This window comes from Poecilia reticulata, chromosome 13 (genome assembly GCF_904066995.2).
Source record: "Poecilia reticulata chromosome 13, P_reticulata-male-v2, whole genome shotgun sequence".
In the NCBI taxonomy this organism is placed as follows: Eukaryota; Metazoa; Chordata; class Actinopteri; order Cyprinodontiformes; family Poeciliidae; genus Poecilia; species Poecilia reticulata.
This window is the reverse complement of record NC_088842.1, coordinates 16414456-16536351: the sequence shown is the minus strand read 5'-3', so window position 1 is coordinate 16536351 and position 121896 is coordinate 16414456. Positions and strand designations below refer to the sequence as shown.

General features: G+C 38.8%; 3 protein-coding genes across 5 annotated transcripts; all 3 read left to right on the top strand.

Annotated features, from left to right (window-relative positions):
* The first annotated feature begins 224 nt into the window (after positions 1–224).
* grm5b (glutamate receptor, metabotropic 5b) lies at positions 225–76613 on the top strand. Of its 3 annotated transcripts, none has more exons than XM_008425499.3 (18): positions 225–457; positions 11409–11922; positions 13219–13665; positions 13788–13902; positions 24990–25064; positions 25576–25750; positions 53411–53646; positions 55568–55689; positions 57402–57526; positions 57631–57799; positions 58329–58455; positions 61618–61735; positions 61904–62090; positions 62230–62388; positions 62528–62653; positions 64032–64214; positions 64901–65067; positions 66727–76613. In XM_008425499.3, exons 2-18 carry the CDS (start codon positions 11773–11775, stop codon positions 67808–67810), a joined length of 3765 nt encoding a protein of 1254 aa, XP_008423721.1. In that variant the 5' UTR covers positions 225–457; positions 11409–11772; the 3' UTR covers positions 67811–76613. The 3 variants fall into 3 exon arrangements, with proteins under 3 accessions (XP_008423721.1, XP_008423720.1, XP_008423722.1); XM_008425498.3 differs by lacking the exon at positions 225–457 and adding an exon at positions 3798–4086; XM_008425500.3 differs by lacking the exon at positions 225–457 and adding an exon at positions 4093–4750.
* An 8128-nt stretch (positions 76614–84741) lies between these two features.
* Positions 84742–93160, top strand: ctsc (cathepsin C). The gene is made up of 8 exons (XM_008425501.3): positions 84742–85084; positions 85333–85478; positions 87038–87192; positions 87913–88068; positions 88251–88369; positions 90960–91091; positions 91282–91514; positions 91782–93160. Exons 1-8 carry the CDS (start codon positions 84925–84927, stop codon positions 92046–92048), a joined length of 1368 nt encoding a protein of 455 aa, XP_008423723.1. The 5' UTR covers positions 84742–84924; the 3' UTR covers positions 92049–93160.
* A 1980-nt stretch (positions 93161–95140) lies between these two features.
* rab38a (RAB38a, member RAS oncogene family) lies at positions 95141–102535 on the top strand. Its single transcript, XM_008425502.3, has 3 exons — positions 95141–95866; positions 98435–98715; positions 101410–102535. Exons 1-3 carry the CDS (start codon positions 95665–95667, stop codon positions 101563–101565), a joined length of 639 nt encoding a protein of 212 aa, XP_008423724.1. The 5' UTR covers positions 95141–95664; the 3' UTR covers positions 101566–102535.
* The last annotated feature ends 19361 nt before the right edge of the window (positions 102536–121896 follow it).

Genomic DNA, 121896 nt, shown 5'->3' with positions numbered 1-121896 from the left:
CATGCTCTTTTAATGGTTCACTAATCCCAAGTGCATTTGGCAGACAAATTAATCCAAGCCTTGTCATAGCCAAGCTCTAAACCTGCCCCCCGCATGTATCCCGTAGACCCATCTCCATCTCTCTTTGGATCTCTCCCCGGGCTTTACTGTACCAGTATGCATCTCCAGATGGTATCGTGGAGGTAGGTGTGATGTGAGATAGAGAAGGAGAGACAGAAAGCAAACAGAGAGATGGTGGGAGACCTGTGATGGACAAAGCCTCCTCATTGGAGCAGAGAGGAAGCGAGACAGAAAAGATAGAGACAGACAGAGAGAGTTATAGAGAGAGAGAGAGAGAGGAGGGATGTTCATTTGTTGCCATAGTGAAAAAGTAGATTAACCACAGTGAGCATGATGCCGTGATGCACTGGTGAGGGATGCTGTGTTTCTGTGGGAGTATTCACCCCTGCAAGCTGAGGTATGTGACTCTTAACTTCTTTTATTTGGTATGCACAGTTGAAAACAACATTTTACACGCATTTAGGTGACCTAGTCTAAGCAACCCGTCATGCATTTCAGAGAAAGAAGTATTTCCAGATAACTCTCTGTTTCTTGGACAGCTTTCGGAATATTCCTTTGCAAAAGAAAAACAAAAATCTAATAAATAAATAAATAAAAAAAGCCCCAACAATTGCAATTTGTTTGTAATTGTATTTTCAGACAAAACTGTTTCTGAAATATTATTGTCTGCATATTTAGCCACAGTGGAGGTCAAGCCACACTTCTGGCTTTCTTTGGCACAAAAAGCAAGAAAAGATAAAAAATATATATATTATAGTAACAGTCATATATTTTGCATTTGTAGGATCTGATAAGAATATATTTGAAACACTGATTTTCTTAGAGTCTCAAGAAGCTTGTTGTGTCTGGCAGCCTCTGTGTTGTCATTGCATAATGGAGACCATAGTGAGATGCTTCCATTAGATGTGCATTGACTTTTTTATCATTAATGATTTAATCTCTGTGGCTCTGTAGCTGGATGCCAAACAAATCCGTATAGGTTAATGGCTCTTTTACTCTCATGCGACCGCATTGAAACTTCAAATGTTAATCGATCTCCTCCTCTGCGTAGTCATCTCAGCCCATGGAGTCACCTCTGGTGCCTGTCTGATCTGTGAGAAGAAAGGGATACACTCAGTCTATCTTGATCCGAAACATCTGATTAAATGCACATAGACGGGCAATTACAGCATAATAAGCCTTTTTTATAGAAGGCATTAAGAAATTGAGAAATCAAGAAATTATAAGCAAAAGACACAGCTGAGAAAAAGAAACAATGAAGGCTTTGATTTTTGTTCTGCTTGCCGGTATCCTAATATCGACTGATATCTTGTATAACAAAATTTGACACAGCCTATTAAAGAAATCAAATTAGCTGCTCTGATTGACAAAATTAGGCACCTAAATGTGTCATAACTGCAACCAGTTTCTATGGCAAGCCATAGTAGCATATGATCAGCCAGCAGTCTAAACTCCCGATAAATACTGTGATCAAGGTACAAAGATGAGTCCCTGTGTAATTTGCCTCTGGCCCTTGACAAATCACCAACAGAGGAGGCTCGGCCTGAGAGTTTTCGAAAACAAAGAGGAGACGGCAGAACCATAAGTGGCACAGTCCAGAGTGCCAAGGAGTCCTGTGTGTGAAATCAGTGTCTAACATCTCACCTGTATCATTATTTTTTTGAACAATACAAAAATTGCTTATGGGTTTAATTAGTTTTTTTTATATATCTTACTCGGCCAGCGTATCTAAAGTAACAACACTGACATTTCAGTTTCACCGATTTTATTAGTGAAAAACTGTTTGTCAGCTCATAATTTTTTAAAAGTGGCTGCATTGTTTTTAGTAGTCTGCTGATTTTTATAGTAATGTTTTGTTTTACTTGAGGTGCTGCTGGGTACCATTTAGAAAAACGAACCATTTCAATGATTTGTGGTGGAGCGAACGTCAGGAAAGTCAATCTTTTCAGGCTGCCCATGGTGTCAAAGGAAGAGTTTCGGTTTATCCATGTTCTCTTTCATAATAACCTATAAAGTTACTCTAGAAGAGGCTAAAAGATGACAACATTATTTATGCTGTTTATCTGTCTTAATTTAACTTTAACTTGAATAAAGTCGCATAAACATCCCACCCAACATCATCAGTGTTCCAGTACTAAGTTAGAAAACCACTGGGATTTGCTGCTTGCTGTCTTAGTATTAGAAATTCTTGCAAATAATGTTTCACAGCATTTTGTACAATCAATCTCATGATGAACAGCGTTTGTTGCATATACTTCAGAAGACAGATTTGAAATGTAGGTGCATGGTTGGCCTGAACTATGTTCCAGCTTCAAACTTGGAAAAACTGTGACATTAGCTAATTAAACTCTGCACTCAGCTATTGCCCTGTATTGCCTTTCAGCAAGAAAGCACCGGGGTTCGAAATCTGACCCCGGAGTTCGCATGTGTGGGTTCTCTCCATGTACATAACTCCCCCAGTCCAAAAACAAGACTGTTGGACTATTTGGTGTGTGGAGTCAGTGTACCCTGCAGCTTTCATTGGAGAAAGTTACCGGCTCCCTTTCTCCACCGCAAGGATTAGCTAGACTGTGAATGGACAGACTTAAGGTACCTTACAACAAAGATAACATTGGATCCCAATATTGTTGTTGAATATTGAGAGTAGTGAGGAAAACTAAATTTTCCTCACTACTCTCTTTTCTAACATCACAGAATCCCCTCCACTTTGATCTTTACTGCTAAGGAATATATCAGTTGTGGTTATAATGGATGGTGGAAGCTTGTTCATTGTGCTACATTAATTATCAGAGAGCAGAGTTTTATGCCACAGCTGCTGAAATATCATAGCCTACCAAATATTCAATTGAAATGATCCATTGGACATATTGATAATGAGATGACCATTGCAATTCAATGTGTACTTAGGTGTAATTGTAACGCTTGAAGAATATATTCACTTTTAAATACAGTATGAAGTCTGTGACTGATTTAACACAATATAAACAATCTGAAGGGCTAATAAGCAGTTTATTGTTTAGGCTATTGCTGGACAGGCATCATATTAGATTTTGTAGTTTGGTTAGATGAGAAAGCTCCAACCGCATCAGAATATTTAGGTAAGTTCGTGTTTTTTCAAATACACCATGATACAATCTGTACTAAATAAGGTAGTAAGCATTACAAAGAGATCAATACACACTTTAAGATCTGCTTGGCTAAAAAAAACCCCAACACATTTGGGATTATCTTGCTAACCAGACATGCTAAATATATCCAGGTGTAGGCGTATTTAATACAACAGGACTGAGACAAATGGGACAATGTAAGGCGGAAACATAGAGCCACTCCCACCTGAAGACAGTTTGGGGCGACTAAGACATGTTTTGGGGCTGTGAAGCTGTAGAGTAGGATAACCCACACATTCACATGGAAAACAACACATTTATCACCAATTTTTTAGAAACCTTGTTATCCTGTAGACTGAAAAATCGACCCAATGTTTGATTAAAAGTGTCCAGACACTCCAGCTAAATGCCCCAGGTATACACCTGCACACCCAACTAAAACACTGAATACTCACACCTCACTGGGTCTGTATGGGACAGGAAAGTGGTGCAAGCTAAAAGCTGTCTGGTTGTAGCTGAGCTGTAAAAAAGAAAATTGGAAAAGAATGCTTCAGACAAGTAGCTCTGCTGAATGAATATGAGCAGCAGCAGAGGGGGGTCGTGGAGAGCGGGAGGGAGAGGGGCAAAGAGAGGGGGGGGGAGTGCGGAGGATAATATGAGGGGAGATGTGCTGAAAAGAGGAGGAGCAGAGAGGTGTGTTGAAGGAGAGAGGTGTTTGGAGAAGAGGCTCAGGTGTGCGTGACTGGAAAACGGAGGAAGCTTCGGAAGCTGCACAGCGATCTGCTGCTGCTGCTGCTGCTTTCGGGCTGTTTGACATTGGGGTATCGGCAGTCTCTCTCGTCTCTGGCGGCAGCATGCATCTTAATTGTGAAGCGGGACCGTGCGGGTGATTTCAGAGAGACATGACGGACCCTATGAGGTAAAAGATCTGAGTTAAGATTTGAGAGAAATACGCCTGCAATGGAAGATACATGTCATTTATTCACTAAGGATATACTCAGTGTTCTGTTTTCTGACTGGAAAATATTTGTCGCACTTTTCTTGCATTAACTTGCGGTAACATCTGGGTTTGCCATGACTCACTTAGAATGTAACCTAGTTTAAGGAAACATCCCGTTCCTCTGGTGTTAGTGGGGGGGACAGAGTCGCATCAGTGAGACTGGGGGGGTGGGGGGGGGACTGAACCCCGCTTTTCATCCGTGCATGCTGCAGCAGCGTTCATTTCAGACGGTGTCTCTGTCATGTTTTTGAGTCCTTCGGTCATTATAAATCATGTTTAGTTAGACTGGGTGCAAATGTTGGGCTCTTATGGTATTTTGCGGTAGGGCTGTTGCAGCGCTGCGCCAGTTCTTCTCCTTGGAGAGCCAGGCACTTTGACCAGACGCGGCTCGTCAGTGATTAATTAAGGGCTTGCAAAATGTCAGATCAGTCTGGTAATTAAACTCAGAATACATGCATGCAAAAAAAAAAAAAAAGAAAAAAAGAAGAAAAAAAAGATATTACAGTAGGTATCTGCATAGCGGCTATCACAGGAAAGTCTAAACGGATTGCAGGAGAGGCGACTAAAGGTCAATGCTTTTTCGGTGAGTTTTGCATTCTGTTCTTGCACACCTTTTGTGATGTTTGCATCAGGTAGGGGTGCAACCTTGCTATTGACACATGTGGTCATATTACTGAGATTGCGTAACAACCATTTAAGCCTGCCAAACTGAACAGCAGCCTTACAGGTGCATGCTCTCAGCCATGAATGCCTGACATTCTCTATTTAGAAGAAAGTGCACACCTGAAAACAAACAAACAAAACAAAAAAACCCTAATTTCTGTTGGCAGTATTTTTAATCTGAGCTTTGGAAATTGCTCCTAAAATGTTACAGAGGTAATCCCAGAAATGAAGTGATGATCTTTATTGATAACCCCTTGAATTAAAAAAAAGAAGAAAACTGCTAAACTATTGCTTTCCCTGGATCTCTGGAGAAGATAGCCCCCTCACTCAGGAATAAGCACACACTGCCAAACGCCCACTCAGCAAAAGAGCAAAAGCCTTCCTTGAATGGGGGAACAACAGGAAAAAGCAGAGTGACCTATTTACGTTTTAGAGACTAATTCCAGAAACAACATGATTCAATGTCGGTGTTGCCTATTTTTTGTATTTTTTTTAAGGGGTCCTGTGAAATGTATGCAGCCACATAGCAGTGTGTACACATTTGCCCTTAGAGAATGATTCTGTGCAGCAGGAGAGTGAAGCGCTCACTCCAACAGGGTGATAGCAGAATGGACCTCTTTTAAATCCATGTGGGTGGACATGCATCCATTTGTGAATGGTATATTGGGTGCTTGCTTGCGCTTTTTCCATCCTGTGTTTGTTTCCCAGTTTGGGTAGGTGAATAATTGCATGCAGCTTATTGATGTACATTCGCCGTTTGATGATCCCCCTTACCTCTGATCTGCTGATAGGAAAGAGCACAGTGGGGTTTGCCTTGAAATTCTGCATATGATGAAAAGAGCTACTCTGGTTTAGTTAAATTCTCCAGACACTGCCCACTGCTGCACTTGTTTTAATTACAAACACAACTGCCTTAACCACGCAGAACAGAGAGGGGGGGACTTCATTTTTTCATATCCTGTGGAAGGTAATGTCTTCTCCTTGCAACCTAGTAAAATAAAGGTTTTCTCAACACAGACAGCAGCACTAATAAGATGCACTGTATTAAAGTAAGGCTACAAAGTAGAGGAAGCTTTTTTTTTGCATCCTTCTTTATGTTGGTGTAGAAGTTATTTCATTGAGGTTTATTGTACACTTGTGAGTATTTTAGATAGAACTAAAGGTATAACTGCTTAATGGTGTGCAAGAAACACAGGGAATGAGTTGCCCATTAAGCCTTAACAACAAGACAGCAACATGGAAGAGAATGATACGGGAACCCAGTAAGCGACTCAGAGAGTTGCAAATAAAGACGGGGATTCTTGTTGGGAGAGATTGCTATAATCCACTTCATTTCACAGCAACCCTTTAACACTGGCATGGAGGTGATGCATTTGATTTTACCATGAAATTTCAGAGGGAAGCCCAGTGGACAAGGGGGGCGCAGTTCATTCAAATTCAGGGAATATGTCCTTGCCATTGTGTTTCAGTCATCCTAAACTCTGTAAAAATTCAGAATTTTCTGTAGATGCTGTGAACAAAATTCTGAAGTTATAGCTGGAGAAGATTTTCAGGTCGTAATCCTGACCAGTGCTGCTGTTGTCAAGTGCTTGGAAAGAGGGAACCAAAAGCAGAGTTGGAGTCAAACGCCAGATAATAGAGGTTTAATGGAAAGCAAGAGGAAACTTGAAGCCGTAGTCGAACAGATGATGGAGATGAAGCTTCGTAGCAGACGAAGGTTTGGGAGCTGGCCGAGCTGGAGCCGAGGACAGAGAATCCAACAATTAGAATCACCTCAACAAGCCTGAAGTTATTCAGAGGCCAGGATCAGTACCATCACTGAATCTGAAGATCTGCCGATGAGTGGATGTAGAAAAGGATGTTTATGGAAGGAGGTGATTGGAAACAGTTTCGCCAAAGTCCCGCCCATTAAATGTTTCTGCAGCCTAGGAGAAGACCACCTAGCCCACAGGTGTCAAACTCCAGTCCTGAAGGGCCACTGCCCTGCAACTTTTAGATGTGCCTCCACTGCACCACACCTGAATAGAATAATTATGTCATTAGCAGGGCTCCACACAAGAAGGAGGTAATGAATCCATTTCATTCCAGTGTTTTGCACATCTAAAAACTGCAGGACAGCAGCCTTTGAAGACTGGAGTTTGACAGCCCTGGCCTAGCCAGACACTGTTTGTGAGTCCTTTGTATTTAAAACCAAATTTTTTCTAATTAGATGGAGTTTGGAGAAAATTGTAATATATATGAGTAAACATGACGGACTACAGTTTTATTTATGTAAGATAACAAATTTTGGTTTCTATGAGGGAGGCCTTTTTGCTGCATAAAACAGCATTGAAATTGAATAATACTTAAAGGAAAATTAAATGTTGTAAAATCTCATATTATTCAAGGTTCTCCAAATAGTTGTTGCAGATGGTGATGGCAGTGGGTAGGAAGTGTCTCCTAGAGCAGTCTGTATAACAGTGAATTTGAAGTAGCCTCTGACTGAAGACTCTTTGTTTTTCTGTAACAGTTTCATGAAGAGAATGCTCAGGGTTCACCACAATTTTCATGATTTTTCTGAAGAATCCTTCTTTACTCTATCCTCTCCAGAGGTGCCACAGTAATCCCCAGAACAGAACTAGCCTTCTTCATGATGTGGTTTAGCCTATTGAAGTCCCTGCTTCTGATGATGTTACCCCCCCTCCCCCCCCCCCCCCCACAGATGATGGCAGAAGAGACAACACTCTCAACAACAGACTCATAGAGATACGCAACATCTTACTGGAAACTTGGAAGGATCTAAGCTTCCTCAAGACTGCTTCAAACTGAAAAAAATATGAATTCTTGTATGCACGAACGTGAAAATATTTTTGGCTTTTCTGATATAAAAATGTGATGATAGTGGATCATCACTCGTGCATTCAGCTGAAAACTACGGCTCTGACACTCTGACATCCCACACATAATCAACAATCAACGGAATTCTAGATCTGTCATGGCTCAGGGACGGATCGAGCCGCTGCTGAGACACGAGTGACACGCAGCAGGCCTGCATGGTCTAATCTGTTGATATTAGAGCCAAAAATGAAAATCTGAATGTTGTGAACAAGCAGCATGCTGCCACTATGAAACCGGACCGAGACCTGAGGCGGCGTTTTAAACCTCGGCACTGGGCTTGCTCATGTGTTTCACCAGCAGACAAGGGTGAATGGGAAGCGGAGGGCGTGAGAAGCAGAAACTGACATGCAATTGCATCATAATTAACTGGGAGTACGTGCACAGCAAAGCTTAGTTTGGCTTTTTTCATTCATTATTGGAGCAGCAGTGAGCCTTCCCGCCAGCTCGACACGCCTATTTTGATTCAAACAGACTCTACATCTGGTGATGTCTATTAGTTACAGCTCGTACTTTTTTATTTCTTTTGTCTCACCCTGACTTTTATCTACAGTTTTCGCCTAACGTCGTCTCTGTTTTCTCATTCCGACTCATACTGCCTTGGTCCGTAACTCGGCGTTACGATTGTATTGAAGTAAAGCATTGGTGACGTAGTGATGTCAAACCGAATGCTGGAAACATGCAGGCAGATGGCTAATTAAAGGTTTGCTGAATGGATGTCACTTCTGTTCCCACACAATTTAACGGACTGTTTTTACCCACTCAGATTTTTAGGGCGAGTTAAAAAATTTCTGTTGCATGCATGTTGCAACTCATTTATCATGCATATAGTAAAATTGACGTAACTGCTAACTGTTATAGCAGTGACCTGATAAGCCGCTCTGGCTGCGCTAACATCGATTTACTCACCTCAGCACATTATTTCTTCTGATTAATTAGGTATTGTCTGTCTATCAAAACTAACAGAGCATGATATCTCTGTTTTCAGCTTTTATTTTAACCCACTTTTATTTTTAAGGGGATTATTTTGTGAAATTGGCTTTTTTTTTTTAGCTTCATGTTATAATGATTCCCTTTTCAAAAACATACCTGGAGTTCTGCTTTGATTATTTCATGCATATTTGAGAAATCCTTTAATCTCCTGTGGAAGCCATTTGGCGGCTTGCTCTTACCAAGCGCCGCCTTTTCCACAAAACTCCACCTCAGAGCAGCAGTCTCCAGCACATCCCCATCAGACTAGCGGCAGCAATTAGCAGGAGCTTCTTAAAGAGACGGAAGCAAAGTCAAGTTTGTTTTAAGTCATGTTTGATATGCACAGCACTTTTTAAACCACCGATTGTGCTATAAAATGGCAGTGTATGCCTGGAAGTTACACAATAATGCTTCTTTAAAGAATACAAATTGGAGGCTGTGTGACCTCTAATTTATAGTCGAAGTGCACAAGTATGAGCCTTGGCAAAGTTTTGGCCTAAGGATTTATATTAGCTCAACATTTATTTGGAGCAAGCAGGAACAATCTAAACTCATGAGTTTTTCATTATAGAGAAATATTTCGGTGCTTAATTTTTGTGTCTAGTCACAAAGGGGCAAAGCCTAAAGAAATTCATGAGACAAATTAGAGGTGCAGAGTGTGCATGCGTCAGACCTCGTTAATGTCATTAGAATGTTGCAGAAATCTTTTCAGAAAAGCAGCAGTTCTTCACAGCTGCTTCAGGCGTGAAATGCTGTGGTGTTTGAGATATTGATATCATGTTGACACAGTGGTGACTCTGCTCATTCACAGTGATGTAGAACTATTCCCCAGGAAGCGCAATACACGAGCTGGGCCTGCGTTTGTGAGGCATCAATACCTTAGGCATGTAGAGAGCTGGTCTACAGCCAATGCTCTAGTCATCACATTAAGCTGCAAAAATAAATGGCTGCCAGAGTGCCTCTGTAGCTATGTGACCATGTGCAAAACCTGAAGCTTTTACTGTCGCAGATTTTCTCTGAGACAAGCCCCCTTGCTTTGTGTTATTGCTATTTGCTTCTAACTCCTTTTCCCATGCAAATATATCTTCACGTTGTCAAAAAAGAAAAAATGTTACTCAGACACACTGATGCTAAATATTATTTTCAGATTAGATATATTTCACGAGTGTATGATTTATAGCTGACCTATCCAGGGTGTACCACAGAAACATGCCCTGGTATGACATTGCTGTGGATGTTATCTTATCGTGTGTAATATTTACATAATAATTTCTCCTTGTCTTTGGCTCAAGGAAACTTTATGCTAAGTGATAAAAATCTCTTCGGACTTTAATCAGCAACCAACCAACATTTGGCATACTAAAGTTTCCTGAGTAAATGCTATGACTTTCCCACTTGTTTAATATGCCAAACACAGACATTACCCAAGTGTCTCAGCTGTTCAGCAAACATCTTGCCTTCTCCTGTGCCCTAACAGCAGGAATTATGAGAAAAATGCCCATTTACAACTTTGCTTGTCAAGTGAAAAGAGTAAACATGTCAAAAATGCATTAGAACCAAAAGTTTCTGACTTATTTCCACAGATGCTGCAACTCCAGAATCAGATATTTAATGTCTTTTCACTGACGCTGTTTAGAAATTCTTGCAGCAAATCTGATATACCGACAGGACCTGGATTCAGCACAACTTAAATATCTGATTTAAGCATTCTAGCTGCAGCTCACAAGTCACTTACTGTACAGCAGTCCTGGACTGAGCTATTCAGGACAGGGTTCAAACCAGGGTTCAAACCAGCAACCCACCGGTTACAGCAGAGGTTCCCAAACTGTGGGGCGCGCCCCCTATGGGGGCGCCGTGCCATTGCAGGGGGGGCGCGGGAAGCCGTCTGGATGAAAAAAAAAAAAACCTGAACGCTGTATGCGCTGGGTTTTTACCTTAGAATGGCCAACTCTGTTATTCCTATGTCAATTTGATACAGTAGGGGCTTCCACACTTCCCATATCTGTCTCCTCTGTCACTTTTATCAGCAGTTAAAACTGTTTAATCCGTTGTTAACATGTGGTAACCTGTTTTTCCGAGCTGCCTTTAAACGCAACATGAGCGCTACGACTCTCGTGCTGGGTTTACACCTGTGCGCCGTGAAGGAGACCTGCTGCTGCTGTGCAGAGCTATGCAGGTCTCTTAGAATCATGGCAGCAAACCAGGAAAACGCGAATAAATTTTCACAGTTTTCCCCCCAAACTAACAGACTGTTGAGTAAAGCTGTTGGATGCAGGTAATGTTAGCTAAAAGATGACTAGCTAATATCAATACATCACCTTAAGCTTAACAAGTAGCCTGTAGGCTATTGATGTTTTCTATGTTCAGCTACGTACATTCATTTTGCCCCCCAAAAAAGTCGATCCCCCCCCACTCCCCGCTGGCACAAGTCGTTCAACTAGACAACTACTTGTAATTCATAGGGGGTGGGCCCAGAAAATGTTTGGAAACCACTGGGGGGGCCCAGGAGAAAAAGTTTGGGGACCACTGGGTTACAGGATAAACTCCTACCGTCACTGCCACAAAAGCAGTGACCCAATGCAAAACCAAACGAGATTCTGTTTGATTATCTCAAGTTCTATTAAGTGATTCAGTGTTTTTCTGAAAATAATCGGTTGATTATGTATTTAACAAGACTTTGTGGTTGCTACACTGAATTGCTTTGAGACTAATTGAGTTCTTTCTTCCCACAGCTTTCTGGGAACATGTCTTTCATTGACCTGTTCCAGTGGAAACCGTCTCAGCCTGGTAACTGGGGGATTGTGGAGTTGTTTCAACCATCAGTAAAATATTTGTCAGACTCTCTCCTGCATCTTCCAGGTTGCATTGAAGCAACTGTCTCAGTTGTCCCACTAATGCTACCCCCTTGACATACAAAAAACACCCTGAAAACCAAGTTGGAAATGGATAATACTGAGATGAGTTTTATTTCAAGCCTTCCACCGTGCCATCGGCCCTTGACATGGTCACCCAAGCTGTTCGACGAACACTAGTACCTTGTGACACTCGTGCACGTACAATCTGAGAGCTGCCTGTGCTTCATTACCTCAGTGGACCATGATGATGCTGTGGCTTCTGCTGCTTTTGTCAGTTTGGCCGTGGTGTGAAGGAGCTGACTCCAGTGAACGCCGAGTCGTGGCACACCTGCCCGGAGACATCATCATTGGAGCTTTGTTCTCGGTCCATCACCAGCCCCCTGCTGATAAGGTGAATTGTTGTTTTTCGTGTATATCTGCAACGTGGTTTCAGTGCTATAAAGTTGCAGGCCTGCAGTTTTGTCCTTGCCTGAATTTCACTGAAATTCCCAAAGCAATGCAAATTTGATTTTAAAGACATGGTTCAACATTTTTGAAAGATTTGAGAAGGAAACGAGCAGATGATGTCTGATATGGACTAAATAACTCTCTCTGCATCTTCAATTAGTATAAATCTTGATCAGTTGGTCCCAGAGATTAAAGCTAACAGTTGATTCTAGAAGAACTAAACCTAAAGGGAACTTATACTTTGTTAAAACAACATAAATCTTAACAACTTTATTTATGCAAATGCTGTACCATTGTGATACGAAATGTATGCATTAGGTAGTGTGCAACCAATCATCTTCCTATATATATTTAATGTGAATAACTGTCTAAAAGTAAGTCAAAGTAAAGACCAATGATAAATATTTCACTTAAACAATTACAGTGCATTCACTTTTTATTGAAGGGAAATGGTTTAAATGTTTCACCTTTATCCTGTCAGGTGCAACAACTACCAACTCCATTTTCTGTGTCAATAATTATAAGTTTAATGGTAAATTATAACCCAGTGCAAAAGTTATGATTGTTTAACAGTTTAGAAAATTATGTTTGAATAAACCGCAATTGTGTTTTTGTGGTTAGCGTAGTTTTAAAACTAATACGGGGCCTCTACTTTGGTCCCATATTAGCCATTAGCATAAACCTTCAGAAACGACTAATCTAGATTTACACTAAATGAAAACATAAGCAGGTTACGCACTAGAGAGAAGATAACTGCTCACAATATTTTAATAAAACCTTATTTAAAAAATTCTAAACTGTCCCCTTAATGAAGAGATAAACATTAAATTATTTTCAGTCCATTTACCAGTTATTTTTGTGGCCAAATATTTTGATATTACTTTAGAGAGAATCCTAACATTGCTTTCCGACTTACCAAAGAAATGAAAATGGAAACCTTTTTGTCTTCTGTAGCACTATGAGCATTTCATTTCCATTAGTTGCTTCAGTAAACAATACTCACCCATTGAAATTTTGGTTTTCTTCATCCCATTATGAATAATTGGACAAAAAGAAGAAAACAAACAAAAAAAAATCCCCATAAACAACAACCCATTAAGCATTGCAGCCAAGTTCGAGTTCAGTTTAAAATTGGTGAAGCACTAATTGTTGTCTTTTCTTAATCTGGTCATTTTTTATGATTAAAAAATAAAGCATAGCGCTATGACTATAAACTTGTTTTTGTATTCTGTCTGCTCAGGTTCATGAGCGCAAGTGTGGTGCGGTTCGTGAGCAGTATGGCATCCAGAGGGTGGAAGCCATGATGCATACGTTAGACCGGATCAACGCCGACCAAAACATCCTTCCCAACATCACTCTGGGCTGCGAGATCCGGGACTCGTGTTGGCACTCGGCTGTGGCTCTGGAGCAGAGCATCGAGTTCATACGGGATTCTCTTGTGTCCTCTGACGAGGCTGAGGAGTGGGGCGGTGTGACCTCGTGGGGAGGAGGAGGAGGTGGCGGAGGAGGAGGAGCGACATTGAAGTGTGCAGACCCATCTGCTACTCCGATGCGGGGAAAGAAACCCATTGTGGGTTTAATTGGACCGGGGTCGAGCTCTGTGGCCATCCAGGTGCAGAACCTGCTGCAGCTTTTCAACATACCGCAGATCGCCTACTCTGCCACCAGTATGGACCTCAGTGACAAGGTGAGCCAGCCTGTCTCAGAGGGAATTGGTTAATAAATTGAAATGTGGATTAGTTAATAAAATTTCACCTCAGTTAATTGCTCATTTATTCACTTTTCCACTCATTCTTTGCTTTATTTCAGAGCCTTTATAAATATTTTATGCGAGTCGTCCCTTCAGATGCTCAGCAAGCACGAGCCATGGTGGACATTGTCAAAAGATACAACTGGAGCTATGTGTCTGCTATCCACACTGAAGGTAAAATGAAACCCTTTAAGGAATCTTAAAGTTTGATGATGCTACCAAAATACCAAGGTGTTTACATAAGATGTTACATTTTCTTTATTTAAAACAGGAAAGCAACAATTAATCCTATGGCTTCGAAAGCCTTCTAACACATTTATTATTGAAGTTATTTTTATCATTATATTTGTTTATTATTATTATTACTGTATTTTTAGAACACAAAGAAGAAAAACATATATTAAACTTCAGCTGTGTTTAGTGATTTCTAAACTCGTGGTTTTGAAACTGGGCCTTTCCCCCCCCCCCACTTTGATACTACAATCTGACCCATGGCTACTATTCACCTTTCTTTGTATACGCACAATGTCCAAGGAGCAATGGGAACTATATAACATCATATTAGAAGGTTCTTATTTAACCAAAGAGAAAAGTAAGGTAAAACAGACTTAAAAAAATAAAGTAGGGTTATTTTACCAGTTGAAAGAAAAGAGTAAAGTAAATAGTTTGCAGCGCTGCCGCTGCAGCAGAGTTGTTTAAGGCTGACGTTTTCACCTTACGAAGGTGAGGATGGTAGAAATTGAATTGCATTGGCTGGGCTGAAGCCTGCCAGAAAGCTGATTAAGCAGTTGTGTCCAAAACTAGGGAAGTAGATTAGTAGGTGATGCCTGCAGGACAGTCTGAACAAAAAGGTCAGGGGAAGCAGAGCAGCAGCTATGCCAGAGTAGATAGAGTGCTTGGTGGTTTTGATTGAGAAAGAATCGCTATGAATAAATACCCAAAAGTCTACAGAAAGGCTTTGGAGAAACAGGTAGAGACCTATGGGAAGGTTTTATGCTATGACTATTTTTTTTTTAAAGGAAAAGGAAATAATCCTTCAGTTTTCCTTCTTCATTGATTGACATGCTGGGACATCGAGTTACTCAGTCACCCAGTTTACTGCTGGGAAATGGTGGAGATAGTGCGGCTACTGACTGAGGTGGAGGACAAAGCAATCCAATCTCTGCAGATGTCCACAAACAGGGTTTGCTGTTCCTGAAAAGCGATAAGCACAGACATTCACAGAGAGATACACCTTTTCATTTAAAAGACTTTGTCATCAGGCTTTCCAGACGTCTATTTTGCTGGAGTTGCCTTGTGTGTGTGTGCATGTGTGTGTGTGTGTAAGGGTGGTATGTCTCTATGAAAGCACAGTATGTCCAATCAACATATGGTGTGACAGCTTTATGAAAGGATTCAGATAATGGGGGGATGGAAGTGGAGCATATCATTATTAATATAAATGAGGAAAAATAGCTGATGCTGAACTTTATTAAATTTATTTAACAAGCATGATTGGCTTTGCATGTAAAACTGCAACTCACACATCTAAAATACTTTGATTTATGTATGATTTACAAAGACGCTTAACTTTCAAAGGTTGTCCATGTCATTTTTAGCCCTAGATCATTTTTTCTGTATGAAGACAAAACTGTTTTGGTTTAATTGTCGTCCAATAGAAGTTTGTAAAAGGAAAAAATAGAAATAAAAGATGTCACAAAATTTGTGGGGGATTTACAATCCAGAGAAATTGCCTGTTCATGAGGAGATGAGAAGAGATAAAAGTGAAACACTCCACTCAGCAAACTAATTAAGCAGTAGGATGTTTGGAATCAGCTAATTAAATATCTAATCCTTCACTGCCATTTCAAATTTACTGTGAAAAAGTATTTACTCTCTCAATTTATTTATTTTTTTTGCTTTTTGTCTTACCTAAATGTTCAGATCCTGAGACTAATTTTAACATCAGACCAAGATAACCAGAATAAGTACAAAATCTAGTTTGCAAATAATGATTTCATTCAGCAAAGAAAAAACATCTTTCTGAACCAAACCTGTGCAACAACTGTCATATATATTGGTGGGAATTGCTTTTTTCTCTTAATATATGTCACAATCATTTCAAAACATATTCCTGTATTTACCTTGGTTAGCTTTGTCTAAATTTCAAATTTGCTTTTTGATCTGAATCATTTTAAGTGAAACAAAAATAAATAAATAAATAAAAGTAAAAACTGAACAAATCTGTAAGGATGTGAATATTTTCTCCCTGCTATAGGTCTCTATTTTGTTCTTGACATGTTATGCAAGACGTCTTAATGGGAGGATGTCTTTGAAACAGACATACATTGTGTCCATTTAAATAGACACAATAGACGTCTATCTATTGTGCAACAAACACTCTCTTTGCTGCACTAAGACCTTCTTTAGTGTGGGGATGAAAGACTAAAGGATGTCTCACTATTGTGTCTTCTGTGTTCAGTTTTGTTGTTATACATAAATGTGACTGCCACAGAGGTAGAGTAACTTATTTATTTACTAATGGCTGCTATGTTTGCAAATTTGTATGTTTTCCGATGTGTGGGAGAAACGCCAAATGCAGGCAGACGAATCTGTGTCTGAGTGACTGGTTTGATCAGCGAGGATTTTAGTGAGTTCAGGCTCATCCTGAAGGAATCGCACCATTTCCATGTTTCAGACTGATTAGGTGGTGATTTGAGTCTCTATTGGGACAGAGGCCCACAGGACTCAGAAATAAAACAACTTTACTGAGCCACTTGTTTCCAAGGCTTCACTCAGAAGAGTCATACACCAGTTACTCAAAGAAAGAAGCAATGTTATTTCATTTCAGGACTTATGGGAAGCAGGGTTGACCTTGTTATGCACGTCTGCTGTCATATTAACTTTGTCCACTGAGAAAATAGTTTTTCATATTGAAGTTAGTAGAGACAAGCTGATGCATGTGCAGGGATTATTAGTGCTATAAAAAATGGGGAGCACTATAACATTTTAAGCCCTTTTGGGCAAAACATACATCCACACTCTCTTAAATTAAAATGACCCAATTTCAAAGCCACCAGTTTGCACCCAACAATAGTAAAAAAAAAAAAAAAAAAAAAAAGAAAAACCTGGTCATGACCGACAGCCTTTATATGACAACTTCTGACATGGGGCTGAATTAGTCACGTGTGTTTTCATCTGAATGTGACTGTCACTTCATAAATATTGAGCTAAACAAAATACTATAAATAGTCATTCAAGTTTTGCCTCAGTTTCTCATACGGATTTAGGTCAAAACTTTGACTGGGCCATTTTAAAACATTAATAGGCTTTAATCTGAGCCATTCCTTTGCAAGATTGTTTTCTGTGCCCATCCATTGTGTTTTGCATGTATACCAAAAATATTTAATTTTGGCCTCTTCCACATGTTTGTTATGTTTCCTCCCACTGCCAGTTGATATCTAAGTAAGTAAGTAAGTTTCTTATTGCCATTCATCAACAATAAAAGCAAACAGGGGTAGTATGTGAGATCTTCAAAGTTTGAGAGGTTGTCTCATAACCCATCCCAACTCATCAATATTTATGCACGTCTGTATATATTCTCTTAAACAGTCTTACCTGAAAACCAACTTGCATTTAAAAAGATGTTGTGGTATATTTATCCCCCGGCATAAGGAGTCAGGAATAACATTTGTCTCGTGTTTGACGTTACCATTTTTCCTTCACCATGACTAATCTCCATACGAACGCGTTTCTGGGAGCTCGCCTTTTAATTTTAGCAACAAGACGAGACGCGTGTGGTGTTGCTGTGTGGGAATTTCAGGAGTGCTTGCTGCGCTGTGTACAAATGTGTATGTTTTCCAGAAAAGTGTTGGGATTTAGTACTCGCACAGACAAGCTGGTATAACCTTGGTGTGACATTCAATGTCAGGCGTTGCCTTTGTTTAAAAAAAAAAAAAACTACACAAGCATTCCCAGGCACCCAAAAGAGAGGAGGAAGATGAAGACGACTGAAAGGATTAGGAAGGAAAGAGAGGAATGAAGGTAAATGAGTGGAAAGCTTAGGATAGGAGAGCAATCAGCATTCAGAAGATACTACCAAATGAGAGAAAGATTGGTATATGTGTGTGCGCGCGTGTGTGTGTGTGCATGCGTACGTGTGAGAGACTCATTAATTTCTATTACCGTTTCACATCTGGGAGCCAAAGACAGGGGACACTGATGTACCCGAAGCTGAATAATACATGTAATATCAGCACAATGATTACACTGAAGTAATGAAACACTACTGGGCAAGAATGGAATATTTGAGAGAATAACTTTGTGATCCTGAATATTTTGTGTGGTACATGCGTACAAAAGTGTGAGTGCATTCTGTTTGTTTCACTTTTCCATTTAAAGTCCGCAAAACAAAACAGTGTTCATGGCTGTTCCAGCAATATCTCCGGAGACTCAAAACTTATTTTGTTTTACTTTCACACCTTTACTAAGAAAGTTGGGTTGAGTATGAATTTATTGATGCATCATTCATTCATTTTGTCGCCATTCAAGATGCTTTATAAAATTTCCTGCGGCTTGTAGAAGTTGTTTTCTAATTTTCTGTTTTCTTTTTTTGATGCTTTCCCTCATATTTCAGAAAAAAATACCAATAAGACACTTTAAGCATTTGATATGAACCAGGTAGAAGGTGCTAAAGCATAGTACTTAGATGAACTGCAAAGCACAAGTAAGGTGTAAAACAGCAATAAAAACACAGCAAAGGGCTTTTATGTTCTACTGGGTTAAAGGTATGAAATGACTTAAAACACATGGCTGCATAAATAGATTTCCACTGAGCTCTGTGGGGCATCATTAGTCAGATGAGTGGAATCGGAAAATCATATTTCTTTGCTTTATTTCTGTATCTGTATTTAAGGACTGAAGTCATTTCTCCATATGTGGCCACCTGAAGTAGCGCCTCCTACTGATCAAGATTCTAACTTACTTGTGACTTTATGTGCAATGAAAGAGATGCAGAGTTTTGCCATTTAAAATTTCAGTGTATTTGCAATGTAGTTATTAACAACAGATTGTCAGAAGCATTTGAACAAATAAATAGTCAAGTGAAGCAAATTCCCTAATTAGATACATGCAATTTGCCAAAAGTGTCAATTTGTTTTTGCCACCAGAGAATTCAGAAATTAGCAACGAGGAAACTTGCTCTGATAGTCAAGTTTTTACAAATCTGATTTGGAAAATTGTGAAATGCTTAAAGTGTGATGATCTTTAGTAAAAATGTGTCTACTGCAGTATTCACACAAACATTCAAAAACAAATATCTGTCATAGACATTACAAAATATACAGTAATGCTTTTGTTTCAAACAGATTAGTAAATTTGTCTTGCAGATATTTTGATACACAGCAGTTTTCAGATACTAACTGTGGAAAATATTTAACGTTTTGCAAAGGGGCTTTACCTGTTTAGCAGAGGTGCTGCTTGCAGAATTACCTTTATAGGAGTGGAGGGTGTTCCTTTGGTTTCCAATACATAAATATATTTTATTGGGAGTATGCGATGACCTTAACCTGTCTCAAATAGTTGTTAGCTTAATGATAAAGCACCAATGATTACTTGCAGTATGAGTCACAATCATCCCCTCCCACAACGAGGTCAGCATGTTGTCTTTTTTTTCCTTGCCTTTGCCGAGACTCGACTTTCTCCGCTCGGCTCTGTAGAGTTCTGCTCAATTGAGCTCATTGACCTGAAATTTCATGTGTCACCCACCCTCACTCTAACCGCGATTGATCAATCTCTCAATTAATCAAGATGCCAGGCTCCTCTCCACCTCTGCTTCTGTTCAAGCGTGCTCTTTTAGTCTTTTTTCACTTTTTCCTCATTTCTGTCTCTTGTTTCTTGTTGATGAGTCTTTTGGTTCGGATCCTGCTGATCCCGTCTCCGCCTCTGTTCTCCTGGTTTTATCTCTCTTTCTGCTTCCATTGTCCGTGAATCATTTGTGCTTTCCTGTCCCTTTACCTTGCAGCACATTGTGGTCTGTAAGTGAAGGTAAAATTGGAATGGGAGGACAGTGCAGAGAAGGACATAATGCATGGAGAAGAAGAAAGGCTTCTGCCAAATAATTTGTCATGCTGGTAGTAAAACATCGTGAGATGTGAGGATTGAAAGAGGCTCGTAAAAAGATTCAGGCAGGTTCTGAAATACCTTATTACCTTTGTGTTTCATTGATCACTGGTGACTGGAATAGAATTTATGTTAAGAAAATCCTGCTCTGTTAACATATTTAAAGGGTTTGAAACTATTTTGGACTAATTTATGACAAGTGATCAAGCTGGGGAATCCATTTAGAACCATAAAACTTCCAATCCCATCCCCAACTGGGAAACAGGGCATAACACTCAGTGTAAATAAGCGGTTAATAACAGAAGGTTTCCATAATATCCATAACCTCTACTGTAACCTTTGCACATTTTTACAATATTTTGCCAACACCATGCATATCTCTGTAAGGTCGCTGTACTCTTTTAGTACTTAAATTCACCATGTGAAACCCATTTAATACATTACACACAGAGATTAATTTTGATTGAAACTTACAACAAAAATTATGTCTCCTGATTAGTTCAATTCTACGTATGACCAGTAAAAGAAGGATTTTAAAAACAAAATTGTGGGCAAATGAGTAGAAAAAAGATGTACATTGTCTGCTGTCAGTACCTGACTGTTCCTCTTTTTGTATGAATTACTGCATCGATTTGGCGCGACATGCAGGCCATCAGTCTGTGGCTCTGCAGAGACGTAATGGATTTGATAACAGGTTGTTTGCACTGATGTTCTTCATCTTTCTTTGGTCAGTACTCCAAAGAAAGACTAATGAAGTTTCCACATTACTCAATGTGCAAACTACATATGTGACTCTAAACAACTTGGATTCTGCACCTCTTCAATCTTCTTCCAGACTCTTGGAGCTTGATTTTCCAAATTAAATGCAGACCTAATTTTTATTTGAAACCAGCATTTGAGCCACTTATCAACACTCACTTAGTCCAGTTCAGAAATGCCCCGTGTATCCCAGCCCTCTACAAATACCCCTTCCTTTCCTTAAGCTCAACTTTCCATTAATATGTTTAAATACAGCACTTTGTGAAAATCCCTTGTTTAGAAATGATCTTTTTGTAGTGTCAAGTTAACAGTCTAGCCTGTGACAGTGTAGGCCATTCGATGGCTATAACAAAACTATTGTCTATTAAAAGTCTGTCTTGTTATTGGTTTAATTTAGTATTCAAATTTCCTGAAAAACTCTGTTCTGTGCTGTTGTCTAAATGAATTTATACAATTCATTTTTTAATTCAGATAATAAAATTAATTATCTATTTTGTTGATTACCGATTTTTTTTTAAATGCACACGTATATAAATAATTTTATATACATCTGAGGAAACTAATGCTTTTCCAAACACCTCGACTGATGTGATGAACCATCTGAGGAAGTCTGGGAGAAGGTGGGGGAAGGAGAAACATCAAGAAGAATGCGAGACGGCTGGGGCCCTTAATGCAGTAAAAAAAAAAAGAGAGAGAGAAAAGAATCACTACATGTTTTTCTCAGAGTCAAGCTTTGACAGGAAGGAGAGGGGAAGCAGAAAATGAGGATGGATTTCAGGGTGGGCTACAGGCAGCGGAGGAACTGAAAGCCTAAAAGACTCCTGTCTCTGTGTATGAGTTATATTGCTTTTATTTTTGCCTCTGTGATAAAACAAAGTGCCACTTGTTTGAAAGGGATAAATATGCATCCTCAATGAGATTAATAAGAATAAATTCAGTTTAGTTAATCCATTATGCAATAGTAAAATGTTTTAAAGTAGAACCTTTACTGAAATTTGAAAGTTAAGCCAATTTCTATTCAACTCTTTTATTTCCATATCTCTCATATTATTAACAGTAGTGACGCCTGATATAGTCCGTTTCTAGAACATGCTTTGCATTAACAGATAGTACTGTACATTCTTTGTTTGTAATAATAAGAAATAATAATAATAATAATAATAATAATAATAATAATAATAATAATAATAATATGCTACTGCTGCCTTTATATTGTCCAAAGTCAGTCTGCTCTATCCCATTTGACATTAACAAGATAGTTTTTCTTCAGTGGGTGATAGTGGAAAAACCATCAGTTTCTAAGATACTTCAGTCCTCTAAATCCACATTCTTCACCGTTTTGTTGCTCAGTTTCATCCTCTGCATGTCATGTTGTACATAACTGAATGCATTGGGTTGCTGCATTGTGACCGACTGATTTAATGTGTAAACCGCCATACGATTGAACAAGTGTGTTTAATTAAGTGGAAAGTGAGTGTGTGTCTGACTTGATACACAAAGCTACCATCTTCAGTAAGCCTGCATCTTGCTCCTGATGTTTTCGTGTGGAACAGTTGGCTTGCATGTTAATTTTTGTGAGTCACTGATATTTTGGCTTGTAAAATATCGGAGGCTTTGCAAATTTATTGAGTCTGAAGAAAACAGAAAAAAGTTGTTCTTCTACGTAAAGGTAGGGCTTTTTGCCTTTAAAACCTAATGACCAGTGCCTCAGCTGAGCTTCGCCCCACACAGAGCTGCCTGGGGTATCTGAGCACAGTCCATGAGCGAGTCCCACGGCATGACAGACACAGAGTTGCAGCAGCCAAAACAGTTTGTCTTTCGGTGTTGAAAATGACTTAAATTGTTAGTGAAAACCCACATTTGCTAACGCAACAGAGTAAAATCCATGGACTAAAATGCAGCTTTGCAAGCCATTCACACAAAATACGATGTGGCTTTTAAAAAGTGCCAGTTACTGCATCACAAACAGTAAGCAGACAAACAATAAATGTTGGGAAAAAGAGCTTACCATGTGAAACGGTTATGATAATGCCCTTACTGGGACCTGGATGCAACACTTGGGATCCAATTTGGGCATACACATGATAAAAAATGTGGGTTTTGTAGAAAAAATCCCACAAATGGAAGAAATTTTCGATGCAGTAGTCATGGGACTGCCTGGCCCACGCTGTCTTCTTTGTGGTTCTGACCTGTTTCAGATTGATGAATGGATATGCGTGTGTGTCGAGTGTATTTGTGGGAGGTGTGCTAGCAGCATTTAATAGTACCCAGGCATATGTATCTGGAGGACAGAAACAGAAGAATGGAGAGAGTCTGAAAAGAGAAGGCCTTCCACATAAATTCTGACTCCAGAATGAAGTAGGTTACAAGCTCTATAGATTGGGATAATTGTGCCACAGCGAATGTGTGAGCGAGAATGTGTGTGTACGTCTCAAAGTACACATGGGAAGGATGGTCTCTGCCATCTGTCTCCCACTCCTCTCACTGAGACACTAATTACAGGACTTTACACTTCACTCCACCAGCCTCATCATTGGTCTAACTACACACACTGTGAGCTGTACGGTGGTTTGGGATCAGGAGCCTTTGTCTGTTTCATTTCCCACGGTTCCCTTGTCTTTTCTCTCCGTTCTTTTTTTTTCCACATAATGATCCAGGTCTTCCTTTTTTTATCTATATCATTTCATATTTCTCCTTTTTTTTTTTTAAATATCAATTTATGTTGAAAACAGATCAGTAATGCCCAGTTAGAAAGTCATTGGTGTTTTGGACATGTTAGAGGTTTAAAAACAGAGATAGACTGGAGAGCTTTGATAGTTCCTTCAATCAAGTGGGGGAGAGTTAGAGTTAGAAACCAGAGAGGGAAATCCTATCACATTCGTTGCCAGTGTGCACAACCATTCATTAGCATAAATTTCAGGTCACCCACTTTCCCTGGCAAAGAAATGGGGAGCCACGATGGGGATATGTTTTCACTGGCATGAAGTCAAACTGCTAAGGGTGGTCCAGAAGAAATCAAGCTGCTGCTGTCAGTACACACGGCGTGTGCAAAAGTATTCCTACCTCTTAAATGCTCTCACATTTTTCAAATTTCAAGATGTTTATAAATTTTTATTTTATGTAGTTGAACAACACAAAGTATTTTTCTTATATTTGTGAAAATTCAATAAGACAAATGTGGCTTGCATACCCCCCGATGACCTCCTTTTAAGGTGCTGGATTCAGAAGTCACTTAATTAGTAACACAGAGTCCAGGTGTGTGTGGCTTAATCTCAGTATAAATACAAAAAGTGAAGGCCTCAGAGGTTTGTTAGAGAACAAAGAGCACCATGAAGACCAAGGAAAATATGGAAATATGGAAATGTTTGTAGCCAGCCTTAGGTTACAAAAAACATCTGAAAACATTTAAATGTCTCACTGAAAGCTGTTCAATAAAATGAAAAGAGTGTTGCGCACCTTAGCCTGGCCCTTGCTTTCCAACACAATTCTGCTTGATTCTCCTGTCTCGTCAGCGCTCTTCTGGGGTTTCTCCCAGTAAGACGGATTTCTCAGGATATATTTCATCTGGGCCATTCAGCTAATTTAAGGAGTTGTGAACGATGATGTGGATTTTGTGTGATGTTTTTGAATTGCAGTCTGCCTATGGTTGTAGTTACCAATGGCAGCAGAGGAAGTGAATGAAGCTGTTCTGTCTGTGTTGGTCACGCTTCCAAATACTGAGGAATTAAAAGTCAGAGCAAGAGGAATGTTTGGGACATTTTATTGCTGGCAAAGACGTTGTTCGGCTCGGAACTCCGAGGGGCGAAGCACTTCACCTCTGTATGAAGCAAAGTGTAGAACAAGGAGCTGGTTTTTACCACGCTTCTATCAAAACAACAGCCATAAACATCCAGAAAGAGAAACACTGATATCATTTAGATCAAAGCATATTACAAGGACCCAGTCAAAAGTCAAATTTAAATCTAAGAAGGAATATTTGGTAAGATTTGGCAATGGAGGTTCAAAATTGCTTTTCATCCAATCTGACTGCGCTTGAGCTGTTCTGCAAAAAGATTTTGATAAAAAGATTTACCTCTGGACCCGCAAAGCTTTAAATTGCAACTAAAGTTGATTCTACAACCAATGTTTACTCAAGATAACTCAATGCACATTCACACCACATTTGTTACACTTTTATTTTAAAAGAATTTGAAAAAGCAGACATCTTTTTTTCTTTTTCTTCCAAATTAGGACCTGTTGTTTTGGCTCATTATACAGAATAAAAAAAGTGTCATTGTATCATGAAAATGTTGAAAAGTTTGATGAACTATGAATACTCTTGCAAGACACTGTATATATCTGAATAGTTGGATTTTTATCCCGACACTAAAACCATTTTGGCTGTCGTTTTCTTATTTGTCCAGGGAACTATGGTGAGAGTGGCATGGAGGCGTTCAAAGACATGGCGGCCAAGGAGGGCATCTGTATAGCCCACTCAGGTAAAGATGGCAGAGGTCAAAATAACCACAGATTACGTAACTAGACAGAATCTATCATTAAATATATTGACTTAATATTTGAATTGGGATTAATTTAATCATTTTAATGTTATCTTAATTTAGTGTTTGTTCAGGCACAAAGATAATGAAGGAGAATACATCTACAAGAGATTGAATTCCCACTAAGTGCTGTTTATGCATGTGAAGAGCACTTCTGTCAGTTATTGTTTTTGTTTATTTGCTACCTCTTATGGCTAATATTGTCAACACTAATAAGCTAGCACATTACTTCCTAACACCCACAGTAGACATCCAGTAAAAAAGGAAGGTTTTTTTGTTATATAGTAAAAAAAAAAAAGCCTTTTTCACTAAATATTTCCACTTTTTATTTGTGAAGGAAAGACATTTTGCCACAACAAATTCCCAGGATCTTCTTTTTAGGTGAGGGGATAAAAAACAAGCACATCATGAGGGTCAGAGACTTATTGCTCTCTCACGATTTTTGCTCTAGGTAAAATCTGGAGCAACGCTGGAGAGCAGAGCTTTGATCGTCTGCTGTTGAGACTGAAGGCCCACCTGCCCAAGGCCAGAGTAGTGGCGTGTTTTTGTGAAGGCATGACCGTTCGCAACATTCTCATGGCGATGAAACGCAAGAAAGTGGTGGGAGAGTTTCTTCTCGTCGGCAGGTCAGTTTGACTTTAAAGCGACTTTCTGTTGTGTTGATTGATGTTTGATTCCTTGTAGGTCCCCTAGGAAAAAAGACTCTCCTCCTCATCCCACACTGAGTCCACTGAAAATGAAACGTATAAAACCCAGGCAAAAAAAAACAAAACGAAAAAAAATAACATGTCACTGAAGCAATACAGAGATAAGAAAACTGGCCAAAAATAATTTGGGGAGGAATTGAAAAAGCATTGCAATTTGCTTCATGTTTTGCATTCACTATATCCCTTACTTCTGCATCAGATTTACAATGAAAGTTGCGTCAAACTAATGAATACATGTCTATCAGGCAATCTCACTTGCAAAGAATGGGCATTTGGAGATTCTGAATCCCAGCCCAGTACTTTAATAAAAACAATGTCATTCGTCTTCTTAAAAACTCAGTAGGTGTAAATCACAGTAAAGTAACACGATTAGTTTAATCTGTTTTATATCCAGCTCGACTCGCTCCCTGAAGATGTTTTAGATTGTGCAGTATCAGTTTTTCTCCACAGCAACGAGATATGTCAACAAATACAGATTCAGTTTTCAATAAACTCACAGTTTACGACTGTTGACATCCTTTCTTTGAATCAGATGGCAGTGCAGGACTAAAATTGCATTTTTTTTTCCGTCTGTGTTTTGAGAAGCAATTTGCTCAATGATCTTCTTTTGCTTTTGGTATGAGAATTTGACAGATGTGTAAACGATTGTTTGTGGAACATAGACACGTAGTTTCATCAGTGTGCCCTCATATGCCAAAGATACATTTTTGTTGATTTTGCAAATTCATTGGACATAATGCATTTGTGTCACTCAGAAATGTTCACCGGTTCATTTCCCAGTAAAAGAATAATTGAAAAAGGACATTCATTACACGTTAATCTGTGCATTTGTATTTCTGAAAGCGCCGCTATAGCAGCCTCAGCTTTAGTTGTCATGCCAACTGTTAATTAACATAGAATGAATAATTATTTCAACACCTTTTGTTACCCAATTTGTAGTCAGCAAAACAGGTCTATGATAGAAATGGAACGGTATTCTGTGATTTGCATTAAAACACCAAAAACCTAATTCTTTTCAATTCTACTTCTCCCCCAGAGATCAGAGCTGTGTGTTTCAATCATCGTAGCCCGCATCATTTGTGTTGTCATCGCCAGCATGATGCTCATTATCATCTCACTCATCCCACACTCATCACTCTCCTCATCTCCAGCATCGTCATCATCGTCTTTCTCTGGCAACTGAGGTAAAAACATTGACCGCAATGAATCTGTTGTCTGTCTAGGAGGTGACACCAAACTGGGAAAGAGAGAGACTCTAATATAGAGATATGCATTCTGTTCTCATTAAGTTAAAGAAGAGCTTTATGTGCAACTTTGATAAACAAAAGCTTTTAAGTTGTATTTTAAAAAAAATTGCAATTAGAAAAATGATCAAATGATCTTCCAAGGCACTCATAAAGGGTTGCTTCCTAAGACTTCACTTGCAAAATGATTTACTACATAGAATATGGATTCTGTGCAGAATAGCAACCAATTTAATGTTTATTATTATTTTTTTTAAAGATCTTTTGCTACAAAATCAGTAATTTAAGGCTACAACAATCTCAAATAAAACATCGCGACATCTTGGACGGACTGAACTTTGCTCAACATAAACCTAAAACTTACCCAAAACTTTCTGTTTACACTTACAAAGGGATAATGTGGTGTCAGAATCAGATTAATCTGTTGAGCAAAATTTTAACCACACAGATTCCCTCTCAAAGATTTGACACACTTGTTAAACTTTAGAACTTCAGACCCACAGAAGCTTTTCAAAATGTGGCATTTCTTCTCCTGAAAGTCGACATTAATGTTTCCTTGAAGTAGAGAGTTTTCACTTCATGTCTGTTACTTCTCTGTCTGGCCAGTCCGATTTGATCCAGTCTAGTTAATTGAATATTAGGCTCCATTAGCATCTATATCATAAATGGACTGCACTTACAAATTAGACCCAGTCATGGGTGGGTACCCCACTCATCAGGGGTCTGCAGAGTGAAGTTCTGATTAAGCCATTTGAGCAGACGTTCATTTTGCATTGGATAATTACGTTACCAAAAGAGCATACAGATGATAATGATGCAGATTATTCCATTTCCTTGGACAGATGGTTTGAAAATACCAGATGACGTGTTTTTTTTGTAAGGGTTTAAAACGTCTTAAACTTGTCTGACCCGTCAGTTATGTGGCCTGTCTCTTTTTCTACTATTATGACCAAAAGATATTTAATTCTACATGTCTGAATTTTCTATTACGTTCTAAGTTTTCCTGAAATTTTGGCTTTAATATCGAAACTAATAATGCAGTAATGGAGGAGGAAGTGTGTTGTTTAGTATTTGTGATTTTATATTTAAAAAAATAATCTCTTCAATTCAGCATTAAAATCGATACAGATTGAGTGTTCATGTTTTGCTTATGGCTTTAAATGCCAAAGTAAAGTTTAACTTCTATATTTTTGCTCGATTCAGTGAAAGTGCCAGTGCCACAGTGTTAAATTATAACAACATTATGGATTTATTTCTCCCATACAGTTGGCTAAGTAAATAATACATACTGAATTAAAGTACCCAGCTAAATTACATGCTGTGCGTCTGCAGACTTACATGCAGACGCACAGTCACACCTATTTGCTCCAGTCTATTGATTGTTTCCAGTCCTATAATTCCTTGTGGTGCCACAGGGCTGCATCCTCATTAATGACTGGCTGGGTTGAGATATACGACTGTTGGCATACATGACTCACAGCCTGGTCTTTACACACATTAACATGCATGGCGTTTGAGATCACAAACCAGCATTCGATCACGTCCAGTTAAGAAACGATCTGCTATTTTCCTTTATGTAAAATGTTCTCCACTCACTGAACAATGAGGTCTTACTAATGGCAGAAACAGATCGCTTTCTGCGTCTCTTCCACCCATATCTTTTAACTGTTTAGCAGTTTGTTATAATATCTGTGACTTATGTGGTGACATAACGGGAACATTCTTTTCTTTTATGGTTTGGACTGTTATTACAGGGCGATTTATGTGTTGCTTCCAAGCCCAGCCTGCACCCCCTGACCTGTTGGTGTGTGTCATCTCCATTTCTGCAATTTATGATCTGTTGTTTTTTATTTCACATGTTCTCCACTCACTTATTGTTCAGTGAGTGGAGAACATTTTACATCTATACTCATATATAATCTATACTGTATATAATATTGGCGTTAACAAAAAAGGGGAAAAAATCTCCGCATTGGTTTGTCAAAAATGATTAGAGAATGACTTGCAGTTTTTGCTGTGTAGGTGAATTGCCATGGCAGCCAGAATGTAACCAAGGCCAAATTGTTTTGCATTTAGGAGCTCTGCTGAAAGAACGGCTGCTTTGGTGAATGAATCGAACACAACAGTAGTTTGAATCAGAAGTCAAGCAGACTCTCTCTGGAGATCATCCCACATAAGTCTGCACCCCTTCTGTCTGCTGTTGCCATGGAAATATCCTCAACCATATTTGGATGAATCCAGCTTAGCAGCAGGGCGATACTACATGCTGCGCATGCGCATGTGTTTATGTGAATGAGTTTGTGCATGCGTGGGTGATTTGTGCGTATAAGTCTGCATGATTGGATCCATAAACATGTTTTGTTTGAAACTGTTTGCTCGTACTAAACAGATAAACGACTGAAAACGCACTTATTAATAATATGATTATGATAAATGTTTTGACCTTCATGAGCAGCTTTTCTTCCTGTGTTTTCTTTTTTTCCTCCACTTTCTCAGGGCTTTATCATTGCATCACCATTTCTCTGCGTCCCTCATTGAATCCACCTGCCTGGATTCTGTCAGACTGGAACCGTGTCTAGTGCAGTATGATTGTTTAGTCAAGGTCACAGTGCTCCACCTTCCAAAATGACTCAGTTTTGGCATTCTTGAGGTTTTCAGATAGGGAAAAATTAGGAGGAGAGATTTGAGTGTCTCAAATCAGAAAGTTCGTGAAGCAGATTTTAGCGTTACACACATGTTTGTTGTCCAAAAGCAATTAGACCTTTAGAGCAGGCAAACCAGTGGATAAGGAACAGCTCAGAAAGAAGAGGATGATCGCCACTGAGGCATTATTGTTTTCCTAAAAGTTACCCGTCTAAACGTAAAAAATTGGACTGTGAAATGTGATCATCAGAGTTCTACAATGCACCTACTGTGTGTACCTAGAGAGTCTGTTTCTGGTTGTGAGTGGATTTAAGTCTTTGTTATGTTTACTGCCGCTATGGTAATTTGCCCGTGTCATTTAATAGGGGAAATGATGGAAATTAATCCAGCTCCATTTTTCATATGTTTGTGAAAAAGCATCGCTAATGAAACACGGATGAATTTGCTGTAATGAATGATGGATGCTTCAGAGGGGAGGGTGAAGATAAAGAGAATGTTTTTCTGTTACAGGAGTGATTCTGCAGTCTCTTCTACACACACTTCAGGTCGGGTTTGTTTCAGTTACGTTTATGTTTTAAAATTTAGAATTTGACATGTCTGACAGCTTCTGCACTATTCTGGCTTTGACTCTCCTCATTGCTATCTATATTGTGGAAAACTACCATGTTTACAGCTGGACGTTTTTTGTTTCACTACTCTGTCCTCCCTTATAAATGTTGGTATTTATCATGCAGATTAGCAAAATTAAGCATAATTGAGTATAATTTTGACTGCATGATGGTTGCAAAGTGCTTCCAATTCAATCCTTTGCATTTGTGGAATATGCATTAACCCGCATTAGAGGGATTAATACAGCATATTGACAACATTAGGACCAGATGTGGTCAGAGGCAATATGCAATATGCAAAGGGACAACTCTACATTCTCCCATAATAATCACAGATTTCTGGTGAACCTTGTTGTTCCGAGGGTCAGCTTGGAACACAAAGGAGACTTGACCTTTTTTTTCTTTGTATTTTATGAGTTGCACAGTACTCTTTTTTTAAAATATGCATTAAAGTTAATTCTGACATGACTTGAAATACAAGTCAACTGTTGACAATTTAAGCATTTTGTACTTACTTTCTTGCCAATGCCAACTTATTTTAAAGCACATCTTAAAGCTGCTGTATGTGACTTTTGTAAAAAAAAAAAAAAGTTTTTTACATATCGGTTAAAATGATTATTGTGTTATGACAGTATAAGACAGACAATCTGTGAAAAAAAATCAAGCTCCTCTGCCTTCTCTCAGTATGCCCACAAACTGCAGAAATACACCACTCAGTCAGAAACAACCAATCAGGACCATGAGGAGGGCTTTAGTGCTGTCAATCACTCTCGTGCTCACCCTCTTCCCCTTGCTTTCTGCTATGTTACAGCTGGTTCATCACAACTTAACCTGCCATGAGTCCTCAGACTATTTAGCATATAGGCACCGATGACTGCAGAAAAATGGTTTTCCTGGAATGGGAAGTCATTTCTCCATCATTACCACATTGACTGACAGCACTAAGACACTCCTCATGGCTCTCGATGGTTGATTTTGACCAAGAGTGGTGCATTTTTGCAGACCACAGTAGTAGCATTGGACGGTGGCTCAGGAGACAGAAGTTTGTCCTAATCAGTGGGTTGCCAATTTTCTATTTGTACTGGTAAATTGTTCCACAAAATGGTTCCAGGCGCACCTGCCTTAGTAATCCAAACAATGACATTTTACTCCTGGTCATATTGAATTTTAGCTTTTAGGAAACTGGATTTCTAAAATATAATAGATCCCATAGCGCTCAGTTGGATCACTTTGCTAGACAAAGGGCCATCATCTTTCATAGGCTGATACATTGCTCTGGCATTGACTGTATTGAAATTTGTTTTATTGTTTTACATGATGCCCTTTTTTCTGTGAGTTTGATAAAAGAAATATTTTATGAAAGTATCTGGGATCTCTTTGATCCCCTGTGTCAAATGTGTCAAAAGCATATCAAAGAACTCTCACAGGAAGTGTGTGTCTTCACATTTTAAACCTCAATAACAGTCTAGGTTGACTTAAAAAAGCTGTTGAACTGAAACTCCCCTATATATCAAAGATTTTTCTTTTTGTTCAGCTCACCAGTATTTCCCTGCTATTTTCTGTCAGTACCTGTCTTTGTCTTTTTTTCTCTGTTTCCTTTCTCTTTTTGCACACTCTTGACTTTTTGACACTTTGCTTTTCTCTCTGTGTTTTTGCTTTATTCCGCTCTCTGGCTCCTTCATACAGGGACAAGAGTTTGTGCATAAGGTGCAATGCTTCTTCTATTTAAAAAAAACATGGGCTAAACACATGCAGTTTGCTAGTCTTTTTAAATTTCAACATTAAACAGTTTGGTGCGGGAGTCCGGTGTGGTCGCGTGGCTTGATGGTGTCTGCTCTGTTGCATTCAAGTTTTGGGGAAAAGGTGGTGTCATGCAGAGCTGTTGCCTTGCTGTTGCGGTGCGCTCTGTTCATCGGCATTTCGGGTAGATCTCCCCCTGTGGGTGGTAGAGTTGTGACATGCGTGTTCAGGTCCCGATGCAACGTTGGGGCTGTTTTGTCATGAGGCAGCTCTGGATAGCTGGTTCGTTTGAGCACATGGACTTTTTTTGGCCCCATCACTGGATGGTGTTGGGGTTCAGCGTCTGGCTGGGGGTCATTCGGATGGCGACCACCCCTCATCTGGTCTGATGGGCTGCTCCACTGCTGCGGAGGTTTGCACTGTCTGCTTTTCTACAAGCTGGAATGAAGGGAAGCACCTCTTGGGACCAACGATGGTTTGCTCCTCTGGGGAAATGCTACCGGGTCCCGATAGCATTGTGTTTCTCAACCTTTTTTGGGCCAGTGCCCCCCTAGCCTTTATCCAGGTCCCCCACTGCCCCCCACCAGAGAATTTGCAGGGTACTTTGCACTGACCATTATTTTATCATTAATATTACTATCACTATTGTAGATGTTTAGATTTTTATGCTTGTTTCTGTATTTATCATCAAAAATAATACATATAATATAAAAATAATACAGGCGTCTACGAAAAATGCAATGAACATTCAAGTTAAAATCGGTAGGCCTAACAGCAGCCAATCAGAGTGGAAAAAATATTATTTTGTGCCATTTTCTAGTTGTTAAATATTTCACAAAATGACCAGATAAAAGATGTACAACATGCCAGTTTGAACTTTGAACTATTTACAAACGACTGAGCTCTGCAACATTAAAACATGGATAGAACTGTAACTACATTAATCATAGCTCTTCTTCTCTTCAGTGTTTTTCAGTTTCTGGTGGTGCAGCTCTGTGCTGCCTTCAGGAGAATGGGACATCAGAGTATCATCCATAAAACTTCACCCACATGGCATTTATTGTGCAAACCAGAGCTTTCAGTGAAAAACAAAAGTTACAGATCCTTTTAATGCCATACAAATATGAGACAGAAACATGGATTATATCTTTATTTAGACCTGTCTATTGATTTATAGATTAATAGTTTTACTGGACAGAAATAACAAAGAACAAATCTGGTTCTTATTCAAATCCTAATGAGTCAAATTGAAAGTGTCCTGGAGTCATCAGCCTCATGACATTAACACTGACATGACTCTCCTGTTTCAGAGTTTGTATTGGGTTAGTAGGTATGAATGTCTGTGTGTGAGCATGAGATATGTTTGGAACTCGTGATTGTGAGTGTTTGCCTGTTTCTCTGTCGATTTGGGCCTTGAGCTGCACCCTTATCTACATCATCTTGGGTCCAACAAATGTGGGTCCCATTTCCCCATCACACTCCCTGTTGATGGCAGGTACCTCTGCTCACCAGTGCAGGGTGTCTGCTTGTTTGGTTGTGTGCTGACTTATTCCTGGTGACTGTTTGGCTGGTCTCTGTGAAGGGTGGTGTGCCTTTGGCGCTCAGATCATGTTTTGCCTACAAAAACTAAAAACTTTCTATCTCATCCAGACTAAGATTTGTTTGTCCCTTACTATCCTTTTCTTCGTGCATTATGGTAAGGACAATCCAGCCTTGTTTTACATAGTTTCAGATGCCTTAAGCTTTTACTTGTTTTGACTGCAGATTTAGACAAAGTTAGGTGAGTAGCTCTTTCTTGCAGACAGCCCTGTGTTTTGAGATCAAGGGAAAATGGGCTGAGGCATCAACACAGGAAAGGGCACTCATACAGAAGACAAGTAGTACTAAGTAATACTAAAAAATATTGCAGGGTGTCTTGAGGTGTGTCATGGGATGTACAATATTTGTACAGTCATATACAAATATTGGTTTAATCTATGTTTACGAAAGACTGTGAGTTGTTGTAAGGGTTTTTAAACCTGAGATTAGATTGAAATGATCGTAGGAATCAATGGAGCTCAGATCATTTTATTGTTCACTGATAAATTTAGAATATCTTCAAGGTGTATTTTCATTTTAGCACGACTATATGGGATTTAATTTATCTTATCTATGAAATTATGACTCTATAGGACACTAAAGAGACTAAAGAAGTAAAATATTGTAATGTACATGAGCTGATCACAGCAGATTGTGTTGTAAGTGTGTTTTTGAATCCTCTGAAATGAGATTAGCCTATGACATCTAAGGCCTGAGTTGGGTTTAATGCTGTGCTGAACCTTTACTGGTTTCATATAACAATTTGAGTTTGTGTGACTTTTAGCTGCACAAAAATTAGGCAATATGCTGTTATAATCATAACTCCATATTCGTTGCATAAAGAAGTTGGAAAGAAACTGCCATCAATTAAAACTTGATAATTACTTACCAGCTTATTTTTCTTTCAGTTTCAAAGGAATACACAATACTGCAGGAATGCAGCACTGCAGCTTTGTTTTTTGTCTTATTGTCTTATTTATGTTACCCAAACGAGCTCCCTAGGCTCTTCTACTTTTGTACACTTTACCTTGATTGTGTCTTTGCACAGATCTCACGCTTGCAACACGAAAAAAAATCACAGAAAAATTCAGGAAAAATGAAATGCAGAACAATGAGTCTCTTGACAGGGAATTAGTTGGTTTTTTAGTATGTAGGGCAGAGCCAGAGGCAAGTGGACCTGCTAACGAACCTCCACACAACACTTAACCCAAATAACGTAGAGCTGTCAATGGTCTCTAAAATGCAGAGAAAAGACATGCACATTTCTACTAAAAACACTGTTGCGTTCAAACTGACCAACATTTGCATCACCTGGATGAGTGCAGGCATTTTGTACGTACAGGCAGGCTTTGATATGGGGAGACGCACAAATACACACACAATTTATCCTCTTATTGCTCTCCCAGGGAATGGTCTTATCCTCTTACAGCACTCCAATGGGAAAAGTGCTTGGAATTAGAGAGTATAGACAGGGGACGAGATACAGACAGTGATAGCAGGGATGAGGAGCAAAGAGACGGCAGTGCAGAGTAAATAAATAAATAAATAAATATATATATATATATATATATATATATATATATATATTCCACTTTGAGACGTTGCATTCATTTGATTGCTTTGATCAGTTGATTGTTTGCACAGTTTTTCTGTTTTAAAATTCTTCTTTGGCACGCTGTTGCTCATTTTCCAGAGGGATTAATCTGACGGTTACATCAGTGGTTCTGCGTGCTCAAACACATTAATACATTCACACACATCCTTGCGCACATCATAATCCTTTTAATGGTTGTTGTCACAGTAAACCACACCATAATAAATTTTCCTGTTTCATCTTTGATACTTGAATGTTCTTGTGCACGAAAACCTTTTACGAAGGAAATAACCTTTGCATTTTGTGCTCATTGCCCCTGCTTCACTCCCCATTCCATGTCAACACTTGACTTTTTTGTCTTTCTACTTTATTTCACAACCTTTACAGATGCTTTGTCTCCTCCGCACAATGCACTTCATCCATCACACATTTGAAAGGCTATTTGCAAGCTGCTCGGCTATCTCCTGAAGTGCCTGGACAGGAAATAAATGGCTCCTTAATTTAGCTCTGCCTTGGAGTTAATTAAAAGAAATGTGAACTTTTATTCATTTGAGGAACGACCGCAGGACTCCAATGGAGGAAAACACATGAACATTGAGAAAGTGGAACAGCAGAGTTTTACGTCACATATCATACAGTACCAGTCTATTTATTCAGTGATTCAGTAAATGTAGCTATGAGGAAAATCTTCACCACATATTTTCATTAGAACTGTTTGTATTTATCTAAGACATCCACATGTTGGGTTATGAATCAGTTGGTGCATTTAGGTTTACTGTAGAGAAATGCAAAGTATTAATAACGTCTTGAATCATGTTTAGTCATGTTACAACCACTAATTTGAACTTTATTGGTATGTCATGTGATGAACTTAAAGAAGCTTGTCATTGTGTTGCAGAATGAAACAATACAAGGTTTGTTCGGTTTCATAAGGCACATTTTTGTTGTTGTCGAAACTGATAGTTGTCTGCTTCACGTGGCAGGTCGTATGTAGTTTTCAAGGTTCAGCTCACGTGTTTGCTGTACATGCTCTGTGGTAAACTGTAAACAGGACTCATGGCTTTCTCCAAACAATGGCTTCCATCTTAACACTCTTCTAAAAACGCCAGAATTGGAAGCTCAGAGGTAATAGTTGTCCTGCCAACAGATTATCCCAAATGAGCTGCGATGTGTAATTCTTTCTTTCCCTCTCCTGTATGTTTAGGAGGGAACCAATGGCCCTTTGATTTTTTGCAGTTATTCAAAACTTTACATTTAATAAAATTTTTATTTGAACAAACGCAATAAAAAAGTAGTATATACAAATACTGACAGTGAGAAAACATCATTTCAAGTTGTTCAAAGGGAGTAGGATGAAGTAAAAGAAATATATATTCCTATCCCCTCATACAATTTAAAGTTATGCACAGTACACAAAATTTTACTATACACTACTTATTCCTTTGAATTATATCCTTTTGATTGAAATGTACATAATTTTCAACTGAATATTTTTTAAATATATTGGATGTTAAGTTTATTTTAAATTGACGTTATTTTAAATTGTACTGACTAGAGGTGTGCCGATCATCGGCCACCGATCATAATCGGCCGATTTCCGTGAAAAAGTGTGTATGAAAACTTTTGCTGTCCTAACATGAGACAGATAATCTCTGAAAAAATTATCTCCTCCCTGTTCTGCATAATTACTCTGCTCAGTCAGAAACAGCCAATCAGAACTAGCAGTAATCAGCTAGCCGCCATGCTATCAGGAAGTTTTCATTCAGTAACTAAGGATTGTTTATTGAACCTGTATTTGCCTTTGAATGTAAAGTTTTATACTTTAATTTTTTTGGCAATGATGAGAGGTTTTATTTAGACTTTTTTGCATTATTTAGCCTCTTCAGAGCCTTCATATGTTATCAGTCTGTTAAAGATAGTATTACCGATAGCAGGACAATTTGCACAATGCCCGTTTTGTTTTTTTCTTGGAAAAACTTATTAAAACCAAGTTTTTGTCTAAATTAAGGTGAATTCATGGTTACTTTTTCCACCTAATGTTACCGGTAGTGCTTATGATTAAAAACATAATTATGTGATCGGTTTCGGTGATCGGTCGTGATCGACCCTCATGGGTGATTGGAATTGGCAGGAAAAAACCTGATCGGCACATCTCTAGTATTGACTTTCCTTCCTTATTACCAAGGTTATTCTATAAGTCGACTCCATACCTTGCAATGCGCATTTTGTTTCATTATTGTGACAGCACCTTGTTGTTTTATATTAAATTATCCTCTTAAATGATATGCTCATTTTTTCCCTCAACAGTTTCTGAACATTTTTGGGCAAGGCGTTTTAGTAATTTTAGCATTTAAGATTTTTAAAAACAATACAGTTCTTTCCAGGGTTACTTTTAGTGATTTAACACTTGCTGTTTGACTTGGAAAGAAGGACCTGTGAAGTTCACTTCTTAATGGTGTAGCTCACTTTGCTTGGGTAGATATTACATAAGAACTGCCAGTCTGGAATCTACAAGCATTTGGTGAAATCCTGAAAGTGTCAAATCGCATTAGTGGCTTTGAAGCCGCAGACAGACTGCAGTCTGCAGGTGTCGGCCAGGTGCAGCATCTACCGAAAGAGGTGTAAGACTAAAATTCACTTTGCAGTTGTTAACTGTTTAATCGAATAATCTAACTTTGCATTGCTACTTAAGTGTGGAGGAGATTTCTTCTCACCTGGGTGTCAAGTGACATTTATTTTCTTCAAAATCCGTCAAATGTACGCCAGAACCTATTATCCATTTGTCTCCCATGCTCTCCCTGTTTTCCAGGGAATTTGAAGACATGGGTGTGATGTGTGCTGCATCGCAGCCCCCGCATAGCTTGTTACCATAGCAACGGCTGAGACGGAGGGCGATAAAAAATGATGGAAAGACAGAGGCAGAGTGTATAAAAGGGAGGAAGTTTGCAAAAAAGGGATCGAGAGTTTTGCTTGTGTGCTATAAATGTTCTTCCATCTGTGTCCTTGTGCAATAATGGGAGATCCTTCAGCTAACAGCTCTCAGGCAGAATTATGCTGCTTAAGCAGAACAGCGCAACTCAATGAAGCCCTTTCAACTTTTCTGCTGCGATCCATTAAAATGCATTCAAAATCTGCTACATTATTTTCACTTATTTTACCGTTTTCAAAGTACTCAAACTATAGATTTTTAAATTAATGAAATAAATGAATCCTAATAATACCAGCGATGCAGGGAAATCTGCCTTTTCACAGGTGCCAGACAGAAAGTTTGTCCTAGACTGAGTGGTGGAAGAGGTGATGTTAAAGCAAAAACTCTCTCAGTGGTGGAAAGACATTTTTTCCTAGTAGTTACTAGAGTAATTCATGCTTTTATTAAATAATTGTAACGCTTTAATTTGGGAATTTAATTAATTTAAACAGCTGGATAACAACTGTTTCCATGAAAGTATCAAGTTTTGGCTTCAGCCAAAATGTTGACATGTTTCACTTAGCTGTTCAATTGACTTCAACATTTATTATGTAAAATGTAGATACTGCTAAGCAGGGGTGAAAGTAAGGGGGTACGGCAGGGTACTGCGTACCCCTAAAAGATTTAGCGGGGGTACGCAGAACCCTCAAGAGGGGAGCAGCTGTCTGCTGTAAAAAAATCAGTAGATTCACCGTGCAGCCGTGAGAGCACCCACTAATCAGCCGTGACGGATTAGTTTTTCAAGAACAATCTAAAACACGACTTAATCAGTTGATAAATAGCTTTTTTTCTCATTTCATATTGTTTCTGAACTGTTCGTGCTTCGATCTCGACATTAGATGACAAACTGAACGCCGCCAGTACGTTGAGACCAGCACTTCCTCCTCTGACTCCTTATCAAAACGTTCGTAATTTTATTAAAGAACAACAACAACAAAATCAACATAACGTGCTCAAATTAATGACCCAACAACAATAATAATCTCAGTAATTATTGTTTCAACAAGGTGTTGCGCAATTCTGTGCGTTTCGGTTCCATTATCAAAATAACGAGCAGAGCAGGAGTTTAAAATTAACTAATCAACCACCGCTGTGTTCAGGGAGGCTTATTAATAATCGCAAAAATAAATATCAAGCCTGCAAACCTAATATTGTGACGGACTGGTTGTTATGTTTTTAACATAATCTCGGGTCGGCTTGTGGACCCGAGACTCCTGCTATGGCAGGAGGTTGCCATAGCAACGGGTGTGCTTAAATGACAGAGACGGAGAGTAAAAAGGTGCGAGTGGTTTAGAGTTGATCACCTGTTCAGGTTGTTTTACCTTTTTTTACTTTTGAATTGGCTCATCACAGCCGCTGTAGTTTCTGAACGTTCAATAAACGACAAACTTGGACTAATTACCTCATTCTTTGAGTATACGTCGATCACAACAAACATCAATATGTTTGTAATATGTTTCATTAAGTATTTAACAAACAAATGGCTTCTACCGCGATAATTATGCGAAATTAAATTAATTGTCTGATATAAAAAAATTGTTTGGTGCTTTGAGCTCAGAGTCTGAGAGGTTTTCCTTTATCAAACAAATTTGTTTTGCCTCTTATTTAGTGGAAATATTGATGTCGATGAGACTTTCTCCAAAATGATAACCTTTTTCAACCTTTATAGCTCCACTGTTGAAAATGAGAAGCTAACATTCACAAATGACATTGAAATAAAATCCAGTCCAACATCTGGTTTGAGGTGATTCCTCTGGAGCCTGTCAGAGGAAAAATATCCCATCTTTAGAAAATGAGCTTTAACATAACAGAGCTCTGTGGTTCCTCCTGTCAGTATGAGAGTCAGGATGAGGAGCTGCAGGATCTTCAGAACAAACAGGTCATGATGCTGGGCTACTGATTATCCCTCTCTCTGGACACAGGATCAATATAACCAGTTTAAAATCTAAAACAAATGGTTATATGCCAGACATGGGAAAACTGGGATGCACTCCATGCCATGATGTTCAGAATTTAGGTCTCATAGCATCTCAAGGTGTCAACATTGCAGCCAGTGGGCTGAAGGAAATACACCTTTATTTTGTAGCAATTCAAGAGCTACCCAGCTTTTATCGCTTTGCAAAAAAATTCATCAGCACAGAAACTCCAAAGCACACAAAGATATATATATATATATATATATATATATATATATTTTTTTTTGTCATACTACCCCCAAGAATTTAAAACTACTTTCACCCCTGCTGCTAAGTCATCTAAACATTTTCTTGAACTTGATTTATAATCATAAAACGTTTTGATTTTGATTCACTGGATGACTTCAGCGCATATACTTTGTAATCAACATTGACAATGATCTGTTTGACTGGATGCTCGTCATTTCATATCTTTACCGATCCATGCTTTTGAAATTAATTTCATATCTAACTATTTGTGGATTCAGAGAAACGTCTGAGTCACAGCCGTGCTGGTCTCAAAACATCTTTAACAATCAAAGCTTTGTGATAATATTAGCTTGGGCTAAAATTAATCAAGGCTAATTGTGGTGATGACTTTAATAATCTCTATACTAGAAGTAAATGAAGTCCTTTAGTTGCGTTAATAGTAAAAAAAACATGTTTTGCAAATCATAAGTGGGGGATTCATTAAAGCTCATAATGAAACAGTTAATTTACTGCAGACCTGTCTGTTCCTCCCTTTCCTCTTCTTCTGATAAGCGCACGCTCCCAGATGCACACACGATTCTGTGGGCGATAAGCTGGATGCTCATTATCGGGCATTAGCTGCACTGCTCACTAATCCCTGCTGTCAAACAGACTGACTAGCAGTATGTGTGTGCGTCCTTGTGTGAAGGCCCAACCAGTATAATTATTGCAAAGCAGGAAATAGCTCTGACTCCTGTTTCTAAGCCACTGGCATATCATTACGTTACATAAAATTGTTTACTGACGGATGTGCATTTCCATATGTCAGGAAGCGTGTTCCAGGATGTGATGTTTTACATGTACCTTAGTCTAGACATTTCCATCAAATATGTTGCCACTGGCATGAGGTCCAGCAGAAAATCGCTTGGCTTAGAAGGAGTTAGTTCAGAGCTTTTAACAAAATATTTTCTGGGTTTTCAGGGTAAATGATGATTTAAAAATGTTTTACAATGCTCTGAAAATGTATCACACAGTTCTTCTGGTTTTGCTTCTTTTTTTCCACACAGATTTTAAAGCAAATTGTAGTTTCAGTGTTTTTTTTTTACTTTCAAGGTCTAGATTTTCGCTAGACTAATCAAAAAACTTCGTTTAGTTTCTTTTGAGAAGTTTATGAAGTAATCTTGCTGGTGTGGTTTGGGTGACTGTTCTGTTGAATAAGTAGGAAATGCTCAGACCCTCGCACATCCACCACCATGTTTGACGTGTCAGCTTTACGCCAAATTTAATAAGACACTCTCTTTCAAAAGTTTCCACTTTTGTCACAATACGTGTTGGATGCTTTATTTCTGGTCAGACTGTCTTGGCATGTCATGTATTATTTGAAATGCCACCTAAATCTCACCCAAATAGTGCAAATTTACCATCATTGTTGTCTGGCCCCACGCTTTAAAAGGGTTCGGCACAGAAATCTTCAAATAGAAATCTCAGAGCGTGATGGGAAGCAGAGAGGAAAAAGAAAATGATAGCACAGGAGTTCAAAAGGCTCAGATTGAGAAAAGGATCAGGGAAGAAAAAGACCAGAAGGCCACCGTGGTGATAAAGACGAGGCCGAAATAAAAAAGACTCAGGGAGGAAGAGTAATGGTACGCTGGAGGTGTATTACCCCAGCAGGTGATATTACAATGTCTGCTGTGTCGAATATGAGAGACCACACTTTTATGTGTGAAGCAATAAAAAGTAATGAGGCTGGACCTGAAGGAAAAGATGGATTATAAAGTCTGTTTTTCCCTCCAACTCTTTCGTCCCAACATCAGATTTTCAACATTCGTCCCACTGTGAGTTTGCGTGTGTGTGCTTTGCTATGGCTCAACTCAAATCTTCTCCTCAAACATATTGGTCTTTGTTCCTCTACATTGCAAACATACTCCAAACTGTGTAGAAAGCTGCAGTCTCCCTTTTTGATCTTCTTTTCTCTCAGCCCGTAATTTGATCTCTTCCCTGGAGACGTCATCTGTGTCACTTCATTCCTTCTCCGCCTAGAAATATCCCAGAGAATATGTTGTCTTTAACCTCTTCGCCTCCCCTAGTCTTTCCTTCATAAGTCTAATTGTCTCTTCTGTGACCCGATTGCTCTTTCAGCTGTTTCCTTCATCCTCCACTCTCCTCAGTTTGCCTTTCGGTGTTGACCTGTATTTTGTTGCTACTCTTCAATATTGCCGTCTTCTCTTCATCTACAGCAGACAAAAAGCTTTGCCTGGTTATCCCTGGCTTAAAATTGATGAGCAGGTAAAAAATGCTTTGTGACTCATAACTGGATGACATGAAAAGGTCTTAGGATATAGATGACTTGTGAAGCTTTCTAAGTGTTTTTTTTTTTTTTTACTTAGTCACACTTTCATATAGCCCAGTTTTTGTGAACTGGTGTCTTTAGTTTGTGTGTAAAACTCTCTCACCTGACTGCATCCAGACAAAGACCCCAGCTGGAAGGGAAATAATGTCTGTTATCTGCACTCATTCATCTGCTTCTCTTCTTACAGCTATTTATTTTATTGCACCTTCTGCTTCCTTCTACTTAGTTATTTTTCTTCTGCGTGTCTTTTTGGTAGATGAGTAATTCTACTGCACTTCTAATAATAAAAAAAAAACGATGGACGCCTGTTTGCTCATTTCTATACTTTCTGAATCAAATGTATATTTAAATAAAGTTTAGTTTATAAATTTTATAAAGCATAGCCATTTTTATAGTAAAACAATTATTAATATTTTGTCACATTGCCACCAAACTGCAATCTTGAATAAGATTTTATGAAATGTAATAACTGTGCAATGGAAGGAAAAAAAATGCAATTAAAAATCCATAAGAAAGACCACATACTTGTCTTTAGTCATTTATCTCTGAATCCACCAAATAAAGTGCAGCAGAATTTGGTCAACCCTCTAATAGTTATTAGTTTAAGGTCGTGTAATTTCTCTAAAACTGATTTCAGTGTTATTGCTTTAGGAATTAAAATCTAATTTATGACATAATTGAAGAGAGAAATATAGAGAATAATTCTCTTAGTCCTTTCTAGAAGGACGAAGAGGACACTTTTTTTTTCTTTAGACAAGTGGCAAAGATGGAAATATCGGCTCAAGGTAAAAGTACAGTAGACACTGTTTTGACAAAAGATTTTGTGAAAATATTTTGTAATCTGTCAACTTGAATAAGGTCTAGCAGACACATCTCTGAACCCTTAGTGTAGAGTAGAGCACTCATATTCATCAAAAAACTCTTCATTTTATATCTTTATTTTACAGACAAGGACAAGCAACACTACTGGGAATTTTATCATCCTAATTCTTATTACTGAGGTCACTTTTTTCTCTACTAGAGCTTGTTCTGTAAATCACTTCTTCCTTTCTTTTGTCTTCTATGTATACAGCATAGACTCAAAATGGACAGAATTTTGTCTGCCCCTCTGTGTCTGAGCTCCCCTTTAGAACTACAGTCATGGCAGAAGGTTAGAACTACAGTGATGGAGGAACTCTCAGTTACTAAAGAAGAGAGCATAGCTGGCATTTAGAAATATAGAAACAGGACTGCCACGAAGTATAAATCAGAGAAAACTTAACACAGAAAACTTCACATAAAATTTAACACAGCTAAGATGGCAGAAGAGCAAAGGAAGAAAGAACCATGTGACTCATGATACTGATTCTCTTAAACAGACAACCACTTTGGACTGCCAAAATAAGAGCAACACATACCCTACAAAATAAAAGCCTCCACATTTTCACAGGAGGTAATTGCTATTTTGAGCATTATGTGATTTCTGCCTCCCCCTCTTGGGGCAGAGCTTTAGAACTACAGTGATGGCGGATTGTCAGAACTACAGACATGGTGGAAAACTCAGTTCCAACAGAGGATGGCTGAGCTTCCAGTTAGAGCTACCAAGACGTCACCTTGGCAGAACACTTACTACAGACAAGTGTTTCGTAATATGTTTACCATCAATGACTAAATAATAAATCTGCCAAATTCACCAACTGCACAATTTTTAAGTAGTGTAAGATGAGTAGTATTTCAAAAGAGTTCTTGTGTTCTTTGAACAATAACAATATTTGTTGTTAATCTGTTGCTAAGAGATGAGCACGTTTTCTGGTAACCAAGTGTCACAAAGTAAACAAATGATTTTTACTTTTGCAAAATTTACCAACTGTAAATTTCTTGTCTAAGCAGATATGCAGTATTTCAAAAGAACTTATGTTTTACAAACAATATTATTACTTGTTATTAATTTGATGTTAAGAGATTAACGTTTTTTTTCTTGTAACGAACTGCCACGAAGTATAAATCAGATTTTTACTTTTGTGTTGAGTGTCTGTTTTATAATATATTTACCACCAATGACATAAAAAAAGAAACATTTTCACTTTTCTGAAAGATTCACTGCAAGTAGTATAAGATAAGTAGTATTTCAAAAGAGCAGAAGAAATCTTAAATTTTTTGTACAATAATAATATTTGCTGTTAATCTGTTGCTAAGAAATTAGCACTTTTTCTGGTAACGAAATTATGCCACAAAGTAAAAATCTTATTTTTTACTTTTGCAAAGGTAAAACTCAGAAGGCAGTGCATTAACAATTGAGTTTGTCACAATATGTCGCAATATTTTTGGAGCCTTTTCTGGGCCTCTGGCAGAAAACATGCATTGTCCCGAGGATAGCACCAGGCTGCTAAGGTCTGATTCTGTAACAGCAGATATTGTTCCTTGTTTAATCTAAATGGACTTGGAATTGTGTTCAGTCTCAATGTAATAATGTTCACTATAAACACAGACAAACCTATTTGCATTTCCGCTGTGAGGAAAAAGCTGCAGCAAGACATCATTCCTACAACAAAGTGAAAACATCCACCGTTTGTTTCTTCTAATGGAAAAAACTGTTAAGCACAAACAAATTTACTTTAATGTATGATAATAAGCAAAGAGGTAATCACATCTTATTATAAAATAGCTAAATTTTCAAGAAATTGTTGTCATAGAAACAAATGTCCTGCTGATGAAACGCCAGCAGGAAGCACTCAGCATCGACTTGCCACCACTTTCATGATCTTTATTTAAATCTACACACACCTTTCTTCTTCAAGATTTCTTTGAATAAAAGCAAAATTTGCACAAAAGTAGCTACATAATTTAGTTGTTAGTGGTTTGAAAGAAAAAAGAAGGCAATCAGCATGACTGAGATGGGTGGAGGAAATGTGGAAATAGAAAAAAAAATAAATCAGAGAGTGGATCCAGATGTGGGAAGAAAAGACAAACAGGAAACTGAGCTGGGCTGAGAGCAGCCAGAAACAGAGCCAGAGCGTAATGAGGTGTGACATTGATAGATAGGTAAAAATGAACCTGCCGCCAAGGTAAGCAGGCTCAGGCTGTTCTACTCTCTGTGTCTGTGCGTTATTGAATGATAGACGTGTAAAGTGGTCCGATCACTCACTGAATTACACCCTTGAATACACACATACACATGAGTCTTGTATCTCATGACACATACATACGCACGCGCAAATTCTTACTCCACAGTGTCCGTGTGTGATGCAGTTCCGACATTTGGCTAAATGAATTTTGCTGTTGTCACAGTGACCCCTGACCTCTGCTTGGCTGGGGTCCATGATAGATGAGCTGTCATCGCTCAGTAGTAGCCAGTTCATCTCCACGGTTACTGTTTGCAGCTAGACCTCAGATCAGCTTTGCTTCAACATCTCTTCATCAATCTGCATATCACAAAGCTTTTTATCCTTTCTTACATAGCTGATGTTTTCTGTCCAACCATCCGATAATGAAGCTGTTACTGTCAGAAGTCACAGTGTTTGCTAATATGAATGTGATTTTTTTTTTTTTTGCTAATGTGAAAGTTGCACTTAAAAGCAAATTTTTTTAAAGGACTATATTATGTGTTTATAATTATTCTTATACAATTCATGCTAATTACAGGATAATACCAGCAGACCACATGGTGGAGGCTGCAGCAGAGGTTCACCTTCAGACAGGAAATGACCAAACACGCAGCTAGATTTTTTTTTTGAACTCAACAACAGTTCTTGCATTTTAAGGGCATGTGTGTGTGTATGCTGCAAGTTTCAGTTCCATTGAAGTCAGCTACTTACAAAACTAAGAAACCACAAAAAGTCTATTCAAGTGACAAAGTCATGGTCTCAGGCATAAATAAGAAAAACAATAAAGACAAAAAAAAAACTGAGACACAAGGAGACAATGCTCATGTTTTGAAAAACAAACTTAATTTTCCAGCAGGTTATAATGCAGAAAATTGTCTAAAGGCAGAAGTATATCGGCGAATCCATTATTTGATAGAAAACTTTTGTGATGAGTCAATTCGAATCAGCCACATCTGAAGACACATTTTTAGGGCAACTGCTGCTATTCGTTATGAAAAAAATCATTTTAGTTCTCTTTGCATGTCAGATGAACAACAACAGCTTATATTGTTATTTCAATCTGGAGAGACTCAAACGGAGAAAGAAAGCGATTAAAAGAGTTTAATGACAAAATGAACATAAAAATAAACAAAGTCCTTTGGCGTTCAGGCCTCGGCCGGGGACGTCGAGCTGGACTTTGATAAGCTCGATGAACATTCCTGATGCAGCATAGAAATGTAGACCCCCCGGGGCCTCTACTGGTGGCGGCGGTCGGAGGAGGATGAGGCCTGAGAGCCAGGAGCAGAAGGTGGTGATGGGGCGGAGGTGGGTTGATCGCAGCTGGTGAGCAGAGGAGGCCATGGGAGGAGGTCCTTTTGAACTGGAGCCCGAGCGATGATTGGCTGGAGCGAGGCTTGGACCGACACTTATAGGTCCAGTTTGCAGAGAGGGAGGCGCTGATTGATGAGGCAGGTGCGACTAGAGTCTTCCAGACTGAACTTTTGTCAAGACTCCATTATTGATGTCTCTTTTTTTCTTCCAATAATTAACTACTACTAAAGATAGACTGGACTGGCTTTTTCTAAGATGATTTAACAAAACACAACTCCGTTATAAAAACCTTTTGTTGGAGCGAGGAAAGCAGAGAAATGTGAATTCTGGTGTTTTTGTCACATTTCATCCCCCTGAATTATTATTAAATATAAATAATGCGATTGAGTACACAAGCCACATGAAAGTGGTGGCAACCCGTTTGTTTTATTAGTTATTAAAGCCCCAAACTACAGTTTGATCGATCTTTCTTGTAACTCCCTCCTCCCTGCCCATCATCACTTCTCTTTAGTTCATGCACTGATGAACTGAAAAGGATTAGACACAATGGTGAAGCATTTATTATGGAGGAAATAAAATTTAGTGATCACGTTGTTTCATTTATGATTAGCTTAGCATGTAAAGTTCATTTGATGGACGACTCACACTTGTGTTACTTTGTGCACATGGTGTTTAAGCTTTTTGCGTGTCCTTTATGTCCAGCTAATCAATGGTTTAAGGTTCTTTTACTATAATGTTTGTATTAATGTGTAGACTATTGTGTGTGTGGGTGCGTGTGTGTGTAGTGTTTTTGGTTAGCAGATGCTGATGTGCATGTATGTGTGTACAAACACATGCACATCAGGTTACCATGGCAGCAACGGAGCGAGTGTGTTGGGATCGAGTGGCATGTTATTATTGAACACGGGCATTAATTACTAAAGTGACCTATTGGCAGCACAGCTTTAGATCCAAGTCAAATATTTTTACAGATGATGACCTCTTTTTACTCAACTGGTGACTTTGGCTACGGTAATTAGACAACAATACAAACATGTGTTTTAGGGAAATGATTATTCTCTTCTTTTATTTCTATTGAATGGCTTAACTTTCCATTTTCTCAACATGAGCAAAACCTCTTCTTCACCACAGGACTTGAATATTCGACCGAAAATTTCTCTTTCTAGTTTATGCTGTTTTACTCCGTTGTGCTTTAAGTAAAAATCAGGAAAAAAATACCTAGAGATTTGATAACTACTGCAGCAGAGACAGAATAAATAATTTAACTAGGAATGGGTCAGTTGCTGGAAAAAAGACAAACCATTATTATAAATGTTATGGTTTCAAAAGACAGAGAAAAAAAAACAGTTTCCACAGATTAAATTGTTATTATTGAGTTGAGAAAGTTCTGTGGAGTTTTTGGCTGTAAGGAGCACAGGTTAACACATCATATCCTCTCTCTAAACTTAAAGCTACGTGTACTTTAAGTCACTGACTGTAGGTTTGTTACAAGAGCAGACCAGCTAATAATAAAAGCTTGAGCTTGTTCTACCTGTGTAACTTTAAGAAGGTTAAAGGTTAAAAAATTAAAAACTACTAAAGAATTAATGAGGGCTTAATCTGGACTTTTGATTAAAGTCTTTGTTTCTCAGTCAAAATGACAATAAATGTATGATATAGTAATATTGTTAGAACTAATAATGTTATATCATTGTAGCAGCTGTTGGAATAATTGTTGCTTTTCTGTTTTAAATTAAAGCAATTAATTGAAAACAATTGCTTTAATTGTGCAATTTGTGACATCTATTTTGAGTTATGGTTACTAGATTGAAAACCTCAAACTGTTTCATGCCTGTAAGTCATTTGGTAGATTTAAGGTACAGAGAAATCTGCATAAGTATAACCTATATTACATGTGGATCTTTCTCAGTAAGGATGCATTTGTCCACAGAGTTTGCATGTTGTCTCTGTTTTCTTGTTACTCCCCCCCCCCCACTCTCCCCACCCCTCCTTGTCAAAAATATAAAGATTAGATTAATTTGCCTCTTTCTTTACCTCTTTAAGATTGTGGTTGTTCACCCTTTAAGTGTCTTACAATGTCTTGTGATGAACTGGTGGCCTGTTGAAGGTGTTAGCTGATAAAATAATACTTTAAAATATGAATTTGTCTGGCTGTTTGATATTGAAGACATGCCCAGTTCTTTTCAGGTTGTTACGACTGTGAGCAGAATAAATCATTTTAAAGTATAAGGATCAAATGTGTTTTATTGGATTTAAAGCAATCAAAATTGCTCTGATCTACTTATTTTTTTAGCATCTACATTTAGTGAGGCAAATTCTTTTATACAAATTAACATTGTGTAATACTGACATACAAAGTAAGAAACCCAAGGCTTTGGTTGAGCCTTTTTCTGGAATCCAGACAGTCAGAAACTTCAGTCTTGTGATAGATTTTATAACCAAGAAACAGCCAGCTAAAAATTAATAACCATTTGCAAATGAGTTCTAGTTTCTATTTATACCCTGAATGAACAGAAAGGAAAAGGCAGGTGCCTCGGGCCCAGCTTTTTAGAACTGATTTACGCTTTAGGTATTTTGGTGGCCTACAACACTGGAATATTGTACGGTTACTCAAATAGCATTTGTGACATTGGTGCAGGGCATCAGATGTTAATTGAATAGTGAATAGAAAAGTAAGCGTGGAAGTGTGTATGCGTGTGTGTGCGTGTGTGTGAGTGTGTGACAGGGGGTGGAGAGAGAGTGTATGTGCATACACTTACGATCCAGTGTGCCTCTAATGAGACACAAAGTACAGACAGCAGGTTGAGCGTGGGCTGGAAAACCATGACAACGGCCTTGGGCTTCCAGACATGTGGAAAGAGACTGGAAGAGAGAAATAGACAGAATGTCATTTATAACACTTATTTTGATCCAGAATAGAAAGCGATTGATCCGTCTACTGCCTGATGAAATAATAAGTAAACAACTGCGGCCATTTTTTTCGTTCGCACACTCAGCTTATCTTCATATACAGTACTTCTGTAAGCGCATCCTGAAGGCCTACGTTAAAACCCTCCTGTTTTTGCAACATCACCCACACAGCTGCACATCTGAAGTGTTAATCTTTAATCTGTACGAACCCATTTGTCTGTGTGTTTGGCTTAAAATTTAGCATGTGTATTTCACAGAACATTCTACTGGCTGTGCAGCAAAAAGTGTAATAATCAATTTCACTGGTAAAATTCAGGTTGTTTGATATTTTTGTCCTTGAGGAAAGTAATTTAATTGTTGTGAACTCAACACCTTTCAACTTATAATTCCCATTAAAGAGTGATATCTACATTCTTTCCACAATAAAGTTTTTTTACCCTTCTTTTTGGTGAAACCCTTTTTGCTGTTTTGATGGTAACTGAGTACATCAGCTTCCTGTCCTGTGGTTTTCTGTAGAATTTTGTGATTGTAATGTCATAAGGCTGGTCCTCATGCACATATACACATTTCAATGTAACGTAAATCTGATATAGGCATTTTTGAACTGACAGATATCTTCAGCAGCAACAGGTTGAATTAGCTTCCCTGCTCTATGTGTTTATTTGTATGTACAGTATCTTGTTTTTTTTTCTTCCTGAAATGATAAAACTTACCAAACCCTTCAAAAAGGGATGATTGATGACTAAATGTTTATCTTGGGGTTGTTGATATGCCCCATAAAAACAGGTTTCAGTTTTATGTGTTTTCTTCCCAGGACTTGCACCCATTTGCTATCCGTTTAACACATCTTCCCATCCCATTTTGTCCCAGGATGCTTTTATTACCATGTCCAGGGATGAAATGAAATCAGTTTACAAATCTTTTGCTCACCTAACTACTTTAGTGTGGGGAATAGCCTCAGGTGTTTAGCATTTAGTCACAAGTGTTGAAATTGACACCAGGACACAGGGGCCAGCTTAGGTAGTACAATCATTGTCAATAAAGTGGATGGGCTGAGTTTTTTTTGGCAGAAAAGCATGTGCAGACCCTTGGGAGGCACTTTATCCCTACACCTGATTCCAACTCATACTGAAAAAAATAAAAAATACTCAGCTGGTTTATTCAGGGTAGTTCTGATTGGCTTCTATTATCCCAGTATTTTAGTTGTGCCATGCTCTCACTGTACACTGTACAGGACTAGTAAAGTTCAAATGCTGACAAAGAAATGCTGATGGGAGAAACTCTGAGATGTATGAAACATGACACTAACTTCAGTTTTCTTCCTCTAGTACCTCTCGATTGTCATTGAAATGTGCATATTGCATTACTAGTAAGATTCACTATGATTTAAAGCCAGGGCCATTTTGTCTTAACGTTAAAAAAACCCACCGTCACTCCGCATAGAGGAACAGTAAAAATGGTAACATAATTGTTGCTTTTCCGTTGAAAGCCCAGCATTATGTATTTCCATGCACATAGTGCCATTTTATAGCAAAATTGAGAAAATATGTTTCCTTCAGTTGTTTTACATATGCTGTACACATCAAACATGACTTAAAAGAAATTTGACTTTGTAATTTGAAGCCTTGAAATTGGCCTCTGTCACTTTAAGAAGAGGCTGTTCTTTCTGACACTCGCCCTTCAGCACATCATCACAACAATGCTCCTCTGTTATGCCATTTACAACTGTTCATAGGAGCATTGGATTGAGGATTATTTCGATAAGAAGTCACGCAGTTCCACCAGGTGTTTGCTCATTTCTGCTGCCGCTAGTCTGGAGGAGCTGAATGGGGTCGGAGCAGGGGAGGGATGCTCTGTGATGCAGAAGCTAAGCTGGGGACTGCAGCTTCTAGGAGGAGTTTTATGGAAATATCTTTGTGAGAGCAAGTGCTTAGGCACCTCTGAATGGCTTGCATGGGAGATACAAGGATTTCTCAAACATGCATGGAAAGAGCAACACTTTTGATGGGGGAATAATCAAAAAAGTCTATCTAACACAACATGCCCCCATTAATTGGTTTAAAAGAACACATTTTCATTGAAAGTTTAAAAAAGATAAATGAATGTGACAAGGTTGTGGTCTCTTATTAATTGCTTTGAAAATTTTGCACCATAGAAATATGAGGCTAAACATTTACTCATGTTAGATAGATTCATGGTAATTGAAAAATTATATACGATTTCTGACCACAGCTCAGTGACAGAGGGTGACAGTAACTGTGACAAAAAGAAAGTAAAAATCGACAGAGGTGAACTTTGTGGTAGGCAGAACAGGGGAAGCAGTTCACTTCCACACTGGATCTCCAGTCTGACTGAGGGAGTAGGGACCGCTGTAGGAGGAAATTAGTTCTGTACTCTGGAGGCTCTGAGAGAGAGAGAGAAAAGAAACGCTGGTAGAAAATAAACAAAAAATGATGCTGAAAGAAACAAATTTTCACTGTAAGAACTGAGGATCATTGTTTTGGTTGTGACAGGCTGGCAATGAATTGTGGAAGGAGAAGACGTTTGTCATTCAATTCACTTCCCTCCCTTTATTTCTGCCTTTCACATGCAGACATGTTCACGTTGCCATCTGTTCGTTGTAAAGGAGTGGCAAACCGTGGCGTCTCGCTAAAGATGTAAACTATATCGTCTAAATGTGTTGTGGGGGTGAACTGTGAGGTGCTTACATGCATATATAGCTGGTGTTTTATCAGCAGCATCAGACGAACCCACTTTGACCTAGATCATCCCAAGAGTCTGGCGGTGCATGTGTGTGGGTGTGTATGTGCCTCGTGGTTTTAACCCGTTTGTAAGTGATCCGTTGAATTTTGGACATGGCCCATCATGATGTAATCTCTTCCTCCTACATGTCTTCTGATTCTCTAGTGACGGCTCTATTTTTGTTTCTTTTCACTCTATGTCTGGTTATGTTTATTGGTCTTTGTGATGCTGTTTTATTTCCTCTATGATGTGCACAGAACTGTTGGATTTTGTTGAGATGAAAAATGAATCACACATAGGTGGGCTCTCTTTACCTAGGTGACCTCTGGAGACAATTGGTTTCTGCAAAGGATTAGGGTTAATAGAGTAAAGGCGGATGAATACAAATGCACGCCGCACGCTCAGAATTTTTATTTGTAAACTATTTGGAAATAATCAATCCTTTTTGTTCCTGTTCCCATGTATGTGTTACATTGTATTGGTCTGTATCATAAATACATTAAAATATTTAGATGTAACATTAAAAAATGTGAAGTTCAAATGATCTGAATAACTTTGTAAGGCATTGTATGTTTATATCCTCAGCAGCATACTGCATACCCTCGTTTGAATGCTTAGACTTGCTAATCATTGCCGCTTTTCTCTCCTTTCCTTTTCTTCGCAGCGACGGATGGGCAGACAGGTACGACGTGACAGAAGGCTATGCCGAGGAAGCAGCCGGGGGTATTACCATCAAGCTGCAGTCGGCGGACGTGAAATGGTTTGATGATTACTACCTTAAGCTCCGTCCTGAAAACAACCACAGGAATCCTTGGTTTCCGGAGTTCTGGCAGCATCGGTTTCACTGCAGACTTAAAGGTCATCCACAGGAGAGCAACAAGTACAACCGCACCTGTGAGAGTAAGTGGAGACACAAATAAAATATCAAAACAGAAGGCACTTGAATGTTTCAGGCCATCAAAGAAATTCTGATTTCAGAATATTGCTTGGCGTATAGGCTGAGCTAATGCTTTAAGCCACTGAGGTGATACACCAAGGTAGTTTTGACACGCTGATTGCTAACTTGTCAGATGAATTAAAGTCAGAGCCACCCTTGATCATTGTGAAGGTCATCTATTTACTCTTTACATCTCCTCAGTGTTCACCTATACGCCAGGTGGTTCATATATTAATTTATCATCTGCTCCTACACTGGGTAAACACATCCATCCATCCATTTTCTTTCACCCTTGTCCCTTGGTGGGGTCGGGAGGGTTGCTGGTGTCTATCTCCAGCTAACGTTCCGGGCGAGAGGCAGGGTACACCCTGGACAGGTCGCCAGTCTGTCGCAGGGCAACACAGAGACACACAGGACAAACAACCATGCACACACACACTCATACCTAGGGGCAATTTAGACAGACCAATTAATCTAACAGTCATGTTTTTGGACTGTGGGAGGAAGCCGGAGTACCCAGAGAAAACCCACGCATGCGCAGGGAGAACATGCAAACTCCATGCAGAAAGACCCCAGGCTGGGAATTGAACCCAGAACCTTCTTGCTGCAAGGCAACAGCTCTACCAACTACGCCTGGGTAAACACAAAAGATTGTAATTTTTTTTCACATCTTTTGCTTTGTGAATCAGTAATTGGTCCCTAAATTGAAAACACTGATACTATCCTTGGCATCATCAGCTGCCATCAAGTGCTTGTGATAACTGGCTATGAGCCTTTTATATTTCTGTGGAGATTTTTGACCCACTCTTCTCTGCAGAATAGTTTTAATTTCACTGGTATTGGAGGGTTTTTTGGAGCAGCTTGTTTAAGGCCAGGCCGCCACCATCTGAGTGCAGTGGAGTGTAAAGTCACCCACCGAAGGTCAGACCTTCTCCTTTAATTTTTTTTGTATAGAGCAGAATTCATTCAATAATGCTAGACCACGTAAATATCCTTAAATGTAATAATCACCGTTGATGCCAGATATGAAATAATTTGAGGAAATGTCAAGATACGTTTTTGGCAAATGTGTGAGCATCCAGTAGTTTTCATCTGGTGGAGCAAGTCCACCCCTGTTCCACAGGTTCTCCAATGGTTCGTAGTGATTCACTGTGGAGTCTCAAAGCCTTCAATATGGCTTTGTAACTATTTCTAGTCCATTCCTAATAGATGTCAGTGACTTTGCTTCTCTTCAGTTTTTTATCGAATGTTAAGACCTTTTATCCTGCTTTATGTTGTCAGAAATGTTCGGTTTAAGTGATTTATTGATTCTTCAGGTTGGGTCGTACTCAGGCGTAGGTGTCTCAAGAGAAATTAAACTTTGTTACCAAATACTGTTAATACGAGTCAATTTCACCCAAGGGGAACAATTTCTTTCATGCAGATTGGGCTGGATAACTTTTATCCATAAAATATGAATGGGTGAAAACTCAGGTTATCTTTAGGGGCAACTTTTTGACAAACATCTACAAACACACCACATAGATGCACATGACCTTTAGGTTCATCTTGAGAATGAACCCCCCATTGATTGTCATATTTTGATTTAATGCCATCCCCTTCTCTCTCTGTTTCATTCACTTCATTCATAGGCTAAACAGTACTCCAGAGCTGCATCAAAGGGAGTCATTTCTTATTTATCCTAATGAAATGGGACGGGAATTACAAAAGAACAGGACACAGGCAGACGCAGAAATGCAATGTGGAGGTGGGGAGTGACTGATGAGGAAGAGGAGAAAGGGCCCTTTGATGTTAGAAAAAAATTATTTAGGACTGACACTCGTCCAGTGCGATGGTCAGTCCTCCTCCGCTTTAACTATCTATTTATCTGTGCACCTTTTACAGGAAGGGATTCCTTGCAGACTCATTATGCACAGGACACCAAGATGGGATTTGTCATTAATGCTATTTACTCAATGGCATTCGGGCTGCATAACATGCAACGTTCTCTATGCCCAGGCTATCAGGTAGGTCCAGTCGAAAAAGAAATACACGAGGGACCAGGGCAAGCAGTACAGAAAAAGCTGAGTGGGTAGATAATTGTGTTTCACTGTCTAAGCTCTTTCTCAAATTCCAATTTGGCTACGTTTAGTTCATGCAGAGAGTCCAGCAGTGTCTCCTTTGCCTCTCTAGCTTGCATTGTTGTGCAAAGTGGACTCATCAGTCATGACCTGAACAGACCGTGCAAAAATCTCTCTGGAGACTGCTCCTATGTTCCAGCAGACTTTATTCCCATATGGCCCTTTTTTTTTTTTTGTCATTTTGCATGTATGACAAAAAGTCAGAAAGCATCCCCCAATACAATGAGGAAGAGCTTTCCAGATTTTAAACCATGTCTGTGAAGAGTGAAGTGAAACCAGAGTAAGCTCCAGGAAGTGGGTGCTCTTCCTGCCAATTGGAGTTTGGCTTTCATTCACTATACTATTATCATCAGTCTTTTTACATACACAGGCTAAAAATCCTCAATTGCATCTAATTAAACTGGATCTTTTCTGTAATCATTCTAAAAATGGTCTTTTATTTGTCCACCACCAGAGTTTGAACCATTTTCCTACTTAGGAGAAGCTTGGAATTGATGATTGAGGAAGGTTGTTTCTGTTTTCTTTTCCTTGTGATTTAGGTTAGTTGAACTCCACTTTGAGTTTCCTGTTCTTCATTTAGTAAATTGCTGTTGACATAGGTTACTTCTTCTGCTCACCTCACTACAATAATGATTATTAAAGATATAAAAGTGCTACTCTCCCCAACAGGTCCCTTATGGTTGCGGGAGCTGTTGTCACACTCTCTTATATCGCTATTAATTGCATTTCCTAAAAATATAAATTCCTGTAGCATCTATAACCTGCATTTCTCATGCTCAAGATTTAATGGCAGTGTTGTTATGAAATTAAACATGTTACAGTATTAGATGTATAGAATAATAATGGTGGAATGCTGTTTACATGAACTTAATACATCATTTAAATATAAAGCAGAAAGGCAATAGGGTATAAGGAAGCATGTTTACCAGCCTCATAATGTCTTTTTTATAAATAATTCTTTTGCTGGAAAGATGTGCAGGCGGATTTTTAACAAGTGACCACTCACTGGCTGTCGATTTAATTTAAACAAACCTCCAGTAAGTCACAGAAAGTCTGTCACAGATAAAATGTTTATTTCCCTCAACACAAACAGCAACGGGTCTCCTTAGTTAAACTGTTCAACTACAAACAGCATTGTCGATATTTCTTAACTTTAAATAAGTTATAATATGCTTCAATTTTATGAACAGATAAGTGAAGATGCATCATCAAACCAACTACATTTTCAACGAGACATCTATCTGGATGTTGTCCTTTGAATGTTTATGAAAAAACCCACAATTTCATTGAGATCATTGATCCTGGAGACCAATGACCTCTGGTGAGATCAATGATCTCTTCTCTGGTTTTTTTAAACTAATCAGTTAATAATGCTCTATGACTAGTTTAACGTAGCATGTTTCCTCTTTTTGTAGGCATTATTAAGAAGGCTGGTATGTTCATTTGTCCCTGTTTTTGCCAGTCAGTCTATTAGAATACGTTTATGTTTATATGGAAATCGTCCCATAAAGTTGAATAATTACATACTACCATGGTTATGTTGTGCAATCATTTGAATTCATTTGCATACTTCAGACTAATGGATAACATTTCTACAGGGCCTTTGTGATGCTATGCGGCCAATAGACGGTGCTACTCTGCTGGACTTCCTGATGAAAACCAACTTCACTGGCGTGTCTGGAGAGGGAATTTTATTTGATGAAAATGGAGACTCACCTGGCAGGTAGGCAAAGTTGCTGGGTGATTTATATCCAGCATAATTTCTATAACCTACCTCTTTGATCTCTCAGTGGGTCATTCACTACACATTTTTATTGCTATAAATAGGTATGAAATAATGAATTTCAAGAAGATGGGGAGGGACTACTATGACTACATCAATGTTGGTAGTTGGGACAACAGTGGACTGAAGATAGCTGATGATGAAATCTGGTCCAGCAAAGAATCCATCATTAAATCGGTCTGCAGTGAACCGTGTGACAAAGGGCAAATTAAGGTAAGATGGCGTTAAATGCTTTTTTGAAAGATTTAAATGGGACAAAAAATTATAGTAAAAGAAGTGTTCATTTTGCAGGGTTTGCAGTGGTTGCTATACCCTGGCAATATTAAAAGGCAGACAGAAGAAATTTTCAATGTGCATCACAAAATTTTACATCTTGGGTCATAAAAGGGATTTTAAAACTGTCTAATGGAATCATGTGCAGATATCTATATCTATGATCAACTAAGCAAATGGTTTATAATTCAAGCCTATAGCTTAAGTCACTTTTGCCCTTAGCCTATTCTTGCATCCCCTACCTATTCATATGTGTGATCCTTATTCCCAGATTCCCTCATTCAAAGGAATATGATATTTTCTGCTTGGCTTGACACAGGCTCAATTTTACATAAGTATACTGAGTCCACTGCATACTAGCTGCCATGTCGGCAAATACAAACAACTTTCCTGCCAACTCAATCCCTGTATTTAAACGGGGACTTGTTCAGTAGTAAAAAAAAAAAAATGCTTATGGTCTCTGTTTCAGGTGATCCGCAAGGGTGAAGTGAGCTGCTGCTGGACGTGCACCCTGTGCAAAGAGAACGAGTTTGTGTTTGATGAATACACCTGTCAAGCCTGTAATCTTGGCTCCTGGCCTAATGATGGCCTCACAGGTCAGCATCTGTATGTCTGTGGTTCTGCACTTGCTCAGTTCTTGAAGATACTATTCATCCATCCATTCATCCATCCATTGGCTATCCATCTATCGCTTATTCTTGCAGAGTCACAGGGGGGTTGAAACCTGTGTCCACGGGTCATTAGGCAAGAGGCGGGGATCTTGAAGACACTAAAATGTTGTAACAAAGAAGTCCTTGTTCAATGTGGGTGATTGCATGTGGGGGTGCAGAAAAGATTAAGCAATTTAAATTAGACTTGCGCTGAGACGAGAGTCCTCTCATCCAGTGTGTTGTTACGGTAAATTAAAAAGTCCTGCACCAACCACACATTAGAGACGACCCTTCTTTTTTGACTCACCTCTGCCTCTCTCATCTGCTTTACTTGTCACTGACAATGTCATGAGTGTTTTAATTATTGTGTATTAAGAGAGGCTTTCAATTTTTAACTCAAAAACACTACAGTCCCAGCGAATTTCACTCCACCTTTATTGCGTTGGAAGAACTGAGATATTGTCTTGTTGTGCTCTCAGCTGCTCATTATAATGTTCCTCGCTGAGCTTGATGATTAAAACATGAATCAGGCCCTGCTGAAAATTCAAATGAAGTGTCACTGTCACAAAACGAAGCATCACAAAACTCAAATCCTGAACCAATGCTGAGCTGAAAATTGATAGTAGGAAAGAGAAATATGGCACTTGCCAATTTATTTTATGTCACATTTCCTCCACTCTTGTGGGGTGACGCTGAAAACGGAGGTAGGAGTTCGTCCTGTGGGTAAGTCTTTTCTTATTGTCCTCCCTTGACCTTTAATATTCAGCATGGTAGCTGAAGCCTGTAGCTACTCAGATAGGTTGAAAGTAGCCTTATAACCCTATCCAGATTGCTGGGAGGGGTTATGGAGCTATATGCTCCACATCACCAAAAGGTCAAAATGCCTGCTTTTACAGATAATTGCTCTTACATCCAGGAAGCAACAAGGATGGACTTTTTCAAATAAATGGCTTGACAGTGGTGGAAATGTTATTTTTCCCATGACTGTAAACAGGGGCACTTCAATCAAACCAACACACCGTTTTCTAGTTTCAACTCCACACATTTTGATCCTTCAAACTCAGACCAATCGAAAATAAATCTAAAAGACTCAGAAATCAAAAGGCAGAGCAAAGAGACAAGGTAGAGCAAGGATGAACCGGCAGAGAGAGAGAGACAGGAGAGAGAGAGGTCAGATACATCTGAAACCACGGAGAGGTGGAGAATAGGTTTTGATACAACAGTTGAGGGAGAGAAATAACAATTTAGAAAGATGAAATGAGGGTAAAGTGAAGTGAATGGAGGCTGTGACATATGCAGGAAAAGGAGCAGAAAAAGGAGGATTTGCTGTGGGACTTGAGCCTCTCCAATCATGGCTAAGCCTTTTAGACTTGATTGAGTTTATATCAAAACTTTTGATTCAATGAACCCCAAACCAGTACAGCTTATGGTCAAATATACCAGTTCACAATTTCCTGCAACTCTGGCAATCGACATAGCCAAAGGGGGTGTGAAGGCATGTCGTAGGACTTTCAGCCTTGCATTCAGAGCTATATAATTTTTGTCACATATAATGTTTTCTTCTTCCAAAGTATTTTTGAGACAGAACTTACATTTGTTTTTATGTGTGTGTTTGGGCTGTATTATCGTTTGTTAAAATAAAATAGAAACTTATGCTTATTTACAACTTTGCAGAAGACTGTCACTTGATTTATTTATTTTTTTTATCACTCCCTTGCTTGCAAAATTTCTAATACTCATTACCTGGGTCCAAATTTCATTACTGATTTTATGAACGTCGTTGACCATGTTGAAAAAATTGAAGCTACAACAAAAAAATAATAATAATTCAGCCTCTGTAGAAACTCTGTTGTATTTCTAGAAAAAAAAAGCAAGACTAGCTTGAAAGTCAAAGAAAAGAAAGTTGGTTTTCTACTCGTGGCCCAAGAAGTACCCAGATAAAGTCCACCAGCATAAAGACGCAATATAATTAGAGCTGTCTCTTTAATTAATGCACCTTTATCTCATCACGAATGGAGAAGACAGCTATAGAGAGGAAAAGAATTAGGTAACAAGGTGGGATGGGAGAGGGAGTGGAGAGATAAGGGAGATATTAGGGGATATTTAAAGGCCAGAATAATTTATGGAGGAATAAGGAAATAAATGGAGGAAGAAAAATTTGTGATAAGTGTTCAGGAGTAAGGAGAAGATTAAGGTTCTATTAAGATATATTTGTATGTCACAAAGAGCAGCACCACTCAATTATGTTGTTTACCATTCTTTTTAAGCTAATTCAAACTCATAGGAACGTCATATTTATGAAACAGTTACAGTTGTAGAAATATTTGTTATTGAGTTTTTTCTATCGGTTGGTCAGCTGGTCGAACAGTCTTGACTGATTTTTTAAATTTTTTTTTAAACACCAAGAACTCTGCTGAATTTCAATCAGTCACAGATTTGTTTAAACACAGATGAGCAAGAGAAAGAAAGTTAGTGGACGTGCTTTGCAAACATAAACCACCAGCACATCTAGAGACAAATATATTTGCTCATTTATCTTTGCAAAGTAGCTCAAGCTTATTCAGATTGACAGGAGAGCATATGTGAGCACAGATGTTTAATTTTTGCCAGAGGTTATTAATTAGATTTAGGTCTAGAGTTTGGCTGGGTCATTCTCTAGCACATGCAAATGCTTGGATCTAAATCACTTCATTTTAGCTCTGGCTGTATATCACTGGTGTTTGTCCTCCTGGAAGACGAACCTCTTCCCTAGTCTCAAGACTTTGACAACATCTAGCAATTTTTTTTCCGGCATTGCAAAATCACCATCAGTTTAATTATGTTCAGAGTAATGCAAAGTGGTGGTTTTCCTTCATTATATTTGTTTGCATATAGGTCAAGCAATAATTTGCACTTGATTTTATTTCAGAGTATTAGATTAGATGGGGCTAACACAAATTACATAGGATTTTAAAACTTTAGCGATGTACAAATACCGTTGGAAAAGACGAGGAATATTAAGCCAAATGTTAAAACAGAAACACCTTTGAAATTATCTCATATTCATACAACAATTTAAAGTTTGCTTCTAATATTCCATCTTCACATGCTTGCACCGTTTCTCTCCAGGCTGTGACCCGATCCCTGTGGAGTACCTGCGATGGGGGGATCCAGAACCCATAGCTGCTGTGGTATTTGCTTGCCTTGGACTAATGGCTACCTTCTTTGTCACTGCAGTTTTTATCTAGTAAGAATTTTTCTTAATGAAGAAATATTTCAAACCTGAAGTTGAAAATATGCCAGAATTAGTTTTTCCACTTTGTTATTGTCCATCTTTGTATATTTTAATTGTTGTGGGGTTTTGTTTTAATGTCTCCATTATCATATCTAATGTTTGTTTGGCTGTGTCTGCAAGTTTTCGGGACACCCCTGTTGTGAAATCCTCCAGCCGGGAGCTGTGCTACATTATACTAGCAGGGATTTGCCTCGGATATCTGTGCACCTTCAGCCTCATTGCAAAGCCCCACGTGATCCACTGCTACCTCCAGCGACTAGGAATCGGACTGTCACCTGCCATGAGTTACTCTGCACTTGTTACCAAGGTGAGAAATAGGACGGAGCCACTACTCCTCCCACTGAAACTGAGGCAGTTGTGTAGAAATACCGCAAGCAGACAGTTTAAAAATTGCTCCAGTACAGTAAGTGATGTATATATTAATGATGTTTGGGATCCGACTGCAGACGAACCGCATCGCTCGGATCCTGGCGGGGAGCAAAAAGAAGATCTGTACAAAGAAACCTCGCTTCATGTCAGCCTGCGCCCAGCTCATCATTGCCTTCCTCCTCATACTGCTGCAGTTGGGCATCATTGTGGCTCTTTTCCTCATGGAGCCGCCGAATGTAGGTTGCAGATGTGTGAACTAAGAGCACGGTAACATGACTAAAGAAACAGACCTAGGGATCTTAAGATTTAATGTACGTGTGTATGATACAACCTGGATTTAGCTTAGTCCCATCTCTGTCCTCTCACTATCTGCAGGTGATCAACGACTACCCTAGCATCCGCCAGGTCAACCTTATTTGCAACACCACTAACCTCGGAGTGGTAGCCCCCCTGGGATACAATGGCCTGCTGATCCTCAGCTGCACCTTTTATGCCTTTAAGGTTTGTCTTTGATGTTTCCTGTCTGTTTCTGTAATGAACAAAAATATCATTGGTATCTATCCTGTTGTGACTATTCATTTGAAGGTATTCAGATGCATTATTATGTTTGTTTCAACACTACAGATCAGACAGAGGCGAATAATAAGTTGCACATCGGCAGACTATTTTTTGACTCAAAATATTGAGAATAAAAAATATTTTGGATTATAGATTGAATGCATTGACAGGTTACAACATCCACCAGTCTAAACTAGTGTTGTTAGTGGATACTGTCATATGATGTCACGCTCTTGCAGAAAATAGGACGCTGCTTATTGAAAGTCTGTGTTATTTGCACTAAACCGTGTTGTGGAGAAACCATATAAACAATATATAAACCACAGATGGACACATTTTTAATTATAATTGCATTCTTTCCAGATACATTCTCTCTTTAAGACCAGTATGCAGTAGAACATGCAGCGTTGATCTGGAATAAATTAACTCCCATTTTCAGTAGTGAGCTAACAAAATGTTTTGAATTTTTAGTGTCACCTGGGAAAAAATTCCCTTTTAATGGATAATTTTGTTTACTTTGATCTTTATTCATATTTCTGTAATGTAGAAAAAATATGGAATGTGTTATCTGGTAGGATAACACATTCCATATTAATCTAATTGACATATTTTTCTGCATAAGTCTGTGAATTTGAATTGGCTTTTTAGTAAGACTTACATCCACATATATTAAGTTTATCCCCTTCACTGTCACGAGGACACCAGTGTCCTCACGGACCCATTGACTTGCATGTAAGTGACAGTCCAGAGCAGCATGCACATGGTGGGTGGCTGTCAAGGAGACTCTCCACTGTTTGCCAAATCGTCAGTAAAAGACTTTAATCAAAGATTCCCTTCCCAGTCGCCTGTGTTTTGATGTTTCGTCAGACACAAAAAGTGAACAGAAATGGTGAAGCACCCTGAAAGTTTTGGTGTGTAAAACTTTATCAACAGCAGTGAATGCACTTATTTTTACTGTGCTGTTTATGTGGGCAGAGTTAGATTTTTTTTCTGTAAGAAAATAGACACGAACAGAACAACTGAATACATTATCCTGACAAGTGTTTTAGGTTTACTGCCACTTGATTAACCTCTCTCTCCTATAAAGAGTTTTCTAGATGTTCATTAAGTCTTAAAGCCCATTGCCTTTAGTACCAGGACATTGGGCAAACAGCTTGCATCAATATTCATTCCAGTTCTATGGCTTGTTGACAAAAGCTAAAAGTGGCTATTACACTTCTGCATTAAAGAAGGCAAAAAAAAACCAAACAAACAAACTGGAAATAAAAAAACAGTTTCAACATATTTACTGATTCTTGATTTTTTTTTCTCCTTTTCCAAGACCCGCAATGTCCCAGCTAATTTCAATGAGGCCAAGTACATTGCTTTTACCATGTACACCACCTGCATCATCTGGTTGGCGTTTGTTCCCATCTACTTTGGCTCCAACTATAAAATCATCACCATGTGCTTCAGTGTCAGCCTCAGTGCCACTGTGGCTCTGTGCTGCATGTTTGTACCCAAGGTAAGGTGAAAATGAAAATAATGTTTTACCGTATGTTTTAATGGATTTTTGGTTTAATTGTGTCACCCACGGTTACTGTTGCCACTGGTAGACATGTAAATAAAAACTTTGCAGTTGCATAATAGAGAGGGAGCTCTGTTGTAGATTTCCTGTTTAATCTCTCCAAGTTGTTCAGTCGTGGATTCCTCTGTGAACGGTTTTTGTGTTAACTTGGCCACCATCATTTTCACGTCACAAGACCCAATTATGACCCATTTCAGTTTTCTGGTAGATATTAGATATTTATTAAAAACCTTCCTGGTGTATCAATAAATGTATTGAAATACCAGAGTATAAATGTTGGCAGAGTAAAATCCCATACTCTGCCAACAACATCACAGGTCTAACCTCAAGTTGCTTAAAATCTGGTTGTTGATGTGTAAATGTGTCTGTAGTTTTGAATGGTCACTGTGACAGGAAAGACTCAACAGGTTTGCATTACATTAGCGAAGTTATTACCAACCCTAACAAAATGAAAAGAAAATCTGTTTATTTAATCTAACCTTCTAATTTGTTTTTGCGTCAGGAAAGTAAGACTAGAGACTCCTCAGTATTAATGTGAAAATGACAAAGGAACAGCTTTAATCTGAGAAATGGCATCAAACTGTAATAGAGAGTTATGAATGCATTGCTCTGTTCCATTTTAGGTGTACATCATTCTGGCCAAGCCAGAGCGAAACGTGCGCAGTGCCTTTACCACCAGCACCGTGGTCCGGATGCATGTGGGAGATGGGAAGTCATCCTCAGCTGCCAGCCGCTCTTCCAGTCTGGTTAACCTGTTTAAGCGTAGAGGCTCTACTGGGGAGACCCTCAGGTATATCTGTGTGTGAGAGTCCGCTTTCCACCCATACCCAGAGCCTTTCTGTCCAGGTTAATGCCGCGGTACTCGTGAGTTACAGTCCAAGGCGCCATCTTTATAATAGACCCACTTAAGAAAGCGTTCCTGCTGTGCGAGAGATTGATTACCTGCATTCTCCTGAATCTGCTTGCCTTTTCTTCTGACCCCATTGTGAACTTTGGAAAATTGCCTCATGGAGGCACGACAAAGAAGGAGCGACGGCATACTGAGAGGGAGAGGACAGAAGAGGGAATATAAACAGTGAAAAAGATGGATGGTGAAGAAAATGAAGAGCTGTGGTGATGGGAAGAAAGAGAGGACATTATTCCTCTTACTTCGCGCTCTTCAGGCCATCCACAGTGACAGGGAACCGATCAAAGGACTCAAAGAGGAGTGACGCATAACCCCCCGTCTTAGAGAAAAGACTGGAACACGTTTTCATTTGTCAGCAGGTTGCTCCAGCTCACCCTGCTTGGCAAGCAAGATCTCAATCACACCCCTGTAAAAAAATGTCTATGCTCCTCTCTTCTCTCTCTTCCCCTGCACGTCTCTTTTGGTCCTATCGTCCTCTGTGGGTGGTGGTAATTGGCAGGGCTGTCTGTCTCCTCAGAAAAGGGCTGGAAACTGTTGTGTTTGAGATGCTGCCGTTGTCAGAGCAGGCAGAACAGACACGAATGGAAAATAATTTAGCAGACTTGGAGGAATAAGAAATGCTTGATCAATGTTTATACCAAATGTTTGAACGGCTGAAAAAAAAAAGTTGGTTTACCTTCACCAGACGTTAAAGTCAAACTTTGAGCTAAACACTGCAGATGCCACAGCAAATCGATTAATGTCTAGATCAGTATGCAGCATGTACCTCTATAAGCCCCGTCCTGCATGTTCATTCAAAGGGGATTTGAGTTCTTCCATCTCTACCCCAGTCATGATGGCACGGGGTTTAATCAGGAGTTCCTTTTTAGATTAATCACACTAATTAACCTGACAAAAAGACAGAGGGGCATCGAAGGACAGATCTCTTGAACTCAGGTGAAAAACCTGACTGGAAAAAAACCCTGAAGGGTCTGGCAAATAAATGTTAAAAGCAAATTTAGAAAGGCAGGAAATTAAAATTGATATAACTATGTGTATTATGTCCATGTGTAATATATAGATACATTTTTTTATACAAAGTTGCAAAGAAAATTATTATTTCTAAATTCCATACAAGTTGCAGGCTATCTTATCATTCCAATTACTCAAACCATCAATAAAAGTCCAAAATTAGCATGAAATCCATGACAATGACGAGTGTATGTGTACCCTCTGACCAACATGTCAGAGGGTATACTTGCAAATCTCTGCAACCGAGGCGAAGCAAAGGCGATTAAAAAGCAAAACAAGACATGAGATCTTGTGAAGAAAAAAATTAAGGCAGAGAAAAGTAGTAAAATTTATCAGCATATAAAGTGAAACTGATTCATGTGGTTGGCACAAAGCTCCCACAGAATGTTTTATTTATTATCTGTAATTACTTTGCACAATTATTAAATAGGCTTGGAAAGCTAATGAACAGAATATTGAATTTTCCCATCTAGATCCCGGCGCTAAACACTTTTCCCTCTTCCTTTTCTCGGCTTTTGTAATTCTCCGCAGCTCCAATGGTAAATCGGTGTCTTGGGCGCAGACAGAGCGCAGCAGTTCTCGAGGCAACCACCTGTGGCAGCGGCTGTCCTTCCACATCAAGAAGAAAGAGAACAACCAGACAGCGGTCATTAAGCCCTTCTCCAAAACCTCTGAGGAGCGGTACTCCGGGGGATCCAACTTGCCTCCGCATGTACCTCTGCCCTCCCTCTCTTCCATGTCCTCCCTGCCCACTCATCCTGACTGCGTCACAGACAAGACTCTCTACGAGCTCTCAGAAGCCGAAGAGCACTACTCGATCACCTATCGGCCGCAGCCGCAGACGCCGTCGCCGATCAGCACCGTCAGCCAGAGGATAGGAGCCAGTTTGGGGGAGGAGTCCCAGGTGGCCTGCATTTCTAAGTACTCCAGCAGCATCTGCAGCGGCGGCAGCAGCAGCAGCTGCGGGCCTCCAAGCAGCGGCTCTGTTGCCACTGGGAGCGATGGGCGTCTGGTTGCCATGGACAACCGTCCACCGCCACGCCAGAATTCGCTGATGGATCAGATCAGCTGCGTGGTGAACCGCTTCACCGCCAACATTACGGAGCTCAACAGCATGATGCTCTCCGCCTCGCCGACACACGCGCACAAACACACTCCCCCCGCCGCTCACCCCCCCGATCCCTACCTGCTGCCCCGGGAGATCCCGATGCCCCCGACCCTCACCACCTACGCTGACGTCCAGCCCCTTCCCCACATTGAGCCCAGTCTGGGCAACCGGGGCGGCTGTCCAGTTCACTCCATCCCTCGTTCGCCCTACCCCCTTCAGCCTCCACCTCATCCCCACACATCCCCGTCGCTCTCCCCCATAAGAGGAAGCCTAGTCGCCTGCATCCCCGACTCCCCACTCAGGAGGGTTGAGCTGGAAGAGGAGCTCATCGCTCTCACTCCTCCTTCGCCCTTCCGTGACTCTTTGGGATCCAGCAGTGGCTCCCAGATCTCAGAGACTGGTTTGTTTGTCCCTCCTGTCCCCAACCACCCGCCCCCTTCTCCTCCCTCACCTAGGTACACCAGACTGACTCTCAGAAACTACAGTCAGAGTTCCTCCTCACTGTGAGGGAGAGGTGATGATCCGGAAAACGTAGATCAAACAGGACGGACAGACTGGAATCCATTCACCACCGTTTGGAGTCAAAACCCGAGGAGACGTCGTTGTGGAGAGCTGGTTGGTGAAGACACCAAGCTGTGTTTGTGTTTACATGTTTACAGTGAGATGCGTGTACTAGAGGCCGGCAGGGTGTCGTATCTTCTCTCCGTCTTTATTGGGTGAGAATTGAAAACGGACCGCTCTGACTCGGAGGTGTTTCAGTAACAGCAGAAATTCTTCCTGGAGGTTCTCTGTCATTTGGATTGGGCTAGTGGCCTTACGGTAACTCGGCTGACAACTAATTACAGATTCTGTGTGTGCGCTTCAGTGGGCCTGAGTGTGTTTTTACTGTTTCTCAGAGAAGGAGAGGTGTTGGGAGTATGGCAGTAGAGAGTGCCTGTAAGAACTACAAAGGGACAAGCTACAAAGGGCACATACCGAAATATATTTGCTAACACAAATGACAAAAGTGTGAGCACACGATTATAAATAAAGTGTGTGAGGAATAGCGGTGGATTTATAGGACACATACATTTTATCTTCAGTGATAAAATCCAATTAGTGTCTAATTAAAGTGCATTGTGTGAACAGTGTTAACATTCTAAAACGGTGTTAATCTAAAACATTTTGTTACAAAAGTTTAGTTAATTTTGTTCAGCTTTCATCACATCAGTGTGTTTTCATATTTTCTACTCTTCTAGTAAGTCTGAATGTATATTTTCTACATTATTCCTGAGGCAGTTGGGACCAAATCTTTTTGTAGCTCTACGCCTGTAACTTGAGACGGGGAGAACGAAGTGGGGGTGTGGCGAGACCAGGCCTCGTTCTTACTGTGAACATTTTCAGTATTTAGCTCTCACTCAGGTGGATCATTGGGAAGGATCCGTCCTCGAAGCTTTTCCGCTAATACGTGTCATTCAGAAATACACTCTGAAAGGCTTTGCTGGATTCCAGTCACGACATTTTCCAGATACAATATGTCAGCAGGTGGCAGTAACCTGTTTCATCTAAAACAGTGCTTTAAATGAAATTAGAATAAAAGTCATTAACATTCGTAGTGGAGCACAAATTGACATATTTAAGCTGGTGGTTTCAGTCTTGTAAAAAGTAATTTGTTGAACAATCTTTGTAATTTTAAAAGACAAATTAAAGTTATGCATTTTTTCCCATTTTTCCATTGAAATTATGTCTTTTATCACAAGTTCAATAAAAAGCAGTAAGGGCAAATGTTCACAATCAAGAGTAAAACCACTGACATGAATATCGTCTGAAACCATGATATATATTTCCTTATTTGGGGGGAGAAACTGCTATCTTGCTGAGAGTGAGGCAGAGTCAAGGCTAGGGTGGTGCATGCTGTAGTTGCAATTTGGAAATTTTCTGGGATTTGCTCATTGGTTTGGCTCTAAATGTTACTAAAGCTACGTTCACAAATGGACATTTGACAACACAATGTCAGATTTTTCTTCTTTGGGAAAAGGCTTTTTGTTTTTTTCCAACTGGGAACTCAAAACAACAAAGAAAAACTTTTGATTACAAGTAGTTAGCACATTGTGAGTTTTCAAAGCCAAGTTCAGTCTGTGATTGGTACTTATTTTTTTTGTCCATCAGAGTTTCATCAGTGTTAAAAGAAACTTATTGTTCAGTAGCTTTTTATTAATTATTAGCATAATAATATGTGATATTACTGTGAAATCACTTGAATAAATCAGAACTAAAAAAATAATTAGACAACAAAAAACATTCACATTATTACTTTAAACCACAGTTTTTTTTCATCATACCAGCCCATTCCTAACCATATACCAATAAGAAATTTAGATGTTTTGTTTTCAGTCTTGTGACGACCCCTCCAGTCATCACACAGTATTCTGTGTGTATCAGCTGCTCTTCTCTCTCTCTCTCTCTCTCTGGCTTTGTCGGGTAACCTCTTCAGATGTTAAGTGGAACATAAATTAATAGGTTGTAGTTGTAATCCCTTTGACTTGCGGCTTAAATTGTGTTTCAGTTGGTTGTGCCTAAAGAATGTGTGGGTTACTTTGTGAGTTAATTGAATTTGCCGACAAAGATAACATTGAAAATAATAGTCCCAGTTTGCTTATGAAGTTTTTCAAAATAAAAGTTCTCTTCTTTTAGCATTTTCCAGCAGACAGTGAGTACCCCTCGAATGTCTACATGAGGACATTTTCAGGATGCTTATATTGAGGGAACAAAAATCATTGTTGTGTAATTATTGTCAGCTCACTCTCAGCGAAAAAGCAAATCTCTTCTCTTACATTCAGATTTTATGTCAGTTGCTTTCAGCTCAGGCCTGGTCCTGTGTCATACATCCTGGAGAGTTAACTGTCTCATAATCGGACACGTTTTTTTGTAGATGTCTGAGCAAACTGGCTTTGTAGAGAACTGGGGCTGCCTTTAAAGCGAATGTATTTACATGTGCCAACGCTTGCTTCCTGGGTTGCAGCAGGAGAGACGTGCAGATGAATGCATTCCACACAACCCCTCTTGAGAGACGAGGCCTTTGCTTGTGTCAGCGACAACAACAAAAAAAAATTTATAAAAAAACAATACCAAACATCCAATGAACCCTCCCGACCCCACTACGGGACAAGGGTGTAAGAAAATGGATGGAAGGAAACATCCAATGGTTCAGATGCACAATACATGCATTTTTACCTTTAGTTCGGTTAACTGCAGTATGTCTCAGAATGACTCGATTTAAAAGAAATTTCAAAGCAATTATCAAAACAAAAAATAAGTGCTTCAAAGTGTTTCCTGTGACATATTGTCCACCACCGTCTCCATGTATTTTCTGCACCGTGTGCATTCGTCTGCTGTGAGGGAGAAGCTGTCTGATGTTTGCTTAACATTTGCGCTCCACTGTAGCCGGCAAGAACAAACTCAGACAAAAAGCGATCTTGTAAATAACAAGGGCATGCAAAGACAGACCTGTTTTTGTTTAAATGAATTGAGTCAAGATGAAAGACAATTTGTTTACATATCAACAAATGTTAGAAAAAAAAGAGAGAAAAAAAATCAGATGTTTTTAAGCTGTTATAACATACAGTACAAATATGTGTTACGACTAGAGAAACTGTGTTCCTACGCTGAATGTGTGAGTGACAAATTCTATTCAAACGTCTTGTAATTGAACAATATTATGATACTTGCTATTAATATGATTATTGTGCCAAAGGGGTAAGAGGTGTCTAGTTTACTAGATTGTGGGTTAAAATATGTGGTTTCTTAAAAAATAGAAGAAAAAAAATTATGTAAATTGTTTCTATTGTTTTGGATACATTTTAAATAAATATTTCATATTTTTCAGTGTAGAAGCAATATTATCTATATGTATACAAGGTCCACATCTGAGGTTTTATAAATCATCCAGAATTGCCACTCTTATTACAAGCCCTCTTTAAGGATGTAAGGATGGTGGATTGAAAGCTTGAAACTTTGTTTTGCTTTGTATTTAATTTGTATTTGTTGAAATTCATTGTTATTTTCTTGCTCTTGTTTTATACCTTAATCACATTTTTACTGTTCATTCCTGGCTGTAATCATATTTAATTGATTTGAATAGTATGTAAAATTATGTCATGCTGTTAATAAGGACAAATTAATTAAACTAATTGGTCCGAGGGGAGGGGCAGGCTGATAAACACAAGGTTATATGATTTTGATTAGAGAACACATAAAACAAGGAACGACATGTGACAAAAACCATCATGTAGGGTTGGTTTTGAAAAGTATTTGTCTTTCCATTCATTTTCTCATGTTCTGTTTTCTAAGATTTTTTTTTTAGATTAAAGGAGTGCGCACATATTCAAAGTGGCAGGTTGTATGTGGAACTGCTGCAAAGTTGATTGGCACTTTTAAATGGTTCTGTCTGGGTGTGAAACATAGAAATCTAAAAATATTTGTCAGTAAAAAACATTTTTTTAATTAAGTTTTGTATAGTGCAATTTAATTGCTGACTATTTCTTATCGGTGACATATTTTGTATAAAGGTGACAGAGGTTAGCTTAGCCCTTATTCATGAGTTGAGTTTGATGTTAGTCTAATTACAAATTCACAAAATCAATTCCTTTTTTTTTTCTTGAAGAGGACTTTAACCTTGTAATAATTTTTTTTTTCAGTTTACATTTTACATTATTTTTAAAGCATGCAGGCAATGCAAGCATATTGCTATCCTTGTAACTTTAAAGTGAAGGATCTTACTCAGATGTGAAAAATTGTTCTTAAGATATATGAAAATACAAATCTGCAGATATGAATTGTGTAGGAATCTTGCAGCTGCATTGATGTTGAACTGATCTGGAGAAAATGGTTTGTTTGCTGCTGTCACTGATGGTGCACAGATTAGGTTCAGAGACAAACAAAAAGCTTACTGCAGCACTTCACTGTGTGTAGGAGCCTCCTGGGTGAAGCGCTGCAGCCTCTGCAGAAAGCTACGATTTATCTCACTCTCTGACAACTTGATTTAATTTATTGTCTCTTTAATACAGAAAGCTTAAAATGGTAATTATCGAACAAATTGCAAGGCTAAATAGAACACAGTGGTGTTAGAAGCCTACAAAGGTTGTATTTAATAGTGTGCCTATGATAAAATCATAAGCACAGAATTAATGTAGCATTTCAACTAAATTAATTTGTTCGGGAAAGAAAATCATTCATTTCTTTATCAAAATCAGATTTGGCCACGAGTCTAAACTGTTTTTTAATTTTTGTTTTTCCTCTCAAAAGGCTTTTGGCTAACTCACTTTCATAAATACACTCTAATAAATTGAACATGTAATCCCTGTGCTTTAACATTTCTTTAATCTGGACATGCTCGTCTGTTTAGTTGGTGGAAAAAAATACAGATTCTGATATTTTAAATCCCTTGACTGAACATTTAAAACCATTTCAGTGGTTATCAAAACACCCTTCCTGTCTCGCTCTAAAAAAGTCAGCTGATCCTGATGCCATGCCCTTTGCCTCCCCCCAGCATTATTTCAACAAGCTTTGGGCTTTTAGGTTTATTTGATGATATGGTGATGACAGAGGCGTTTGTTTGTCACGAAGAGAGAATCTTGTTGAATTGCAGTTGCCTAAAACATGAAACCTTTTGCAAGGTCTGACACTGGTGCACCTAAAGATCATGATTCCTCTACATAGGATAAGCATATGATTAACCAACTTTCACAAAGATCAGTGATGGGATTCGTAGTTTTAAAGTGTTTTTGGTTGGCAATCTGCAAACTGTCAGTTGTTCATCATGCGTATCAAGTCTGCTTTCTTTTCTTGTTATTAATCATTTTAAAAGATGACCTTTGAAATGCCAACAAAACATTATGGAAATAGTTGCACTGGAAGAATTGAGCTTTATGTTTTTCAATGTAGGAATCCAAAGTTTATGTCTAGGTTAAAGTTAGATGATTGCATTTTAAATACAGTCAGGATTCTTTTGAATAAAAATATTTTCTAAAGTAAATGCTTAAAAAAGAAAAAGGACATTTGTTTGTTTGTTTGTTTCAGCTGTTGCCAGTGGCGGCTCTCACTTCAACAGGGCCCACAGTGAATGCTTTCCTTTAGGGCACCAGCAACAATCTCAAGTGTCCCTAACGCCAAAAAGCACTGAAAGCATTGAATGAAAGTTTAATAAATTTCAAACTGTGCTTCAGAGATTCGGTGTGAAGTGTAAAATAGTCCAGTTCAGGTTTGACCCCCGACACACCTGTATTTGAGGACTCCTGCTTTAGAACAATAATGCCCTGTTTGCTTATTGTTTTTATGTGATTCAGAATAAACAGATTTGCATTTATTGTGCAGACACCACTTAGACATCTGGTTTGTCAGAACACACCCGGAGAGACGTGTGTTTTGGATGTTCCATTAAACAGTGTCATGTAATTATGATAATGAACATTCTTCTGAGGGTAATTTGGTCATTATATTGTTATTGTTTGTGTTAGACTGTTATTGTTGATTAATGCAGTACAACCCAACCATATTCTCATTTTCTCAAATTTACACGGGTTTTGTTTAAGTTCTCTACACACAAAACATAAATGTAAAAAAAAACAAGTCACATTTCTAAAGCAATATACACTACAAAATGCACAAACATTTGGAAAATAATTCACAGGTCTACAGGTGCATATATTATTCACACACACGGTATTAACACTTCATTATGTTCCACATATTAATCCAAAATAACTTTTCAATAATATTCCAATTTTATAAAACCTGCAAATCAACAGATCAGATTTTAACATCACCATCAAAAATATACCAGTTTTAAGGCACTTTTTTGCTCTAAAAAAAAAAAAGCACTTTTTTGTGCTCTAGAATACATAATGAGATACACGTAAACGTCCAGAATGTTGCTTTGTTTGTAGACTTTGGATGAAATTGCTGCACTTACTAAGAATAAAGAAACCCAAAGCCTTGAGAGTGGCAAGAGGCATCTTAAAAACCATCAAAAGTATTTTTGTAAATGTGTCTGAAGCTGCTGATTTATTTATGTGCTGATTTTGTTACAGCAAAGCAAACGTTTATTATGATGTATAATGGATCCCCTAGAAAATGATAATGTGCATAAAGAAAAGAACAAGCAGTTTAGCCTGTGTGGTATATTAGGAATAAGAAAGGAAGCTGTGTTTATTAATTTATCTTCAACATATGTAAGAAAATGAGAAGTTATTTAATGAGCTTGTGTTATTTTGTAAGATTATATAACAGATGGTTGCAGAATTATGTCAAAACGGTGTGTGTATGGCTTATGAAATGTACTTTATTTTGTTTATTTTTTTCTTCCATTTAAATGCAAAAGTAAACCTTAACATTAAAGAAACACCAGTTTTCTCTGTTGTACATTCCTCACACACAGATGCTCTGCTGTAGATTAATGCCATGGAAAAGATATGAATGAAAAAATCCTCATTAATATCCCTGATCAGAGTCTTTTAAATAGCAGAGTGCTAGCTAAATAAATAAAATAACGTTGCCTACAGAAGGAATGTTTATCCTCTCACCGCTCCTGGGAGATAATCAAAACTGTCCACTTTAATTACCGACTTCAGCTACAGCGAGATTGTACACACTTATGAGCAAATGTGCTTGTTTACTTCTTCTTTTTTTTTTTTTTTTCAGCGCAGATGACCTGAGCAGAAAAACAAATTCCAGTCACAACAGCAGCTCATCAACATATAAATTACCACTGAATGCTGCGTTTCCAATCTGTTTGCAGCTTAGATTTATCTTCAGAACCCTAATTGGACCGACGCTCACCAGAGTGGCAGTATTCAGGCTTTAATTTGATCAAAGGAAAGTGATGATGAGTTATCATAAACTTATTGAGAGAGAATTGGAATGAGTTCAATTCTCTCTACTAAGTGGGCTGGATTTATTAGTCTGTGTTGCTAAAGATTTTATTTAGAAGTACTTATTCACTCCAGACAGAAAATGGTTGCTGCAGAATTTATTTATTTATTTTAATTTTTTAGACGATAAATGTCTTTCATTTAAGGCTTTCCTCTGACTCTGCTGGTGTTCCATTAATGCAGTTTTATCATCAGTGCCTCTCTTGAGTGAAGGCTTCAAAGTGCTATGTTTTTATGAGGTGGATGAACAGTAAGCAGAGAATTAATTAAACTCCAATTACATCTAAAGAGGAGGGTGAGAAGTTAGAAAAATCTTGTGTAAATTCTATTACATTTCCAAAAATCCTTAAAATGTTACAAGTTGGCTCATATTAGTCATTTTTCTCTGGACATGAGAGATTATTTAATCGTTTATCTTATCTTTCATTTTATTTTATGCTCGATTTAAGAGCTGTACAATATAATTTGGTTTTATACATGCTTATTTGTTTAAAAAAATCACTTGGCTTTGAAAATTTTCAATTCTTCTAATTTCCAATGATTCAATTGCACACAGATATTCTCTGCTTACTAATTAAGCAACTTTTTAAGGCAGTTACTTGGGCTGGATTTTATTCAGCGATATCAGTTTAAGACTCTGAATACAAATGTCTGTCACACTTTTCTGTTTTTTAATTTTTTTAATTATTTTGAAAATGATGTACTTTCCCTTCGACAACACCATTATGCTGTCCTTTCTGCTGTTCTATCTCATAAGATTCTAAGAACATACATTGAAGTTTATGTTTAAGACATAACAAAATGTGAAAAAAAAAATCTATGGGTGTGAACAATTACGCAAGGCACTAAATGTTGCTTCTTCTCTGCTGTCATCTAATCTGCTCTTTTCTCACTAGTAACTCTGTGCTAAAAATATAGAGTTGGAGGCTATGAAGTTCAGAAGCCTGTGCAAAATTAAACGTGGTGAGCCAGAAGAAGCATTAAAATGCTGTAGTGGAAGGACAAGTAAATTCAGTCTTTTGTGGGGCACAGTGTGCCGCCTTTGTAGTGTGGCACTAACAAAAGTCACCGCAGTTTGACTCCCCGCAGTCCGACACCCCCCTGCCGGGCGGTAAAAGACAGCCAACTTGAAATGAAAGAAAGCTCGGAGAAACCACTTTATTTTTTAACAAACAGCTCTGAAAAGTATGGTTATTGTTTTCTTTTACCTCTTCTTGGTTGTGCAACCACCATGGAGCGGTGCCGGGGAAAAGAACTGGGATATGGCTTTTTGTGGTGGGGAGACGAAAATTAACATCCGGCCTTTAAAATTTATTTTTGTTGCCACTGATAATCATTGTGTAAGTAAACAACAAAGTACATTTGAATTAATATTATTGTTATTAAAAAAAATCTATGTTTGACTCACTGTTTTGTCAGATTTTTATTGATTGTTTATTGTGCTGAATGAAAGCATACAGTACATTCATCTTCAACACAGATAAAATATGATTTCAAGATGCACTTTCAAATGTGATGTGGCTTATTAAGCCATCCATGCTAAACTAATAAGCTTAATTTTATGTATTTTTGGTTACATCTTAACATTTGGAAGTTCCGCTAAAGCAGATTGAAACATTTTACTTTGAAAATCTGGTTTTTCGTAGGTCAAATGAACTTGAACTTTTCACAAACTTTTTATATTTATACCACACAGAATTGATAGAAAACATTATTTAACTTCAGCTCTTCTGAACACGTTTTTAATATCTCCACAGCCTCACATTCAGATGACATAGATCATCTCTAAGGTTCCGCTCATCCGTTTTACTTATCAATGGTTGAAAAAAAAAAAACAGAATAAAAAACTTTCAGATTTATTGCTGACTGTACTCCGAGAGAGTTGTCTGTCAGTTTCTGGCCAATTTGCTGGACACAGGCAGTGAAGGCTGGTTGACGGCACCTCAACACCCTCTGTGATATTTACTTCGCCCTCCATTTCCCTCCATGTCATATAGAAATCATTACGACATGGAAAAAGGCCTTTATTTTCAGGTATACAGGTCAAGACAGCAAAATTATCCTGCTACAGTTTATTCACTCTCCCCATCATCTCCTGATCTACCCACTTCACCCTCTTTTATGTCCTTCCGTCACTCAGTTCCACACTTATCTTTTTCCATCTCTTTGGGCCTCTTGCAAAGAAATTGGTCTGAAACCACAGAGTTGTTGCAAATGAGCAAATGATTCATGTAGATGGAAAGCCTGATATGCAACTAAGCAAACAAGAATACAAATTGAGGCTATTTTTTACTTTTAAAGTTATCTGGACATGATGTGCTTCACTTGCAATATGGTAACAGGGCACAAGCAGGAGCTGTGTCAAAAACATGTTATTTGAGGGACTATCCATTTTTCAATATGAGCCTTATGAATCCCTGGCAAGATCTCTCTATATGTCATGATCTCTAACATTTGTTATAAGCCAACTTCTACTTTTGTTCATTTTTTTCAAAAGTGCAATTTTAGAGAAGTTCAAATTTCTTCAGTAATGTTAACAGTATATAAAATATTGTAAGCTTCTGATTGAAATTAAAATTGTACATGTGCAAACAAATGACATTTTGTGTGTAGTTATATTAGAAGCATATAATACAAAATATTACTTATGTAATTTATTCATTTTTTTACTTGTGTCTGAGCTGTGGTTACATTTCATGAAAGCTGCAAATGTAAATAAATCGTAATTTTTTTTCTTAATAATTTCCTTTATCTGCTCAGCACAACCAGTTAATCTTGACACCTTCTTTTCCATATGGAGTCCGTATCTAAGCTCTGGAATTACTGCAAAAGCAATTGAGAAAGTCAGAAAAACAGCCCAAAATTTCCACAGTTTATTTACAGTAGTCACTTTCTAAAACAAGCTTTCAAAAATCTTGTATTTGATATATAAGCCATTCAAGCTGCCTGCCTTCATAATTGGCTCAATTATTAATATTAAAATACCTTATGTACAGTGTGCACAAAATGAAGCGGGGGTGTCCTGGTGGGCTGCAAGAGGGTTAGCAAGTTTTCAAATGGATCCCAGTTAGCTTCAGGTTAACCTACTTTGACATTAAAAACTTGAAATTAAAGATTTTTTTTTTTTAGTCTTAAAAAAACTTCACAGAATCCGTTTATTAATTTTGGTTGCCTAAAATCATTCATCAAACAGCCTGTAGAAAACTGGAAGAAATACTTTTATTTTAAATTTAATAAACAGATCCACTCTCTTTTGGCAAAATCTATTCAGTTATTGTTATTAATTTATTAATTACTTATTTGTAAATTAGAAAACCAGTGGAAATGTAAAACATTGTGAAGAAAAATCTATTGTATATGCCAATAACAGAAATGTAAACCTTGCATATAGTGCAAGGTAAACCGCATGTCTGGTTTTTATGACCGACTTGAAAATAAAATCAAGAGAAATTTAGCCTGGCATTTGATACAATCTGACCTGGTCCTTGACCCAGCCTGGCAACGAATCAACACAAAGGGAGATATTCGTGGCTTAAAAAAAAGGTTGAAGAAATTGGATTTTCTCCTTCTGTAAAAATTTATGGAGAATTGGAAATAGTAGAGTATGTCTAAATAAACCTTTCTCCTTATGTTATGCTGTGTAGCAGGTTTGAGATGTTTCTGCATCCTGTTTCAAACGGACAAATTACCTGCAGATTGCATTCTCATTCAGCAGAGATCTGCTCAAGAGCCATCATTTATTTTTAGGATTTATACCAAATAATGTAGAAGTAAAAATGATGTGTGCTCTGAGAATCAGGCTGAGGAACCAGTGATGTAAACAAAATAAGTCAAGTCGCATCTTGCATTGGGAAACTTGGATTGCATTTGTACAAAAAGGGTGAAAATTTTTTCTCTCATGCTATTGAATACTGGCTCAGCAAGTTATTATCACTGGGCACTATGGGAGGATTCCCAACTTAAGCAACATCGTGACACTGGAAAGTGTATTTTCTATCAGTTTTCAGGTCAACATTTTTTCATTTTCTATTTTGTGACTTCCCTGTTGAGCTGATATATCAATTTAATGGAAGTCTGTTACTTGCAAGGGCACAGGGTGTGTAGGTGGAGGCAAGCTCCAGTGGAAGTCATTTTTGCCCATCTATAACACTCCTTCCTCAGACTGTCAGACACTTAATTACCAGTCTGACTCTTTTTGTTGACCCTGCTGGTAGTTTCAGAACCTTTTAATTAACACTTCATCTCCCTTTGTTCCTTATTTTACTGTAAAAGTGCAAAAAATGCATTTCACAAAATCAGTACTCCCATTGTAAGTTTTATGACTGACCTAATTGTGCATAGGTCCAGTTCATGTTTTTCTGCTCCCGCTATGAAGATGTATGAATCACAGTAATGTCGTGATGCCATCCTTCCTTTAACATTTGCCATTGTAGCAACAAATTCTCTGTAATTCACACATTAGCGTTTTTTTAGATTATTAGATCTGGTAACACAATATCAGTCATTGTCCACAGTGATACTGTAAAATTTTTTAACTTTAATTTGCCCATAAAACAACTCTTCTACTTCCTTGTATCCTTCTTTCTGGTTGGAAAAACCCTGTGATGCAGTGAGTAATCCTCACACAGTGTCTGACAGCCTCCATTTACTGCTGCCGGTTGTATGTGAATAGAATGAGATTGGTTTGGTGCAATCGGGTGGGGCCTATATATAAAATCTGAGTGGGCAAAGGGGTGTCATGACAGCATGTGGTTAACAGTGAGTGTCAGGCTGTGTTTCTGTTTTTCTATTCCTGTGAGGATTCTTAACTGACTGCACACCAACTGATGGAGACCTCCCATCACCATGGCGATGACCCTGCGATCAAATAAAATCACGTATTTTCCTCTTTTTAATAGGTGAGGACTTGGTTTAGTACTAAAATAAGGCTAAGGTTAAGATATAAATTTTTTTTGTACGAAGACATTTATGCAATATTTCCAAAAGTATGAGGGAATCATGATGTTGTTCACGGGGGAAGAACACACATATGATCAAGGTGAAAACCTTTTATTGCACTTTGTTCAGGTGTGGATGTACTGCACGATGATGTTCCACCAGATGAATTCACTTAAGTGCAAACGATGTAAGATTAAAGTGGTTAACTTGAGTTTCTCACTTTGTCATGAGAGGATCCACGTAAAACACAAACTTGCTCTTGATTTTCTTCCTTCTGATCAGCCATAATAGACAACAAACAAAAGAGGGAGGCAATGTTGCTGCTGAGAGATAACATCAGACACGCTTCGGACAATTAAAAACCCTTAAGTGCTAAAATGATCATAAAACTCCCATTAAGGCATGCTAAAACAACACTAAAATGAGCAGAATGAATAGGCTGATGCCTTTCAGACATCATGCTGAAGTATATTCAGTCAAATCTCATCAAGTATGTAGCAGCGCTGATGATGACTCAACCACTTTGAACTGTTGACTGCTTCATAAATTACTTATTCTTGCATAAATGCAATAATAAATTAAATTAAATGCAGACAGGGCCAGGCCCCATTTAATAAAATGAACTGAGAAGTCATCATGGTGATTTCTTACCAACTATCATCATCACTAAAACTAAATTGAATGCATTTACTAGGCATTTAATGTTATCAACCAAAACAAATTAATACATGATTGTGAAGTGGAAAGGAAATAATGCAGCAGAAACATGTTTTTGCAACTAGTGTTTGTGGAATCCTGGGTAATTAGATGTGTGGTTGAGACGTGGCCTTTCCCCCGAACCTATATTAACATCTCAACTTTATTTAGATGAAAGCATGTTCTTGTGTTTGGTCCAGTCAAAGTTCAGACAAAAATTCAACTGAGAAACTGTGACAGGACTTGAAAACAGATGTCTGTAAATACCCTCCACCCAATCTCAATAATTCTAAATTAGTTTTTCTAAAAAAAAAAAATTTTATGTCATAAATTTGTGGTTGCAATGTATCAAAATATCAGATATGAATGCTTTTGCAAATCAGTACAAATGCATAAATAACACTATTATTTAGCTAAAAATACAATTTGTTTATGAAGCATATTTTAAAACAGCATGCATGCTCACCCAGTGTTGTACAAAAATAAGATAATGGGGCAAATGGTGTTGAAAAAAAATTGTTTTTAAAAGACTGAAAAGCAGGAAGTGAATATGCCTGTCTAATATTAAAAGACCATGCATTCCAAAGTTTGGGAACCATTACAAAAAAAAAACTTGATCTCCTTTAACTTTTTGCCTAGTTTTTGAAACAATTAAAACCAGCAGGTCGTCTGATTCAAGGACCTGTGATGGAAGACGAGGTTGAAGTTAACCAGAGAGGAATGAAGGAGCAAGACCATTTCAGCATGTATAAGTCAACATTAGGACTTTGAAAATAAGTATGTGATTCACACTGAGATAATAAAGGAAGGACGTGATTGGTAAGACGGGCTCATATCTTAATGAACCAGCTAAAACACGTGGGGCAGCAATTTTAATAAGCTGATGATGTAAAACAGTATGCTTGACTGACACCATCATTAAATGCATTGTAATAGTTGAGACAAGTTGAGATAAAAGCATAAATGATTCTCTTCGAGTCATACCTTGGCAAAACTTGCTTAAGTTTTGCTATTTTAGGAATAAAGTTTTTGTAAAACAAAGTTGATCTGTTTATGACATTTCAAATCTGAGTCCATTGTTTGTTACATGCTGTTTGATGAATGACTTGAGGGAACAAAAATTAATAAGCCGGGTCTTTGATAAAATAATCTCTGTTTTTCTTTCACTGAAGTCCAAAAGATGTAAAGCCAGCCAAGCTTTGACACCTTCAAAGCAGTTTAATAGGGGTTGGAAACATGGATTATTAGGTGTTAGAAGTAGGTAAATCAGGGAGTCGCAGTGGAAGGAAATGCCATGCTTGCTAGGAATAGACTCCAAAGGAACCAGGTACAAATAAAAAAGAAGAGGGTCAAGAATTGAACTCTGAGGAACTCTTCAAGAAAGAAGAATCGAACGGGACAAAAAAATGTTTGAAATTTACACTAAGCATTCGATCACTTAAATAAGAAAGAAGCCAATACAGTGCAGCAATTTTAATCCCAACCCAGTGTTTCAAACGAGAAAAAGCTATCTGGTCCTCATTAAAATGCTGCAATAAGAACTCAAAGTGCAAGAATCACAGAACTCTAAGAGTTGATTATTAAAAAGATGCCATTAAAAACCCTGAACGGTGCTGTTTTAGTGCAATGTTAACCTTGCACTGAAAACCAGGACAGAAAACGTCCACAATGTCCATAAAAGCATTCAGTTGAGGATGGGCAGAAATAATTTATTTAATATTCAAAAAATGATTCTTTGTGTTTGTGTAAGCTGTATATGAAGCAACTCTTCCATACATGAGGGAATAACTAACAAAGAAGAACACTTCAGTGAAAGCAAATTGAGGAATTAAAAAAAAAGGCTTGAATGAAGAAGAAAACATGTAAAAGTGGCAGAGAGGAATCAGAGCAGGCAGAGAACAAATCTCTGGCTGCCAATATAGCTGAACCCAGAGTTGATAGAGTTTTAATTTCCTGCCTGTGAAAGCGAGAACTATATCAAGATTGAAACACGACTTTCAATGAGTCACTCACTGAGGCTTAGTGGGTTCAGCCTGTTAACATTCGAAACATCACCACCCCACCCCCAGCTCCCCACTCTTCTCTTAGCTTTATTGCACGCATGTTGTGTGCTCGCCTGCAGGCATGAAATCCCATAAATGCAATAACCTACACATGGTCCCAAAAGCAATGCAATCACATGCATTCACACCTCCACGCAAACGCGGCGTAATGGCACTAATGAGACTGCGTGACTAATTCCTCTTCACTCCCTTCTTCAGATGAGTGCTTATTATGGTCTGTCAAGGAGATGAGTCAGTCCATGTCATGGTTACCATGGTGATAAAAGCCTCTAGCACTTCCCTTAAGTGCCCGCCAGCTAAAATAAGCTCTTTAACCCCTTTAATAACAGAGCCATCAGCAGGCATTGACACCCACACACAAACATGACAACAGGCAGGCTGACTCTCTGACCTCTTTCAGCGGACAAGTGAGGAGAAAATTCTCCCACAGAGATTGTTAGAATACACTGTTTTGGATGTGACGGACAAAGACAGCAAACGTGGTCTGAACAGCATCTCAAAATCTCAGCTGACATCTGACTTTCTCTTGCTGTGAGATCTAATGTTCATTGTCATGTTGCCTTGTATTCTCATTGCATAAGGCATTATGGTCTCTTTTAGCATAACAGCAGCACATACAGGACAGACTTGAACTCAAACTCATTTTTGAAAACATACTTTTTACAGGATTAAAAATGTCTGTATAGAAAATTAAAACCTTTAGTTGTCGTTCTGCATAACTGTGAATTTAACACATTACAATACGGTTAAATACAATGTCATTTATTGGTGATCCATTTAATGCAATGCTTATATGTGGACATGTTGGGGTGATGTTATACACCCCAAAAATCAGTTGTAACAGTCAACTACTTTGTTGGAGATAATAATAACCACTTTGATATCGTGTGACACTTCAAGGCCTGTTTTTGATAAATAATGCTAAGATGATTAGCTGTTATCTAATATTGATATAATATGCTCAATATTTCATTTTATTGCTTATTACGGTATATATATATATATATATATATATATACAAAAACACAAGGCAATAGTGCTCGCAATTATGCAACCCTGTGTGCAGCTCAATTAATTTCAGTTCAATTAGATTTAATTCAATCAACATATACTCTGAACAACATTCCTTTGGGTCTAAGACAATCAATATTAATCTATCTAGCCAGTGTCCATATTTTCTTCTTTGCATAGTGAAATTAAATTGAAATAAAAAATAATAGACAATAAAAAATATTGTGAAAAGTCTTTTAGAGAAGAGGCCTTTCATTAAAATGTAGACCTTGAACAATCTAAATATATAAAACGGAAATGATGACGTGCATAATGAAAATGCTGTTGCTGAATCTCTGTTATTCTTGGCGATACAGGACAACAGTGTGTTCAGCGCTAGTTCAGTGTTTGTAAATGGTTGATTAATTTGTGTCTGTAATTGAGGTCACACATTGATTACCTTTGATTATACTTCCCAATACCTTTTCTGTGTATTTCCTCAATCAGCGTCAGTGGTCATATGACTACAAAACCACTCTGGACAAAGCGAAACTAAAAAGGGAAGAAGAAACCAAGAACACACGGCAGCAAGAGAATTACTGTCATGCACGTCCATTTTTGTAGAAAATGTGATTTATTGGGTTTTTAATGCTTCTTGTTTGCCTTAAGTGTATGATGTCTTGCACTCGCAAGATTATTATTGAGTTTACACATAGTTTACTCAGGGTATTTATTAATTAATTATCTGTAAAATATTAAACAGAAGTTAGCATTTTGGGTTTCACATAGCATCTGGAATGCACAGGAAACCGTTGCCGCGCATGCGTATTGTGACGCAAGCTGTGGTGAACCATCTTGACGGAACAAGTTAAATTGAGCGTAAACTTTGAGTTTGCGCCACTTGCTGCGGGTTAAAAGGGTGGAATAGCAGGTCAGGTGCCTGACAGTCAGGGTGAACGCTGTTGTCTTTACACCTGTGTTTGTTTCCCAGTGTTTGCCTGTGCAGGTAAGCTGGCAGTGAGTGAATATGAGGTTCAGCGCTGTTCTCGTGTGTGTGTTCCTGCTTTGGGTTGAGGGGTCATTGGGGGACACACCAGCTAACTGCACCTATGAAGACCTGCTGGGGACATGGGTGTTCCAGGTGTCCAAAGGGGGACACGACAAGACCGTCAACTGCTCTGCTGAAGGTAAGAAGCTAAGAAGAAAATAACAGTTGATTCATTTTGATATCATGTGACACGTTGAGGCCTTTTTCAGATAAAGAAGGCTTATAATGATATATTGCACTCAGTGCTACATTTCATTGCTTGTACTTGTTATGCCTCAGTAATAACTTAGAAAATGAAATATCAAAGCGACATTAGGCGTTCTGCTAGTTGAGAGGTTAACTAGACTGTTATGAAGTCATGTGATTTCATGTTAATTTTCTCTTCAGCCACAGGTGAGAGCACAGTGACTGTGACGCTGGAGAAACTGTCTGTAGCCTCAAATGAGCTGGGAACCACAGGCTTCTTCACCCTCATCTACAACCAGGGCTTTGAGGTGGTGCTCGGTGACTACAAATGGTTTGCCTTTTTCAAGGTATCAGTAAAACCAATTAATTGTATTATTTTTTAGCTCTAATAATACTCCAAAACACATCTAATGTCGCATGTGTTGTTCTGCTGATTCACTCATAGTCAAATCCGTCATTTAGATACCGGTAAATGGAAATGTGGTGGGTTTGCTGGTGAATTATTATTATTATTATTTAACTCTCTGTGCTTTCACCCTTTCTCATTTCTTGCTTCCATGTACTCTGATCGTATCTGTAAAGATTGGTGGACGGTGTAAAAAGCAGCAGAGTTAAAGTTAAGTCCCTGGTCATGTGCTATTTTCCTGTCACTCACATGACAACGAGCTGAGGGACGTTTCCCAGCCATTTTATTTTCCAGCCTCTGTTCTGATTTGTCCATGTCTGATTTAACTTCCTCATTATGTTAAGATGTATGACTTGCAAGTTTTTTTGTATCTTAATGTCTTCTGAAACCTATGACTCAAACACCTGATCTGGTTTTTTATTGAAATCACCATCAGTGCCAGTAACTAGTGTACATACATGCATTCTTGTCAGACGTAATTGTGGGTTTTCAATTAATTCTGACTCATTCTTTTTGGGTTAAATGCATATGCAACAAACAACTTCAATGACTATTTAAATTCGTATATTAAATGCACAAACATTTACTGTGCAATTTATCTTGTCCAGATAGGTTCACAATTTTTATACACAAACATCTACATACAATACTTTCACAAATATTTGTCACTATCATCATGGTGGATTTGGAGACACAACAGAGCTCTTTAAAATTTAGTGAGTCCAGTCATTTAACCTGACATTTAGCATATAGTCCAGAAAGTTTCAGAAGATTAGAGGTCGGAAGCTACCCTAAAGGTTTAATGTTAGCCTGCTTTATGAGTTCTTAACCCAGTTCGATGTGTTTTCTTCTTATTTAGTGTTCTTATAAATTTTATAATACAGCACCACCGCTGGCAACAAACTGTAGCCTCAGCATGACGCTGCTTCTGCCGTTCCAGAGATTTTTAATGTTCTTTGCTTTCTTATTTGTGGCCAAGTAGCTTAATCTTTGGCTTCTCTGACCATGATACCGCTTTGAACGTCATATCTAATTTCCTTTCATCTGAGGTAAATGTTTTTGTCAGATGAGAAAAGCATTGAGATGGTTGGCTGTCCTATAAGCAGCCCAAACACATAAACTTGTTTTGAAATTGATAAATCAAGCTATTAAAGCTGCAAGAATTGACCCTAGAAAATGAAAATTTATAAATCATGTTTAAAAGTAGGTTTTGTAGCAGAAAACCATCCAGTTTAAGTAAAGTCAGTCAATTCTGATAAGAAGAGTGGCCAAATATTCAGACACAATTGTGCTTTTACCTTGCTGATGTTGACAAAAATACTTTTCTGTCAACTTTTTTGTGCATGATTTAGTCCAATTTAGCACCGAGTCTGCATATAAAAACGCCATTTAAAGAATTTACCGTAAATAATTTACCTTTTATTTTTGCAGAGCAGTACATTGTGTGTTTGTGTATATATGACTAGAAGCCATAATTTGTTTGTCTGCTGACTCTTGCAGTACACCCAGGAAGGCTCCAAGGTGACCAGCTACTGTGACCAAACCCTGCCAGGATGGGTCCACGATGTGCTGGGACGCAACTGGGCCTGTTTTGTGGGGAAGAGGGTGAAGCCTGTGCCGCCCAGAATAGATTCTAAGCCAGTCTTCAGCAGCGGGTACCTAAATTACGACCAATTTTGACTATTTTGGCAAAATACAAATGATGGGAATTTGAATTGGTAATCTGCAAGGGATCCTGAGGAATACAAGAAGAGCTAATGCGCAATTCTTACATCTCTGCTTCATTATTGGATTTTCTCTTTCTCAATACTTCCCCTCATGTGTGTGAGGAAACCTTATCTAACTATCTGACTTTTGCTATTAAAGCCTGAGCATACAGTTTCTGGTCACATGAAACCGCTTTCTGCGATAACATGACTCAAGGCAAGAGTTTGGTTTGCAGAAAGTTTAGTAAAATGTCTCCACTGTTTTGTACCTCTAACTGAAAATTTTCTTTCTATCTTTTCCTCTCAATTGCACACAGAATCACGTTTGACAGTCTTTATTTCTGGTAATTTAGATGATTGTCAGCTTATAGCTAGTAAAATAAAAAGCAATACTTAAGCTTAGAGTATTACAGGATATCAATGAAAACATTTTTACTGCACAAATGTGGGCTTAATGAAAATAATGTTGAATATCTGCTTGGATGTTATTTTAATATGAGAGACGAGCCTAATTGGATCCCATATGTTATGTTTTATTTTAATTGTAGATTTTATGTTTGCACTGTACACAAACCTAAAATGTCCAGCATGTCCTTAAAGTGATTGCTTTTTCTTAGTTTGTTTCCTTGGATAAAATCTGCATCCGCTCTTTCATTACTCTTTTCCCAGACTGCTCCCGAAGCCGTATAAACACAACTGGGACTTCATTGATTTAATCAACACCGTTCAGAGCTCCTGGAAGGCTGTGGCGTATCCTGAGCATGAGATGTACACTTTGCGAGAGCTGCATTACAGAGCAGGCGGCCCTGCCTCTCGTATCCCTGTGTGAGCGCTTTGTTCCATTCCTCATTTCATCCTTTTTGCGTGATGGGCAATGTATAAATGTGATTTCCTGCTAAGAAACATCAATTTATAAGGATCTTTATTGATTGAATTGCCGTTTGCTTGGCACAGATGTGTGGCGCAGGTTTCCCCCCTTTAAACCTGCCTCTTGATGTGTTCTTCAGACGCGTTCGCCCTGCTCCTGTGGAAGCTGGTTTAGCCAAGATGGCGGCAGCCCTCCCCGAACACTGGGACTGGAGAAACGTTGATGGCGTCAGCTTTGTTACCCCTGTGAGAAATCAAGGTGACCTTTCATTACAATCGTACAATAATTTAGAAAAGGTGTTCTTTTGATCAATACATTTCCTCTTTAAAATTTGATTTAAAAAAAATGTAATGATGTTTTTAAATCTCTTAACTTTTTGAAGCTAGTTTAAGTGAGAAACTCAAGTCTTATTGTTTTACTTCAAAGGAACTGAAAATTTCAAGCACTAATATTAGAATGGCCTGAAGGATCAGATGCAGGTTTACATCTGACAGCTGCCAGTAACAGTTTCCACTCAGAAGCATTTCACCACTCACTTTGCCTCCTTTCCTCTCTGCCCTTCTGGGTCTGCTTGCTGCTCCCTTCCTGTTTTCTGCACGCCGTTGTGTGTGTGAGTGGAGAGATTACAGAAGCGGAGTGCTTCGAGTGTCTGAGAGAGCCTCTATAGGGTGGGGTTTAAGCATCTAGAGAAATCCAAAGTGCTTCAATGGAATAGCCCTTCAAGGTACTGTGGAGGGCTACGGAGCTTGTTTTATTTTTATTGCATGAGTCGAGTCCAGTTTTTCACAAAACGTTTGACGTGAAACCTTTATTTCCTGCTTTGCTGTGTCTTTTAAATGAGCAGATACTTCTGCTAAGTGTTTCCAGCTGGAGAAGAGAAATTACATGTTGCAGCGGGGTTGCTAAAGACTCTTCTGCAATGTTTTCCTGAGGACTTTACACTGCCCAGTGATAACTCATTTAGTGCGAACAGTTGCTCATGCTGATCAAAGTATTGACTTCGTTCTCTTTCCTTCTGTTCCCCCCTATGTTTAAGTAAGATAGGGGGATTTCAGATATGAGGCATTTACATCAACACGAAAACATTCAACATTAACAGTTGGAGAAGAAGCGTTTTACCTTGTAAATGTATCTATAATGAGATGGATGAGAAATGTCCCTGCATAATCGAGCTTGAAATCTATTATTGCCTCCCTGCTGCTCTGCTTTTGCAGAGCATTCTTCTTCCTCTTTTTCTTGTTAGCTATTGTGAGCTCTGCTTGAAAAATCTCAGGCCTGAAAATTTCTCCCCTTGCCCAACTCCTGACAGCTCTTCACCTCGGGGTTAACTTGCTTTGTAAATTATTTATCTCTACAATGATCTGGATTTAAAGGGCAACTGTTTAGAACTTTCCAGGAGTTTCATCATTTGCAGAATCTTTGTTCTGCAAAGCATCATAAAAAAACAGCCACACAGATGTCTAAGTGTGTGATCTATAGGCTGTGACTGTGTGCATCACTGCAAGATGGCTCTCTTTGAAAATCTCCTCTGCCTGAGGAAATAAAAGTCTGAATGTGACACTTGTCAAAGAGGTAAAAGAACACAGAGGAATCTGTGACCAACTCTGAATCAATCACATCAGTTTGAGCAGCAACCAGGAGGAATATGAAACAGTCTTATGATGAGCACGTCCTGCTGATGACAGATTAGATGCGTTTCCTGTAATGTGACGGCTCTGGACTAAAAGACACTATTGACATTATTGAAAGAACCAAACATATTTGTGATTTTTATCTAATCAAAATTTTATCATGTCCTATGAACCCTCTGTAGTGCTCTGTCTTATGGGTAAAATAGATTTTTGTTTGTTTGTTTTGTTCTTGCTTCGAATCTTCTCATAAACTGCAGAAGTTTGTGAACCTTTGGATCAAAACAAAAGTCTGTTTTACCTTATTGCTACTAAAAAGCTTAAGACTTTAGTCCCAAATATACTCTCTACTGTCTCACCCTGAATCCATCCATCCATTTTCTTTACACCCTTGTCCCTTAGTGGCGTCAGGAGAGGTGCTGGTGCCCATCTCCGACTAACGTTCCAGGCGAGAGGCAGGTTACACCCTGGACAGGTCGCCAGTCTGTCGCAGGGCAACACGGAGACAGACAACCATGCACACACACACCTAGGGACAATTTAGACAGACCAATTAACCTAGCAGTCATGTTTTTGGACTGTGGGAGGAAGCCGGAGTACCTGGAGAGAACCCACGCATGCACAGGAAGAACATGCAAACTCCAGGCAGAAAGATCCCGGGCCGGAAATCAAACCCAGAGCCTTCTTGCTGCAAGGCAACAGTTCTACCAACTGCGCCACTGTACAGCCCCTCACCCTGAATCATTACTGCAATTAAATAGTCCTGCACATCTGTGCGGCCTCTGCTCCTTTACCTAATTTGTTCCTGTAGAGCATTTTATTAGCAACCTAATGCCTGACACATGTATGCAAACTTTGTTTAATCTGTTCTCCAACAGAATGACTGCCTCATTCTATTGGTATGCATTCATCGTCAAGGTCGGATAAGTGTGCTGTGGCAAGAGTATCGAAAAACATTTAGTGCTGAATTTAGTCCAAAAAATACTTTATTATTATTGTAGCTGCCCCAAAGAAACCATTCTGTCATGGAAATATCCAGCTTAGTCACTTTGCACTGACCTTCCTAGGCACATTGTGGCAGTTGGGGGCAGGATATTATATATGTTATATGTTAACTTTTGCATGTAGTGGGGACAAAGCATCTTTTAAAAAGCTGTTTTTTCACTGTGCCATGTTATTTCTCATAGCAGTGTTTTCTCTCCATCTTTGTTGTGTTTTAGGATCCTGCGGCAGCTGCTACTCCTTCGCCACCATGGGAATGCTGGAAGCTCGAGTTCGGATCCTGACCAACAACAGCGACAGCCCTGTCCTCAGTCCTCAACAAGTGGTCTCCTGCTCTGAATACGCTCAAGGTAAACTGATGCTCTAAAAGATATTATTTCTAGCACAAATGAAAGCATTTTCTGCTAAAGCCGACGTAGATTATTTTCTGTTTGTAGAATAATATCTGCAGCCTGTTGTGAGATGAACAACACATTTAAAAAAATATTTTATTTGCTTAAAGATTTCTACTTTTTTTTTTTTTTTTTCCACCTTTGTAAGGTTGCGATGGGGGCTTCCCTTACCTGATTGGGAAGTATGTACAGGATTTCGGCATTGTGGACGAGTCTTGCTTCCCGTACGTTGCAAAGAACACTCCATGTGGCGTGCCTGCAAACTGCGGCCGAATGTACACCGCAGAGTATGGATACGTAGGCGGATTCTACGGTGGCTGCAGTGAGACGGCCATGATGTTGGAACTGGTCAAGAATGGACCAATGGCTGTTGCTTTCGAGGTACAACAGCTGCTTAATGTCTCTCTGATGTTCATATGCAAATCTTATCTGCTACAAAATGTATTAGATGTGTCTCTCTATAAGTTGGAGATCATCTTATAAATAAACTTTTGAAAGGTTATACGGTATATGCCAAACGTTTTATTTTAAACTATGCATTACTGTGGATTGTGATATTAATCTAAATAAACAGATGACATTAACCTCATACAACAAAACAAAATGGCAGAAAAAGATGAACTATTATTAATTAGTGTTTGTCTACAGGTGTACCCTGACTTCATGAACTACGAAGGAGGCATCTACCACCACACAGGCCTTGCAGACTCCATCAACCCCTTCGAGCTGACCAACCATGCAGTGCTGCTGGTGGGCTACGGCCGCTGCCAGAAGACCGGACAGAAGTACTGGATTGTCAAGAACAGCTGGGGTGCCAATTGGGGCGAGGACGGCTACTTCCGAATTCGCCGGGGAAGTGACGAGTGCGCTATCGAGAGCATCGCAGTCGCAGCCAAACCCATCCCCAAATTGTAGATGCTTTTAAGTCAAAATCAGAACAAATTAGTGCCTTGATCACAATTCTGCATCCTTTAAATTGAATGTATTTCGTTTCAATCTTGGTTGAAAATATGGAACTGCAAATTGATCACATGGAACGCTGTGGTCTGGCTTCCTCTCGTTGTACTAAACTGGTTGACCCAGTACATGCATAAAGGCGTGAAAAGTTACTGATTGAAGTTTTAACGGAAACATTTCCTTGGTACTTCCTTTTAGTGTCTTTAGAATTTTAAATGTACTAAAACTGAAAAGGGTAGGATTGTTCACCAGTTTTCAAAATCTGACATGCTTATAGAAGTCTAAAATTATGAGATTGATACCTATGAATAAATCAAGCTGATGTTGAAACACAGGAGTGTTTCAACATCAGGAGTGTTTCTTCTACATTTTAATGACCTGGATACAACTGATTTGCTTCTTGACGTTGAATGTTTTTTTGTTTTGTTTTGTTTTGTTTTTTTTCCAGTGTTCCTTCTTTTCTCCAATTATGTTTACTGATTTTTATGCTGTTGGTAATCAGCCACCTCCTAAATCCATGCTGTTACTGCCAACACAAACCAGAATGGATTGATCGTGTTGTAACGGGTTGTAAATTCCACATTGAAGATTTAAAAGGGAAATGATTTATCCGTGTGTTTTTTGTCAATTGTCCGGTGCAGGACATTTTTCTCTGATTCAGGGAAGCACTGCAGAGAATTGATGTGTCTTTGGTCTCTGCTTCCAATTTGACATCATTGCTGCCATGTTTCACAGTGGATTGCTCCCTGTGGAGCATTCAAAGATAATTTCTGTCAATAAAGGGATGCATCACTTTGCAAAAAACAAAATGTGTTGTTTTTTTTTTTTTTTGTATCGATATGTTTTTTGTTGTTGTTTGGTTAAAGTAAAATGCTTGACTTTGTTTAGAAATCCTTTTAAGTGATTTGCCTCTAGGGCTTTATGTTGATCAGTTTAAGCACAAATTTGGTAAAAGGCAACAACAAGTAAATAATATTCTGTGATCAGTGCATTGGGGATCCATTATTTTCTCCTTTTAACACCTTTTCTTTTAGTCGTGCGTCCAAGTAAAAATAAAGCTTTGAAGTTCTGATGCGTTTCTTTTTAAAAAAGGATAAGACAAAGAGGAAAACCTTATTGTGTATGCATTTTTCACATGCTTTAGCAATCAGTGCAGGCACTTTCAAGAAGCACATTTTCACTGAGATTGTGTGGGAGAGTGCATTTAACAAGACGTCTGAGTTTTACCTGCTTCAGCTCATTCAAACTGGATTGAGTTCACTAACATTCAGGGATTTTAAGAGATTTCTCATGTTCTTCATTGTATATAAGCCTGGGCTTGACTGATCAGTATAAACTTGACGTGTTAAATTTTTTTTTCTGTGGGATTTGATTATATCTCTTTTTCTGATGGGCTTGTTTTTGATGCTGTTTCATTGAAAAAACCCTGAAGGGAACTTAAGGTGAAATTACAGTTCCATGTTGATGTACTGTAATTAATTAATTATATTGTACGCTTTTGGGTTTTGAGTTGTAAAAGGTGATAAGGAAATGCAGTTTACATACTAAATCCTTGTTTTTTTATTTTTTATTTTGCACAATGCAGCCATGAAGTTTTGCATAATCTATGTTACAAACCAACAGAGTGGTGCATAATTGGAAACTGGAATAAGAATGATCATAGTTTTTTTTTTTTTTTTACAATTTTGTACAAATTGAAATTTTTGCATCAATGTTCAGATCAAAGCATTTATATGTTAGAAGGCCCCAAATGCTACAAATTTACATCACACCTTTCAGATTTATTTATTTTTGTATGAAAAAAAATTCAAATCTTTTATCCCTTTCTTCACATATTGTACTCTACCTGTGTTCATATTGGGGTGGACGGGGACAATTCTAGACTTTTCCAAGATTGGGGGGATCCGGACCCCCGATCCGTCCCCTGGATATCCGCCCATGGTGCATTTTCTGGAATAGATTGTACTTCTAAATAAAACCATCACCAAGAGCTAAAATTGGAAACAATTAAATTTATAACAAGAAATCTTAAAACCAAGGAAAATATTAAACCAGAATCCTAAAGGTCATGACATCTCAGCTGTTTCCTTTTAAATTAAATCACGCTTGCTATTTTAACTTGTGCAAACGCTCTTGGTACTTTTCTCCACCCTTGTTGGTGTAGAGCAGGGGTCCCCAAACTTTTTCCTGTGAGGGCCACATAACTTCCCTTCTCTGGTGGGGGGCCGGAGTCAGTTTGTAACAGAAAAAGTGTGACGATTGCAGGAGTGCCTAAATGTAAAAAAAATCATTGTTTTCCAGAAAGCACAATCAAACAACCCTCTCTGGGTTCTTCACAGAAAAAATCCAGGAAATAAACACTATTTACGAAATAAATATGTATTTTCCGGACTATAAGCCGCACTGGCTTATAGTCAACTTTGTGGTTGCAACTACAAGTTGCAACCACAACGTTTTTTTAAAAAACCAGTAAACATACACATATAAGCCGCAGATATCTCTGCCGCTCCAGGTTTTCCACGACGATGCAGCAGCAGCAGAGGGGGCGGACACCCAAAATTTGAGTCATAACAGGTCAATTGAACATCACATTTATTACGGTTGAAAAAGAAAAAGTTGCCAAGTTTAGATTTAACAGAACTGATTACGGTAGTTTCCGAACGGTAACTGTAACAGTAAAAATGCTCATCCTTCATGTCTGCTACTAGCATGTGCTAAATGAAAATAGGCGCCTTCTTCATCATCATCATCATCATCATCATCATCATCATCATCATCATCATCATCATCATCATCATCATCATCATCATCATCATCATCATCATCTTCTTCTTCTTCTTCTTCTTCTTTAGATTTCAACAGCAGCTTGCATCCATTATTGTTGCACTACTGCCATCTATTGGATCCTAATATCTATGCCTCAAATTCTCATAATGATCCCAGTATTATTTTTAAAAAAGGAAAAATCTTCTTTTTCCCTTCAATGCTATTTAATTCCGTTTTAATAGGTGCTTTCTTCTTTGATTTCCAATTTTGACTTCCAATGATTCACTTCCTGCTAAAGAGCCCCCTGGTGGTTGAAGAATAATCCACATATAAGCCGCACTGGGCTATAAGCCGCATGGTTCAAAGCTTAGGAAAAAAGTAGCATAGTATAGTCCGGAAAATACGGAATATGAAAAAAAAAAGATGTAAATATTCTCAGGGGGCCGGTCTATGGAGGCGGGCCGGATACGGCCCGCTGGCCGTAGTTTGGGGACCACTGGCGTAGAGATAATCGTTTATACACGTTCCTCTAGGAGGATTTGCGTAAATCCCGGTTTTGCGCGTTTCTACTGTAGTAGAAACGGTCACTCCCAGACAGCAGCAACGGCCCTTCCTCAGTCACAAGGTCCAGACGGCTGTGTTCCACTTCTCTCCGAGGGGCCAAGGGCGTTAACCACATTACCTCCTCTCCTCATTCTCCACGTTTCTCTCTGTATTCTACCCTGAGTGTTTTATTTATTTATTTCCATATTCCGAGTCCTCTCCATTACGTTGGATTCATGCTGAGCTCTCGCCCTCCTCGGTCGCCATGCAAAATAACCACCATAAGGAGCACCTCTACAAGATCCTCGTTATAGGAGACCTCGGGGTCGGGAAAACCAGCATCATCAAGCGGTATGTGCATCATAACTTCAGCCCCAACTACCGAGCCACCATCGGAGTGGACTTCGCCCTCAAAGTCCTTACCTGGGACCAGGAGACGGTGCGACTGCAGCTGTGGGACATTGCAGGTACGGTGCCAACTTTTACGCACAAAGTATACGGAATGGGAGAAACACACAGTGGAGACCTACAGAAGTCAAAAGTATTCTTCGTTTGTCTTAACTTGGCTTTTAATAAACTGACTATTAAATTGCGCGGAATTTGTGGTTGAGGAGAAGCTGCATACTTAGGAACAAGTCATCTTTTTATCTCTGGAAAAGAAAAGTTGTTAAACAAAATTACGACTAATTACGTTTAATGCATGACTTTAATTTTGTCTGTACCTCCACCAGCAACTCAGTGAATTTTCTTTATGGGCACAAAATGAAAAAATAAAAAATAAAACCTTTGAAAATAAAAAAAATGTTTCAGCAGTTAGTTTTAAACTTTAAGATTTGACTTTTGGATTGTCTTTTTCTTTTGTAAAGGCCTGGCATAAAACCAAATGACTCTTAAATCAGCATATCTCTGATAAGAAATATTTCATGTCATAAAAAATATAATAATAATTTTAAGTGATTTTAATGAAGGAGGCTCTTCATTTCAGGTTCATCACATGCCATGTCTTCAGGACAGTGACAGTTGTTAATATGGATGATGTGGCTCACCACCCAGGACGGCATTCTGATGGAATTAGATACAAGCAGCCAGGAAAATTATTTTAAAAAGAGAATGATCAGTCAGCTGCGTTTAAGATGAGTTTTCCATTTTTTTATTCAGTTTTTATACATGTTTAGTAAGAAAATGTGATTAAAAAAAACATAAAAAGCTAATTTTTAAAAACATTTTGGGCATCAGAACAACCTTAAAATAGATGTGAAAACTGAAATGTAGAAACTGATAGACTGTTCTTACAGCAATGCTATTCATACATCCTGAAAGAGTTTATAATATCATCACAGTTTTGTTGCCCACAGAAATGAGTAATAATTCAGCCTTTTTTTATTTTTTTGCGATTAAACTCCAGTGGGCATGATGACAAACCTGAAGGCTACCACGGTTTCAATGTCACATGAGTGTCGGCTGAGGTTTAGAAGAATCCTCTGACCTTCTGCTCTCTCCCCTCCTGTGTGCTCTCTCCAGTAAGCGCAAGCAGTCATGTGGCTCAGACTCGTGAGGGAGATTTGAGGCCCAAGATTTCGTGTACAGAAAGCTTTTATTATGAACCTGAAACCTGAAAAAGGAAATGGCAAAGTAGTGTGAAGGTTTCCAGAGGTGGGAAAACCTCATTGGTTGTGCATTGTTTCCCCATTCAGTTTGGACCATAAAGCTTTTGGTAATATTCACTGTTCATAAATTTGTTCTTAAAATCATAAACTGAACATTTAGTTGTCACATGAGAAGACTTTCCCTTTTGTGGGAAAAGGTTTTGGTGGTTGATGATAGACTTAAGTTTCTCCAGTCAGTGGCATCATGAATCACTTGCTGTTTCTGTGTATTTTCCCAGGATAAACAACTTTGACTGTTCTATTTTGGTCGGCCATCTTTCAAAATATTGGGGCTCACTGGATGGCAGAGGTGGTTTCTCTGGCATGTAAAATAAAATCAGATAAGTTTTTGTCTTTCAAAGTGATGCAAATGCATTAAGAATTAGGAGCTTTAGCTTAGCTCTAAAACACAAAGTACACGTTTTGTTTATCCCACCTAAAATATGTATTAAAAAAAAGTTTATTAATATTTTTAAAAAAAACCTCTAAAATGTTTGCCGTTTTCTTCTTTATAACCCTTTGGAAATAAACCTCCAGATTCTATGTTCAGATGATTAATTTATTTTTGCGTTGTCCACAAGGCATGTTTTGATTTATACTTTAATTAATACTTATATTGAGCAGGTAGTTTTTAAACCTCTTCAGTGAAGTACAACATTTTTAAACTTTAATGTCATTGTTACACTTTGATTTGTATTTTTTCTCATTTTGCATCTCACCCTATCCTTTTATAAATATCCCAATAATAATCATTATCAAAACAATTGTATAATATATCTCCCGCAGTCCATTTTTTGTGGTTCCTAAAAAAGATCATAAGACAATACATTCTCTCTATATTTGGACAGACACTTGGACTCTTAAAAGAGTAATAATATATTACATTCCTCACTCATTTAAAAAGTGGTTATCACCAGAAAGTGTGACACCAAGGTTTCCTGTAACTTAAGGTGCAACTTTCTGCTTTGCATCAGCACTACTAAACTTAGCAGTATAGGGAAGTGCTTTGAAGACAACCTGCCTGTCCGATTTGTCCTTGAGCTAAGCTGACATGCTGCCAGCTGTTCTCTAGCTAATACTGTGCTTTTATCCACCTGTACATGTCAGAAACACCACAGCAGGACTCATCAAAAGAACTACCAATCTTTTCTTCTTCACCCATTTGAAGCAAGACACCATACTGAGTTAGGAAAGAGCTATGCATGAATTATTGCTTGAAGTTAACCAACTACTGTATGAAAACACTTAGAAGTTTAGTTTATTCTGCAGCTAACTTTAGTCGCGTGTGTACCAGCCACAGGTACACATTATCTCCCTCTACGGTGTTTTAAAACTCTGATCTCATCACTTTTCCCTCTTTTTTGTGCATCTGTGTGTGTATTTTTTCAGGTCAGGAAAGGTTTGGCAACATGACCCGTGTGTATTACCGTGAAGCTATGGGCGCCTTCATCGTCTTTGATGTGACTCGGCCGGCCTCCTTCGAGGCCGTCACCAAATGGAAGGAGGACTTGGATTCCAAGCTCACACTAGCCAATGGGAAAAATGTAGCCACTGTGCTTCTGGCTAACAAATGTGACCAGGGTCAGGAAGTACTGACCAATAATGGAATAAAGATGGACCAGTTCTGTCAGGAAAATGGCTTCGTTGGATGGTTTGAGACCTCTGCTAAGGTGAGAGAAACAGAGACGTGTGTACGAGCAGAAACATTAAAGGCGGTCTGAGTGGTTACAGCCCCGGTTTCAAGGCCTGTTTTATGAAAATGTCCTTAAGAGGCAGTTGACATCCTTGAGTCTGTCTGACCCAGCAACCAATTATCTTGTGAGGACATCACTAAAACGACACATTCAAAATGGGATGAGCTGAACTTCACAGGCTTAGTCTTCTATTTGTATTTGAATAAATCCTCAGTAATGGTGCAATGCTCCTTTTCCACAGAGACTCCCGGCACACACTACGTCTGTGTTTTTTCCAGGTCAGCAGCACTTGCATCAGGTGCTTTGTCTTCCAGAAAGGGTTGTCCACGAATGCAGTTGGAATACATTAGCTCTGTTCTCTAGTGGCTACACCAACTGTAAAGCAGTAGTCTCACATTTTGTGAGTCAGTCATGCAGAAATTAAGTTTGATTAATGCCATACGAGTACTTTCTACTTTCTGACTGTCCAAAATTGTCTCATGCAAAGACATTTTTAATGCTAAATTATAAGTGACCAAACCTGATGTGGAACCTTCGAAATATATGTAATATTCTAAAAATGAAAGGCCAATAATCTGATATATAACTGGGAAAAAGGAAAAATTTACATTAGCATGGAGAATAAAGTTCAAGCAAACATTGACAGAAAGTCAGTATAAATATTACCAGTCTATGACCAGTCTGTATGTCTGCACGTCAATGGATGTTAAGTCTGAGTGAGATCAGAGATGGACCATCTCTGAGCAGACCACAGAGATGTTGAACATGGATTGCAGACATGCAATCAGCTGCCCACTGCTCATAACGACCCAAGCAGTGATGTGTTCAGGGCCAAAATCATGTTCACAGTTCAACGGTCAAATTTGTCCAAGAGAATTCTTACTAATATTGCCATCTCTGGTTGGAATTTTGCCAAATTCAGACTTTAGTATTTTCATTACAAAAGTATTAATTAATTTCAAAATGGTTTTAAAGAAGCTTGGACTCTAATGTTTAAATATTACATCACTATGACAGTACATTTAAATTTGATGACGTGTTCAAGATTACTGTGTGCAAGCCACATTTGCTGTTTGCTACAAAAAGGAGGGTCATGGTGGCATTGGAGGAGCAGCAGAGATCCACAGCTCAGGTGAAATAGTCTGTGGTCTGCAAAATGTGCTAGTTGTGAACGTTATAGAAACGTGGCAACAATAGAGTGACTGTGTTAGAAAAGTCATGTGGGGGCATAGCAAATATCTGTTAAAGTGCTCTTGTCAGATAAGAGCAAAATGTTGTGGGGAATGTATGTTTGGACTGAACTGGAGCTATTTTGCAATTGCACAGGCACTTTTAGATGTTAGACTTGTAAACCCTTTAAAATTATGAATAGTTTTCCATCACGATTAACAGTTGTTCAGAATTTGTGCAGATTAATCACATAAAACCCCATTAAATATATTGAGATGTTTTGGATGTAACATAAAAATTGGCAAAAAAAGGTGAATTGATTTCTGTCAAATTGTACAACCAGTACAAATAAAAAAAAAACATTAAAACTTCTTATCAAGCAAATTAGTCTTTAGCCTAAATTGGGATAACACTACAGTAAGGAGTAAACGCAGGGAGTAGGTGTTCAGTCAAGAGTTTTTTAGTTTCCTTGTTTATTTTGGAAGCATTTGCAGTTGAAAGAAATAGGCACAATATGATTCAAATTAAAGGAAAGTAGTTGCTGACTGTTAGGTGATATACACATTAACACTCTGTTCACATCTCACTACGACAGTCTGGAATGTCACAACTGGATGGGAGAGATCAGAAATACTGTAGACTCCCCGTCGTTTTCCGCCCTCTTCCCCCCAGACACACAGAGTCAAACACCTGCGCTGGTATCCAAGAAGCCTCAGCTCTCCTCATATCAGGGCAAGTTCTGCTCCGAGTCAACACTATCTTTGTTTACCTCAAACAATTACTTTTTTCGACGAACTGCACAAAGCACAGCAGATAAAAAGAAAACGTGCGTAAACTTTATGTGAATAAAGTGTGGTGTGTTAGCAGGAAGCGAGATGCCTCACATCTTGTGTCAAATTGGCTCTCTACCTTCACAAGACTTGTAACAGGCCAAAATGCTGCAAAACTCAGAGTCAGTCAGTCTAGCATTATGTAACATTGTGTAGTATATCTCACTGTATAATGCAGCAGTGTGTCTTACAGCATAGGATATCATAGGATAATATAGCATAGCACAGAGCAAATGAGTGCATTCCAATGTGACAAAAGACGGACAAAAATTTTTTCAGGGTACTGTAACCTTAAAGACCCCAATGGAAACGCACAATTTGGGAAACGTAAAATACCCCTTTCCTTCACATAGCTGTTAAATCTTATTATTATTATTTTTGCTTTACTTGTTTATTTTTACAGTCACGTGTAAATGGATGAGTTTGCAAACAGATCACTTGCAACTTATGTGAATGAAAAGGTCAGACACAGATTGTTTCTATATTATTGCTGCTAACTGGCTCTCGCATTTAGTCCTGGTCCATTTCATTAGCTCACTTTCTGTAAAGGTTTTCTGTGAATTGTTCATAGCCTCACGATAACAATTTGTCGTCTCTCTGTAGCCATCACTTTGCAAACCATATTGTTGTTTTCCCTCACGTCACTGTCACTTTTCCGTGTTGTTTTCAGGAGAATATCAACATCGATGAGGCAGCAAACTGCTTGGTGAAACACATCATCGCAAACGAAAATGACATGCTGCAATCAGAAGTTCCCGACACAATCACCCCTCAGTTAGAGAAGGATAAAGGCGGGACTTGCTCCTCTTGCTTTCGATCTCAGTAATAACAACGTTCAGCTGTGGGACGTCCCTGTTCTGAGAGTAGTTTCACAAAAAGCTATATGCATGTGGACTGTCTTTGCAGGTGGAGGATACCGGTGCCAACTCTTTTCTTGTCTGGATTCTTGGGGCAGTGTGGCGGGGGGACAGAGAGCCAGTTGGCTCATGAACTGGATCGACTGAAAAAGACGGATAGCTGCAGCTGTGTCCGCTTGTCAGAGGCAGGGTCACCCCCTGAGTGTCTTCAAGCGCTGGCACGAACTCTTTGGTTATCATGGTGACACATTTAACAAGCAGATGCCCAGTGAGGTTTCAGCAAATCACAGGATATTTGTTCTAAAGATCTGTGGAGCCAATCATTTCATACAGACCGTGGCGACTCTCTTCTGTTCTCCCTCCCTCCCTCCACCCACGTTTTCTCTTCATCTCTTTTTCTTATCCATTAAAATGTGGGACAATAATACAATTTTCACCATCTAGCAAAAGCGAAAATACTTCAAAGTACACAAAAGGCAGCGTCCTTTTACAGTAATCTTTTCATTTGGTTTATATCTTTTTTTATGTTCCAGGAGAAATGGTGGCATGAGAAGTGCCTTGTATAGCTTGTTAAGATGAATGTAACTAAAATGCCTTTTCTAACACATATATTTAATGTTTTCAACATTTAGTCTTCACTTTGTTATTTATAAGTGCACTGATGTTGCACTTTTTTTTAGTTTTTCTCACTGAGATATACTTTCAAGCATTATTATAAGGAAATATGTAAAGTTATGTGTAATAAAGAGATCTGTGGTACATCAAAAACTATTATCTGTATTTAATTTGATGGTTTTACATAAGATGCTTTTCCCACTGTGAAATGGTTGTAACTTTCTGATGCAAATACTTATGTATATAGCTAAGACAGATGGTAGAACTGAAGATGTATTAAGTTATCAAACTGTTCACACGAAATAAAAGCCTTGCTGGTTTTAACTTTTTAATTTCTAATTTCTCTCCCAACATAAATAGAAATCATGCAAATATCATTTGCTTCATCACAAAACAATGTTGCTATAATAATGTTGCATTTTATTTTAGCTTAACTGTTGTGAACACCTCTGTTTGTAAAGTAAACGAAGTCTTTTAAAAATTGCTATAAGCAGAAATACAAAAGGAATTTGTTCTGTTTGCCCTCAACAAAGTTTTTTGTTGAGCACCATATGAAAGAGAACAAGGTATGAAGATAGTAGGCGAGAAACTAGCGTTGGAATCTATTATATCTTAACAGTGTATGAATTTCGCCATCAGAGGGCGCTCAGCACCATTGCAACATCGGTTGACGCTCTGGCAGGCTGAAAAAGTCCGCCATTGCTGAGAAAACAACTTACAGCAGATATTAGGAGCAGCTACTGTAATCGCTGTGCTTTTTGTTCACAAGTAAGCTGAGTCATAAATAATATTGATTGTAATGCTAGTAGCCTCTGATAAGTACCGTCTGGCAGCAAAAAAGGTGCTTCAATAGAACCGAACTGCCGATCCGAATGTGAAGCCGGAGTTAGCAGCAGGCTAAGGTAATGATTTCAACTGTTCGCGCTCGTGTGGGCTCGGATAGTCGGCTGTAATAGGGCCGCAAAATATTTTCTTCATATGTATTTGAGTTCAGTTAATGAAAGTTATGTTGGAGTAGATTTACAGTGAAGTCAGTAGTGAGTATATCTGTTTACTGTTGTGCCGCTCCTTGATTATTGTGTTTAGCGGTTGACGCTCTGGCCGCTGAAGAAGTCCACCATGCTGATAAAACAGCTTACAGCAGACATTAGGAGCAGCTACTATAACCAGGGGTGAAAGTAGTTTTAAATTCTTGGGGGTACTTTGACAAAAGTATAAAGCACACTTTGGAGTTTCTATGCTGATGAAATTTTTGCGACGCGATAAAAGCTGTGTAGCTCTTGAATTGCTACAAAGTGGAGCTGTATTTCCATCAGCCCACTCACTGGCTGCAATGTCGACACGTTGAGATGCCGTGAGACCTAAATTCTGAACATAGCCTTCCACATCAGGTTGATGGGGTAACAGGTCCGGTCCAGAAGGGAACCACAGACATCTCTCCCAGGCCAAACTAGACACATAGACCATCTTCATCAGTTCATTTAAAATCCTGAATCGTATTCAAAAACAATCTATTTATTATTAATAATAATGTCACCAAAAGCTGCTACTGCTGCTCATCTGATGGAGACATAAGAGAGAAGCTACTATTCTTTTAAAAACAGATATAAACATTTGTTTACCAGTTGGTTAAATAGTTAGAATACAAGAAAAGTGAAAAACCAACAGACGTATAACCAGTTTACAGGAAAGCATAGAAATTGACTAATTTATCTCCTTTCCGGCTATCAGCAATGTGGGCTGCTGATGCTGTACTGCTGTTGGTGTCGAGCTCTCAGTTACACAGAAAAAGCTGGAAGACATTGCGTTCTGTTCTATTGTTTACGTTTCCACACCGTACGGAATTAATGTGTTCGAGTGGGTCGTTTACAACCCATCAGATATGGAGCGGCAGCAGCATCATTTCTTTGGGATCATTTCTATGCTAACATGTAAAATTATTAAACCAAAATTATTTCTTTGCTCTTCTCCAAGCAGGCAAAATTTCTTGTCACAATTTACAACAGCAGCAGCAGAGAATGTCTGTAAGTTACATTTAATTTTACTTTTAAGATATTTTTAAGTCAAGTATGATTCAAAAATTGAAACCTGATATAGTAATGAAAAATCCAACTTAAATTAATGGTTTTAATATACCATTGTCAATCTAAACTTAATATTTAACCATTAAGATCCCTGTTTTAATCCCTAGCCTCCAAAAATATACCCTTCTTAAGTCCGTCATGGTGCCTCAAATGATTAAGTGACGCAGTTGCAAAGTTTTAATAGTTTGAGTCATGCAGAACTGATTTGATCGTTTCCATATCAACGATCAGAAGCAAGACATTCCCCCAGAACTACAGTGAGCTCATTGTAGCTATGACCTCATCTATGACAAAGATCAAAGAACATCTGAGGTTATGAATGCTTGGCTCTCAAAACAAGAGGTTATACCCAAGCATCTCTTTGTTAGTGATCACTGTGTTCAACAAGTACTTTTACCATGGAACAAATTGCATTCAAAACCATTTTTTTCCCAATTACTTTTGGAGCAGGTTATTTAATAACAACAGGAGTAAGAAAGATTTTCAACGAGCTGCTTCCAGGAGTTACGTTCGATATCACTAGTTACAAGGATGAGAACGAATATGATGAGTTTGATGCGTATCTGTTCAAACCTTCCTCTACTGTGACAAAAACATCAAACCAAAACGCACAGCAAGCTTCCCCGGCTGGGGCAGTTTATAGTGGCTCAACAGGACATAAAAAACAGACGGATTATTCAGATCACTCTGACAGGGACACAGCGGATGAGGACAACGATTTCCCCAGTTCTCCCAAAGTACACAGACTGAGAAGGGTTGGAGCAATAAGGAGGAAATCAAGGCGTCCAAAAACTCAACCTGAGGTCTGAGGAAAGCAGCATTACAAGGCCGGACCCATCAAGAAAAATCGTCCTAGGGAGCGATTTGGCCAATCTTCCAAAAGAGCTAACTTTCCCGGCTTGGGACGTTTGCTCTGCAAAGAAGAGACCTGACTATCAAACCTTAACTTGTCTGCTGCAGAAAAGGCGTTCCCAGGTCAGCCGAGAGACACACTCCCTCCAACGTATCCTGGGTCTTCCCTTGGCTCTCCTCCCGGTTGGACGTGCCCGGAACACCTCACCAGGTAGGCCAGGAGATATTCTGACCAGATGCAAGAGCCACCTCAACTGGCTCCTCTTGACGTGAAGGAGCAGCGGCTCTACTCTGAGTCCCTCCCAGATGACCGAACTTCTCATCCTATCTCTAAGGGAGAGCCCAGACACCCCACGGAGAAAACCCTTTTCGGCTCTTGGGACGTGGAATGTCCCAAGAGCCGAATAATTAATAATAATTAGTTATTAATTAATTCAATTATATAATAAAATTATATAATTGAATTAATTTAATTCAATTATATAATTGAATTAATTAATAATCAAATTATTATTTAATAATAAATATTATTGTAATAATATTTATTATGATAATATTTCCTTAGGGCTCTTGATGTTGCAGGGTTGTGTTGGCTCACACGACTCTGCAATATCGCATGGACATCAGGGGCAGTTCCCCTGGATTGGCAGACTGGGGTGGTGGTCCCCCTGTTTAAAAAGGGGGACCTGTGCTCCAATTACAGGGGGGTCAGACTCTTAAGCCTCCCTGGTAAGGTCTATTCAGGGGTCCTGGAGAGGAGGGTCCATCGGATAGTCGAACCTCGGATTCAGGAAGAGCAGTGTGGTTTTCGTCCTGGTCGTGGAACACTGGACCAGCTCTACACCCTCAGCAGGGTCCTGGAGGGTGCATGGTAATTCACCCAACCAGTCTACAAAACATGTGTTTTGTGGACTTGGAGAAGGCGTTCAACCGTGTCCCTCGGGAGGCCCTGTGGGGGGTACTCCGGGAGTATGGGATACTGGGCCCTTTGATACGGGTTGTCTGGTCCCTGTATGACCGGTGTCAGAGTCTGGTCCGCATTGCCGGCAGTAAGTCGGGCTCGTTTCCAGTGAGAGTTGGACTCCGCCAAGGCTGCCCTTTGTCACAGATTCTGTTCATTACTTTTTTGGACAGAATTTCTAGGCGCAGCCGAGGTGTTGAGGGGATCCGTTTTGGTGGCCTTAGGATCGCATCCTGCTTTTTGCGGATGATGTGGTCCTGTTGGCTTCATGGAACGTGATCTGCGCTCTCACTGGAGCGGTTCGCAGCGAGTGTGAAGCGGCCGGATGAGGCTCAGTGCTCCAATCGAGGCATGGTCTTGAGCCGGAAAAGGGTAGAGTGCCTTTCGGGTCAGGGGGTGCTGCCTCAAGTGGAGGGTTTAGTTCTGGGGATTTGTTCACGAATGAGGGAAGAGTAGCGGGAGATGACAGGCGGATTGGGGCAGGTCTCCGTGGCGGGCGTTGTACGGTCCGTCGTGGTGAAGAGAGCTGAGCAAAAGCGAAGCTTCGATTTACGGTCGATTACGTTCCGCCCTATCTATGGTCATGAGCTTTGGTATGACGAAAGAACGAGATCACGGGTAAGCGGCCGAAATGGGTTCCTCGCAGGGGTGGGTCTCCCTTAGAGATAGGGTGAGAAGCTCGGTCATCGGGAGGGACTCAGTAGAGCCGTGCTCCTCCACGTCGAGAGGACCAGTTGAGGTGCTCGGGCATTGGTCAGGATGCCTCCTGGACCCTCCTGGTGAGGTGTTCGGGCACGTCCACGGGAGGAGGCCTCGGGGAAGATTCAAGACACGCTGGAGGGACTATGTCTCTTGGCTGGCCTGGGAACGCCTGGGGATTCCTCCGGAGGAGCTGGAAGAAGTGGCTGGGGAGAGGGAAGTCTGGGCCTCCCTTCTGAAGCTGCTGCCCTCGCGACCCGACCCCGGATAAGCGGAAGAAAATGGATGGATGGATGATAATATTTATAGTATTTATGATAAATAATAATATTCATGATAATATAAATAATAATATATAATATTTATGAGAATATAAATATCTATATTCTCATAATTATTATTTATATTCTGTTATATAAATAATACACATTATTTATATATTGTTATATATAAATAATATATTTATATATAATAAACACACTGATTGTGTTTTTAACAAAATCTGTGTTTATCATTAAAAAAAGCACTGTACTATTATGATTAAAAAAGAATAGCAATATTATATAAAGTTATTATGACTTAATAACATAACAATATTAAATTATAATAACAAAGTTATTATTGTTATTATTACTATTGTTTTTTAATAATAATAATAATAGTACTAATAATATCCCCACAAAAAAATCAGAATATCCAGTCCATTACAATCTTATGTTTTTATGGCTTGACTTTTATTTTTGTGATTATTAATAAGTGATCAATGTGGTATATTATCTACTGCAGCTGTTAGCTAATTAAACACCTGCTGTACTAATGATCTGTCAGAGTTGGTGTTTAAGTCTTAAGCCTTTTATTTTCTAACTGAACTCAAACAGAATTCCACACCACATCTACATCTTAAGGTTGTCAAAGTCAAGCTATCATAATTGAACTACTTCCCTCTCCCTCCATATTTTTTTTCTTAATTACCTTTTTCCTGACCTGTTAATCTAGTGATAGTGTAGCAAAGCACTGCATCCCTTTGTCTTTTATCAGGCATACATTTAACATTTTGTGTGTTTTATTTAACTGCCACTGCCTCCCCTTTCAACACTTCTCTCCAAATTTATCGACTGTGTAGTAAGTCTCGTCCCAGCCTCGGTCTCTGTATTTTTACAGCAGCTGGTTTATTGAGATGGTCATATATATATATATATATATATATATATATATATATATATATATATATATATATATATATATATATATATATATATATATATATAGGGAACACTTAAACAACACAATATAACTCCAAGTAAATCAAACTTGTGTGAAATCAAACTGTCCACTTAGGAAGCAACACTGATTGACAACGGGGACCCTCGTCGGGTCAATCAGTGTTGCTAACTAAGTGGACAGTTTGATTTCACAGAAGTTTGATTTACTTGGAGTTATATTGTGTTGTTTAAGTGTTCCCTTTATTTTTTTGAGCAGTATATATATACACATGTGTATATTTTTTATATTCAACAATTTAATTTCACACAATTATCACGGTAAAAGCCATTTGTTTGTTAAATACTCAATGAAACATATTGTTGTAAATGACGTATAGTCACAGAACGAGGTAATTAGTCCAAGTTTGTCATTTATTTAATGTTCAGAAACTACAGGCTGTAATGAGCCACAGCAAAGGTAAAGCAACCTGAACAGATGATCAACTCTATACCACTCGCACCTTTTTACTCTCCATCTCTCTCTGTCATTTAAGCACACCCGTTGCCATGGCAACCTCCTGCGCTCCACAAACCAACCAGAGATTATGTCAAAAACATAACATTCAGTCCGTTATGATATTAGGTTTGTAGGTTTGATATTTATTTTTGCAATCATTAATAAACCTCTCATGAACACAGCAGCGGTTGATTAGTTAATTTTAAACTCCTTCTGGTAATGGAACTGAAAGGCACAGAATTGCGCAACACCTTGTTGAAACAATAATTACTGAGATTATTATTTTTGTTGGGTCATTAACTTGAGCGCTTTTTTTGATTTTTTTGTTGTTCTTTAATAAAGTTAATAACGTTTTAAGCGAGTCAGAGGAGGACGTGCGGATCTCAGCGTCCTGGCAGCGTTCAGTTTGTCACCTAAAGCCGAGATCGACTCAAAACCTTCCGCGATCCACGTATTTCACCGCTGCTCTAGCAAAGCACGAACAGTTCAGAAACAACATGAAATAGAAAAAAAAATTATTTATTAACTCATTAAGTCGTGTTTTAGATTGTTCTTGACAAACTAATCAGTCACGGTTAATTAGTGGGCGCAGTCGCGGCTGCACAGTGAACCCATTGATTTTTTACAGCAGACAGTGGCTCCTCTCTCTTACAGGTACTGCGGACCCCCTCTAAATCTTTTAGGGGTATGCAGTACCCTGCCGTACCCCCTTACTCTCACCCCTGACTATAACCGATGTGCTTTCTGGTCACAGTTTATGCTAAATAAATATGCTACACCAGAAGTGACCCGGCCCATCATTTTCTGTCTTTATGCACGCCACTTTTAAAAGCCTAGCCCTCACTTCTTCCCTCCCAAAACTCAGCTGATTACCACATAACATTATGGTTATTCAGCTTTTGGTCTGGGTGTGCCACCTAAGATTATTTTTAGCTCCCTTTCAGGTGCCCCTGAATTCAAACCATTCTTACGTGTTTGTAATGTTCTGAAGAAATGCTGAAAAACATCTAGACAAAACTAATGACTCCTTGTTCTTTATTGACCTGCCCTTTGCTTAGGACATGACTGCATTCAGGAAAGCACACTTACTTAAATCTGTCTCTTCTTTCATTTTATCCCTGCCAAACACTTTAAGTAGACTTTATTAACACTGATAACTAATTAGAAAAGCGCTTTCAGGTTTCAAGATTGAAACGGCCACAAACACTAATTACCGGATCTCTCTCTGCATTTTGTGCTTGATTTAACTTTGTGGTTTGCTTCCCTTCTTGTTAGGTAAAAGATTCTGTTCCAAGGCAGAGAGTCAATTAGACATGGCTGTACAGTTTGCTATGCCGGTTGATTATTAGTCATTAGTAATGACTGGATGAGACTTTTTGGGATTGATGTCCCCATTTTTGATTAATCACAGTGTGAATGTAATTGGACAGCAAGGTTAGGCAAAGGCTAGAGTTGTGTGGGGATTTTCCTCTGCTGTCATCTGAGTCAAAACCCTTTTTTGAACACCCACACAGACAAAAAGAAAAAAACATATACTGATCATCAGAGCAGTTTACAGATTCATATCTCACTCTCTTTTGGTCTCTAAGGCAACCCACTACCAACCTAGAGGCAGTTACTCTTTGTACATAATCTGTCCTTTTTCCTTCATATTTTTTTAAATTTTTTTGGCACATTAAAGGGAAAAACGAGTGATGGAGCAACACCAACAAGGGACTATAATCACAAGACTTCTTAGTAAATCAGAAGAAGGGAATATACTGTACATGATTTCAGCATGACATTTTTACCCTGTTTCTTTACCTCTTCCAGCACTAAGTAATGACATATAAACATTCTTTTACATTCACCCAGTTTTTATTTCCACTGCTAATAAAGTGGGGTATATAGGTTCAGATTTTTTTTAATTATTATTATTGTTCATAAAAGGTAAAAATAAGAAAAAGCATGAATACTTTCCTCAACGGTTTTACCCCTGAGACAAAAACCAACTATAGGTAAATACATACATCTGAATAATAAAATATTATGACCATCTCAATAAACCAGCTGCTGTAAAAATACAGAGACCGAGGCTGGGACGAGACTTACTACACAGTCGATAAATTTGGAGAGAAGTGTTGAAAGGGGAGGCAGTGGCAGGTTTTCTCTGCCTCTGAAATGAATACACAGTAAAAGGGAATCGATAGGAAGAGCCTGGAGACACTTAGGAGGATGAATGAAAATAGTGTCTGCGTCTTGAGCTTTGATCGATAAATGTGTGTGTATAAATGCTGCTGTGTGCCCACTTGTTTTTCTTTGTATCTCTTGGAAAATACAGAAAGCGTAAGGGCGAACACATTCAGTGCCAAGATTTGCCATTAGAGGAATATTAAGAATAAGTTTAACGTAGCCCTCAGGCTGAGACTGTGGTTAAGCATTTACGTTGCATTTAGCCTTCGGGGGACTACAGAATGCATAATCTCGATACAGAATCACCAAATATGCAGAGTACGTTCCAGGTCAATGAAAAGCATCTTAAAAAGATCAAGTTCTGAGCTTTGAATAGGCCCAAAACCTTTCCATATCTTAATTCTCAATTAATTCTTTCTGGTTTTACTGGTCTTTTTGGGTCACTGTTATGTCACATAATGCAGCTCTGATTCAGCTTAAATTTTTTGCCTTTGAGCCACCTCTTCTGCAAGATATAATTCATTATGGAGCCCAAGACAGTGAACAGAGCAGGTCCTGTTGCATCTCCAAACTGTGATATGTTCAAACCGTGATATGTCTACCTCCATGCTTCACAATTGGTGCTTTTAATAGAATGCTGTATTTAATTTAAGTCAAACATGTCCCCCTTCCATCAGAGTCCAAATAATTAAACTTTGGGCTTATCTGATGATATTCTTATTAAAAGAGTTTCTGCCTACTTGTAAAATGTCCTCCACTGACTATTTTCTGTACAAAGGAATGACTGATTTCTATAAGTATAAGAGTCAGAATTTATTATATTTGTCATATCATTACAGAAAAAAAATCGGTCTTTGTGGAATTTTCAATTAATGTGAGAGATAACATTTATTTTCCAATAATATGAATCAATAAAGTATGTTTGAATTTGAATTTAATTTGAGTTAGCAGTCGTAGTTGTGAGTTACATTACTTCAAAATTCTAGAATTTGTCAAAATTAACATTGAACATCCATATCTAAACATGTTAAAGGGTCAGTATTATGTAAAATCAACTTTTTTTAGCTTTACATGATGTCGAAATGTTATTCCCTCATCAAAAACATACCTGAAATGTTGCTTTGATTCTTACATGCATGTTTGAGAAATCATTTAATCTCCCCTGGTAGTCATTCTGGCTGCAGAAACGTGTGGTGTAACAGAGTGCTGCCTTTTCAACAAAGCTCCTTATTGAAGCTACAGTTTCCAAACCAATTTTCTGCATCACAAAGCACTGCTGGCTCCTTCAGACTAGCCAGCAGCATTTAGTAAACACCTGGTGGAACTGTGCATCTGCTGAGCTCATTATACAAACTACTTCTCAGTGAGACGCTGGCAAAAATGTTGCTGAACCTGAATGGCTGATTGAGGAGTGCTGTTCTGATGACTTGCTGAAAACGGAGTGTCGAAAAGAGCACAAGCTTCTTAAAGAGACGGAGGTCCAATTTCAAGGCAATACATTGTGAGGTCAAATTTCTTTTAAGTCATGTTTGATTTATACAGCATTTTTGTAACAACTGAAGGTAACATAGTTACTTGATTATGCTGTACTTGAAATGGAATGGAATATACATAATACTGCCCCTTTAAAAACAGACTTTCTAACAGTGTCTCCGTGTTTTTAAGATGATTATAGTATAGTATAGTGTAGTACTTTTGTGCTCACTGGTTTTGTCCTGTCCCTGTCTTTTTCTAACTTGTTCTCTTAACTACAATAAAAACAGGGATTTTCCTTCAAAACTATTAGGAGAAGAGAAATTGATCCTAAATGTAGGGGTCAAAGTCTCAGTTGTGCCATTTTCTACTTTTCTCTAACCACTGTACCTGCAAGTACGGCCAAAATAACTTGCATCCTGCTCCCTCTGCATTTACTGCTTGGAGGCTGTGTACCACTGCTCAGTCTGTTTTAAAACTGATTGCAGAGCTCTCATTCCTGCATACTTTATTATCTGTAACCCTCATTAAGCCTAATGAGACCACAGCTCTAGTTTTCATCTACAAAGTATGCTGGTCAGACTTGCCTGTTTTTCAGGAACTGACGTAGCACCTTCAAACACTTCCTAGGAATTGCAGTTCTCAGTTAGTCTTCTCTTTAAAATTGTTTATGAAACAGTCTTCAGAGTACATGAAGGCCTAGTGCCTTTGTCTCAGGGAGCGTTTTAAAGCTCTTTTGAAGACTTCTGAAACTGAACAGTCTTACTGTTGTTCTTAAACTCGACCTTTTGCCTGTATTTTGTTCAATGTTACTTATGTTTTCCTTGTTTTTTAAACTTAATGTCATACTTATAAGTTGGCACCAGCCCTGCAACTCGCTATAGGATTGGGTATAGAAGATAAGTGGATATTCTACCTGTTAATTTGAGAAACATAAATTATTGATGTATCTTCATTCTACATGTCCTGTCTTGCTGAGGTAAACATTATAATAGGTCTGGTTGCCTTTGTAATTTCAGGGCATATTTGTTCTACAACAAAAGAGTAGAGGGAAGTTTCCCCTGTTGCTTAACTGACTACTCATTTTAAGAAATGATAAACTACACTTTGTTGGGGAAACAAAGTGAGCAGATTGTCACAGTCAAAGAGAAAAAACGAGACGCATGCACATAAAAAATAAAAATGAAAAAAAAAATGACCCTGAAGCTTTTTCATATTGAAAAGTATAAGCTAAATTTTGAGTTGGTTCGTGATTAAGGATAAACTCATCAACAGTTATTCTCCCTCATACATACACACACACACGCGCACATGCCCACGCGCACACACACACACCTGACACTGATTACACTTTAAGATTTGTTTTTCGATGAGCTCCCTCTGAATGGCATCTGGGCTCGTCTTTGAGGACAGGATCAGCATGTCAGACATTGGAGAGAGTCCCAGAGCAGAGCTGTGGAGTCCTCCACATTAAAACGGAGTCTGTTCAAGTGGATTAGGCATCTGCTATCTTCTTGATGACACCCAGATGATCAGGTTTGGATTTGTCCCTTGACACTTGCTGGAGAGTATTTACTTCTCACATGGCTTAGAATATTTGTGTCTGGCTGAAAAAGCAAAGGGCTGGTTATGATGATGGAGCCTGCCAGGCAGAAAGCCAGAGGTCATTAAACCTTTCTTCAGGACAAACTTACTGATTTAATGACATAAACAGCAAACAATTCAGATCTCAATATTTATCATGGAAAAAAATCTACATGCCAGGTCTTCATCCTGTTAAGCTGACCTTTAATCTTGATTCATAGAGAATTTTGACTTCAAAAAATCTTAGCTGTCACTCTAACCAGATGAGATTGAAAAAAGCTGGATTTCTTTTAAGGGTCAGGGCTGACTGTATGTTATCTTCTCAACAGAGTTATTTGAAGACTTTTTTTTTAGTTGATCTGAAAAAAAAGTGCCATTATTTAAAATAATGTTTCCAAACTCTGAATTTTTACCAGGTACATAAACCAGTTAAACAAGTGTAAATCCTCGGAGTGTCATGTTCATATTCTTCCAAGAGGGTCTACATTTTCTGATAATTTTCCGATAACTTTTCAATTTACAAACACTGTCTCTGTGGCAAGACGTCAAGACTAAGGTTCAAATATCAACATTGCAAAGTTAGAGGGGACAAGAACCTTGGGTTTATGCTGATTCCCAAGGCTTCCTCACAACCCTTCCCTTGCTCTACTTTCACCTAAGGCTCTTCTAAGATCAAAGTCAGGTAGAACCGATGCTTATGTTGTCCCACAGATTTGTGTGCTCATGTTACTACTGAGGATTACTGACATCTTAGGGCTATCTCTGGCTTTCTCGCAGTGCTTGCTGGGAAAACATTGACCTTGCAACCTGCAAACACTAAAGCTAGAAAGGAAATGATTCAAGGACATTGGTAAGTGAATTTGGAAGATATGCATAATGGATCTTGTCCTGTCATCCAAATACCTGCTGTGCATTATTCTCTGGAGGACAAAAAACACCTAGTACGAATCCATCCTCAAACCGAGGGCAGTGCGGAGTCAAATACATTTTAAGATAGGCTCATATCTTGCTAATGCAGTTTTTTGTTTCCCCCCTCCTCCCCCCGATTACACAACTCACATTGAAATTCACACCTCTGCTGTCTGCCACTGTCTTCTGCTGTTGCTTGGTCTTTTTTGATGAAGTGATTTTATTCTGTATGTTTGATGCTGCACTGCCATCTGTAGAAACCACCGGGATGTTTTCCTGTCACATCATCACACAATTGCACCTTATGCGTACATCCAATCCTCTTTCCATTCCAGAAAGCCGAGGGAGGACTTGTCGGAGTAATTCAGTAAAAATCTAATTGCTCTGTCTTTATATCAAGTGTCTCTCTGCTTGGGAAGTTAATTGCCTCTGCAGTGTGTTTGTCCCTGGGACAGATCTTATCGTAGAAGCAACAGCATGTGTCATTGTGAGTTTGTGGGAGTGTGTTTGCTGGCACACTTTGCCTTGGCAGAGAAAAGGCAACATGGGATATTGGTCAGCGGTGTGCTCAGCCTCCTGCAGATGTATAGAAAACCTAGTCCACACAGGATCTCTGCAGTGATGTGACCTTGTTCTGTGTGTCTGTGTATTTCAGCGTGTGTGCATCAATACTGTATCCTCCCAGGTATTTGCAGCTGCATTGAGTTGGGTCATCTTTTCTGTTATTCACTTGAGATGCAGAGTGTGAATTTGTACTTTTGGAATCGGTGCCCGCGGACTAGGCTGAGCAGCTGTGGCTGTGCCTAGCAGCACTATCTTGCAATACGCATCTGGCGCTGCATACCAAGAAGCCCCTTCTTGCTTCTCACTGCACCTCCCGTCACATTAAAAAATAAAGAAACAACAACTGCGACAATATGTCTTTGTGTTAACACATAAAATGGGGAAAACCTCAGAGTATCATGTGACAAGCATAACTTTTGACGGGAGCCACAAGGACGCACATGGCCGATGTGATGTGTTGGAGGCAGACTCCATGGATGGACGGCTGCAGAGCGAGAGTGGGAAGATGAGGAGGCGGGAGGTGGGCGGATGGGTAAGTTTCCAGCCAGTGTGGGAGTTTCGGGGCATGTTTACGTGTTGTGCTGATGAGAGAAGGCATGTGTGTGTGTTTGTGTGATTCTCCTCTATGTGGGCGAACAAGCATGGGACCGAGTGATGGCTCACGAGGAGGCAGTTGTCATGGCAACAGAGGATGTCATCTCATTCCACCGGTTCTTGGCTGTCCCACAATCCTACAGACCTTTCTCTTCCCGACTGTCTTTATTTATCTTTTGCTGTGATTTTTTTTTTTCATAAAAATAAAACGTGCTCACTTGTTTTTATTCCTCCTTTTTCTCCCTTTCATTCAGTCATTCGTTCTTTTGCTCGTCCTTTACATCTTGCTATTCAGTTTTGCTCACATTCTCCCTCTTATTTTCATGTGTTGCACATGTGGGATAAACAAATTAGAATCAAGTTGCCAGGATGTATATTTCTGTCTGTGTATGAACGCTTAGATGTTTCTGCTTTAATGGATTTTACGTTCCAAGGCAACGATACATGGGGAAGCTTTAAAGCCCCATCTTTAATGTTACACACACACACGACCCATTAATTCCTAGTTTAACTGCTGAAAATATTGCAGCAAGTTAATTTGGTCTAAGCATTCCTCATATCCCACTGACACTGAAAGCTGGATGAAAGCAAACCAGAGGAGATGATAGGATCCTGAAAGATTGGGGGATTTGCTCCAGTCTGAAAATAGTTCATCAACAGCAGTATACTATGTAGGAGGTTGGGTTTTATTAACATGGGGAAGGTTTTACCCATTTTCTGTTTAGTTCTTATGTTGTTTAAGTGTTAGATTTCTCTGATTTCATGTTCCTTCTATCCTCAGTAATAAAAAGCATACAAAACTTTAAAAAAAGAATCATATTATAAGTATTTTTTTAGGTCTTGATCGAATTATTAAACCCTTAGAATCCACATTTTGTTAATAATTTATTTTGTTCCTAAGAGTTAAGATCGCAGGACCATCCATCCATCTGTCCGTTGTTGGTTTGCATGGTGGAATGGTCCAGGGATTTGATGGAGAAGCTGAGCGATGAAGGAAAATGCTGGAAGCTTGGAGTGAAGAATCGGGAGATGAAGCTGGAGACTGAAGCCTCTAATTTTTGCTTTTATTAAGAAAATGAGCAAGTCCAATTTTTATTATCTATAAGTAGAGATGTTTCACCAGTAGTGCCTCCCTCCAAGGCTAACATCATAGCAAGCTAAGCTGCACTACCATGTCAGGATAAAGGTGAATGGTCTCTGCAGGCTCTGAGATTCTCCCAGTTACCTTCTATGAAGTGTGAGTTGCATGAGAAAATGGTGAGACCATTGGGGTTCATTGTAGAAGCGGTTTTACTTGCATGAGTTGGTCACCAGAAAATGTGAAGGCCTCTTGCAGAGCCTAAAGCCTACCATGACCGTCTTGCTGGCAAAGTAGGCTAATTTAATCTAACACTTTTTGTTCCATGGCTGGTATTCACATGGGGTCCTGTCAGTCCCCCGGGCTGAAACAAAAAGCCACCAATCTCATCAAGCGGCTGAAACAGATAATTCATGATTCCCACTTAACCTAAAAAAAGAGACATGATTAAAGAAAAGATTTGCCATGGATTGGGGTCCCAGCTGGGGAGGAGTACACACTGATTAACTGATAATATTGAGATTAGTTGTTTTTATTGCTGCATTTTAAAGTTAACAAACACCCTCACTTTAACAGTGATGATGCATTCCTCAGTAGGGGTGATGTTTGTGGGGCGGTTTCAGCATGTTTCTCATAAAGTGTCCCATGTATGGTGGTTATTAGTCTTCAACATGGCTGTTTGGGGTTCGATTCCTGACCCTGGGACATTTGCATCACGTCTACCCTTTTTCTCTCTCTATTCATTTTGTCTGTTCCAATGCAATAAAAGCCACCAGTGCCAGGAAAACCTTAAAAAATGAATGAGCGCTTTAGGCTTGTAACAATGCTGCTTTAGAGACATTACCCAGTCAGAATCCTCTTAAACACAATCCAAATTTAATACTAACAAACATGTAAAGAAGCATGAATTAAATACATTTTGTTTACATCTTTTCCCATATGTATTATGTTGTGACTACAATAATTCCATTGTTTTTTCTTCACAAGAAAAAACTTGTCAAAGCATGACAAATGAGCCGTCTCGGGAAGCAAATGTGAAAATTATTCCCGTCCTTTAACACAGGACTGTGAATTACATCGCAGGTGATCTCGTCCTCAATGCTGTCAAATGGCAAAGAAGAGTTGGATGTGCAGCTGCTGTTACTGTTTCAGCACACAGTTTCCTCATGTGCTGTGATTCCTTTATTTTCTGCTCCTAAATAAGCACTCTCTTGCACACGCGTACGCATCAATGCAGACACCAACATAAACGCAAGCGATGTAATTTACAGCTACATCAGCAACAATCTCAGGCCCAGGGAGAGAGAATATGAAAAAACAGGACAAACACATGAGACCCCCTGGGAACAATAGTCATCTGTCTTTATTTACAGCTAGGGCATGTAGATAGAAGACAGATTGCAAGGGCACAGAGAAGGTAGATAATTTAAAATATATCTCATGAGGTATTGTGATTGATGAGCAACATCCCTATAAAAACTTGGTTGTTAAAACCTTGTCGTGTAAACTGAGATGCCTCATATATAGGAAAGCTTGATATGAGCGTTTTTCTGTCTGCTACTTAACGAAGTATTAAAAAATGCTTAACAAAAGGATGCCAGAGCCTGAAGAACTTAGCCGGACTTATTAAATTAAGCTATAATGAGGACATAATGATGAAAATGATTGGTGGAAAGCAGAAAATATCATTAGAGAAAGGTTGGATGAGCTCTTAAAGTCCCAGCGAGCAACTACAGCTGTCTTCTGCTCCCACTGGGGTTCTACAATTGCAGATGCAACAGGGCATGTTGTGAGCTCACCTCTCCCCTCAAAACAGAGACATCTGTCTCCCCACACAAGCCATATGCTGTGTAACGCCAGCTCTCTCTAGTCTCCATCCCCTTGTTTCACTTTCATGTCTTTTTCTCTTTCTGTCGCCCATCTTGCTGTCTTTGATGTAGCGCCAGAAGCTGGCAAAAGTTCCTGCTCCAGGGCTTCATGGGCATGCTGTCCCTCTCTGTAACTGTCCGCTCTAAACCAGCTTACACACACGCACGCACACACAGAGACGTACATTATTAAACAGCACATTCTTTATCATCCAAAGTTTGTCACCAAAATCAGATGTGAATTTCCACCAATCAGTGGGCTGTATTCCTTCATTGTACCTTTGAAATCAATTGTGAGACTGGACCTGTCATGATGTCAACACAGTGAGCACCAATATTATACTTTTTGCTTTTACGTAGGGTTATCATCCGTGCTTCGTTAATGGTCCTGCCCGTCATTACTGCGGTTAGCTGGATGGGTGTAGGTGGCATAAAATCCATAACCGAGCGGAGCCTATTTCACATTGATTTAAACATTAACATTGACTTGTTTGTTCTCGTACAAGCTTTCTGATTGTGCTTGAGAATTCTGCTTTTGAAGTCGTTCGGCAGAGGAAAGTAGCATTCTACTATCAAACATAATTTTCAAGACTCAAGAAAATACTTAATTATCTAACAATTAACAATTCTTATGATGTCATACACATGAGGCAACGACACGATTTGCTGTATCTAAATTGTCTAAATCCTATTGTTGGATCTCAGTATTTGTTGTGGGTATTTGTTTGGTGGTATTTTATGTTTTTCTTGTGTACTCTGATTCATGGACCTTTAAGGGACAAAGCTGCTGAAGTGAACTAAGGTGATGTTTAACAGTGTGGCTTGTACAGCCAGTCGGAGGTCTGTGGAGTTATCTGAAGGAGCGGAGAGCCAGATTAGGAGAGTCTTCATGTAATAATGAGGTAAGTTCATATAAACAGATGGTTGCTTTTTGTATATTTCTTAAATACTATTTCATCTTTGTGTGAACCTCTATGCCTCAATGCTTCTGTTATATCTAAATTTCCCCAATTAATGATATTTCTGTTCTGTTCTTGCCTTGTACAGGGTGGACCCCACATATCGCCCCAGCAAGGATAAGCAACTGCAGAGCAGCATCAGTGTGTGAATGTGTGTGTAAATGGGTAAATGACTGAACGTAATATGAGGCGCTATGGGGTCCTCTGGACTTGATAAAGTGCTAATCAAGTGCAGACTCTTTATCATTTTAAATGTATGGATTATTACTCACAGGTGAAGAGGCCATGACTCAAAAGGGTTACTATGGATCCAAGAGTGGTAAAGCTCAGTGGACGGGAGGAGAGCTTTATTTTTAAGATCATGTTTGATTGTCTTTTTAATTGTGATTTTCTGATGCTTGGGTAGATTTCTGCCTAATGGGATCACTTGTCTTTTTTTTTTTTTAGAGTTGTCCAAAGTTCTGCAGGATGGGAAGCAATTACATTTGCAAAATGGAAAAAAAAACTTATCTCATTGATCTGAAAAGCATAATGTCAATTTAACTGTATATAATTGGAAGCAACTGAAGCATGTAAATCACATTGCTTGGATGTAGTAAAATCCCACAAAAATCTCGATTTTTCTTAAACTTATTTTATTGTTAAACTTCTTGTTTAAACCGAAGACCATTTAAAATGTCTTTCCATTCCCACAGGAACCCGATCGTAATGAAGTCCTCTGTATGAAAGCTACTCTGTGCTTTAAGATACATTACCAATATCAAAATGAGTTTCTAAAAACAAATTGGATCACAAACATCTGACCGAACAAACAAGCAGATGCCCAATTATTATCAGACACAGATTCTTTATTCACAGACAGAATGAAGACAGAGCCACAGATGTGGCTTGGGCTTTCATATTTCTCTATCTTAGGAATCCATTTAAGCCATGCACCTGCCCACCAGAGGATTTAGACTGAGCATCTACAGCCTGTCTGTCACGCTGCACTGCCCCGGTGCACATCACACACACACACACATACACACACCTACACACACAAAGCCTGTCTGTGGGTTTGCCTATTTTCACATTCATTCATAAGGCATGCAACCGATTTTTGGTTATCGGAAAGTGAGGGGATATGTCTGTCCCACTGTGTGCGGTTGTTTGAAAGAACAGCCTCACATAATGAGATAAAAAGTTTCATGTAGCTCCATTTCTAGGTAATCTTTGTGTTAAAGAAACTGTTTGGTGTTGCAGTTAGCGTAGCTGTGCACATTGCCGCCGTAGTTCCAACAGAGTTGTAAGAAATGACTTCTGTACCAGCCCAATATGGGCATGATCAGATAGCATCAACTTGAGGCCAACGTGGCTAGGCTTTAAAATGTTCAATTGATGTGCAAATGCTTGCAGGCCTTGTGTTGTGGATTCATTGGCACTTCTGCGATTAAACTCTTCCATGTAGAACCCACCGACAAACACTCATCACAGATGAGTCCATGCTGAAAACAGGATGCTCTCACAGGTCACGCAATCCTTAAGGAGCTCACTACTTTCTTGGTACGCTCCTCAAGACGTCTCCAACAACCCAGAGAGAGCACTTATGTTCTCTCTGATTGCTTTATATTGTGGTTTGGTCTAAACCTGGTGTGAATGGGGTCTCAGTGAGGATTGGCAATGGTTTGAAGAAACATAAGGAAACATAAACACGATATTCTCAATCTGAGAAGTTTAAGGATTTTCATTCAGAGGTCTCTGACATAATGAAGTAGAAATAGGTCATCAGTTTAGGACCACAAAACAGATTTGTTATGAACATAACGGTTGAAAAGAGGGCGAGACAAGTAGAATTATTTGGTGAAAATCTGAAACTTTGCGGTGTGTTATCACAAAATCCTACACAGTGCTCCTCTATAGAAGAATGGATTGTTTCTGTTAACGTGTTCAGATGCTCTCCTACGCTTTTATTTGCTCTGTTGCTTTCTTTCTCTTAGGTATACCTCTTTGTCCAGTGAATCCATTTGTCTTTTGCTGCAATTTCTCTGTGGGCTCAATCAGCAGTGAGCTCTGGAGGAAAGATTATAGCCCTTAGCAAGGCTCAGCTGCTAGAAAGGAGAGAACAGTCATGGAGAGGATGATAGGGACTTAACCTGAGGTGGGAGAGAAGGTTGTGTTTGTGGGAAGTGG

Excerpts from the sequence above, each read along its gene's own strand:
- grm5b (XM_008425499.3), top strand. The coding sequence starts at position 11,773 with ATGATGATGCTGTGGCTTCTGCTGCTTTTGTCAGTTTGGCCGTGGTGT. Across the intron at positions 11,923-13,218 it reads ACCAGCCCCCTGCTGATAAG|GTTCATGAGCGCAAGTGTGG; the intron begins GTGAATTGTTGT and ends CTGTCTGCTCAG. Across the intron at positions 58,456-61,617 it reads GCCTAATGATGGCCTCACAG|GCTGTGACCCGATCCCTGTG; the intron begins GTCAGCATCTGT and ends GTTTCTCTCCAG.
- ctsc (XM_008425501.3), top strand. The coding sequence starts at position 84,925 with ATGAGGTTCAGCGCTGTTCTCGTGTGTGTGTTCCTGCTTTGGGTTGAG. Across the intron at positions 88,069-88,250 it reads CCTGCCTCTCGTATCCCTGT|ACGCGTTCGCCCTGCTCCTG; the intron begins GTGAGCGCTTTG and ends TGTGTTCTTCAG. Across the intron at positions 88,370-90,959 it reads TACCCCTGTGAGAAATCAAG|GATCCTGCGGCAGCTGCTAC; the intron begins GTGACCTTTCAT and ends GTTGTGTTTTAG.
- rab38a (XM_008425502.3), top strand. The coding sequence starts at position 95,665 with ATGCAAAATAACCACCATAAGGAGCACCTCTACAAGATCCTCGTTATA. Across the intron at positions 95,867-98,434 it reads GCAGCTGTGGGACATTGCAG|GTCAGGAAAGGTTTGGCAAC; the intron begins GTACGGTGCCAA and ends GTATTTTTTCAG. Across the intron at positions 98,716-101,409 it reads GGTTTGAGACCTCTGCTAAG|GAGAATATCAACATCGATGA; the intron begins GTGAGAGAAACA and ends TGTTGTTTTCAG.